A 141,134-nucleotide genomic window follows, 5' to 3' on the forward strand; every position below is an offset into this window, starting at 1 on the left:
AGTGAGGAAGCAACAGAACATGAAACTAAACAAGCCAAGAGTACAAGAACGTGGCAGTTACAACAGAAAAAAAAAAAGTTGAATTTTGCTCTTTCAGCTTACCGCAAACGATGATGAAGGGTGTTAGTGGGATGTTGAGTAGAGAGAAGTACACAGCCAAAACCTTGTGCTTCTTTTTGGCAGAACCAAGTGGGTTCACTACTTCAAATGCATCCTGGTATAGAACCAACTTGAGGCAATGTGGATTTTCCTGAAAAAATTTGTTTGACACAAACACATTACCATCACAACAGTCCCTGAGAACATCTGGTCTTGAAACATTATTAGGATTCACTGATATGAGACCTTGCCAAAAACTTGATTCCAGCATACCCTTCAAAATATTTAGCAGAGGAACATAATAGGCAAATCTCTCCATCCTGTTCTCGTCCCTGCTCAAAAACACTTTTCTGGGTTCAACATACTTGAACACATCTTTAAAGCACTGAACTCTTGAATAAGCAGTTCTCAGGGGCCCTGTGTGACAAGCTGAGAACAAGTCAGATTGTTTTACTGTGTCACAGATTTTTATAATGTCTTCATCTGAAACTGACATATCTTTTAGAAGTGACCTTAGTCTATTCAATGTATACATCTGTCCCAATTCATGTATATTTTGTATTTCTTCAACAATGGTTTGAATGGTAGATGCTGGCAGAAGATGCTGTCCCTGTAGTTTAATGTAAAACATACATACATTTTTGAGATACAGGTCACTGAAATTAGACCCATCCATACCAGGGTCTTCTATATCTGATACACTGGCACCTTCCTGTATGGTGGCACTTGTAGATGGACTCTCTGAGTATCTTTGTTTAAACCACAAATCACATTTTCCTAACGTTTGTGTTTTCTAGACATATGGGGGGTAAATGTAGATTTTACAGAGAACTCACTTTGGCATCCTCTCACTGGACAAGTTACATGCCGTCCCTCTTCTATGTGTTCCTGTAAGTGAGCAATCAAAGCTTTAGTTCCCTCACATTGGCATTCACAAAGTGAGACAGTGCAATTCAAACCCATTAAGGTAGCATTCTGAGAAACAGTTGCGGTACCAGTGTGGTGGCGGTAGAAGTGAGACTTTAAAGCAGCATATCCAGAAAACACCTGCTTACAACTTACTTCAACACATTTAAAAATACACCGGGGTTCATTACGATGCAGTCTGCAATGCAAAACATAAGCTGCAAAAATACATAATCAATATGACACAGCTGCGAGGCTAGCTAACTTAAAGCTTCAGCCGGATGTCAAACAAGGCGGGAAAATCCAGGCCGCATTTAGACAAAGCATTCAAATATAGCTATACTAATTAGACGGTTTCCATTAATACACCCGTCTCCAAAACACGTCTCAAAACGCGCACTGCTGGTTTTGCAAGGCTCTTTTCAGCCTGATGTAGCTAACGCTAATACTAGAAATGAGCTAAAGCTAACGTAAATTTATCATTTGCGCCTTCACTGCCTGCAACACAATGCTGTCGATAAATAAACCAAGTTGGATTATTTTCTTACCGTAGTAACTGAAAATGAGCTGTGGCAGACGTTAAATTTAAAAAAATGAGAAACAAGTCCACGAAAATGAAGATAGCGTGCTGCCGTAGTCCAAAGCAAAACTTGTGTGGAGCTGTACAGACGTTATCTGCAGTGGAGCCTGATGCAGTGCGCTGATTGGCCCGTTTGAAATCAGGCGCCTTGATGTGAAACGGTGCTCTAAACTGATCAGTTTAGAGCACCGTTTTGGTAGGAGGTGCTTTTAAAATCTTTTTTCTTCATATGATAATTAACTATGAATAAATAGAACAGACAACAGATTATTGTTTTAACACTTTTGGGATTATATGAATTCACTCAATAATATAGTATGTCTATCATTAGCTGTAGGTCTCTCAAGTTGTTGTTAGCTTTTACATTTTAAACTCATGGTTTATTGAGTTCAACAGAATGTAGATTTAACAGCTACATCCCATATTCTTTACAAAAACTACATCCAAAAATTGCCCTAATACATTTCTAGTATAAAGATCTTGGGACATATGTACCTGTTATATGAATATGCTGTATTAAATGTGCTATGAATCAAGAACGGATTTAATGTAAAGTGCTTTGGGTGTCTTGAAAACCGCTATCTAATATATTATTATTATTATTATGTGAAATTAAAGCAAAAATCACAAAGTCATATTACAGCATGTATCCATTACCAGCACAACCACGCTTACATTCAGCAATTAAAACCTGTATTTTTTTCAATAAATAAATGTAAAAAAAAATTGTGTTTGCCTGTTCTAAAGTTTATTGGAATCTTCCGTTAAAAAAACTATGCAAGAGTGATTTACAGAAGGTTTATGTATTTTTTTCAGAGAAAAAATGTACATATTACGGTTTTTCTACATTTCTTTATTTACGGCAATTTCACATCAAATCAACAGTTTTAAACTGTTATATAGTTAACAGGAAGGAGCAGTTAATGGGGAGAACTGTAGATTTTGGCCAGTTAATTGAATAATCTGAAACTCTTGAAAACCAGTTTATTAAAGTAATTACCTCTGAGAGGTTGGTTTGTGTGTTTTGTAGAAAAAGCAACACATCATCCGCATAGAGACTGATTTTATGTTCTATGTTCTTACATTTTATGTCCTTAATTGTTGTAGCCTGTCTAAATGCTGCTGCTAGAGGTTTGATAAAAATTGCAAAAAGTGAAGGGGAGAGTGGGCATCCCTGTCTGGTGCCCCTCAGGAGACAGAAGCTGGAGGATGTCTGGTCATTTGTTCTGATACGAGCTGTTGGGGAATTGTATAATATTCTTATCCAGTTTATGAAAGAGTTTCCAAAACCAAATTTGTGTAAAGTTGCGAATAAAAATTTCCAGTTAACTCTGTCAAATGCTTTTTCTGCATCTAGAGATAATATTATGGTTTCGATGTTTTTATCGTATGAGTAGTCTATTAAATTAAGTAATCTACGAGTGTGTTAGGATGCCTGGGTCATCGACCCAGGGTTTTTGAGTTTTTGATATTATTTCTACTTCCTAGTTTTTGGTTTCTTTGAGTTCTGTCTTATGGCTTATGTCTCTGTCTTTAGTTGCTCTGTCTCCCCTATCACCTGCATCCCCTTGTCTAGTTCGCGTCTATGTGTATCTTAAGTTCCTATATCCCCGTGTTCAGTCAGTGTTTTGTGTCTGCCCTGTTCCCACGTCTCTGTTCCCTTTGTAGTGCCTGCTTATGAGCCTGTGTCTTTGTTCAGTCTGTGTTATGCGTTTCCTGTTTTACTTTGAAGGTCTGTGTCTTATCTCAGTGTGTTCAGTTTACGCTTCTTTGGTCTCGTCAGTTCTGATTTGTCCCAGCTGTGTTTCCCTCCTGTTACCCATTCCCTGATTGCTCCCTCTGTGTATTTAAGCCCAGTGTTTCTCTGTGTCCGTGTTACAATCTACCGTTTTCCTAGCTGTGTGTTCTGTCATTCCTCCAGTTTAAGTTTGTTTTGAGTTTTTTCAGTTATGTTATATTTTGAGTACCAAATTAAAGCCTTTTTGAGTTCACGACTGTCTCCGGAGTCTGCACCTTGGGTCCTATTCCTGTCTGCACACAGCGACACCTAACAGAAGATCGCGACCAGAACATGGACCCAGCAGCACTCGCCCCGTCTGAAGAGCTCCGGGAGGATATAATTTATTCAGTGGATAAATTATGTGACCTTTGGCTGAATCATTCTGGGGAGGAATTTCAGCGTGCTGTAGCGAACCGGCTACAGCGACTGGTTTCTGGTCTCCCCTGGCTTTTGGACTCACTTCACCCACCCACCCACTCATTTTCCTTAATGAGCTTGATCTGCATCCCCCTGTTGCTACCGCTCACCTACCCAACTCGGAGAAAGATGTGCTGCCCAGCTCGCCGGACTTGGAGTTGCCCGGCCCATTGGAGCCATCACCGAGGAGGAAGCGGCGGCCGCATCACCGGCGTGTCACCCCACAGCTGGACCCCGGGATGTCAAAACAACCGGCTGTGGTGAGCAAAAAGGACACTTTTTCTTTTTTTTCGGGCCATGGGACTATTTATTCTGGGGCTATATTTTTTGCATCAGCTGCTCAGCCACGGGGTCACTTAGCTGCTCAGCCGTCTGTTCCCGCTGGAGGGTCCGAGGGGCCCGTTCAGCCACCTGTCTCCGCTGGAGGGTCCGAGGGGGGCCCCGTTCAGCCTCCTGTCTCCGCTGGAGGGTCCGAGGGGGGGCCCGTTCAGCCGCCTGTCTTCGCTGGAGGGTCCGAGGAACCGCTTCAGCCACCTGTCTTCGCTGGAGGGTCCGAGGAACCGCTTCAGCCGTCTCTTCCTGCTGGAGGGTCCGGGGAACCGCTTCAGCCGTCTCTTCCTGCTGGAGGGCCCGAGGAGCCCGTTCAGCCTCACGCCTCGTCAGCTGGAGGGCCCGAGGAGCCCGTTCAGCCTCACGCCTCGTCAGCTGGAGGGCCCGAGGAGCCCGTTCAGCCTCACGCCTCGTCAGCTGGAGGGTCCGAGGGGCCCGTTCAGCCTCCTGTCTCCGCTGGAGGGTCCGAGGGGCCCGTTCAGCCTCCTGTCTCCGCTGGAGGGTCCGAGGAACCGCTTCAGCCTCTTGTCTCCGCTGGAGGGTCCGAGGAACCGCTTCAGCCTCCTGTCTCCACTGGAGGGTCCGAGGAACCGCTTCAGCCTCCTCTTCCTGCTGGAGGGTCCGAGGGGCCGCTTCAGCCTCCTCTTCCTGCTGGAGGGTCCGAGGGGCCCGTTCAGCCGTCTGTCTCCGCTGGAGGGTCCGAGGGGCCCGTTCAGCCGTCTGTCTCCGCTGGGGGGTCCGAGGGGGCCATTCAGCCACCACCGGCTCCACCGCCTGGTCCGGCCTCCGAGTCTGCAGCTCCGCCTGGTCCGGCCTCCGAGTCTGCAGCTCCGTCTGGTCCGGCCTCCGAGTCTGCAGCTCCGTCTGGTCCGGCCTCCGAGTCTGTAGCTCCGCCTGGTCCGGCCTCCGAGTGTTCAGCTTCGTCTGCTCCTGAGGTCTCCATGCTGTCTGTTCCTGCTCGTCCTGTCCGGCCTGCTCGTCCTGTCCGGCCTGCTTGTCCTGCACGTCCTGCTTGTCCTGCACGTCCTGCACGGCCTGCACGTCCTGCACGTCCTGTCCGGCCTGCTCGTCCTGCACGTCCTGTCCGGCCAATGACTGGACGTCATTGCCGTCATGGACGGCCCCCTGAACTACGTCGCCGTCGGTGCCTCCCGCCCGGCCGGCCTCCTGATCTGCTCGGTCGCCGTCGGTGCCTCCCGCCCGGCCGGCCTCCTGATCTGCTCCGTCGCCGTCGGTGCCTCCCGCCTGGCCGGCCTCCTGAACTGTTTTCCGGGCTCTTGGACCATCAGCCTCCGGGCTGGCCCCCCTGAACTTTTTTGAGACTATTGCCTGTGCCTCTGCGCCTTTCGTGAGCTCTTTTGTTTGTTTGCTTTTGGACTTTGCCTGGGCCTTGGTGCTGTTGTTTTGGACTTTGTTCCTGTTTTTTGTTCTGTTGCTTTCTGGGCTCCAGTGTTTGCATTTTTTTTTTTGTTTTGTTGTTTCTGGCTCCTTGTTTGGTTTGTTTCGAGCCCTCCATCCTGTTTCCCCCGCCGCCCACCCTGGTTCGGTTGTTTTTGTTTTTTTTGGTTTTGATGTTTTGGTTTGGGCTGTCTGGAAGCCAGCCCTTAAGGGGGGGGGGGGGGGGGGTACTGTTAGGATGCCTGGGTCGTCGACCCAGGGTTTTTGAGTTTTTGATATTATTTCTACTTCCTAGTTTTTGGTTTCTTTGAGTTCTGTCTTATGGCTTATGTCTCTGTCTTTAGTTGCTCTGTCTCCCCTATCACCTGCATCCCCTTGTCTAGTTCACGTCTATGTGTATCTTAAGTCTCTGTTCCCTTTGTAGTGCCTGCTTATGAGCCTGTGTCTTTGTTCAGTCTGTGTTATGCGTTTCCTGTTTTACTTTGAAGGTCTGTGTCTTATCTCAGTGTGTTCAGTTTACGCTTCTTTGGTCTCGTCAGTTCTGATTTGTCCCAGCTGTGTTTCCCTCCTGTTACCCATTCCCTGATTGCTCCCTCTGTGTATTTAAGCCCAGTGTTTCTCTGTGTCCGTGTCGCGATCTACCGTTTTCCTAGCTGTGTGTTCTGTCATTCCTCCAGTTTAAGTTTGTTTTGAGTTTTTTCAGTTATGTTATATTTTGAGTACCAAATTAAAGCCTTTTTGAGTTCACGACTGTCTCCGGAGTCTGCACCTTGGGTCCTATTCCTGTCTGCACACAGCGACACCTAACAGAGTGTTTGTTGAGGAGTGCCGACCTTTTATGAAACCAGTTTGGTCAGGATGAATTAAGAGGGGGGTCATTTTCTCTAATCTCTTTGAGAGAGCTTTGCAGATTATTTTAAGGTCTACATTTAAAAGAGAAATTGGACGATAGCTTGAGGGAAATAAAGGGTCTTTGCCTGGTTTTAGCAGGAGACTAATGTTGGCAGAATTCATATTTGGTGGTAGTCTGCCATTTTCCTCGATTTCCTGCAACATGCCGTGGAATACTGGAATACTTTTCGGGGGTTTTTTTGCACCGCTGCGGGATGCGCGGTCTGACTCTGGGACTGTGGACTGGGTCGGTTTGTCATTTTGTTGTTTTTGCTTGTTTTGGTTCTGGCCCTCCGTCCTAGTCCCCCCGCCGCCCGCCCTGGGTTGGTTGTGCTGTTTTTGTTTTTGTTTTGGGGTCGTCAGGAGCCGACCCTTAGAGGGGGGGTACTGTCAGGGTCCTGGGTCTGAGCAACCCAGGATCCCTGAGCAGTTATGAATTATATTTTTATTATTATTATTATATGTATTTTGGTGTTGCTGCTGCTCTTCTCCATGCTTGTAGATGTGAGTGTATGTGTGTGTGTGTGTGTGTGTGTGTGTGTATGTCTGCGGGTATGCTTGGAGGATGGAGCTCAGCCACCTGCAGGCCTGAGGGGTGTGGCCCTGCGGAAGGACTGGCCACACCCGAAGCCACACACCTGCCGCTGATCAGGGCTCGTCGGGGGAGCTACTTAGGAGAGTCTTGGAGCTCCCACCGACGCGGGATCATTGAATGAGACTCCATGTTAGTCGTCCTGTTATTGAGTTAGTGTGTGTGCATGCCCGCAGTTGTATGTGTCCTGACGGCTGCGTCTTTTGTTTCCCGCAGGAGCAGCGTGGAAGACACGAGAGCAGCGAGCACCGGGGGGTGCTGACACGGGAGCGGAGAGAGCACAGAAACACGGACTATTCACGGGGAGACACGACACGGGAGTCTGGGAGAACACGGGGATTTATTGTTACGTTGTTTCACTTTGTAAATAAACACTGTCTATACATAGAGCACCGCGCCTGGGTCCTCCTTCCCCACTCCTTCCACGGTGTGCCATGCCCCACCGTGACAATGGTCTTGTACAATGTTACATCTGCCCTCACTTGCATCCCAGTCACGGAAGCTTTGGAGGTATTGCGTAAGAGATTACAGGATGACCCCAACCTACCTATTTTACATACAAGGGTCAATACTACAGGCAGAAACATGGGGAGAACAAACAACCTCTGGCGAAGCAGATGGCACAACACAGAAGAGCTACCTTGTCAGGCCAGGACTCTGCAGTCTATTTACACCTACAGGTCAGTTGTTACGTGTTCAGATATTGAGGGTGAGCACAAAACAACAATTGGTCCAGGAGAGTCGGTCAAACAATGATTTTTAATGAACACACGCGTGGGGAGATGAACACTGCACACCGTCAGCATCGATCTCCGCCCAATAATACACAAGCAGTTGTTTTTATAACATCAGGGTATTATTTATGACGCCCCCTCATGCGTCAAAGCAGATACAATACATACATGAGTTTCAAAACCACAAATATTCTGTTGACGACTTTTGACACATTTAAAAGGACATCTTCTCCGTCTCGAGGCCAGGTGCTTCCTATTAATCTTCTAACTCTCGCTTATCTCTTGGAACAAACTGTCCCTTAGGCAGACACAATTTTGCAGTCACAAGCTTTTGCAAACTATTATTTGAACTCTTACCTAAACATGAATCTAACTACTGTGTGTGTGTGTGTGTGTGTGTGTGTGTGTGTGTGTGTGTGTGTGTGTGTGTGTGTGTGTGTCGACCTCCAACGCACTCAGCCTCACCCCACCCGTTGATGCTTCTGGCCTTTTACCAGACAGAAGCTCTCTGTGATAGGTGTAATAATCTTAACTAAGAACATGTGTAATCTATTAAATAAATGCTTTGATGAAATGATAATTAATGTAATGGTAATGATGATGGTTATGAATAGTAGCAGTAAAATATTTCCCTGATCTCCACAGTATTCATGGTTATGTGCTGGGATCAATCTCATTTACATTGTTTATGTTTATGTTTCTGCAGTATCACTAGAAGGCAAAGAATATACTGTTGTCCTTTTTTCCCTCTTTATAAAACATCTCTTGTACAACATATCCAATTTCCTTCCACATGTGCAAAAAGCCTTGCATCTCTAACTTTCTCTCCAAATTGATCAATCTGAGCTATCCTTCTGTAGAACTGAGACCCATGAAGACTTGGGATCTATGGCATTGGTCTCATCTGACTCAAAAAGCAGAAGAGACCAGCTGTGTCTGGTATGCTAACTAAATCCTGGAGGTGGTGCTGCTGTAGAAGAGATATGAGGACCAACATAAAGATGATGGTGCAGCTGGCATGAATGGTTTTGATGAGCAGGCTGACTGATGCAGTTAAAAGATAATTCAAAAGCACTAGAGAAGATTTTTTTTTAAAACCATACTAGCCCCAAAATTTCGAAAATAATTAATGATTAATCAAATCAAAAATCCATCAAAAATGTCCCTCCCCCTCCCCCCAAAACAGATCCCAGTAAATATGTTTACTTTAGATCACAGATGGATTTTCAGGTAAAGAACCTCAAATCAACTGTCATGGTTCTGGGTCAGTTTGGCCCAGTATTTTGAGTTGTCATGTTTTTGCAGGTTTAGTTTAGTTCCATGTGTCATTTTCTGTCTGTCTCTCAATGTCGACTCTGCATCTTTGTGTGATGGTTTCTTGTTCCTGTTTTATTGAGAAGGTCTGCATCTCATGTGAGTGTGTTCAGTTTTACCTCTGTCTCGTCTTGTTGATTACTCCCAGCTGTGTCCCCCACCTGTGTGTAATGTCCCTGTGTTTCTCTGTGTGCATTTAACTCATTCACTGCCAGCCATTGGCAGTGAATGAGTTAAACCCATTGACTCATTCACTGCCATTGACGTCTATAGCCGTCAATGGCAGTGAATGAGTTAAGTCGCGTCTTCTGTCTTTGTAGTTGCTGGTCCGTCTGTGTTTCCACCCTGTGTCATCTGTGTGTTTCCCTGCAGTCAACCATCATCTGTTTCCGCCCGCTCTCATTCATGTCCAGGTTCGTGTTCTGTAGTTAGTTTGTTCCCAGTTTAGTTTAGTTTAGTTTGTCCATTTCCTTTTTGTGTTTAATAAACCACCCTCGCACCTGTACAAGTGCCTGCGTTTGGATCCTCCTTTATTTTCCACACGGCTCATCTCACTCACCGTGACGGTACGGACCAGCCAGATATGGATCCAGCGGCATTCAGCCCACCCAGGGAGCTTCAGGAGGCCGTTATCGACTCTGCTTCTAAATTAATCAACCAGTGGTTAGAGCATGAGGGAGAAGCGTCTCTTTACACTGTGGAAGCCAACCTACCACACCTTATTTCCAGTTACCCCTGGTTATTGGACTCACTGCATCCGCTCGTACAGAATTTTGTTCTTCACGAGCTTCACCTTCACCCTCCCACCGCTACCGCTTGCCCACTCGCTTCAATGGAGGACGTGCTGTCCGACCGGCCGGACAAGGAATTACCCGGTCCATCGGAGCCGTCTCCGAGATGACAGCGACGTTTGCGCCAACGGCGCGGCACCCCACAACCGGATGTAGGGACATGTAAGCAGTCGGCTGTGGTGAGTGAAAGGGACAGTTTTTATGCTGCGTCAGACTCTGTGACTGTGTTTTCTGGAGCTATTTTTTGTGTGTCTTCTGAATATAACAATAATTTTTCCGTCTCACCCATGGCCACTGCTCCAAAGACTGCCTTTGCTGAGCCCACATTCAGGGTTAATGACTGTGTTCACGCTGTTGTTTCTAAACCTGAAATTACTGAGTCAAGCACCACGAGTTTAGGGAATGACTATGTTAGGGGAGCCTTTTCGTCCGCCTCGGTTTCTTCAGGTAAAGCAATAAACTTCCCCGAAACAGTTTTTCCTGACCATATCCACACCTTCACCACAATTCAATGTGGGGCCTGTAACACAGTTAGCAGTACAGTTAGCAGTTCAGCCAGCAGCCCAGCTGCCCTCAGTTCAGCCAACAGCCCAGCTGCCCTCAGTTCAGCCAACAGCCCAGCTGCCCTCAGTTCAGCCAGCAGCCCAGCTGCCCTCAGTTCAGCCAGCAGCCCAGCTGCCACCAGTTCAGCAGCCTACCCACTCGTTCATTCAGCCACCATCCTCACTGTCTCATTCTAAGCAGGGAACACACTTCACCACAACATCTGCTGGTTCTCTTAAGCTGGCCATGTCAGAGACAGTTGCTCCCTCTAGGGCCTCCCCAGAGGCTGGGTGTCAGTCACCAGCCAACTCTGGACCCCTAGAGGTCAAGACGCCAGCGCCAGCAGCCTCACCGGAGAACTCACCAGAACAGTCTCAGCTCTCAGCACCCCCTGAGAGTTCAAGTGAGTTCACCCGTCCGCCTCCGTCCTCTGCTGAGTGTATTGGGGAACACTTCCAGCCCTCTGAGGACTGCATCCCGCTGTTGCTGCCTGAGTCTAGCCACTGTGCTGCTCAGTCCCAGCCAGTGTCCACACTGGCAGAGGTCTCCGTGCCTGCTGCTTCAGTGTCTGTTTCCACTGGAGGGCCAGAGGGGCCCGTCCAGTCTCAAGCCATGTTAGCTGGTGGTTCAGGTGAACCCAGCCAGCGTCCTGCCTCGTCGGCTGGAGGGCCCGAGTCGCCCGTCAAGCCTCAAGTGTCGTCGGCTGGAGGGCCCGAGTCGCCCGTCAAGCCTCAAGCAGAGTCAGCTGGTGGGTCCGAGGAGCCCGTCCAGCCTCAAGCCAAGTCAGCTGGTGGGTCCGAGGAGCCCGTCCAGCCTCAAGCCGAGTCAGCTGGTGGGTCCGAGGAGCCCACCCAGCACCACTCCTCGTCTGCTTACGGTCTGGGGAAGTTTGTTAAGCCACCACCTGCTGAATCATCCCCTATGACTTCTACACTGTTGCCTGCATCCACATCACCTCCTGCAGCATCACCACTGTCAGGTTCCGCAGCCGTCCCGCTGCCGTCAGGTTCCGCAGCCGTCCCGCTGCCGCCTGGTCCAGCCTTCCAAGTGGTCAGCCTCCAGAACTGTTTGCCCGTCGCTGCCGTTGCCGTGTGCACGGTCGGCCTCCAGAACTGTTTGCCCGTCGCCGCCGTTGCTGTGTGCACGGCCGGCCTCCAGAACTGTCTTGGTCTTTGTGTTGTCGACCCCCGGGTCGACCCCTGAACTTTTCTCGGACTCTTGAGCTCTAGTTTGGTTTTGTTTTTGATCTGTTTTCCAGTGTGCTTGAATTGTTTGCTTGCGTTTTTGGACTCTTGTGCTCCTTGTTTTTTGTTTGGTTTCTGGTTTTCTGTATTTTCATGACCATTTACACTGAAAATCCTCAATGAAGGCATCAAAACTATCAACGAACATATATGGAATCATGTAGTAAACATATAAGTGTGAAATAACTCAAATAAAACATGTTTTCTATTTTAGATTCTTCAAAATAGCCACCATTTGCTTTGATTACTGCTTTGCACATTCTCTCCATGACCTTCATTATTTAGTCACCTGAAATGGTTTTCTAGCAGTCTGGAAGGAGTTCACAGAGATGCTGAGCACTTGTTGGCCCTTTTGTCTTAACTCTGCGATCCATCTCATCCCAAACCATCTCAATTGTGACTGTGGAGGCCAGGCCATCTGGCGCAGTACTCCATCATTCTCCTTCTTGGTCAAATAGCCCTTACACAACATAGAGGTGTGTTTGGCATCATTGCCCTGTTGAAAAATAAATGATGGTCCCATTCCCCTCCACAAATCATTACCTTATCATGGTGGAGGTGTTTGTATGTCCCATGGATCCCAGGGGCTATGTTGTCCGGGGGCTCCTCCTGCCTGGTAGGGTCTCCCATGTCAAATTGGTCCTGGGTGAGGGACCAGACAAGGACTGATCAGCAGTGGGGTTTTTTAGCAGGTGTTTGACCATAAAGGCCTTATTTGTGCAGTCTCCTCCTAATAGTTGATGTAGAGATTCTGAGGTGCTCTTAACTTTTGCCATTTGTGAGGCTGGTGACTCGGGTGAATTTATCCTCAGCAACAGAGGTGACTCTTGGTCTTCCTTTCCTGGGGCGTCCTAATGTAACCCAGCTTTGTCATAGAACTTGATAGTTTTTGGTCTTTGGTATAGTGAAAACAGGACTGTTGGAAAACCATTTCAGCTGACTACGTTATGAAACTCAGTGAGAGAAGACCAAGGGTTTGCAGTGCTGTCAATAAAGCAAAGGGTAGCTACATTCAGGAATCAAAAATATAAGATATATTTAGAGTTATTTATCAATTTTTGTCTTTGCTACAAAATTAATCTTGCTTCATATATTTGACCTCTCCAGTATGTGTCTACAAGTAGAAAGTAGTAAAAATAAAGATGAATAAAACCGTTGACTATTAGAGTATATAAGCAACCTGTCCATCACAACTAATCAGAACATGAAATCTGTTTTTTCTGTACAAAAAAATATGTTGATCCAGTTTAGCAGTGACGTCAAACAGGAAATAAGTCAGAGTGCAGGTTAGCAGTGTGGTCACTGTGTTTCCTGACACACGTCAGTCATGCTGGTTGCTCATGTGGTGGACATTGAGACATTCATACTCTGATATCATATGTATTTGTGTACATTATATAATCTTAATGGAGTGTTTAGATATTGGATGGTGATGGGCTGGATAACTTTGTCATATTGGTCTTAGAATTGCAACCTGACACTAATCCGTAAATTTTTTTACTGAGAGATGCAGACCCTAAATACAAGAGGAAATGAGGGCAAAGAGGAAACACCTGGCAAAAATGTAACAGAACAGGCAGGATGAAGCAAAACAGAACAGGATGCACATGAGACAGTAGACTATCAAAGTAAAAACATGAGGAACACACTGAGACACAGACTGACAAAACCTAGGAAACAAAGAGAGGAGAGAGCAAGGGATGAGAGTCCAGAAACAAAAAAGCAAACCGAGTTTAAAACTCAAATAATTCAGGAGGAAGAACATTAGTCCAGAAATGAGTCTGAACTAAGGAACAGAAGTTCAAAACACAAGAAAAAATAAGCTCTGGGGCTCGACTGCAGGGCCAGCAGGGCCAGCAGGGCCAGCAATGGAGCAGGTCTAGAGGCCAACTGCAGGGCCAATGGTACAGGTGACGAAGGTATAGGGGACAGCCACTGGTCCCTGCTCTCCAGAGCCCACAGCTGGCAATGGAGTTGCCTAGATGGGCTCTCCCGAGGCTCCAGCAGGTGATGAAGGTGGCTGGTTGGTTTCACCTGAGCCCCTAGCTGACATAGGAGGATGCTGTATGGGCTTGCCTGAGACACAGACAAAGAAATGAGTGCAGGCACCTGCCAGAAACCAGTCACTCCCACCTTAGCAGTAGATACCGGTGCAAGAGTATAGGCTGGATCAATGCCAATCTCACCCTGGGAGTTGGTACCAGCACAGCGAATGGCTGGCACCAGCTGACCCCACCCGAAGAATAGATACAGCTGCAGGGACTAGCAAAGCCTTAGCGGGCCAGGGAACTTGAGTAGGGACCAACTGAGTCCCGACCACCCTCACCCAAGGCACTGGTATGGGTGCAGGGATATGCTGGGCCCAGGCATCCCTGGGAACAGGATCAGATGAAGATTTAGGCACAGGGGTGCCTAAAAACCGCATCTTATTAACCCTTTCACGCATAGTGGTCACTAGTTGTCCACCTAAATGGACGTGTAACAAAACTCTTTGAAAAGTACATGTTTAAAAAAAATAAGATGAATAAAAATACTGCAGAAAAAAAATCCTGCTTGAGATTGTCATAATTCATTCATGAAAGGGTTAATCAGCAGACCGTGATAATAATAATCTTAGTGAGCTCCCCGAACAGCACCACAGTCTCAGGAGCATCCATCGCAGAAATGTGGCATGAAGTTTTCGATAGATTTGATGAGTGAGTATTTTTAACAGTATCAAAAGGTGAGGAACCATAAACAGCTCTTGAGGTGTTCAGATGAGATTCACAGACAGTCTTCAGGCAGATCAACTTGGATGAATAAACACTGGTCTCAGAACAGCCAGGCAAACATTAGTAGACTCTAACTCAGTGGTTGTGGACTTTCAAACAGTCTTAAAACTAGCGGACATAAGCACACAAGAAACAGATTCAGAGTGCACCGACAGAAACTCAGTATGAGTGGTTTGTGTGGTTCATTTGCACAGGTTTGAACACAGTGATCGTACTCAGGAGCAGAAAGAAAAACAACGTACCCTTTGGAGAGGTGGTCTTATTCGAAACAAACTACGGAGAGGATCATTCGTGGTGAGAATGTAATCCAACCATCTGAACCCATTATCGGGTTTACGTTCCAAGTTTGAGCAAAAAAAAAAAACATCCCATGATCACGTATGCTTCGTATTGTGGGATGCAAGAAGTTGCTATGTATGTACAAGGTTCTGCACATGCCAGAGTACTTCTGTTCTCCAAAGGTCCAAAACAAAGCACCACATTTTTTTTATTTTATTGCTTTTATTTTATTGCTCCTCCCCTACAGAAGAAGCCAATGAGCAGACTAAACATTCTCACATAGTTTGTAGTGACACATTTTGGTTGGATGTGCATCATAGCCATCGTTCCCCCAAGACTCTGGAACTCACCCCTCTGAATCTGAGGTCTGTGCACTCATGGATCTCTTTTTTAAAAGTGAAAACTAATGTTTTTAAACCTTGTTTTAAGGAAACTTTTTGCTTTTCTATCATTTTTATTGTGAAGCTCTTCATAAATTAATATAATAACCTGACATTCTGTTGGCTAAAGTGTTTACTTAGATGAGTGGTTTGTGTGGAATGTGCAGGTGTTTGAAATGACCTCAAAGTATTAATTGACTGAAATGCTGTTTACCACAGTGTTGGGTTTGCAACACATGTGCAGGCATTTCAAAAATATTAATAGATTGATATACTGGTAAGAAAAAGTTTTACCCAGATATATTCAATTTATTCTTTAAAAAAAATGCTTCACACACACTATTAATCAGCTTTTCTTGCACTTAAAACTGCAGAAGGATAAATTAAAAAATATAATATAAATAGATAGATCTAGATTTTCAGTATTAGCATGTTGTTGGCCTGAAGAAAAACAGGAAGTACAACAACGATTGCAGGTAGCTGTGTGGTTACTGTGTGTTTACTGATCTGCTTTAAACTAGAGTGACACAGTTAGACAGACAGTACATAACAACCTAAGCTTCTGCTGCTCATTAAAAACAGCGTCAAACAAAGGTAAGTCATTTTTATTTCTATACCTGGATCCAATGATAATGAACAACATTCATGGTTTAATTAGGAGCGCAGGGTTTGTAGTTAAGCCAAAGATTCTTTATTTGTGCCCTGCGATCAATAATATGCTGCATACATGTTGTAGTTGAAGGCAACAGATGACCAGGAGGTAGAGCAGGTCGTCTAACGCTGTCACAGGCACAGCAATAAACTGAATACTGAGATGTACCCTCACTCGCTTTTGGATCAAGTGAATGCTTTTCTGATATTAAAGAATTTCAATACTCGACCCTCAGTTATGACTAGATGAAAGAAGGCAGTCCTAGTTACTTAAATAATCTGTGTGTTAACTTTAGACCTGCCAAGTTTCTAGAGTCATATACATTTAAATGATGTGATATTACTACTGCTGACACAGCAGGAGCTATTTTGATCATTCCAGGCACTTAAAGGACATTTCCTGATTATAAATAACTAAGTGTTAGCAGGGCCCAAAGTAAACCAGGTCTGGTTAGACACCACGTTGCTAAGATTTGTAGAGATGAATGTGTTCCTGCCCTCTGTCAGAACAATATTGAACGTGATTAAAAAACTAGGTGAGCTTACTCACATTCAAAGAGATCATTCCCACTTTAGTCAAGGGCTTAAATCAGATTAATGAGACGTTTGATTCATTTAGAAAGACATATTACTACAGAGTGAACATTAAAGATTAAAAACCATAAAAGGGGTTTCTTTTAAAGATGAAGATGATATCTATGCACGGTTTGTTTCAAAGAGGGGGGTTTATTTTTAATCTCCAGAAACATGGCTGACCCAACAAACATAACTTCATCTTACAATCAGACCTGTGATCTGGCCGTCCCGTCAGTCAGCCCTGTCTTTATGGTTGCCTACAGTCTGGTGTTTCTGGTAAGTTTCAAAATTTAAGATTACGCTCTGTTTGAAATGTAGTTATTACTGAAGTCCTGTTCTCTCGATCCCTTCTGTGTCCTCTTAAGGTGGGTTTGTTTCTCAATGGCATCATCGTGCGGTTTTACTGTTGTGGAGCTCGGCAGCAGGCATCAAGCAGCTTGATGGTCTACCTGAAGAACCTGACAGCTGCTGACTTCCTGCTCTGCCTCTGTCTGCCACTCCGCATCACCAAGTACGCCACCAGCTCTCTCACCATTCGGAGGCTCTACTGTAGCTTTGGAACTTCTGCCTTCTTCCTCAACATGCAAGCCAGTATCCTATTCATGGGGTACATCGCTGCCAACAGGTAAGGAACTAATAATTTATCATTTATTGTAAAAGTGACGTCTGCACTGATTCGTGAGTTTGTCTACTGCCTCCTTTCTCTTCTCTCTCCAGGTATCTGAAGGTGGTCCATTCTTCAGGGCCCCACTTCCTCCAGACAGTACGAGCTGCATACATCATCTCCATGATCACCTGGGTTAGTGTCCTGGCTCCAATAATCACCTATACCATACTATTTTTCATTACTCAACAACCTCTGACCTCTGACCCTGGTTGCTGTGAAGCCTTCATCAGTGCATCAATTAGACCGATCTACAAAGTCTTCCAGGCCTCCTCTTTCATACTCTTCCTGTTGGTCCTCATATCCCTGGTCTTCTTCTACTACAGCACCTCCCGCAGGGTGTTACAGGAACAGAAGAAGCAGCTGGCCTCCCGCCACTCTGAGAAGCTTGTGAAGTCTCGCAGGAACATATTGGTGCTTGTCAGCATTTTCTGTGTTTGCTTCATCCCGTATTACTTGGTTCGGCTTCCCTTGGCATTTAAGTTGGGCGGCAGATCTGTGCGTCAGGTGTTCTACTATTTAATGGATGCAACCACAATACTGTCAGTTTTCAATGTCTGTTTGGACCCTCTTGTTTACTTTTTCCTTTGTAAGAGTGTCCGAGCTCAGGTGAATCTGAAGATTCCATCCAAGAAGACCAAGAGCCGACAACCAAACAAGGGGAGTGAGTGGAGTGAGGAGCAGCAGACAGTTGTTACAACAGCAGCAAGTCAAACCAGTGAGCTGTAAGAAAAATGTAAACAGTTTAAAATATCCAGATTTACTTGAAACCAGGCCATGGATCCCAATTCAGTCTGTGAAGGTTCTCAGTCATCCAGGTCATCATGGTCTCCCAGAAGCTTCTTCAGTTCTAGGGTCAAATGATACCAGATACTCCCAGATACTAAATCTGGACCCTAGAACTGAAGAAGCTTCTCGGATGAGAAGTGAAATGTCTTTAAGCAACTTAAAGAAGTCCAGATGCTTTTCTTTCTTTTATATTTCAGTGTGCAAATGAATAAATGTTTTCACAGCTTCTGCTTATTAAGGAAAGCTCTAACATTTTTCTGCTTTATAATGTTTCTCTCGCTGCATAACTACAGATGTCTGATTCCACAGTTTTATTCTGTCTTCATTAAAGACAAAGTTTTCATGTTGGTATGTTCAAACCTTTGACTGTTACCTTCTCAGTTTGTGAGACACTCTCCTGCTGATGTCACACAAAAGGAAACTATAACTTTTCTCATTCAAACCAACAATAAATTATTGAATAAACCAGTAAGTTTCAAAAAACAGCTTCATCATGTTTTCCATAAATGAAATTTGATTGAAGACAATCAAATTCAAATGTACTTTATTTCAGTTTTATTTATAAAGCACTAATCACAACAGTCACCTCAGGGGCTTTATATTGTAAGGCAAACTGAAGACAGGAGAAAAGACGTGCTGTGGAAGAGAGCCAGAAATTAGTAGTTGCTAATGATTAAATGAAGAGATGTACATTCAGAACTGTTGTACTGACTCATGAATCAGCAATGTGACAGAGCTCTGCTGGAGTGTCTCAGTGGGAGCAAATCTGCATCTAAAGGCTCATGTAGCTCAAATGTATAACATAAGTCATATTTACTCGGTAAAAATTTAGGATGATTAACTTTGGGTAGGACGTGATAGAGGTGCTGATGTAAAAACAAAATTCTGTGTCAGACTGAAGGTGATGTAAAGAGATGAATCATTTAAGTGTCTCCAGCTGTGTAACTAAAGCCTTTTATTGATTATCTGAATAAACTTATTTATAATGTCTGCAGCTCTGCGCTGTGTGAAGATAAACGCCCTGAGCCAACTATTGTTGGGATTTGGTCTTTGGTCAACCACAAAAACAGTTTGAAGCGTAATTTTTTGGTGTATGTTTTAGATATTTTTGTTTTGTTTTATTTTTTTACAATTTCATTTCCATACTTTGATTTTGAACATCTTTCTTTTTAGTTAGAAACCCACATCTTCCAATCAGTGAGTGAATCACACATGTCTGCTCCTCTTGTGAGTCTCCTGATTATTCTCTTTGCTCCTCTTCCTCTTGGTTTTTTTCACATTTTGATTTCTGGATTCTTGTTTTGTGATCTTTTTAAACATGAAAACCTAAAAAAAAAAAAAAAAAAACCTCTCGCTCCTATTTTGCACTGGCTGTGTTTGCACTGTGTCTGCAAGAACACAGGCTGAAATATTGTGTTCATTTATATTTGCAGGCAGTTTATCACCAAGAATGTTCAGCCAATGAACTTGGTGGCTTGGACTGTAGCAGTAGGTTCACCTCTGGTGTTTTTAGGCTTTGTATCCATATTTGATTATTATTCTATAATATATTTGATGTGCAGCAGCAGATGGAAATTAGCCAGAAGCTAAATCTGTTACAAGGCATGCTTTCTCTCAGCTGTACACAAGCAGATGGCTGTTTTTTTCTTAACATTGTGGGTATGTTTTAATATAAAGCACCTTGAGATCAAGTACCTTAAAGCTTTTGTGCTCAGTATATATAGTACACTGCAAATACATTTTATTAATTTGTAATACAGCAGAAGTGTGGTGTCCAATGTTAGGAACTGCTGAAGGCTCCCCTTTTTTGAGAGTACAGCATGAAATCAGCAGAAGTAAAAGTTAAATGTTAAGTTAAGATTAAGAACCAGCAGGACTCACCTGTCTTCGATGTATGCCTCTGAAGCGATCCCCTGCCGCATCACTGTAGATCAGACAACACAGTGACGACACTGCTAACCTGCAGGCTTTCCTCTGCTTCCTGTGTGTCTTCACTGCAAACAGCGGTGACAAAATGTTTGCACAGACAACACAGACATATCATTGGTCAGACTGAGGCTCGAGCAGTGTGTTCATCCAAAACAGAGGACTTGGAAAACGTGATCATCCAAGCATCTTCCGGTGCATCTGTGAAGTGAAATGACGTGTTAAAACTCATCAATCTTATTAACAGTTTGCATCAGCAGCTTTTCTTTGTGAATGCTGAGGGGGAAGTACTGAAGCACACGTCACACACTCAGGGAGACGTGAAAGGGGAGGGGTTTATTTTCTGAATAACCTTTTCTTTTAGCTCACAAACAGATGACACCAAATATTCCTTTCACTGAAGCAGAGCAGGAGAGACTGAGCGTGAACAGCTTGAGTCTAATATTTGCTGTAGCGCTGGATCATTAATAAAAGAGAAAACGTTTTATTCTGTTTGAAAAAATCTCTCCAAGCAGTTCAAAACCATGCAGTGCAAGTGACCTCGTTTGGGCTTTGTGGCTGTTTCATTTTAATTCAGTGTCATTTTAATCGCACAGTGGTCAGTGTGTTCACTAGAACCATCCACACTCAGCCGCCTTCTAAAGCAGGTACAGTTACAGCTTTGTGTTGTTTGAAGCGTCATCATTCCTGGACGATCAGCGCAGACAGAAAAGGGCTTCAAAGTTTATCTCATGGGTATCAGTCAGAAATATAAAAACAACTTTACTGTATTTATTCTACTTTAGCCTCCTGTAAACTCAACATGTTCTTCTAATATTATAGTTTTATCTTCCTTTGTGAGATCCGTCGCTCTGCTGCTGTTAGCCTATCCATGTTTGTTATTGATCAGATACATGAACGCACTCTTTTAGTAAACCCTGGGTTGGTGTTTGAAGTTTATAACCAACTTAAAGTGTCCTTTTAGCATCAATGATGATGTCTGGATATGTTATTAATATTATTGTTGTTATTTTGAATCCGTTATTACATTCAGGACACAAATAATGATGATGTCAAAAGAGAGCAAGCTGTTTATTGGTTGGTTGAGAAAGTCTTCAAGATAAGACTCCAACATTACATTGAGAATCATAGGAAACGAAGCGAGACGTGGGACTATTTATACTCTGAGGAAAGAAAGAAAATGAGAAAATGCAAATACTAAATACAGACACAAGAAGATTCAACGATGACGTGACAGTGACGGTGGAACAGGAAGTGATACGAGGCAGAGGGAGTAGAAGGCAAAGTACCGAGAGCTAAAATTTCCACTCACACTAATTAAAACAGTAGATTACAGAACTGACGGTCGTCATTAGAACAACCAAAATGTAAAACCAGATCTCACAGACACAAACTACGACTCAGAATTAGGAACATCCAAAACTGTCACACACCTCTGACCAACAGCACCCGCCTCCTCCTCACTAAGATCACGAAAGCTTCAGAGTGTTTTCTAGAAGCTTATTCAGTTTGTGTGGGATCCTTCAATATGATCCACGGTAAGCAGACGCGTCAGATTCAGTTACAAACTGTGGCACACAGGGCAGTATCTGAGGCAATCAGCCCCCACACGCACACTACGTGGGTTTATTTGTGATGTGTGTGTGTGTGTGTGTGTGTGTGTGTGTGTGTGTGTGTGTGTGTGTGTGTGTGTGTGAGAGGCAAACCACACTCTGTGGGAGTGCAGACTTCACTGTAGCTCAGCTATGTGCAATTTTATGTTAGAGGAAGTTAACTCGTGTGGGTTTTTGTGCAATTCTATGGAGTGATATGGGACGAGAAAGAGGAAACTGAATGCACCAAGTAAGAAAACAATGAACGAATGAACAAAAATATTTTGGAAGGAAGGACAGGAGGAAGGAAAGAAGACAGGAAGGAAGGGAGGAAGGAAGGAAGGAAGGAAGGAAAGAAGAAGATGGATTGCACACAAGGAGCTGTTTAACATTTGCAAACTCACTTGTATCGAGCAAAGGATGATAGTTTTATCCTGTCCAGGTTTGCTCCGTTTATATTCTTCTTCTTCCTCTTTTTTGTTTCCTTGTTTGTTTGTTTTCTCTTTGTTTGGTGGTGGTGGAGGTTTAATTTAGTAATGTAGATTTTTGTTGGAAATAGGGATCATTAACTAACTTTGTTAAAATAAATACATCGATCGCTAGTGAACGTCAGCTGACAGAAGAACTTTTCATTCTCACTTCAGACGTATTTTGTCAGTTTTTTAAAGACATCTTTTCTCCTTATATGTCTTGTCACTTGGTTCTCACTCATGTACACGGTGTACATCACTTCCTGTTCTGTTTCCTGTTGTAACACACAGTATTGTCTTCTTCTTTTACCGCACCACTGAACAGCTGCTGTTTACGCTGTCAAAGTGAAAATATAAACCGCACATTTGGGTCTCGAACAGAATGTTAGACAGACGAGAGAGCAGCCTCCTGTAAGTCTGCTACCATGTCTGCTGCTTTTCAGCATCCCCCCCCCCCCCCCCCAAGCATTTATACAGGAAGATGAGCTGCTAATAAGAGAAGAAACCACAAAACACTCACTGGTGTTTAGGTGCTCTGTCGCTTTAGAGGCACAGCTGGAGAGCAGTCAACCATTTTAAATGAACAACCCCCCCGAGCCTCATTCCGCCCCAGGTTTTCTAACCATTTTATCCCTGCACGTTCACCACATGTTGTCCAAAGAGAATCACCCTGAAGTCTTTAAATCACAAGATTTCATTCATGTCATGACAAATTAGTGCTGAATGGTAGAAAACTTCCACTTGGTACTTATTCATTTATTGATCAAACACGAGGCTGATTTTCAGCAGCTTAACCTCAAACCAACTGTGAAACAAAGAGGAAGACATTTTCTGGCTTGTTGTTCCCAACAAAGGGGGGGGGGGGGGGGAGTAAAGGAAACAGGAGTACAGAATGAGCGAACAATATAGTAAACAATGAAAATGAAGGCAAAGTATTTTTACTGGGCCGATAACCATAAAGGGCTTTGTACACGAGAATGTGTAAAACTGGCTCCAACACGAGGCAGTAGAATATGAGGATCTAGCTTTTTAGACCCTGTTAGACATTTTAGTTTTTAGATTTTAGATCTATACTTTGTCAGTGTCAGAGAAAACATGCCTTACACCAGATTTAGCTGCTACGTTATTCCATCTGACGTCCTACACACTTTGCATAAGACATATAATTTCCTCATCATTTCAGAGTTCTGTCTGGGCGCCTCCTCTCTTTTGTAAAGGCCTGAACCACCTCACTTAGAAGGCATTTACAAGACATCCTAATTATTAATTTCCTTTGCTTATCCTGCTTTGTGTCCTCTTAATGTTTACCCCTGAACAGCTTCATTATGAAACTTTACTTTTGTCGAGCTCAGCAGCATCCAGCAACTAAAAGGTCTATCTGAAGAACCTGACAGCTGCACTTCTCTGCATCACCCACTATGTCAGCAAGTCATTTATTTTTCCAAAGCTCTGCTGCAGCTTTGGTGCTTCTGCCCTGCCCCTCATTATGCATGCATGCTTCTCTTAATGGAGTACATCACTTCCAACAGGTATAAAACCTTTAATGTTTTCATGTGGCAGCTCAAGGTAATATTAAGACAGCTTTAATTTGCTGCTGATCAAACCATGAACTTCTCTATTTACCACAAATCACTCTACACCAGTTACACCATCATCTCCCTGTCGTTCTTCATATCGTCCGTCTTCTTCTACTACAGGAACTCCCACGGAGTGTTACTGTCACAGCAGAGGCTGCTGGCCTCCTATGGCTCTGAGAAGATTTTGAAGTCTGACCACTATGGTGGTAGTTTCCAATGTCTATCTGGCCTTTTTGTTTAGCTTTTCCTTTGTAATGCTTTTTGGACCCAATGGAGGCTGGGGATTTTCTCTATGAGGACAAGGGGCAGCTCAAACTAGTTAACGGTATATAAAACTTTAACATTTTATAAAATGCCCACATTTCCAGTTTCTGCAGAGCTCACTGATCAATAAGGGGCTGAAATGAACACTATCACACTCCCACACAAACAACATGAGGGTTTCTGTTGCTAGCTTTCAGCTATTAGCACAACATCTTATTTAACATGAATAAACTGAACTAGCCTGTGATCAAATTTATACAAAAGCATGATATCTGAATTTTGATGTCTGAAAAAATATATTAACATTTACACCTATCAAGATGAACTTTTCACCAGGAACTGTTACATGACATAATACAAATGAAAACATAGATAATGTCTTAATTCTTTTGATTATAAGAAAAATTCAATTTCTCTATTTTTCAATTTTAATTTTTTCTCTACTGTCATAACTACAGATGTTTGATTTCATAAATAAAGATGAAGAGAAAAGTTGATAAGACAGCAATTCTTCCAGAAAGAAGAACACTACTGCATCACTACTTGGTACGGCAATAGCACCGCCTACAACCGCAAAACTCTCCAGAGAGTGGTGCGCTGAAAGGATCACTGGAGGAGAGCTTCCTTCCAGGAAATCTACAGGAAGCGGTGCCTGAGGATAGCGGGGAGGATCATCAAGGACTCCAGTCACAAACTGTTCAGACTACTTTTGTCAGGCAGAGGTTCTGCAGTATCCGGTCCTGAACCAGCAGACTGAGAGACAGCTTTTTCCATCAGGCCATCAGACTACTGAACACTTCACAGACACATCACTGTCACTTATTCTTATGATTCTTGTATTTTGCACACCACGTTTGGCTTGTGAAGCTTGCACACAATGTGACAATAACAGTGATTTGATTTGAAAGAAGGAATGTCCAAACTTCAAATGGCAAAGGAGTGAATAATAAGCATGGGAGACCAACCCAAAAGTGTCCGGAGTGACACTGTGACCTGTGGCAGAGACTGGCGTAGTTTAACATAAACTTGTATTGTTAATGAACACTCAGGATCCGTGACACTGGTTTTTCTGGTCTTATTTGTGAAGAGAACATGCAACGTACATTGGCTGCAGGTACTGTCTTCTGCTAGCTGTAGTGATAAGGACACTAAAACCAAAGAACAATAAGTCAGTGGTAACAAACAGGAAACAAGTGTAGTGTAGCAAGATGTCTAGCAGTTGTGTTTCCTGATTTACACTGACACCATTCCATCTTAGAAGAACCAAAGCAACTATTCGTCCACACAGAAAGCTGCAGAAACAGAGGTGAGTCCCGTTAGTTTCTCACCCTCACATTTATTTTTTACTCCTACTGATAAAGGCATGAATGAATAAGACCATTTTTAAATTACTCCCAATTTAGGAAACAAAAATACTCAGCTAACTTCCGACAAATTCAAAAAGCTTATCTGATTATACGTTTATAAATCTGTTACTGACTAAGCCAAGTACAATGATGAAAAATCTTTACCGCACCATTATATTCAGTCATATCATTCAAATAAGAGCTCTTTTCTTACAAATACTGCATGTGCATTTAGTTAACCAACCTTTTCACCACAGACACTGTAAGAGAGTGTGCTTGTGTCTATGAAGAAAACACAACCTGTATCAGCTGCAGGTACTGCCTCATGAAAGCTGTAGTGATACGGACACTAGCAAAAAGTGAAAACAGTGAAATATCAGTCAGCAAAGATAAAGAGATAAAAGCGGCCTGTGGCAACTTTGTGATTGAACGTGATGATCGCTTGTTTTTTAGCAGCGTGATTGCAAACTATTTATAGCAGCTTTAATCACATGATGGGTCTGCATTTTCTGTGTACCCCTTTCAGTCACAGCAAACAGGAAATAAGTCAGAGTTCAAAGAAGAAGTGCAGCAACCACGTGTTTTCTTATCTGTAGTGACATTATTACATCCGAGAACAACCAAAGTAACTTCTCCTGCTTACAGACGACCTCTAACCCGAGGAGAGTCCTGTTTGTTTCTCATTCTCAAATCTGCTGTATTTCTACTAATAGAAAACTAAATAAATAAGAAGATTTGGAATCAGTCATTACATAGGGAACAAAAATACTTAGCTGTCTTTTCTACTGTTCAAAAGGCTAATCTGTCTACATCCTGGGTGTCTTCATGCCAGCTGCACTGATGAAAAACGTTATGCTCAAACACGTGGTTAATAATGGACAAACTGTGATTGGCACATCATTATAGCCAGTGCTAGATATTCAATAATCCCACTTCATTTTTCTGCTGTGACAGTGTGAGGTTATCTGAGTAGTAAAGCTTTAAGCTTTGCTTTTAACAGTGCAGGTGCAGTACTATCAACAACTTCAGGGTTGTTCATTAAAGATAGCTGAAAAGTGAATATTTGGTATTTCCCATGGAGATCACAAAAGCAAAGAGCGACTGCTGTGGTTTAATTTAAGAACTTTTTTGACTTGCTTTCTGAATTACTTGGATCTGGGATAACACAGAAATACTCAACATCCACTATTCTCTTTATTTATTTTTTGACCATCAACATAAATATTTTGATGTAACTTGTGTTTACACTTCCTTGTAAAATCTCCAAGGTTTTCTCACTTTTCAATGTAAAGAATGGAGATTTAACCCAGTGTGAAAGTTTTTTTGTAAGTAGCAAGTGCTCAACTCTCATTGGATGAAAAAAGGCGGTCCTACATATTTGTTCAAATGAAAAGACTTTTGCTGGTCGTAAGTGACTCTAAGGTTTCTCACAGTAGTACTGGAGTCTAAAGAAGAAGACTGAAATTATGATTAATAGACAGAGTGGGTTTACAGCCAGCACACCCTGTGATTTAATAGCTGACAGAACCACTTCTAGCAGCAATAATTTGAAGCAAGCATTTCTGTAGGATTATATGAGTCTTGCATTACTATAGAGAAATGATTGTACTTGGTAATGGGTACGAGATGTTAGTGCTGATATTTGTTTGTTTTTTACTAACTGTGCTGCTGTAGATTATGGGCACACATTTACACTTTAGTCTCACCTGTTCAAAGGATGCTGGCCGACACCATTTATACACAAATCTCGATAAAAACCATGTGTGTAAATCAACCTTTTCTCTCCATCATAGCAGCCAGCTCTCTGTAGTAATGCCCCCATATTTAATGTCTGTACTCTCACCTCCTCACTCCTGCCTTTCCTTCTCTCCTGCTGCCTCCTAACATATGCCCTCCCTGCTTTTCCTTTGTCTTTGCCCCACAGTTTCCACCAAGCACCCTGTTGGTCAACAGCACTGGAGGCAGTGGTTGACCAAATTGTATTAAAAGACTGCTGCCACTATTGAGATGTTTAATTACATTTGATTGATGTTGATTTCTTTCCAAAGAGTTTGAATAACAGATGATGTCACTAGCAATTTCCTATACAGTATTTGCATTTGCGTTAATTTTGTCTTTAAGGCTTGTTCATCATGTAAAAAACAAGTATAACTGTTGTGCATTGAATTGAATTTAGGTAAACTGTCAGTAAACTCCACCAGAAGGGAAAGTGCTGTTTAAAAAGACAAATATGGTGGATTTTAGCACTTATCAGAATTTAATAACATTGGTTTAACTCTGATTTAACAAAACAAACTAAGAAATTATGAAGTATTTTAATGAAGATGGTGTATTTAAGACTCCTATTTAATCTTAATCTTTTTATCTATCTATTGTTTTACTGTACACCGAGGGCCATGGGAGCATTGCAATTTCAAATTCCTGTGTATGACTGTAAATATGGTCTTTGACAATAAAGCTAACTTTGAATTTGTATTTTTTTTTACCTTCAGAAACATGGCCGACTCAAACAACATCACTTCAAACCAGACCTGTGTTATGATCGTTACATCAGTCAGCACTTTCTTTATACTGGTCTACAGCATGGTCTTTCTGGTAAGTTTCAAATCTTCAGACTATGCTCTGTTAGAAATGGGTTTAAGGATCACAGTGCATGTACCAAGGTAATGTTTCTTCCATTGTCTATGTCCTGCTTAGGTGGGTTTACTTCTCAATTGCTTCATCATGAAGTTATACTTTCAACAGCAAGCATCTAGTAGCTTAATGGTCTACCTGAAGAACCTGACAGCTGCTGACTTCCTGCTCTGCCTCTTTCTACCGCTCCGTATCGTCCACTATGCCAGGAATTCTGTTCCCATTCAGAGACTCTACTGCACCTTTGGAGCTTCTGCCATCTTCCTTAACATGTACGCCAGCATCATATTCATGGGGTACATCGCTGTTAACAGGTAAGGATTTCCGAATGCAGTTGATGTCAATTTCAAAACTATATTAATGGGTCGACTACAAATCCTGCACTCCTGAAAAGAGAATGGTGGTGTCTTTTAGTCTCAATGACTTTTGTAGATTTAGCAGAACTATTACTGCTTAGTGAAGTACTGCTTCCTTTCTCTTCTTTCCTCAGGTATCTGAAGATTGTCCATCCTTATAGGACTCACTTCCTCCAAACAATACAAGCAGCCCGCAAGATTTCTCTAATCACCTGGTTGATTCTGCTGGCTCCCACAGTTATCTACAACATCCTGCTTTTGATCACTCAGCCACATGTATCTGCAGGTCCTGGTTGCTGCAGTGCCTTCTTTAGTGAATTCGGCAGTGTGCTCCACAAAACACTCCATGCTGGCTGCATTAGCATCTTCCTGTTGGTCTTCATATCCCTGGTCTTCCTCTACTACAGCATCTCCCGCAGGGTGTTGCTGGTACAGCAGAGGCAGCTGGCCTCCTCTGGCTGCGAGAAGCTCCTGAAGTCTCGCAGGAACATGTTAGTGCTGGTCAGCATCTTCTGTATTTGTTTTGTTCCCCATCACCTGGTTCGCCTTCCTTTTACTTTTCTATGCAGCAAGGGCTTTGTTGGTCAGGTGTTATACTACTTGAAGGAGGTGGCTACCTTAGTGTCAGTTTTCAACATCTGCGTGGATCCTGTTGTTTACTTTTTTCTCTGTAAGGCTTTTCGGGCCCAGTTGAGCCAGAAGACAGCATCGCTGAGAGCACATGTCAATATTCAACAATCAAAGGAGGAGAATGAAAACACTGAGCAACAGCTTATCATCCTCCAATCAACAGCAACGAGTCAAACCAGTGAGCTGTGAGGAAAAGTTCAACATTTTTCAAAATTAAAACAGACACCTACACAGACATCATTGATGTTTATATTTCTATCTTATGGCTATTAGTACAATGGCTGTTTTAGCTAGAATAAATTACATGGGTGTTTTCATCCTGTCCACATGTGCAGTATTGAAAAAATATCTCTGTCCGCAAGTAAATGCAAAAAACGAAGTCAAACGCTGTTAAGAACATGCCAAATCATTTTTTTTTGTGTGTCCTGTTTGGATCTTTTGCCATCAGAATTGTTGTCTTAAGGCCAAGAAAGATGCGAAGTGGATTTATTTATTTTCATCATGGCCTTGCCATATTGGTCCATTTGATTGACCTTTATTATAATTATGTATTTATTTTACAAACGGGACAGACATGACTGGGGGATGGGACAGAGAGAAAGAATGAAAGAAAGAGAGGGAGAGAAAGAAAACCAGAGGGAAGTAGAGACGGTGAGAAAGGGGGGAGGAAAGAAAGAAAAACAAACAAAACACCTGGATCACCTGTATGGAGAAAAAAAACAGAAGAAAGAAGAAGAAGAAAGCAAAACCAAAAAAAGAGCAACATAATAAAAACAGCACCATCACAATAAACTAGCTAGCAGTAGATAACAGTAGATACTAAATACTAAACGATATTGTGCAGCACGCAAGATAGACAGCGCACAATGTGCTTTGAGGCAGCAGCCAACAAAGGTGTAGTCCGCGTCTGTGAACACCCGTGTGTACACCTGTGTGCACACCTGTGTGGATCAGCACGCTTGTATTCCAAAGGTTTCTCCATGTAACGATCTGCTAGGGAGTGTGGGGAGCCACAGCCCCGTCCTCCAGGGCATGAAGCAGGTATGGAGGAGATCCAGGCCCCAGATATCTAGAGGCCCCAGAGTACGAGGACCGAGGAGGACCACCAAAAGGGGGGGAACCGTGCCACCCTCCTGGGAAGAGCTGAGTAGAGCCCCAAACGAGAGGTCACCCAGCACCTACGGAGCAGAGGCCAGAGGGGGTTGCAGTGGCGTGCCCGCGGGCTCTGCCGGCAGCCAGCTGTGCCAGAGAGGACCGAGCTTCAGGCACAGAGGCCAGAGGACTGTTAAATTTCAGACACTTTGATAAGTCTTCACATATCTCACGCCAAAACTTTTGAACTGGTGGACGGAACCAAAGAGCGTGGATGTAATTGTCCGGTGTATTTGCTGTGCAGTGTGAGCAGTTGTTGGAAGGCGTATAGCCCATCTTGGACATCCTATGACCAGTATAGTGCACTCTGTGTAATATTTTGCATTGTATTAATTGCAAACTGGGATTTCTGATCCACTGAAAGGTTTTTAAGTATATCTGAGACCAAAGGTTTTGGTCTAAGCTGATCGATAAATCTGCTTCCCATTTTGCAATAGGAAGGGATATTGATTCATCCATTTTAGAACGTGTTCTGTATATTTTAGACAATAATTTGGGGGGTTTTAGACTAAAAAATTGTACCACACTTGGTGGTGTTTGTAATTCAGCTTCACTGGGATTTAATTTCTTTTTTTACTATGGATTTAATTTGTTGATATTCCAAAAATTGTTTCTTGTTGATCCCGTATTGTGTAACTAGTCTGTCAAACAAAATAAAGTCTGTTCCTTCCAATATATGTTCCAAGTATTTAATTCCTTTGCAACTCCAATCTGGAAAGTTTATCATATTATTGTTTTGTAATATGTCCGGATTGTTCCAGATAGGTGTACGTTTGCATGTCATTTTTAGAAACTCCCACCATGCTGTCAGAGAAGAGCTGATATTGATGCTTTTAAAATATTCATGTCATTTGATGTTTGAGCTGATAAATGGTAGGTCTGAAATTTCTGTGTTATTACATAGTGCCTGTTCTACATCTATCCAAGGTTCATCTAAGAGGGTGTGTTTAAACCATCTGGAGATGAACTGAAGCCTGTTGGCTAAAAAATAGTGATTAAAGTTAGGCAGATCTAATCGTCCTATATCCTTGGTCTTTTGTAATGTTTTTAAGCTGATATGTGGGGGTTTATCTTTCCAAAGGAATTTAGAAATATACGAGTCTAACATACGAGTTGTATGAAGTACAGTTATACAGAAATGTGAACTATGCAAGTTCTAAACAGTTGTAGGATTAAAAATTATCGTATGTACAGAATGATTATTTACACAGAGCTATACGGTAGTGCAGTTAAGATAAGTGAGATATGTGGATAATTCCTACAGAGGCTATATAAAGTGCCAGTGGTTGTGAGTGGTGGTTCAGTCCATGTTATTATTGTGTGTTTGAGGGTACAGTTGTCCATTGTGTGTGTGTGTGTGTGTATGTTCAGTCCATGAGTTTAACGTGGGTCAGATGTCAGGAGGCAGAGTTCAGGAGTCTGACAGCTGTGGGGAAGAAGCTGTTCCGGTACCTGGTGGTCTTAGTCCGGAGGCTCCTGTAGCACCTTCCAGAGGGCAGGAGGGTGAAGAGTCCATGTGATGGGTGACTGGGGTCTTTGATGATTTTCCCAGCCCTTTTCAGACACCGCTTCCTGTAGATGTCCTTTATGGCAGGAAGTGGTGCTCCGGCGATGCGCTGGGCAGTTTTCACGACCCTCTGCAACGCCTTCCGGTCCGAGGCAGAGCAGTTCCCGTACCAGACTGTTATACAGTTGGTCAGGATGCTCTCGATGGTGCAACGATAGAAGTTCACCAGGATGTCTGAGGACAGGTGGTTCTTCCTCAGAGTCCTCAAGAAGAAGAGGCGCTGGTGAGCCTTCTTGACCAGCTTGGAGCAGTTGGTCGTCCAGGTGAGATCCTAGGAGATGTGGACTCCCAGGAACTTGAAGCTGCTCACACGCTCCACAGCCGTCCCCTTAATGTGGATGAGTGGATGTGGGTCAGCATTCCTCCTGTAGTCCACGATGAGCTCCTTGGTCTTCTCGGTGTTAAGCAGCAGGTTGTTTCTGTCGCACCACTCAGCCAGACGATCCACCTCCTCCCTGTAGGCGGCCTCATAATTGTCACTGATGAGGCCAATCACCGTGGTGTCATCTGCAAACTTAATGATGGTGTTGGAACCATCAGCAGGTCTGCAGTCGTGGGTGAAGAGGGAGTAGAGGAAAGGGCTCATCACACAGCCTTGTGGTACACCGGTGTTCATTGTGATGGTAGATGAGCAGCGGTTATCCAGCCGGACATGTTGGGGGCGGTTGGTCAGGAAGTCCAGTATGCACAGTCCAATATGCACTGTTGTAAATTTTGACTAGCAGTTAGTGGGGATAGGTTAATTGATTAATCTAAATTGCCCATAGGTGTGAATCTGTGTGTGAATGTGAGCGCGAATGGTTGTCTATGTCTCTATGTGTTAGCCCTTCGACAGGCTGGCGACCTGTCCAGGGTGTACCCCGCCTCTCGCCCTATGACATCTGGGATAAGCTCCAGCGCCCCCCGCAACCCTGAAAAGCAGAAGCAGAAGCGAATGGATGGATGGATGGATTTAAATTACTTTTATTTATTTTTTAAATTCAGTTCAGTATTATTTCTATAGTGCCAAATCATAAGCTTGAAAGGGCTTTGTATTCCAGGGCAAAGGCCCAACAAAAATAGAGAAAAAACCCCAAGGCTAATTTACACCATTTACCACCATTGAGGCCTGCTCTCATAAAGTGTCATAGGTTTTACTCTGTCTGTAAAGCTGGTTTTCAGAAATATAAGATTTTAGAGTACCATCTTTAGCCAGTATAGTGTGACGTCACCAGGTTGGTTGGTTGGGGCATATAGACTTCGCTAACATAAAGTAATGTAACTAATGACAGAACCAATAACTCACTAGAAAACAAGGACGCTGAAACTAAAAATGAGTCTGAGAGGTTGGTTTTTGTTCTGTCCCTGAGTGCAACAATGAGCTTTATGTTAATCAAGAAATCAAGAATAAGGTGTCTACTTTAACTGTCTGTTTCAGTGGTTCTTATTGTTTGTCTATTGCATATCAGTCTTTCCTTTGCACATGATATAATTAGTTGCCTAACATAAACTAGTGTAAGTCTGTTAGCCACAACCAACCAGCCTGGTGACATCACATTCTGTACTGGCACTAGATGGTACTAAACATGTTTTAAAAAATTAAAGTTTTAACATGTATTTTTAAAATCCAACTTTACACACAGAGTTAAACAGATGATAATTTTTGGAGTTAGCCTTTAAATGTGTAGTGTTCACTGATTTTATCTTTGTTTTTTTGTGAACAGTATTTCCGGGTTGGTTTGCTGATTTGTCTGCTGGTTCACGCCTTACATTCAGAGTGTGCGATGTTGTCACATTCTTAGAATATTATGGGCTTGACCTTTGAACTGTTCCCTGTTTGGGCAGAACATGGTGGAAGTGCAGACGACAGCACTGTGAGTTGCAACAGAAAAGCAACAGGAAGTGATACAACACGCCTTAATGCATACATTACAGCACCCAGTGAGTGAAGTGGAGAGACACGAGACTCCGCAGAAACAAAAGATATAAACCTTACTTCTGTAGTGCTCAGTGCCATTATCATCACCATCACCATTATCTGACAGTGGGGATGGAGGTTGTATTTATTTTAACTGTGTGATAGCTAGCCAATATTACTTGGTTTTCAATTTTCCAACTGATGAGGGGAATGAGGAAGGCCTGCAATGTTATTATAGGTGTCAGTAAAATAATACATTTTGGCAAACCTGAGAAATCTGCAAAGTGGCCACTCTGTGTGTGTGGCAGTGTGTTTGTATTGAGTTCAGCCTCGTATTGACCTTTGAGCTCAGCAGAAGCCCTGGTGTAATGGCCCTGGCAGTATTTCGGTCATAAATCCTATAAATATGAATTATGACCACTAAATCCATATGTCTGGACTGTAGTTTACATGTGTGTTCTGTACCTTTAAGAGTCCTTTTTCTGATTAAGTGGGCTGTTTGGGGTTGGCTTGAACATGGCATCTGCTGATTGGACCCCACTGCCAACTTAGCCACCTCAGAAACTCTGGCAGCATCAAGCAGCAGCAGGCCCGTCTTCCACCGCCAAATTCATAGTGTTTTTTCTTGTGCGTGTGTTCTGACACACATTTATATATAGTATTGGAAAATAGCTCTGCTTATTGTTCAGGTAGCACTTTTTTGGAATAGATTTTTTGTTTGTTATTTTGAACTTGGTTCACCCTGGGGTTTTGGTTCAGTTTTGGTACGTTCGCAGTAGCAATACACTTCACCTTTATCTGTGAATTGGCTACTAGGTGTGTGGCTTTGGGAACCAGGGCGGGGAAACACTTTTTTAAATGGGATCTATGACACTGGTTTCACTGAATTCATCTGCGGCGAGAACACAAAACCTCAATAGCCTAAAGGTACTGTCCTAATCTACCAGTTAAGGCCACCAGCAAAAAACTTAACTAGAGAAAAATCTGTGGTTATAGTCTCTGACTATCACCTGCTAAACTATTTATTTTGAAGATTGACCTGTTGTTTCGTCTCTAGTTTAGTTGTTGTCACTTTCATCTTCACCAAAGCAGGTGAAATGAATTCACAACTTACTTGGAGAGACTGATACCCTTGATGTGACTTTGTGTTGCACTGTGATACACATACTGATGATAAGTGTATAAACAGTACTTTGTTTTAAATCATCATTTAAAAACTGCGTTTTATATCTATTCGAGTTATCTGTGTCAAATATTAAAATTGTGTTGATGATGCGAAACACTTAAGCGTGAAAATATATTTAAAAAAATTAAAAAGACATTACAAAGGAGGCACAGAATGATTCCCAGCATTGTATATGGCCTGTTTATCACAACTAATCATAAATGAAGTGTCAGCTTTCTGTGCAGCAATTTCAGTGGTTTCAAACAGGAAACACGTCAGAGATCAGGGTAGAGCTGCAGTTACTGTGTGTTTTCTGATTTACAATGATACCATTAAACCACGAAGACATATTGACTGAAGTAGCGTTTCGTGCTGACAGAAAACTGCAGAGGGATACATCAAATACAGGTGAGTCCAGCTGGTTTCTCAGACTCACATTTATTTGTACTTCTGCTGATTAAAAAAACAAAAAAACTGAAAAATGATTATCTTTAACATGTGGAGCAAAAACAGTCAATGATCAGCACCCACAACTAACATCCGTGTTCAAGAGACCAATCTGATCTCATGATTCTAAATTTGACTAAGGCCTGGGCCAAAACTACCAATAGTTAACCATGATCCAGATCTGGACTCAGACCTATCTTTAGAATAAGTCTGAGGCCATTTCTAGTTAACTCTGCACAGCTTTTCTCATATTTACGGTAGGATTATTTTTAATCTATGCAGCCTAATTTGTTTGTCTTTATGGAAGTCAATGCACGTACACAGGAAACTCACAAATTAGTCGTGTGCATTGTAACTGATACCACATGATGTTACTCAGCAATTAAATAACCTATTCAGAGCATGGGTGAAAACACAACTCTGCAAGGAGATGAGATGTAGAAATTCAGATCAAAGTTCAAGTAGTAAGTCTGGCAAATCATGAGAGATAACGGTTAAAGATGAGATTGTTTCAATGTTAAATAGAGGGAAGAAGGATGCCATGCAGTAATTAACACTGTCATCTCGCTGCAAGATGGTCCTGGGTTTGAATCAAATCTGGGGCCTTTTTTTGTCCAGTTTCCTGGTGTTTGTTTCTCTGGTTACTCTGGCTTCATACCACAGTCTAAAGACTGAGGTTAGATTAACCACTGATTCTACATTGACCGTGAGAGTAGAGAGAGTTCACCACCTTGGCCTTCCTTGTTGTAGTAGACCTCAGTCTCTATTGATCTTGTGCTTAAGGCTCATTCCTGAGCTGGCACGTGCTTTCTTTCAGCCCAGCTTTCTCCAGCCATTAGTAAGATTTCTCAGTGTGAGTCATGTCTTTTGTCTGCTGGCAGTACATGCCATGCAAAGACCTGTCTTTCCATGGCGATTTTTCTTCTTGCTCCTCTTCTTTCTTGAGTTTCTGCTGCCTGAGACATTCACTGAGCACATGGTCAGTAGTGGCCATCTTCCTAATATACCACACATCTGTTGTTTCATCCAATTTTAGTCATATTTAAAGCAACAAATCACAAAAACAGTTTCCTTAGCTTTATATCTTCAGGTACAATTATACAGAGAAACCACCAATAATCATGTGCCCCCTTTGCGTAAGCACTTTGGCGACAGTTGGAAGGAAAAACTCCCTTTTAACAGGACTTCCTTTTAACTCAGCAGAACCAGGCTGTATGATTCAGTAGCTTTTAGAATCACTTTTAGCAGTAATGTGAAGTAATGGTTTTCTGCATGGCTTTGTCAGACTCTCACATTGTTGTGGAGCTCTATTGGCTTTCTTTTCATGCTTCTTTGAGGTTTGCCGTCTCTCAATCATTCTGATGTTGATTTGCTGCTGTGCTTAGGATCTTTGTCCTATTGACGGTCTCACATTTGACTCCTATAATACTATATTTGACTATAATACTTTGGTATGCAGAGGAGTTTATGGTCGACTCTGTGACTTTAAGGTGCCCAGGTCCCGTGGCTGCAAATCAAACCCTAATCATCACTCCTCCACCACTGTTCTAATAGTTAATGATACCTTTTGCTGAAATGCTGGGAATGCCAAACATGGTGCTGCCAAATATCTGCACTTCTGGCTGCTCTGTACAGAAGTCTTGTGGTTTGTTTAGAAGTAACTTCCCAAGCCTAAGCCATGTTGCCATATTCTTTATGAGGAGAAGAGGCTTTCTCCTGGCGGGCACTTTCAAACAAACCATAGTTGTTCGGTCTTCTTTAGATTGTCTGTCACGAACTTTAACATTTATCATGTTCACAGTGGCCTGTGGAGTCTGACATATATCTCTTGGGATTTTTTCATAGTTTTTCTGAACATTGCACCATCTGACCTTAGGGTGAACTTACTTAGTTTGACCATCATCACATGGTGGCATGGTGGTTTGCACTGTTGCCGCACAGCACGAAGGTCCTGAGTTCAATTCTACCATCAGGCCGGGGTCTTTCTGTGTGGAGTTTGCATGTTCTCCCCGTGTTCGCGTGGGTTCCCTCCGGTACTCTGGCTTCCTCCCACTGTCCAAAGACATGCAGCTTGTGGGGATAGGTTAATTGATTAATCCAAATTGCCCATAGGTGTGAATGTGGGAGTGAATGTGAGTGTGAATGGTTGTCTGTCCCTATGTGTTAGCCCTGTGACAGACTGGTGACCTGTCCAGGGTGTACCCCGCCTCTCGCCCTATGACAGCTGGGATAGGCTCCAGCACCCCCGCGACCCTGAAAAGGATAAGCAAATGGATGGATGGTTTCACTTTGAGTTACTACATCAAACAAAGACACCATGAAGATAATTTCAAAGATTAAAATAGCAATTATACATAATTTGTTGCAAAATGATGTATATGTGAGGTGGATTTTTGTTTCCGCTCCAGAAACATCACTGACCAAAATACCATGACTTCACCTTCCAATGAGACCTGTGAGGTTAAGGATATTTCAGCCAAACCTTTCTTTATACTGGTCCACAGTTTGGTCTTTCTGGTAAGTTTCAAATCATCAAATTGTGCTCTGTCAGAAATTGGTTTGAGGTTCCCAGTGCATGTACCAAAGTCCTGTTCTCTCCATCCTTTCTGTGTTTCTTTAGGTAGGTTTACCTCTCAATGGCTTCATCATGAAGTTCTACTGTTGTCGAGGTCGAAAGCAGGCGTCCAGCAGCTTGAAAGTCTTCCTGAAGAACCTGACAGCTGCTGACTTCCTATTCTGCCTCTGTCTGCCACTGCGCATCACTTACTATGCCAGAAGCTCTGGAATAATCCCGAGTCTCTACTGCAGCTTTGGAGCTTCTGCCTTTTTCCTCAACATGTATGCCAGCATCATATTTATGGGGTACATTGCTGCCAACAGGTAAAAAAAAAAACCTTTATAGTGTTGTTAAGTACAACACTGGGTGTTACATCAGTAAATGTAGCTTGCCATCACCAGTGTGTGAATGTGTGTGTGAATGGGTGGATGACTGGATATGTAAAGCGCTTTGGGGTCCTTAGGGACTAGTAAAGCGCTATACAAATACAGGCCATTTACCATTTACCATTTAAATCCTGCAGTCCTAATTAAAGCATGAATGCATTTTTTAACTTAATGATTTTGGCAGCACTGTGGCTGATTAGTGAATTTGTCTATTGCCTGCTTTTGCTTCTCTCTTCAGGTATCTGAAGATCGTCAATCCATCAGGAACTCGCGTCCTGCAGACAGTACGAACTGCCCACATAATCTCTGCGGTCACCTGGGTTTTTCTTCTGGCTACAGCAATTTCTTACAGCAATCTGTATTTGATGACTCAGGAATCTCTGACCTCTAACTCCAGCCGCTGTGATCCCCTCTTTAGTGAATCAGTCAAGTTGTTCTTTAAAATCATCCAGGTTCTGTCTGCCATCATCTTCCTCTTAGTCTTCATATCCCTGGTCTTCTTCTACTACAGCACCTCCCGCAGGGTGTTGCAGGCACAGCAGAGGCAGCTGGCCTCCTCTGAGAAGCTCTTGAAGTCTCGTAGAAACATGTTGCTGCTTGTCAGCATCTTCTGTGTTTGCTTTGTCCCCTATCACCTGGTTCGACTTCCCTTTACTTTTCTGTCGGGAAACTGCACAGTAGGTCCAGTGTTGTACTACCTGAAGGAGGTGTCCACCATGGTCTCAGTTTTCAACATCTGCCTGGACCCTGTTGTTTACTTTTACCTCTGTAAGGCTTTTCGGGCCAGGGTGAGAAAGTTGTCCAGGAGAGCCAACATTCAACAAGTGAGTGAGGGGAGTGAGAGCAGCAAGGAGCAGTTTGGCATCGTTACATCAACAGCAACGTCTCAAACCAATGAACTGTAGGAAAACTTCCATATTTTATGTACAGCCTTGTTTTGTGTGTGTGTGTGTGTGTGTGTTTTTTCTTTCTCTTTTTTTGTCACGTGAGTTCTGTGCAATCATGCTTATCCACCCCAAATCTTTACAAATAATATAGTTTCTGCTAAGCTTATTTAAACATATCATGAAGAACTTTTTACCTTTCTGCAATATGTTTTTTTTTTTATTATTTTATTCATAACAAAAATTAAAGCATAGATAATTGGTGTTGCTTAAAAAAAAAGAAATCTCAGGTTTTTTTTTCTACTTGGCTGTTTTCCAGAAATGTTTCATTTCATTTTGATGTGTATTGTAGGAAATGCACTGAATAAAGCGACAATGTTTTGAGGTTGGCATGTGCACATCATCATGATTTATATTCGTGAGCACATTCAGTCACATCATGATTCAAATATACTTGATTATAAAGAGCATTGTTGTACTGACTTCTTTTTTTAACTCATGAATCAGTTGTTCCACACCGTTTTAGTCAAAAGGACCTATATGCATCTATAGGGTCATATACGGTAGCTCTAATTCATAACAGAAGTTATCTCAAGGCATTTTAGCTAATGCTTTGGATTTGGTAATCTCACAGTCTAAGAAGGCTAACCTGCAGTCTCCATATCCTCCCTGGTGAATTTGATGTATTGGTCCACTGAGTTAATGTGATCTGTGAAATGTAGGATGTCCTGAGATTTGATTTTCACCCAGGTGTCATCCACATATCTGAACCAATGGCTTTGTGGTGTTCCAGGGTAGGATAGCAAAGCCCTCTTTTCCACTTCTTCAATCGATCAATCAATCAATCAATCAATCAATCAATCAATCAATCAATCAATCAATCAATCAATCAATCAATCAATCAATCAAGGCTTCATTTGCTATGTCCAGGTTGCCCTGCAGTGAAATAGGACACCCCCCCCCCCCCCTCCCCCGATCTTACACACACAACACAGACATCACATGGGGATACAGGTCGAAGATCGGTAGTGTTACAGAAAAAAAAAACACTGAAATATACACAACAATGGGAAAGTAAAAGAGGAAAAAAAGTGACCTCTACTCATGCTGGGCTCCTGGGAGGACAGCATGAGCACAGGAAACAAAAAAACTCCTCTGCACAAAAAGCACATAAATGTCCACAGCACAACATTATGGAACACGTGACAAGCCACAGGGTCGGGTGGGGGGTGAGGAGTAATCCGAAGCAAACACAGCAGCCATCCTGTCCAGCGCTACCATTCCAGCCTGGGCTCAGGCCCGCCTCGTGTTCCCAGGAGGGAACAAGCATCGAAGGCGTTTGGAAAGGGAGGGGGGATGAGTGTGTGCATATCAGTGTATATGTATGTGTGTGCGTGTCCAGAGTTCAGCTGAGACAGTGTCCTTCGCCCTGCTAGGCTAAGTAAACAGTCTTCCAGCCAACCCAAGTGGCCTTGCATGGAATGGGAAGGCACAGACTAAACACAGTTGTTATCAGGGTGTTGTTGTTCGGCTCCAGTCTTGCAACCACAGCTGGTGCCGAAAGGGTATCCACAAGAAGTGATGGTGGTTTTAACTTTTTACTTTAGTGCAAACAGCTCATATGAATTTCAAAGCAGTTCTAACACTGGTCTCTCAATCTCCCGTTGGAGAGCCGCGAGCTTCGCCATACTTGGGTTCTGTGATGTTGTCATTCTTGTGCTCAAAGAGCCAATTCTGGGAACTCACGACCACAGTGAGCTTCTCCAAGATGTGATCCAATTTGCGCTCAGAGGTGTTATTCTGAGTATTCACAGCAGCCGTAGCCTTTCCAAGATCTTATCCGTGCCGACTCAATGAGCCCATTTTGAGAAACTCACGCCTCTCCCATCGTTTCAATCCCAGCAGGCAGCCTTAAGTCTTCGATAAGCCAGGGCCAAGCCAGCTCCAATCAGCCAGAACCCTGTTACCATGGTTCCAAATAGGTAGATATCTTCAGCACTCAGGCTCACCCAAGCCCAGACTTCTCGTTGAGAAAGGGGTGTCAATTGCATTTAGGGACCAGTTGATCCAATCCATAATTCCTCTTTTAGGTTTTAGAGAACAGACTGTGAGAGATTGTTCCAGGGAAAAGTAATACAAAATACACGAGACTAGACAAGGACATAAGAGGCTAAGCAGGGAAGCTAAGGGAGAGGAGGAGGAGGAGAAAAGTGTGACCGCCTTTGTCAAGAGCAAGAGCAGAAAAAAAAATTGGCCATTGTACAAATTGGCCATGATGGGTGAAACTGGGGAGCCCATTGCACACCCATGTTTCTGCCTGTAGAACTGACCCTTGTATGTGAAGTAGGTGCACACAGTTCCAAAAACAAACACACTTGATTGTGATCCACTAGCGGGATTTGTCTCGGCGTCACAGCAAAGCTCAATCTTTTTTTTTTCTGTTCTGCAGCTCAAGACTGTTTATGGACCCTAACATGTGAGACTTTGATAAGGTCAGAGATATTTAAGTTGTAAACTTTGTGTTTTCTTTAGTTTTCACGGTGTCTGAAGAAAATAAGAGAGAGAAATAAACTTCAGAAGACATCAGTAGGTGTGGCCACTGTTTGTTGGACCCTGTAGTTACAATACTGGTTAACTTGAACATATTTACTTTATTTTATTTACATTCAACATGTCAGTATTGAGCATAACTAACTCTCAGTAAAATCACAAATAAGTTATGTTATGTTTAACATGGGTTATATTTTGATCGGTGATTAACCAACTACACCACTACTTCTTTTATTTTATTTTATTTTTTATTTTTTATTACGAATAAATAATTTTTTAGGAAAAGAGAAAAGCTCTGTTTTAGCACTCTTATAGTTTTTACTCACATGAGGCGAGATATTAAGACCTTTGACCACTTAGCTGGGATGTAGGCAATAGTTCAAGTGATTCACTAACAATGACATACGTGTTCCAGCAGGAGGCAGTAATACACTAAACTGCACCTGTTGTGTTGAAAAGAAGGTGAAAGAGACTCAGAGTCTTGTCAGAAGTATTGTGAGGGAGTTGAAAGAAGAGGGTTATATTTCCAAGTCTCGGGAAAAATATCTGTCTGCTCCGATTTTTCCTCATCCTCGCCGGTTTTATCTTTCACCTAAGATTCATAAACCTCCAGAAACCTTGTCTGTTCCATTTAAGATCCCTATTGTTAGTGATTGGGACTGTGAATCATTCAGGATTACAGCATATAGAGTCTTTTCTAAATTCCTTGTCTCATCCGTTTAATGCACCCTAGTTATGTGAAAGATACATATGACTTTATTGACAAATTGAAAGATGTGAATGATCCATGTGACGCCTTACTTTTTACGATGGATGTGGAGTTCCTCTGTACCAACATAGACACAAGGTTGGGCTTATTGGCAGTTGATAAAATATTTAAATAAAATATGATTTTACACGTTCTGATGATAATATTTTAAAATTATTAAAATGAACTTTGACTAGAAATGATTTTCAATTTGAGGATTCCTTTTTTCTCCAAATCTCAGGTTGTGCACTACGTGGATATTTATACGTCCCACTGGGAAACGACAATTTTAGAAATTACCACTAATTTATTTTACGGTATTCGGACAATGTTTTTGGGATTTGGACACATGGATTAAAATATTTCAAAATCTTTTTGCATAAATTGAGCAATCACCACCCCTTAATAAAGTTAAAATTTCAGCTAGATCAATTTGTAGTTAATTTTTTAGACAAAGTTGTTTTCTTTAGAAAACAATAATAGTCAAAGTAAACAACTATGTAATAATTATTAATTATAGTAGTTACATTAATAGTAATGTAATCATTACACACACACACAAAGAGATGATGTTCATTTGGTATAACTGAGCTGCTCACACACCTTTGATTTTAATAAACACACTGAATAACTGAAGATTGTAGAGTCAATAATGATACTCTTCACACATAATATGTCAAATGGAATAAGCCAAAGGTCAAAATAACGATGACGATGATGATACTTTCCACACAAAAAAACTGAAGTAGGTCAAATGTCAAAGTGGATGTAGTGATAAAACAGTCAGCAGTGTGTTAGTTTTGCACCAATATCAGTGGAGGACTTTACCCTGAAAAATGCAGAGTGTAATGTAGAGCTTGATGGTTTTCCCAGAAACTGAGATTCTGTGGCTAGGATTTCATTGTGGATTGAGGTTTCTATCAAATCACTTTGAACGTCTATGTGGTGATAACGTGTTCACAGCTGAAAATGACACAGTGGGGTCTAAATCTTCTGGCAGTGGTTGGACAGCATGAAGGAAAATGGTGGAGCAACTTTATTCGTGAAGACTTGCTTTGTTGGTGCTGTGAACAGCCACTTTATTTCCTGCTTTGAACTGTTTGTTTTAATGACACTTTAAAATAGATTGATTTGTTCTTCATTCAGTTATTGGATGACTCTTTTTATTTTTAGCAAATATTTATGTGCTCGTTCACAAATGAAAGACATAAAGACGTCAATCTTTTTGTGTGTTTGAGTGTTGAGAATGAGACTGACAGCAGGGTGAAAAGAAGTGAAAATGAGATTGATTTTATCCTCAGATGCTTTATTAAAGCACACAGGAAGTGATTGTGAATGCCCGTTCATGTTGGATCATCATGTGAAGTTTTCAGGATTCAGACTGGAAATGTGATTTCTCTTTAAGGCTCTAAAAACTGCGCTTTGCCCCTTTAAATCTCTTCCCCTCCTTGATTTGTACTGACAGCGAGCGCTCTGAATCCACACACACTTTCAGTTCTTCTTCTGCTGTAAATAAAGGAAAAACTAGCTGATTAAACGAGCTCCGTCATTACAAACTTCCTGCTGATGTTTCCATGTGAAGCAGTCGGAGATATTCCTCCGGCTGGACGACACGCTCTGCTTTGATACTAAAGCATTATAAATCTTGTTTTTTGGTGCCTGTGACCCATCTTATTAATTTATCAATCACACAGGCAGTCGTTCCTCTGAGTTGGAAGGTGGCAAAAGTTACACCAATTTATAAATCAGGTGATAAAACAGACCCTGCTAATTATCGACCTATTAGCATACTCCCTATCTTTTCAAAGATAGCAGAAAAGTGGGTTGCTAACTCTATCATCAAACATCTTAATGACTCCAATCCGGGTTTGCACCCTATGCAATTCGGATTTCGCACTCTTCATTCAACTGAAACGGCTGTCTGTGTTTTTGTTGAGAGAGTGAAATCTTACTTAGACAAGAGCAGTTATGTTGCGGCTGTTTTTCTTGATTTCAAGCGTGCGTTTGACACTGTGAATCATCTTAAGCTCTTGTCTAGACTGTCGACATTTAACTTTAGTAATCACACTGTTAAATGGGTACAGTCTTATCTATCAGATAGAAAACAATGCGTGCAAATAAAGAATAGCAAGTCACCCTATCTTTACTGTACGCAAGGTGTCCCCCAGGGTTCAATTCTAGGCCCCCTGTTATTTTCACTTTATGTAAATGACTTGCCTAATGTGTGCAAAAATGTGGACACGATTATGTATGCGGATGATACGGTAATTTTTACGCAAGATGATGCAGCCCATCAGCTTTCACTGGCATTACATGATTTACAAAAATGGCTGAATGACTCATGCTTGTGCCTTAATTTTAAAAATACCGTATCAATGTTTTTTAGTAAACCTAAAACAACCGTGGCTGCAGTAAAAGTCTGCTTGAGTGCACAAGAATTAATTAATGTTGAGGAATTTAAGTATTTGGGAGTGCTACTAGACTCTAAATTATCCTTTAAAAAACACATTAAAAAAGTAGTGAAAACTGTAAATGTTAATATACAGAACTTTAGACAATCATTAACAGACCGCAGCGATTACATTCCTGCACTCTATGATACTGGCTCATATTGAATATTGTATTACAAGTTGGTCCTATACGAGCTCTGCTGCTATTGGGCCAATTGAAGTATGCTATAAAAGAGCATTGAAAATATTAGATAAAAAAACCTTTTTCATATCACCATTGTCAAATTTTAGAAAAATACAAGTTTTTAAATTTTACTAATTTCAAATTATTTAAATCTGCCTGTCTAATATACAAAGTTATACATGGTCTGGCGCCTCCACCAATGAGTGATTTTATTAAACAAAAGTCTAGCAGTGTTGCCGGGTCTCGACTGACTCGAGCCACTGTTAGAGGTGATTGTGAACTGGCATTCAGGTGGACGACCTTTTCACAGAATGCTCTGTCATATCAGGGAGTGAGCTTCTGGAATAGTCTTCCACTGTCAGTGAGGGAAAGTACAAGTCTACCCATCTTTAAGATTCACTTAAAAGGGCAGCTGAGGGACACACAAACATGTAATCATGTTTTATATTGGACGGGAAAAAGAGTTAGTGTATTACAAAAAGGGAAACAAATGTTAGTTCAATGGGTGAACGCAATATCACGACGGTCAGGGCATGTACAATACTGGGATTTGTGCAATATAATTGATGTGTTTCCGTTATTGTTATCTATACTGTCCTCGGTGTCCACTCTCCTTGTCATTGTTTGTTCTAGTATAATGTGATCACTGTTTTTGTCCTTGTCACATGACCTGTAAATAGTGTCTCTGTATGTTTTTACTAACTTGTGTTTAACACCAACCTGCCAGAGGGTCTGCAGATGGAAATTAGCCCAAGGCTATAATCTGGCATATTTACATTTGTTAAAATGTTCATTAATATGTATTGCCCCTCTTTCTAAAAAATAAATAAATAAATAAAGCTCAGATATTTTTATCTACACTAGTTTATCTCATTACAGCAGTTTGATGTTTCCCTTTGAATCCCCCTGAAGATCCTGACAGTGTAGCACGTACATAATACTCCAGCCTTTCAACTCTGAGCTTATTTAGTTCTATTAATACACTGAAATCTCATTTGTGTCATGAAGAAAGTCTTTAATCAAACAGAATTCAAAGATCAGAAACATTTCATATATGGAGTTAAACATGAATCATTGTTTCAACAACATATTTTTTGTTGTCATAAACAGACAAGAAGACAACAACAAACTGCTCCTCCCATTCAACACATGTCAGTCCATATCCCAGCAAACTAAATCATCTCCATTTACACATCAAATAGAAACATGAATCACTTGTAATGATTAGAAACTTGATAGAATTTCAAATCTAGTTTGGGGAGTCATTCAGTGAGAAACAGTGAAATGATTTTCCATGTGAAAAGGTGGACAGCAGAAACAGAAAGAAAGAGTGAAACTAAAAGAGAAACAAAGAGCTTTGGAACAACGAGGCAGCAGGAGGACAGCTGCAGTTTAACAGCTTCAACTCACTGACAGGAAACAACATTAGAAACATCATCATCCTCAACTCATCTGCTGCACTGACACTGACACCTTCAACGGACACACCTTCAGTTTATCATAAGTGTTAATGTATGGAAACATCCTGTGAGTGAAAGTGTGTGTGAAGGTGTGTATGTGTGTGTTAGTATCAGGATCAGAGAACGACAGCTTTCCTCTGTTCCAGTTCAGATTCATTCTGATCCTCTGGAACTTCTTCCGTACTGAGAGAGCAGTGAGAGGAGCTGGTGGTGAGTGTTTGTAGTATTTACTTCCATCAAACAATATCTCCCATAATCCAGATTGTATGTATCCCTTCCTCTGCACAGACTCTGCTAACACACCCAGTCACCACCCTGTACTGTCTCCAACTTCAACATCCCAGCTGTGAGTCCCTGAGTTAAAGCCCTCAGAGCCCAGGACAGAGCCATAACTCTCAATCCTCTCTGGATTATCAGGAAGCTGCTGCTTCTCTCCTCCTCGTCTCACACTGGTCAGATCTTCAGACAGGATGAGTTTTGGATGAGCAGTGTTTGAGTCCAGAATGAGAGGAGTGTAGGAGACCATGTCCTTCATGTTGTTCCAGATGTTGAAGGTCAGGTTGCCCAGGTGTTTGGCCTGATCTATCAGAGCTCCTGAGGGCAGCTGTGGATCATCCAGCAGGGGGCAGCGCTGGACTCTTTCCACTGCAGCCTTGTAGTTGTGCAGGAATGAGACGTCTTCAGCTCTCAGCTCCTCCTCTGTGGCTCTGACTGTGTCTGAAAGAGCTGCTATCTCTCTGCTCAGAGCCTCCATCTTCTCCTTCATCATCCCACTCTTCTGCTCCTCTTCCTCCCTCAGTGCAGCCAGCCTGGCCTCCTCTTCCTCTGCTAGAAACTGGTGAAGCTTCTTAAACTGCTCCTTAATCTGCCTCTCTGTGTATCGGGCCTGGACCTTAATGTGTTCTGCTGTTTGATCAAACTTCACTTGAACTTCTTCACAAACCTTTAACTTCTTCTTTAAGGGCTCCAGAGTTTCCTGAAGTTCCTTCTTGTGTTGTTGTGCAGCTTCATCGATGGGTCTGAATCTGTGATTGGTGTGTTTTTCTGAGCCACAGCAGACGACACACACTGGCTGCTGATGGTCCAGACAGAAGAGTTTGAGTTTCTCAGAGTGCAGACTGCAGAGAGCCTCTGAAGCTCTCTGATCTCTCTCCTGTAAGAACGACTCACACAGGTTCTTTAAAGCCAGGTTTAAAGGTGGATCATACACTGATATTTCCTTACAAATTGGACACTCGTGTATTAGTCTCTCTCTCCACCATCTCTTCAGACAATCTTTACAGAAGCTGTGGCTACATGACAGAAGAACAGGATCTCTGAAGACCTCCTGACAGACCGGACAGCAGAGATCCTCCTCTGATCTTGAAGCCATTGAGTCTGTGAGTGAAGCTGAAAACAGCAGACAGGAAGTACAGTCAGTCCTGGCTCCCCTCCCTCCTCTACCACCTTCACTGAAACTTCCTTTGAGTCGTGTTTTTGCTCAAACTCACATTCAGTGTGTGGAGCGTCAGCAGCTTGAAGCAGCAGTGTTGGAGTTTTCCACGTTTCTCTCCTGTAGCTGGACTCACTCAGAGGAAGCTGCTAGTTTGGTCAGAGCTCAGTCTGATCGTCTGTGCGTCTGTCTTCACTGAAGAAGAAAAATAATCTGTTTCCTTGTTTGTCTCAGGTAAGTGATGTGAGGGGCGGAACTTCATTCACCTTCACTTTACAAAGGCTGTTGCTTCACCCATAAACGAGGGTGTGTTTAATTCCAGAGTTAAGTCGTTTAGGTGCCACCAACTGTAAAACAGGTCACAGCATTAAGCTCAGAAAATATGACTCAAATATGACTCAAAAAGTGTGACTCAGCATTGCACCTGTCTGTCAGCTTTTATTCCAGACTTTGTTCTGGTTATTTGTCAGGTTCCCAACAGTGGGAGTGTAGTCACACAAACACAGGTGGTGTTAAGGTGGATTCACTTTTTTACAGACAGTGGTGTTATTTCTTGTAACTAAGGGTTGGTCAGATGGGAGGTGTTTGATAAATTTATGTGAAATGACCTGTACTTAGAAAAATGTCAAGTGATGTGAGCGGCTCAGAAACAGGATTACAAATGGGTGCAGTAGATCGAATAGCCGATATTTCCAGTCCTGGATCAGTAGACTTTGTTTGAAATCAGATCTGATTTATTGAAATATTAAGAAAACATTACAGTTTCAGATACACAGATATTTACAATCAATCTGATTCTGTCCACTCAGATGATGATAATGCCACAAACCCGGGCATGTCTCCTCATTTGCACCCCGAGCTAACAGGTAAGTTATGACCAGAGGTGGGTCGAGTATCCAAAAATTCACACAATATTATTTAACCTCCTAAGACCCGAACTCTTTCATGGCATGCATTTTTAATTTTTCTTTGCTATTTGCGTTGATTGGGACCTAAAGAATGTAAAAACAAATAATTACCTGTTTTGTTTTGAATTCCCCTTTTTTTTTTGACCTAATTTTTGTTTTTGAGAAAAACGAGATCCACATGAGGGCATTTGTTTCAAATTTTGATAGAACAGTGGCAGCATAATGTCCTCATAAGTGGATATTAGGCCCTTGTAGAGAAAAATTAAGTATTTTGGTCTAGACATCCCAAAATGTGATGTCCACATATGTGGACACCAGGTCCTAGGAGGTTAAAAACAAGTTCCATCAACTTACATCTTTACCTTTAATGGAGTGCAAACATTGCGGATTGTTTTCTCTCCTTGCTCTTTATGAATGCGCACAACAGGGAGCTCCCATGAGTTTGATTGGGTCAAAGAAACTGCAACTTGCACTCACGTTCCACTCTTTCATAAGCCATGATTGACCTGCTGGTTTTATTCCACAGAGCATGACATTTTGCAAAAGCAGACCGAGACAGTCTCTTGTATTGAACATTGGTAGCTTCTGCAGCAGTGGCATCAACTATTGATATAAGCAGAAGCTTCTCAAACGTTGCTTGCGTTACCCGCCTTGAGCCAGTGAAAGAATCTGCATTCTTCATAGGTGGCTCGGTAGAAGAGGACGACTTTCGTTTTCTGTGGCTTTCCATTAATTCTGTATACATCTTCATTTTGTTGGTATGTGATGGACTGAGTTGAAAACAGGAGGAGTCACAGGAATGATTTGAAAAATAGGGTTGCCATTTAACCCAAAAATTATGTTTACAAAAGTAATAAATATTGAGCTAATGAAAGAGGTCAATGAAACAAAACTAAACTCAGGCAAAGCCTGCAAAGCCTGCAAACTTAGCAAACCAAGCAACAGCCCAAACAAACATAACTGATTTAAACATGAAATGACACACAGAGGTATATATAATGGCTGATCAGACCACTATGACACAAGCGGGGTAACTAAACAAAACAAAATTGTAAACAACAAACAATGCAGTACAGTCTGGTTTGATAATAAACACCAAAGAAGAAAATCAAAACTAATAAACCCCAAACTCAATATTTAATTAAATACAAATACTTTGTATTTAATTAAAGAAAACACACATTCTCCCCTTCAGCAGGAAGTGGTGGTGCAGTCCAATTATCCCTCTTTGCATTTAATGGTTTCAAACCCTAGCCTCCACCTTTGTCTGGCAACTCCCTGGATCATGGCAGGTTAGAAGTAAAAGAAACAAAAGTTAGCCAAAATCAAAGTAATGAACTGATATGAATACATAAGTAAAGAACACATGTATCCAAACTAATCAATAAACTTATTGGAAACTAAAGTGTGTTATTGTGTTCAAAAAAGGAATGAAAATACAAGTGTTACAAAGTTTAAAGTGTGGCCATGGGTTTGGCAATCACATGGTACTATCCTGGTACATTGTCATGGTAACTAGTGATGTGTCGGCTCTAAGGCTATGTTCACACTGCAGGTCTTAATGCTCAATTCCGATTTTTTCATCACATCCGATATTTTTTGTCTGGTTGTTCACACTACAAATGAAATGTGACCGCAAATGCGCTCTAGTGTGAACGTTCATAGCTCTAAAAGCGGCCTGCATGTGCAAAAGAAGATGTCACACACAATGTGCTCTGTTTACGGAAGTAAAAATGGGGTTACAGAGCTAGTAGTAGTAGGTGTTGTTGCAGTAGACTGTCAATTTCTTTAGAATTGTCTCCCCATATGCTAATCAAGTCCAAAACCTCAGCTTCTGTCCATTAACTCGCTCTGTCTCCAGTTTCTGCCGCCATGCTTTCTTGTTTGTCTTCAACGGCGCTGATAATTGGCGTCTGTCTTGTGTGGGCGACGTAAAAGACGGATTTAATGCGACATGACCGTTCAAACAGCAGTCGCTTTCTAAAACATCAGATATGTATCGGATTCAGTACCACATACAATAGTGACCCAGATCGGATTTGAAAATATCGGATTTGTGCCGTTCACACTATCATACCATGATCAGATATGTGTTGCATAGGGTCAAAAATAATCGGATTTGATGCACTTTCGCCTGCAGTGTGAATGTAGCCTTAGAGCCAGATCTTTGAAGTGAACAACCGGAACCTTGCTTGTTTATATTTCTTTCTGTCACCCTCTCTCTCACTTTTTTTTGTACCTGTAGTACTTACCCTGAAATATGAGGAATGAAGACAGTTTCAAGAACAAACACACTTGGTCAGTGCTGAGAGTGGTCCTGTTGTTGAGGTTGGGGTCATCCTGTAATCTCTTACAAACTACAACTAATGCTTCAGAGACTTGCACACAAGTGAAGAGAGATGTAACATCATACAAGACCATTGTTTCATCTGCCTCCATAATAAAATCTCTGATCTTCTCAAAATATTGTCACTGAGTATTAACAGCAATTCCCATGTTAAGTCGTTCTGGTTTAAGAAAACCGTGCACCTACTTGAAGAAGTCAATTGGATGAGTGACAAAATATTTCTCAGACTGAAAACAGTACGTCCAGATGAACAGAATCAACTTTTTAAAATTTCCTTACCTAGATGATTCAACATAGACACTCACGCTTGTACATTATATATTCATTTTGACAGAAAGGACAGTTGTTGGCTGTTTAGTTGGTGCATTAAATTCTGAAAACAACCCTTTGAGTTGCAACAGGAAAGTGTTGAGTGTTGCTTATGTTACAACACTCGGTGGGTGTGTAGTGATAGACTCTGAAGAGACTCTAGAGATTAGATATAAAAAATTACTGTTGTCATCATTAAGATTTTTACTGTTACCTGACAGTGACTTACCGATGAGCATTAGGATCACATCAAGGAAAAAAAATATATTGTTTATCATTTTGAAAATAAAGTCAAAATTCAGTTTAAATGGGAGGATAACAGTTTCGTGGCAAACTGCCATGGATGCTAAAGCCTCTACAAAATGCCTTTTGTACTTGAGTTAATGAAACAATTTGAATCAGCTGCCTTGTGATACAACATACTTCTTTGTCACAAAAAACATTCATGAAGTTTGGTTCTTTAATGACTTTATTATGGGTTAACAGAAAAAAGTGATCACATCTGCTGGGTCAAAAATATACATACAGCAACATGAATTAGCAATTTTGATGACTTAGAAAGTTGTCAGTGAACTGAGCTTCATAGCGTGGCCTCTTAACTTCTTGTGAGTGATTATGAGTGACTACAGCTGGTGACTTCTCTTAGACAGGTTAAATAGGGCTCATTGGATACAAACGCCCACAAATGCTACAATGGGAAAGTCAAAGGAGCTTAGCATGGATCTGAAAAAGTGAATTATTGACTTGAACAAGTCAGGAAATTCACTTGGGGCCATTTCAAAGCAGCTGCATGTCCCAAGAGCAACAGTGCAAACAATTGTTTGTAAGTATAAAGTGCATGGCACTGTTTCATCACTGCCAAGATCAGGAAGAGAACGCAAGCTATCACCTGCTGCTGAGAGAAAATTGGTCAGGAGGATGAAGAGTCAACCAAGAATCACCAAAAAGCAGATCTGCCAAGAATTAGAAGCTGCTGGAACACAGGTGTCATTGTCCACAGTTAAACGTGTTTTGCATCTCCATGGACTGAGAGGCTGCCGTGCAAGAAGGAAGCCCTTGCTCCATAAGTGGCACCTTAAGGCTCGACTGAAGTTTGCTGCTGATCACATGGACAAAGATAAGACCTTCTGGAGGAAAGTTCTGTGGTCAGACGAAACAAAAATCGAGCTTTTTGGCCACAATGCCCAGCGATATGTTTGGAGGAGAAAAGGTGAGGCCTTTGACCCCAAGAACACCATGCCTACAATCAAGCATGGTGGTGGGAGTATTATGCTGTGGGGCTGTTTTGCTGCCAATGGAACTGGTGATTTACAGAGAGTAAATGGGACAATGAAGAAGGAGGATTACCTTCACATTCTTCAACATAACCTAAAATCATCAGCATGAAGGTTGGGTCTTGGGCGCAGTTGGGTGTTCCAACAGGACAATGACCCCAAACACACATCAAAAGTGGTAAAGGAATGGCTAAATCAGGCTAGAATAAGGGTTTTAGAATGGCCTTCTCAAAGTCCTGACTTAAACCCCATTGAAAACGTGGACAATGCTGAAGAAACAAGTCCATGTCAGAAAGCCATCAAATTTAACTGAACTGCACCAATTCTGTCAAGAGGAGTGGTCAAAGATTCAACCAGAAGCTTGTGGATAGCTACCAAAAGCGCCTAATTGAAGTGAAAATGGCTAAGGGACATGTAACCAAATATTAGCACTGCTGTATGTATATTTTTGACCCAGCAGATGTGATCACGTTTTTCTGTTAACCCATAATAGGGTCATTAAAGAACCAAACTTCATGAATGTTTTTTGTGACAAAGAAGTATCTCTTCCAATCACTCTATCAGAGAAAAATCAGAGTTTTAGAAATAACGGGACACTCGGTAGAGCCATTATGTTATATTCTTTACAAGTGTATGTAAACTTTTGACCACAACTGTACATCGTCTTTAATGCACGAGGATGTAACCAATGATAACCTCGCATCTGTGCACTGCCAGACATTTCCTTTGGTACAAATCCAGCCAACTCTTCCGCACTTGTGCGTAAAAATGCAGCTTTCTACGCCATCTTTTCATCACGCCGTGTTTATGTGCTAAACGGAAGTCATTTCCTTGTTGCTAAAACAGACTCTGAAGTATGATTTCACTAACTCAGAGGCTATAGCAACTGTAACAGTTTGTCTTGACACAACTTTAATCTCCACATTTACTTTTTCTTGAAAAAAGCCTGAATTTTGGCTTTTTTTCCAAAATAGATTTTTGACCTTAATGTTAAATGGCCTGTATTTATATAGCGCTTTACTAGTCCCTAAGGACCCCAAAGCGCCTTACATATCCAGTCATCCACACATTCACACACTGGTGATGGCAAGCTACATTGTAGCCACAGCCACCCTGGGGCGCACTGACAGAGGCGAGGCTGCCGGACACTGGCGCCACCGGGCCCTCTGACCACCACCAGTAGGCAACGGGTGAAGTGTCTTGCCCAAGGACACAACGACCGAGACTGTCCAAGCCGGGGCTCGAACCGGCAACCTTCCGATTACAAGGCGAACTCCCAACTCTTGAGCCACGATCGCCCCAATTTTAATGTTAAAATTTCAACATTATTGTCAAAACGATGAATATTTTCTCTCCTCAATGTGGCCCTAACACTCTGTTGTAGTAACTAGTGATGGAGACTGTATTTGAACTGTAAGTATTATTAAGCAATTTTGCCTAATAGAGCAAAAGTGAATTTGGTTAAAAAAGCAGTCATCCTTCCAATAAAAAGGATACATTATTTAAAAAGACAAGAAACCAAGTGAGGAAGAAACCTTTTTTCCTAAGGTGCACTCTGCCCAATACAACTGTTTTCTGACTGATTACAGTTACTCATATAAAGACACACCTTTAAAAGAACAAAAGAAACAGTCACACCAACTGTTAAAAGTTTCACACAACCACAGCCCATCCAAATCACCGCAACTCAACGCCCAGGAAAATGGAAAGAAAAAGGGCATGGTGTTTTGAGATGGCAGTCTTTATTCAGTGGCCTACAAGCTGCAAGACATCTCAGCTGTGCTTACGAGGCATAGCAGCAACACAGAAGGAGGACAAAGAGCTCTCTCACATGGGGAGAGCCTAGAGGTCAGCGACCGTAACAGTAGCAGAGTGGTCACCGTGTGTTTCCTTATCTAAAGTGATGCTTAACTTAAAAGATGCCTTTTAGCAGCTTTTGATATGAGGAACAGAACAGAACTTCTGAAGCTAGTATTGAAAAAGGTTTCATTACTCGAACCCTTTCAGCACAGTGCTCTTTGGTGACATCTTGTGGCTCAAAGTATGAAGAGCAGCTTGAATCTGCAACTTGAAATAAACTGCTTTATTGTGATTCCCTCCTCCACAGAGCTGAGATATCATTTCTATGTGATATGATGTGATGGTGTTTTGAAGATGAATTTCTTTGAGGGGATGAAAAACAACAATGTTATGTCTGTTTGATTAATAAATAATTTTGATGAATAAAATTAAAAATGTGTCATTGTGTGTTCTTCCTTTGTTTGACTTCTTGACATTTGAAAATATAAATGTCAACAGACAAAACATTTTACACAGCATCCCTGATTCGCCCATTCATACACAGATCCAATATTCTATTAACAATGATGACACTACATGTAGTCTTTAAATCTGCAGTTTATCAAAAACCAGTGAGAAGTGAACGGTTTCCTTACCTTTAAATATAACGTCTCTTCTTCCTCTCCACTCCTGTCTGTCTTACATCTTTGTCTATGTCTGAGAGATACAGCAGCTGTACATTTAACTAGCAAAACACTGTGTGACAAACCGCACACAAACATTTACAAAATGTTATTCCCTTGATGCTGTGTGTGTGGAAATACCAAAGTTTCCTCATCATGTCAGAATAATTTTCAGTAACCTCCACCAGAATAGGTTGTATGTCAAAATTACTTTAATTAAAAGACAGATGGAGTGGACCTTATAACAATATTTAAATTTGCTTAATATGCTGAGAATAACAAAGAAAATGTAATGAAGTGATTTTAACATTTAAAAGTTTAAACTTTGTTAAGTCATGTAAGTCAGAGAGAGAGAGTTAAGTTTTGAGGGGATTTTATATGATTAAACAACTTGAAGGAATGTGGTGTGTGTGTGTGTGTGTGTGTAGGTGTGTGTATTGGCCATCTCTTGGATTTACATAAGCATCTTGTGTGTATTTAACACAATTGCCTCGTGCTTTAAAGTTAAGTGTAACTATATAGTGTAGAAACTACATGATATGCAGAGAGGCTAGATTAAATTGTTCATATCATGTTCAAGTGAAGTAAGTCAATAATATAGCAATGTTAAATCCTGTGACACTGCACGGGTTTCAGACTCGCGCTCTTTAGATCGTGGTTTCAGGAAGGCATCCATCTCAGTCAAGTCGAGCAGCCGCCTCTACTTTTTTTGGTATACCAAAAAAAGTAAGTTGGGTGGTTGTTACATTAAAAAAGTCTAACTTGTAATTTGAACACAATAATTTCATGTTTCTATGAATGTAATTAAATCATGTAGGATTTGCATGGAATTCAAAAACTTAATTTGTTCTTGTTGAGACGACCTGATACAATCTAGTAAGAGTGGTTAGTTGCTGAACTCATGAAATTCACAAGATCGCACAAGATTTCAAACTGCAGGTAAATCAGTGGAGTTATAAGAGGCAGAGAACTACACACACCACGTGCATGCTGTTGCTATTTATTGTGGATTAACCTGTCAAGGACAAAAACAAAAAAATTCTGCATCAAATACAAGAAATCATAGCTTTCGTGTGTTTCCTAGATTGTTGGCATGGTGGTTAGTGCTGTTGCTTCACAGTAAGAAGGTCCTGGGTTCAAATCCACATTCTGGCTAGTTTGCAGTGGCTTCTCTCTGGGTATTCTGGTTTCTTCCCACAGTTAAAAGTCAAGCAGTTAGGGTTAACTGGTGATTCTAAATTACCCGTGAATGTAAGTGTAAATGGTTGTTTGTTTCTATGTGAAAGACTGGTGAGGTGTCCAGGGTGTACCCTGCCTCATAACCTATCATTTCAGGGTTATTTCCCAGCCCTCCTGCAACCCGGAGGATGGTAGTCATTGTAAATCCATTCAATTGTTATGGTAACCAGGATCTAGACTTTGTTGAACATTATGTAATATGAAGACAACATGTAGTATTTAAGTGAGCAAGTAGTATTGGGGTAAAAGTTATTGAATAGTGTTGAAATAAAATGACAAAATTGTGAAGGATTAAAACATCCCAAGAGCTCAACTTACTCCATCTGAACATGTTTCAATTGTGTTTTAGGAACACAAAATGCACAGGTTTATTGAATATGAAAAAGTTGTGTTGATTTAACTCAGTTGTTTAATTTTCTGCCAAAACATTTGTGTGCAACAAATGTCCATTATTGAATCAAGTAAATCCAACATGGCCTTTTTTTCCAGTGAAGAGGTCTTCCCTTTTATCTTCTGCGAGATGAGCAATTGAGAAGATTGGATCTAAGAGGTTCACAGTTTTACTGTGTTTAATGGCTAATTCAAAAGGATTTGGATCCACAACATACTTCCACTAGATGCCCAGCTGCTTTCAGAGAGCCAAACTTCCTGCATCAGCGTTTCTGTGGGCCTAAAGATCGACAGCTTATTCTAAATGACATCTGATCAAAGAGTTGTACTACGCTGATTTGTATTCCAGAGCACTAAGCACTCACATCATGACTCAAACATAGTTTCTGGTACATGTTGCACTGTTGTATTGTTGTATTGTTTTTAACTCGTGAATTAGCAGCAACCGACTGATTGGAAAATGACAAGTCTGTGTCAATCTACAGTTATGTCATTAAACTGAGAGCGTAAGTGTTAGGTTAGCAGGATATAACCTTACATATATGTTAGGTTATATCCTGCTAACCTAACAAAAATTCAGAAACATGCTTAACTTACGTTCTACACTAGAAAGCATCTGAGCAATTCTAAGGTTTATTTTAAGTATTAGACTCTAGAATCAGCCATTAGAATTATTATCTACATTTATTTAAATGGTTTAAAAACTTGTATTTTAAACACTAAATGTTCTAAATGCAGTTCCAAGGTTGCAACTAACCAAACTGTTTTCTAATCTGTATAAAGCTCTGGTCCCACCAACATACATGCACTGGGAGGTGCAGCTCGCCTTGAACAACATGACCGCTGCAGTGACCAATGTGACCTCTACATGTGTGCACTTATCGCCTTTTAAGGGCTTTTTAGAACTTATAGATATTGAGTGTGGTTAGTTTACTCACTAAATCCTTATAAAGTCTTCAGCAACTCAGTCACCACTGGATGGTCAGTGTCTGTACACAAGAAAACATGACCCCTTAACTGCTCTTAATCACACAGACTTTTGAATCAAACTCAGAGTTGATTTTAATGACATGTCTTTTTAGTTTTTCTGTGTCAGCTCGTCCTTTAAAAACAGTTTTATGTCTTGCGTGTTTTTGTTTCTATGTTGTATGTTGCATATGTTGCACCACACCAGCTACTTCCTCCTGCTGTTTCCACTGAACTGATGTGTGAAACTACAGTGAGATTTCTCAACACGGTTAAAACGTGCGCATACTGTGACAAAAAGGGGTGCTGAAACCTGCTCACAGCTTCTAGGAAATCTTTTCATAATGCTGCTCCACGGTGAGAACAGAAGACGTCAGTCATGGACAAATGACTGTCCCAGCAGAAACAAATGACACATTATCAAATAGTATCATTTACAAGACATTATCAGTAACAATCAACCCTCTAAAATAAAAAAGAAAGAAAATAATGCATTTACTGCACATATGTATGCTTCCCAAGTGTTGGTGACTAATCCAAGATTTAGATCGCTTCCACTTTGCCACTCTGTCAAGTTCATTGCAACATCACAGGTGTTAGTGACTTCTTTCCCTCCTGTTTCCACTTCTACTCCTGTACCAGGGCTCACACTTATTGTACTGAAGATGACTTTAGATTTTGAGGATTGCAGCTGAAGAGGTGTTCGGTAGGTGCAGTGTTAAGAAGAGGAATGTGGAAGGACATTTTTGGATTTTGCCTAAAGAAGAGGGAGGAACACAGGGTGACTACCTGAAAGAGTAAGGAGACTGTAAGTGGTGTAAGGGGAGCTTGTAGCTTGTCAGGAAGAGCAATAAGAGCCCTGCTCAGAACTATTCATTTAAATACCACTCCAATGTAATTTCTGACCATTACCACCTGCTCCCGCAACATGTCTATCCAATCCCACCAAACCCACAGACTCACTGATATTCATAATTTTCATGTAATGTCAGAGCTACTGAGACGTGCCCACCTGGAGGGCAAAACAATATTGTGGTCCTTTTCAGTCCGTCTGTTGCCTGTTAAACAAAATAAGAAAACCTAAAATGACAAGATACTAACATATGTCAGTTAATAGCATTATCCATAATGCTAAAACATCTGCATTTTTTTTCTCAAGTATATGATGACATCAAATTTAAAGTTAACAAGAATGAATGTTCACAAGATTTATCTTTCGTTCTCTTGGAACATTGGGGGAGCTGTAGCTCGAGCTGGTCTTTACAGTTTTTCTCGATTGCCTAAACACTATAACCAGGCCTCTAAACTAAAATTTCAAAACCGTAACGCTATTGTTCAAAAAGCTCACCCATTTCCCTGAACTATAAACACTATTCCCTTCTTTGACACATGACTCAAATTTGGTGAACTGTTACTGCAAAACTCTACACACAAATCCCTACATTTTACAGTGCTTACACCATGTAGTCATTTAGAAAGCACTAGCATGCAATAATGTTAACTTAAGTCAGCATAGCTTGAGCTCAATTAGCACACAATTAACCAGGTGGAAACACTAGGAGTCAAAATTTAGCACACACCAATCAGAACCTGCGATGGATAGATAAAAGGGCCAAAGTCAGCTCATTCAGGTTTGAAACAATGGATCCAAAGAGATGCAAAGGAAGAGGACGTGGTGGAGAAAGAGGACGTGTTGAAGAAGGAGGACGTGGTGGAGGAAGAGGACATGGTGAAAGTGGAGGACGTGGTGAAAGAGGAGGACGTGGTGGAAGACGAGGAGGAGGTGGTCTAGGACAACAGGAAGGTGGTGGAGGAGGAGGGAGAGGTGGAGGAGGAGGAGGACGTGGTGAAGGAGGTGGAGGTGGAGAACAACGGCGACAAGGAAGGGGAAGAGCAAGGGCAAGAAGACAGTCAGTCTCGGATGAAATTCGAGCCACTTTAGTTGACCATGTCCTTGTCCATGGGATGACTATGAGGGAGGCTGGGCAACGAGTACAACCAAATTTGAGTCGCTTCACTGTTGCCTCCATCATCAGAACCTTCAGGGAGGAAAACAGGTAGGTGTACTTGCAGTAAGACTGCTTTGTACAGTAACGTGTAAGTTACTGAACTTATGTGTCTTGAGTTTCAGTATGTTTCCATTATTTGCCTGTAAAATGAATGTGTGACAGTTACAGTAATGAGTGCTTCTATTTTTGTAGGACACAGAGACGACCACCTGGTGGAGGCAGGTTAAGGCTTTTGTCGGAGGAGCAAGAGAGGGAACTTGTAAACATGGTAATTGCAAATAATGTAATCCGCCTGCAAGAGATTCAAAGGAGAGTGATTGAGGATGATCATCTTTCTCGAGGCATAAATGCCATCAGCCTCTCCACAATTGACCGCATCCTCCGAAAGAATCAATTCCGGATGAAACAGGCATACCAAGTCCCTTTCGAACGAAACTCTGACAGAGTGAAAAACCAACGTGTGGAATATGTTCAGGTATGAGTTTTGATACTGTATAAAGTATTGTGTACCATCACAGCATGGCAGTTTATGCTGCCATTTCAGCACTCTTGAACTGTGGTTCAGGGTACCGATTGACTCTACTGTGTTATGTGTTTTGCAGAGAATCTTTGAGATTGAAGGACGGCCTGTTCCCCATGAAATAATCTTTGTGGATGAGGCAGGTTTTAACCTGACCAAAAGAAGGAAAAGGGGGAGGAACATAATTGGCCATCAGGCTATTGTAAATGTCCCTGGTCAGCGTGGGGGGAATGTCACTATGTGCGCAGCCATCAGCCAACGAGGGGTACTCCACCGCCATGCCGTACTAGGACCCTATAACACTATGCTTCTCCTTGCTTTTCTTGATGGTTTAAGACAACATATGTTCCAGCTGGACTACAGGGAACCAGCACAGCCAGAGCAGCCTCACTACGTTGTTGTGTGGGATAACGTCAGCTTCCATCGCGCTGCTCTGGTTCGTGACTGGTTTACCAATAACCCAAGGTTTTCTAATATCTTTCTGCCTGCATACTCTCCCTTTCTAAACCCAATAGAGGAGTTATTTTCGGCATGTCGGTGGAAAGTGTATGACCGAGAACCTTATGTCCGTGTTCACCTCCTTCAGGCCATGGAAGAGGCCTGCCTAGACATATCAGTAGATGCATGCCAGGGGTGGATCAGGCATGCAAGAGGATTTTACCCCCACTGCCTGGCTGGGGCCAATATAGCCTGTGATGTGGATGAGATTCTCTGGCCTGACCCAGACCAAAGACAAGATGCTGAGGTGGGATAATGTTTCTGGTGTGTGTTGTACTGTATAGTACATGAATGACAATGTGCCACTGTACATACATTGGTTGCGTCTTTTGTGTTTATCATGTGACAAGGGTTTTGAAGGGGAGAACCATAAACAACCTATTTGTTTTGGAGCTATTGTTTTGAATTAATTGTACCAGTGTGCAAAACTCTGTTGTAGTGTGTGTGTTTTTGAGGGCTTGTGTTTGATGTCTGAGGGCAAAGTTTGGTTTTTCAGCAGGAGTGAATAGTTTTGGGTGTAGAGCTTCATTTTGACCTGGAAATAGGATGTTTGGGAAATTGAGTGAGATGTTATGGATTTGTGTTTACTGTTGTGAGGATATGAGGCGTAGTTTCAAGAAATGTTTTTTAGCAATCGAGAAAAACTGTAATATTGAACCCTGATTTACATCATCCTCGTTGCATCCCTCGCCCAGCATCATCAATTGACCGATCTGTAAGCTGAGGAAATATTTGAGTTGTTCACAAAGTCTTGGGATTCATGACACTGGTTTCACATGCAATTTGAATTGGCTGCAGGTGCTGTCTCATGTTAGATGTAGTGATGAAGTGGTGAAGGACATTAGTAAAAAATCCATCAGTGGTAATAAAGTGAGTCAGCGCTAAAATAAGAAGTGTAGCAATAGCTGATCAGAAGATGACTCATCTGTAGTGGAAATATGTTCTGACAGTTTAACAGTGAAGACAAAGAGGAACCATGTCACTGTATATTTCCTGATCTACAGTCATACCATCACTCTGAGAACAGCCAAAGCAACTTTACTTCCTTACAGAAAGCTGCAGAACCAGAGGTGAGTCCTGATAGTTTCTCATTCTCACATCTTTAATACTTTTTTAGGGGGGGGAAAGAGATATTTTCAACCCATCCTCACTTAAGGAACAAAAATAATCAGCTTTCTTCTGCCAGTGTTCATGAAACTAATATGAATATATGATTACAAGTCTTTTTGTGACTAAGGCTGAGGATGTCCTGGTGCTGAGTGCACTGATGAACTACCTTATACTTAAATATGTTGATAATGTTTGAAGACAGTCATTATGATCCATGGCACTAATTTTATTGGTTTCATCCGTCAAGAGAACAAAAAACCTATGGTCCATATGTACTGGCTCAAGCTACAAGTGATAAGGAAACCAGAAAAAAATCAGTCAGGAGGGAATTACAGAGAGAACAGCTCTGTGACCACCTGCTAAACTTCCTATTCGTGATGTTGCCTCTGATTAATTCTTCCTACTTGGAGGGAATGATATCACTGAGGTTTAACTGGCTTTGTGTTGCACTGTGATACACAGTAGTGATGATCCACGTACATACAGCACTGTGTTTTTAAATCATCATTTAAAAACTGTGTTTTGTATTTACTCAGGATGTCTTTGTCTAATATTACATGGGGTTGAGGATCTGAAATATTTAAGTGTGACAAATATGGACAAACAGAAAGACATTGGGAAGAAGTAAACAAAAGTTTTTAGTAGTTGAGCTGCAGTATTATGAACTAGTTTAAAGCTGTGGAAATAAAACTTCTGAAAACTGAGTATATGACATTTCCTAAGAAAATCACTCATACTGCTCTGGTTTCTTCCCAAGAGCCTGTAATATCAAACACAACTTTATTTATATAGCACATTTCATTACATGTAAACTTAAGTCACTTGTCAAAAGAGACAAAAACATAAGAAACAACTTTACATTTCTTTAAAGAAATGAAAACAGCAAAAAAAACAAAGAAAACATATAAATATATATAAAGGTTACACATAACGTGGAAAATTTTGTATTTGGTTGACTATTTCTTTGCTTCTTGGCAATAAATCTTCTGGAAAGCCTCTTCATTCAATTCAACTTAGTTTTATTTATATAGCACCAAATCACAACAACAGTCACCTCAAGGCACTTTATATTGTAAGGTAGACCCTACAATAATACATACAGAGAAAAACCCAACAATCATATGACCCCAATGAGCAAGCACTTTGGCGACAGTGGGAAGGAAAAACTCCCTTTTAACAGGAAGAAACCTCCGGCAGAACCAGGCTCAGGGAGGGGCGGGGCCATCTGCTGCGACCGGTTGGGGTGAGAGAAGGAAGACAGGATAAAAGACATGCTGTGGAAGAGAGACAGAGGTTAATAACAAGTATGATTTAATGCAGAGAGGTCTATTACAGTTTTTCTCGATTGCTAAAACACATTTCTTGAAACTACGCCTCATATCCTCACAACAGTAAACACAAATCCATAACCTCTCACTCAATTCCCCAAACATCCTATTTCCAGGTCAAAATGAAGCTCTACACCCAAAACTATTCACTCCTGCTGAAAAACCAAACTTTGCCCTCAGACATCAAACACAAGCCCTCAAAAACACACACACTACAACAGAGTTTTGCACACTGGTACAATTAATTCAAAACAATTGTTCCAAAACAATTAGGTTGCTTATGGTTCTCCCCTTCAAAACCCTTGTCACATGATAAACACAAAAGACGCAACCAATGTATGTACAGTGGCACATTGTCATTCATGTACTATACAGTACAACACACACCAGAAACATTATCCCACCTCAGCATCTTGTCTTTGGTCTGGGTCAGGCCAGAGAATCTCATCCACATCACAGGCTATATTGGCCCCAGCCAGGCAGCGGGGGTAAAATCCTCTTGCATGCCTGATCCACCCCTGGCATGCATCTACTGATATGTCTAGGCAGGCCTCTTCCATGGCCTGAAGGAGGTGAACACGGACATAAGGTTCTCAGTCATACACTTTCCACCGCCATGCCGAAAATAACTCCTCTATCGGGTTTAGAAAGGGAGAGTATGCAGGCAGAAAGATATTAGAAAACCTTGGGTTATTGGTAAACCAGTCACGAACCAGAGCAGCGCGATGGAAGCTGACGTTATCCCACACAACAATGTAGTGAGGCTGCTCTGGCTGTGCTGGTTCCCTGTAGTCCAGCTGGAACATATGTTGTCTTAAACCATCAAGAAAAGCAAGGAGAAGCATAGTGTTATAGGGTCCTAGTACGGCATGGTGGTGGAGTACCCCTCGTTGGCTGATGGCTGCGCACATAGTGACATTCCCCCCACGCTGACCAGGGACATTTACAATAGCCCGATGGCCAATTATGTTCCTCCCCCTTTTCCTTCTTTTGGTCAGGTTAAAACCTGCCTCATCCACAAAGATTATTTCATGGGGAAGAGGCCGTCCTTCAATCTCAAAGATTCTCTGCAAAACACATAACACAGTAGAGTCAATCGGTACCCTGAACCACAGTTCAAGAGTGCTGAAATGGCAGCATAAACTGCCATGCTGTGATGGTACACAATACTTTATACAGTATCAAAACTCATACCTGAACATATTCCACACGTTGGTTCTTCACTCTGTCAGAGTTTTGTTCGAAAGGGACTCGGTATGCCTGTTTCATCCGGAATTGATTCTTTCGGAGGATGCGGCCAATTGTGGAGAGGCTGATGGCATTTATGCCTCGAAAAAGATGATCATCCTCAATCACTCTCCTTTGAATCTCTCGCAGGCGGATTACATTATTTGCAATTACCATGTTTACAAGTTCCCTCTCTTGCTCCTCCGACAAAAGCCTTAACCTGCCTCCACCAGGTGGTCGTCTCTGTGTCCTACAAAAATAGAAGCACTCATTACTGTAACTGTCACACATTCCTTTTACAGGAAAATAATGGAAACATACTGAAACTCAAGACACATAAGTTCAGTAACTTACAAGTTACTGTACAAAGCAGTCTTACTGCAAGTACACCTACCTGTTTTCCTCCCTGAAGGTTCTGATGATGGAGGCAACAGTGAAGCGACTCAAATTTGGTTGTACTCGTTGCCCAGCCTCCCTCATAGTCATCCCATGGACAAGGACATGGTCAACTAAAGTGGCTCGAATTTCATCCGAGACTGACTGTCTTCGTGCCCTTGCTCTTCCCCTTCCTTGTCGCCGTCGTTCTCCACCTCCACCTCCTTCACCACGTCCTCCTCCTCCTCCACCTCTCCCTCCTCCTCCACCACCTTCCTGTTGTCCTAGACCAGCTCCTCCTCCTCTTCCACCACGTCCTCCTCTTTCACCATGTCCTCTTCCTCCACCACGTCCTCCTCCTTCACCACGTCCTCCTCTTTCACCATGTCCTCTTCCTCCACCACGTCCTCCTCCTTCACCACCTTCCTGTTGTCCTAGACCACCTCCTCCTCCTCTTCCACCACGTCCTCCTCTTTCACCATGTCCTCTTCCTCCACCATGTCCTCCTTCTTCACCACGTCCTCTTTCTCCACCACGTCCTCTTCCTTTGCATCTCTTTGGCTCCATTGTTTCAAACCTGAATGAGCTGACTTTGGCCCTTTTATCTATCCATCGCAGGTTCTGATTGGTGTGTGCTAAATTTTGACTCCTAGTGTTTCCACCTGGTTAATTGTGTGCTAATTGAGCTCAAGCTATGCTGACTTAAGTTAACATTATTGCATGCTAGTGCTTTCTAAATGACTACATGGTGTAAGCACTGTAAAATGTAGGGATTTGTGTGTAGAGTTTTGCAGTAACAGTTCACCAAATTTGAGTCATGTGTCAAAGCAGGGAATAGTGTTTATAGTTCAGGGAAATGGGTGTGCTTTTTGACCAATAGCGTTACGGTTTTGAAATTTTAGTTTAGAGGCCTGGTTATAGTGTTTAAGCAATCGAGAAAAACTGTAATACATAGTGAGTGAGAAAGGTGACTGGAAAGGAAAAACTCAATGCATCATGGGAATCCCCCCAGCAGTCTACACCTATTGCAGCATAACTAAGATGGTTGTTCACAGTGGACATAAATGGCTTCTTTTACTCACATTTTGGTCAGAGAAGACTAAATTGTGAACACTGGCATCCTCGAAAGAGTGACCTTTGACCTTTAGATGCAGGTGGAGGTGGAACAAAAGGTGGCTCTTCTATGTTGTGCAATGTGTTTATGAAGTGGCTGCTCGGTCTCTCCAATGTAGAGGTCTGAGCGTTCCTCACTCTCTGCAGACTCTCTTGAGCTTTTCACCGGCTACATAGGGGAGTGTTGTTGTGTTTGTCTTTCTTATCCTCCCTAGTCTGATCTGGTGTCTGATCTTCTTTTCTGTGCCTCCTTGCTGACTTGATGAAAGCCCAATTAGGATAACCACATGTTTTAAGAGCTTCCTTTACATGTGTGTGTTCCTTCTTTTTTGTCTTCAGGGTGTGTGTGTGTGTGTGTGTGTGTGTGTGTGTGTGTGTGTGTGTGTGTGTGTGTGTGTGTGTGTGTGTGTGTGTGTGGTTTCCAAACTTTTTTTGCTTTTTTTTTACTCTGGTTTTATGTGGCCTCCTATATACCAATTTAAAATGTCATCTTAAATTGTTCATGTGATTGGTTTACCACAACTACTTTATTCTTCATCTGCCAATCAGCAGCACTCATGCAATTGTTGCCATATTTCTGGAAATGAGAGCTGCTCCATCCAAAATGGGATGGATGCCATCTCTCCTAACAAGTCCAGGTTTCCTCCAGAAGGTTTGCCAATTATCTATGAAGCCCACATCGTTTCTGGGACACCACTCAGACAGCCAGCAATTTAAGGAGAACATGCGGCTAAACATGTCACTCCTGGTCTGATTGGGGAGGGGACCAGAGAAAACTACAGAGTCCCACATTGTTTTGGCAAAGTTGCACACCGATTCAATATTGATTTTAGTGACCTTGGCGTGACCAGGTGTCATTACTGCCGACGTGAATTATGATTTTACTGAATTTACGTTTACCCTTAGCCAGCAGTTTTAAAATTCCCCCAATGTCGCCTGCTCTGGCCCCTGGAAGACAATTGACTATGGTTGCCGGTGTCTCTAGCTTCACATATCTCAGAAGAGAATCACCAATTACCAGAGTTTGACCTACGGCGGGTGTGTTACCGTGTGGGGGAAAAGAGTTAGACACATGAACAGGTTGGTTCATGTGTCTAAATTTCCAGCTCATAGGGTCCCAGGGAGCCTGCCATGACTGCCCTTCACCGCCAGGCCTGGTGTCAGTACCATGTGCACTGGAACGTGAACATATAGAGGAACGTTATGTTCAGCGATGAGTCCAGGTTCTGCCTACAGCTCACTGCTTCAGCTTGTGCTTAATGGATTCTTATAAGATTCATGAGAGGGTTGACTCATCTTTACTAATCAATGCTTCCTTCCACAACTACAGACTGTACACAAAAGATGGTGTCAGTGATTTCTGTATTTGCATTTAAGTGTCTCAATTTTACTTTCAACACTACAAGAACATATGGGTGCATCACATAGAAACTAAATTTAATTAACTGTCTAAACCTTCACCAGAAGAGGTCATATTTCAAAACCACTGTCTCAAAGAGAGATGTAGCATAATATTTAAAGTTTGTCTGACACTGATTTAACAGATAACTAAAATGCTATGAATAAATATTGTTTCAAAGAGAAACCTAGCATTTATATACAGTTTAAAAGAGTGTTTTATTAAGTGTTTTTTATTTCATGTCCAGAAACATGATTTACTCAAAAAACGAGATATCGGCTTCGGACGAGAACTGTGGTAATGTCGACACATCAGCCAACCCTTTCTTTATGCTTGTCTACAGTATGGTGTTTCTGGTAAGTTTCAAATAATCAGATTGTGGGTTTTTTAAGGAACTGGTTTAAGGTTCTCTGTGCATCTACAAACGTCCTGTTCTCTCGTCCTCTCTGTGTCTCTACAGGTGGGTTTACCCCTCAATGGCTTCATCATGAAGTTTTACTGTTGTCGGGCTCGGCAGCAGGCATCCAGCAGCTTGATGGTCTACCTGAAGAACCTGACAGCTGCTGACTTCCTGCTCTGCCTCTCTCTGCCACTGCGCATCGCCCACTATGCCATCAGCAGCTCTGCCATGGTTCAGCTGCTTCACTGCACAGTTGGAGGTTCTGCTTTTTTCCTCAACATGTACGCCAGCATCATATTTATGGCGTACATCGCTGCCAATAGGTAAGAATCTTTATTGATTTCAGACTGTAGTTCATGACAACGTAAAAACTAGATTAAGTGGTTAAGTACACACCCTGTGCTCCTCACAAAAGTATGAATGTACCTTTTTCTGGCTCAGCATTTACTTTTGCAATTTTGGCACTGTTGTGATTAGTGAAGTTGTATTCTGCCTCCTTCCTCTTCTGTCTGCAGGTATCGGAAAATCGTACATCCTTCAGGAACTCACATCCCGCAAACAGTACGAACTGCGAGAATCATCTCTGTCATCACCTGGGTTATTCTCCTGGCTCCAACAATCACTTTTATCAGCTTTTTTATCAGCTCCAAGGAACCTTTGACCTCTAATTACTGTGTTGATTCCTTTAGTTCATCAGTCAGCCTGCTGTACAAAATCCTCCACACCTTCTCTGCAATCAGTGTCCTCTTGGTCTTCATATCCATGGTCTTCTTCTACTACAGCATCTCCCGCAGGGTGTTGCAGGCACAGCAGACACAGCTGGCCTCCTCTGGCTCTGAGAAGCTGGTGAAGTCTCGCAGGAACATGTTGGTGCTGGTCAGCATCTTCTGCGTTTGCTTTGTCCCCTATCACCTGGTTCGACTTCCCTACCCCTTTCTGCGGACCAGCTGCTCTGTGGGTCGAGTTTTGTACTACCTGCAGGAGGCGGCCGCCATGGTGTCAGTTTTCAACGTCTGTCTGGACCCTGTTGTTTACTTTTACCTCTGTAAGACTTTTCGAGCTCAGGTGAGAAAGGCGTCCAGGAGGACCAACATCCAACAAGCAAATGAGGAGAGCGAGAGCAGCAGGGAGCAGCTGGACATCATTACATCAACACCAGTGATGTAAGGCAACATACAGCATTTGAGAGTCCGATTAGTGAAACCAGTATCATGGATCCCCGTCCTCATGAACCACAGGACTTCTTCTGTGCTCAGATATCAACATGAGGCTGAACTCAGCACAAACACATAGTGTCAGTGTTTTTGTTGCTAGCATTCAGCTTTAGCATGAACAAAGTGAACCAGTGTGTGGTCAGATTCATACAAACAAAGCACATCATTAAATATCTGTCTCTGGAAACAGTTTTAACATTTACACATATCCAGATGAGCTTTTTATCTTTCAGCAGTAATCTGTATATTTCACTTAATGTTTTAATGGTTTTTTTTTTGGTTCTTTCAAACAATAATATGTCCACGTTGATCAAGCTGCACCCTTCTGTGACTCCCACACTGATGCTTTTTTCTGGAGCATTTACTTCTCCAGTCCACATAAGAAGTGTTTTATTCTTTAGATGTATTTAAATATATTTTAATCATACATCTTGCACTAGTGAGCTAAGGGGGGGTAGAATTATACCTTTATGATTAGCTACACTAATAATCTGCATGAGAACAAAGAGCTGCACATGAGTCTGAAGAATCTGATCTTGTCTGATAATTTTCTGCACTGGTTTTCCTTCTGATTAAATTAGAATAAAGTTTGTATTTTTGCCTTTTAACTGTTACCTGATTTTATGATCTCATTATCTCTGAGAGCAGATGTGCTCTTACTGTAGTGATTCTTTGTCTTTTCTGGACATGTACACAGATTTTGAGCTTCGCTCGGATTTTTTTTATTATTTAAATAAAGAAACTTCTCACTTTAAAAGTTTTATTTGAAGTTGTTTCTTTAAACTCTAATTCTGAACCTCGAGTCTGTGAAACCTTAAAAACCTTGAGTACAGCGCTCCTGTCATGAAAATGCCTTTGTGTCGGTAAGCAAACACCGCGGGATCTGCGTCTTTATCACATTAACGGGAATTGGGGGGCGGTGTTGTGCCAAAAAGTGATTGTCTGCCAGAAACTGATTGCCGTCCGCGGGAGCGCGCGCAGCTGCTTAAAGCTGCAGCGCCCAGATTACTTGCGTTGCCAGCTACTTCCGTGCAACTGATATAACGTGGGGGGAACCCAAACACATTTATGCCTTTGTTATTAGGAAAAGGTATGCATTTATGGAGCTTTAACGTTTCTTGTAACCGAATTATGACGCTATCAGAAGGTTGCTTTCAGTGTGTATGACTACACGCATCACGATGGAATAATTAATGCCTACAGGTTTAGTATGTCTACTCTCGTTGTTCATATTTGTTATAAGACTGTCGAATAGTAGTTAAAACAATAAAGACCTATTGTGCCAGTATCACCATGACTCTTTCTTGTTTGTTCAGAATAACGACTGAGAACATGGCATTTTAGCGCTACCAAAAAGTGATTGTGGACTATAACTTGTCACTGAAACAATATTTCTGCTTCAAACTTGTTTGATACTGGATGTTGTGTTTTTCTCCACAATTTTAATTATAAGCTAGATACATTGCTGCTAACAGCAACAGGGATGAGTCAGTGAGTCAGTTGGGCTTGTGAATCATGATTCAGGAGTCAGTAAAGTGATTCTCAAGTATTGAACGATTCGTTCATGATTCGCGCATCACTACTTCACATGCTAAAGGCAATATGGAGATGTAATCAGATGCCATCTACTCTGAATTATCAGGCTGGAACGCTGTAAGTTACCTTACGCAGGGGCCATGCTAATATTCTCTGTATCGTATCCAATTTAGTGTACGCGCTTGCCGAAACAAGCGAAACAACAGTGCTTGCTTCAGCAAGTGCATACGCTATATTGGATACGATACAGAGAAGATTAGCATGGCCCCTGCGCAAGGATGACACGCAAATTTGTGAAGTGTAAGTTACCTTATATGACAGTTTATACAGATAGCTTTGGATATTATTGCATATTTTGCTAACATGAATGTTTTAGTGAGATTAATGCTCTTTATTGATGTAAACACGATTCTACCTGTTGAGATGGAGTTTATTTTCTGTCATTTCAGTTTTCACCAAATGTTCATGGAGACAATTAAATAAGCTGCAACTAAACTCCAGGGTCTTCATTTGTGGTTTAACTTGGTGTCACCGACATCCTTGTTGAAAACACTACAGGCACTTTTTTTGTTTGGGGTATTTAAAACATTATTTTTCGAAACAGAAGTAGGACTTCACACTGACACACAAAGATTAAGATATTACACAAAGAATTTCCATGTTAACACTGCTGACCTCAGCATGTTTAATAAAAACACCATAAAACATCACAGTTTTAGTATAGATCTCTCTGAGTGCTTTTGTTTTATTTTTTTTTGTTCCTTCATTGACTCCAGCATCACTGCTCTCTCTTTCTGTCTGCTGTTTATTCAGAAACAGAAGAAGAAGACTGGATGTGGTGTGCACCAGTGCTAGGACTGCAACAAGACCTTTAAGTCAAAACACAATTTAAAGCTTCACCAGAGAATTCACACCGGAGAGAGACCACACAGCTGTGATGAGTGTGGAGCAGCTTTCAACACTTTAATCACTCTACAAGTCCACCAGCGCATCCACACAGGAGAAAAACCCTACAACTGTGAAGAGTGCGGCGCAGTCTTTGCACTTTCAGATACCCTGAAAAAGCATCTCCGTGTCCACACTGGAGAGAAACCCTATGTTTGTGACGAATGTGGCAAACAGTTTACAGAGTCCGGCTCCCTCAGGGGCCATCAACGGTTGCACACTGGAGAGAAACCATATAGCTGTGACCTGTGTGACAAAACCTTTGCATACCTGGGGGCCCTAAAGACCCATCGCCGTAGCCACACTGGAGAGAAGCCATACTGGTGCGACAAGTGCAACAAAACCTTCACTCAGCGGTCCAGTCTAAACCTCTACAGGCGTGTGCACACTGGAGAGAGACCGTTCTGGTGCGAAACATGCGGGGAAACGTTTGTTTGGCAAAACAGCCTGAAGGAGCATCAACTCTCTCACACCGGGTACCCGTGCAGTCGCTGCGGGGACGTGTTCCCTGATCGAAGCCTTCTGTACAATCACAACCTTGGTCACAGGTGGAGAGATAAACAGGTCAAGAGAGCAATGCAAAAGAAAGCTGAGGCTGGGAATCAACAGCCTGTGTAGAGGTTTCAGCTTTTGCCTCTGTAGCAGGGGCAATAAGAACTGACTTGTGGGCACGACCTTCAGACTCACCGTCTGATGACAAAACTGACCTCAGTCCAGCCCAAGCAGGAAAACGGATGAAGGGTATGGAGTTTTTTATCTGACAAATGATTAAAATTCCTTTTTAATGCTTCTGATTTCAAACTAAGTTTTGTCAGCTTGATAAAGAAATGACTGAAACACTTGTGGGGCCTGTTTGGTGGACTGATGTTGATCTTAACTGATTTCATTTTACTCCTTTTCTTAGTATAGGCTTATTGTTCTAATCGTTTTTGCTGCTTTAACCGTTTTTGATTTTATTTTGTTGTTTAGGGATTTACTTTTAGGTCTTTTATTGCTGATTATTTTCTTGTGTTCTTTTCTTCATGTTTCCTGTTCTGATTTGTTTAATTCAGGTCTATAAAGAGTCTTTAAAGGTGAGCTTTTACGCTTTGTATTTGCACCTGGATTAAGATATCCTCTCTAAATAAAGGTTTTCTTTTTGAATCCTTCCTGTTTCTTTTATGCAGTGTTCCGCAGTCATGGGTCGTGTCCAAATTAATGGGTTGCATCCTCCTGAGGCCGCATTTGTAGACCGATTCCGTCACAGCGACGCGCCGAAGGCTGTCCAAATTCGTAGACTCCTCCGAATGCAGCCGACAAATGCGTCTTCCTTTTCCCCGAATTTGAAGGATGGGCCGGGTGTGTCCTGCGTGGCCCACCATATCCCAGAATTCATAGCGCGGCCCAACCAAATTCCAGTTTCCAACAATGGCGGCCGCTACTAAGTTTTATTATTACTCTTATTATTCTTCCTGGGTCACAAAATAAACTTTTAACATATTTTCAGGCGAGAAAGTAGCTGTGTAAACATCAAATATCTGCTCGGTTTATCAAGATAACGCATATTTGCAAAAGTGCTTCGACGTTTTCGGAGCATCTGCTACCCACCAGCTCGATAGCTAGTCGGGAGCTCGAGGGTCACTGAAGCCGCCGAGAACGGCACGACTCCCGGCACATCATTTTCAGGTCACCGTGGACTTTCGCTACTCCGGTTAAACGTAATATATAAGTCACTTAGACAACCTAAAAATGATATTGTTGGGCTTTTTTCAGTGTTTTGTTTGTTCGTGAGTAAATCGGTTTGGCTGAGATTAAAGTTATTAGATTAGATAAAATAAAACTTTATTAATGGGTGGGTTCCTCCTTGGTTTTTACACAGCTGAGTAAACGTCAAACAAAAAACTGATTAAACAGAAGTGAGAGACGGTCGAGAATTCACGCCAGTGTCCTGTTATATTTTAGATAGCAAGGAGCAGATGGCCGAGTTTATTAAACTCCACCGAGACAGCGGTGACGCTAATCAGAAGGCTAGACCGTCCAATTTCCCCAGCCGTTTACTTCCGGCCTACCCGACCTTCTGAGGACCCGGCCCACGTAGAACACGAAGGCCGGGTCCTCAGGAGGATGCAGCCCATAAATTTGGACACGACCATACTGGCTCACCTCTATCAGAGTTGTTACTCAAGCTTTCACTGAAGCTTCATGTATCATAACTGATGGAGAAATAATGACTTTTTTATTTCAGTTTCCTCTTGACTTTTATCTTTAAGGCTGCAAAGAGAACAACACTTTGGTCAGTGTGCTGATGTTTATGTTGCTGAGTCAGTATTCATGTTGCTGCTGACTAAATGCAGAAATATCAGCATGGAGCAATAACCAATAATGTTATGAGCATCATTCCAATATCTGATCAGCAGCCGCAGTCACAGGTCAGAGGAATGGACACATTTATGTAAGATGATGTTCTGAGCGTTTTAATAAACACTGAAAGAAACAGAGGGTGAGCAGAGCAGGTTTCCACACTCTGACAAGACTTTGACTGGAGACATGACAGCTTCTGCTGGAGAGGAACATTTAAGAGAAGAGTAACAGAGACACATGACTACAGGGTGTGTGTGTGTGTGTGTGGGGGGGGGGGGGGGGGGGGGGCTATAAAAGTGAGGTGAAGAACACTGGAAAAAAAGGGATTGGCCAGCTCTTGGATTTACATAAGCATCTTGTGTGTATTTAACACAATTGCCTCATGCTTTAAAGTTAAGTGTAACTATAAAGTGTAGAAACTACATGATATGCAGAGAGGCTAGATTAAATTGTTCATATCATGTTCAAGTGAAGTAAGTCAATAATATAGCAATGTTAAATCCCGTGACACTGCACGGGTTTCAGACTCGCGCTCTTTAGATCGTGGTTTCAGGAAGGCATCCATCTCAGTCAAGTCGAGTAGCCGCCTCTACTTTTTTTGGTATACCAAAAAAAGTAAGTTGGGTGGTTGTTACATTAAAAAAGTCTAACTTGTAATTTGAACACAATAATTTCATGTTTCTATGAATGTAATTAAATCATGTAGGATTTGCATGGAATTCAAAAACTTAATTTGTTCTTGTTGAGACGACCTGATACAATCTAGTAAGAGTGGTTAGTTGCTGAACTCATGAAATTCACAAGATCGCACAAGATTTCAAACTGCAGGAAAATCAGTGGAGTTATAAGAGGCAGAGAACTACACACACTACGTGCATGCTGTTGCTATTTATTGTGGATTAACCTGTCAAGGACAAAAACAAAAAAATTCTGTATCAAATACAAGAAATCATAGCTTTCCTGTGTTTCCTAGATTGTTGGCATGGTGGTTAGTGCTGTTGCTTCACAGTAAGAAGGTCCTGGGTTCAAATCCACATTCTGGCTAGTTTGCAGTGGCTTCTCTCTGGGTATTCTGGTTTCCTCCCACAGTTAAAAGTCATGCAGTTGTGGTTAACTGGTGATTCTAAATTACCCGTGAATGTAAGTGTAAATGGTTGTCTGTTTCTATGTGAAAGACTGGTGAGGTGTCCAGGGTGTACCCTGCCTCGTAACCTATCATTTCAGGGTTATTTCCCAGCCCTCCTGCAACCCGGAGGATGGTAGTCATTGTAAATCCATTCAATTTTTATGGTAACCAGGATCTAGACTTGGTTGAACATTATGTAATATGAAGACAACATGTAGTATAAGTGACCAAGTAGTATTGGGGCAAAAGTTATTGAATAGTGTTGAAATAAAATGACAAAATTGTGAAGGATTAAAACATCCCAAGAGCTCAACTTACTCCATCTGAACATGTTTCAATCGTGTTTTAGGAACACAAAATGCACAGGTTTATTGAATATGAAAAAGTTGTGTTGATTTAACTCAGTTGTTTAATTTTCTGCCAAAACATTTGTGTGCAACAAATGTCCATTATTGAATCAAGTAAATCCAACATGGCCTTTTTTTCCAGTGAAGAGGTCTTCCCTTTTATCTTCTGCGAGATGAGCAATTGAGAAGATTGGATCTAAGAGGTTCACAGTTTTACTGTGTTTAATGGCTAATTCAAAAGGATTTGGATCCACAACATACTTCCACTAGATGCCCAGCTGCTTTCAGAGAGCCAAACTTCCTGCGTCAGCGTTTCTGTGGGCCTAAAGATCGACAGCTTAATCTAAATGACATCTGATCAAAGAGTTGTACTACGCTGATTTGTATTCCAGAGCACTAAGCACTCACGTCATGACTCAAACATATTTTCTGGTACATGTTGCACTGTTGTATTGTTGTATTGTTGTATTGTTTTTAACTCGTGAATTAGCAGCAACCGACTGATTGGAAAATGACAAGTCTGTGTCAATCTACAGTTATGTCATTAAACTGAGAGCGTAAGTGTTAGGTTAGCGGGATATAACCTTACATATATGTTAGGTTATATCCTGCTAACCTAACAAAAATTCAGAAACATGCTTAACTTACGTTCTACACTAGAAAGCATCTGAGCAATTCTAAGGTTTATTTTAAGTATTAGACTCTAGAATCAGCCATTAGAATTATTATCTACATTTATTTAAATGGTTTAAAAACTTGTATTTTAAACACTAAATGTTCTAAATGCAGTTCCAAGGTTGCAACTAACCAAACTGTTTTCTAATCTGTATAAAGCTCTGGTCCCACCAACATACATGCACTGGGAGGTGCAGCTCGCCTTGAACAACATGACCGCTGCAGTGACCAATGTGACCTCTACATGTGTGCACTTATCGCCTTTTAAGGGCTTTTTAGAACTTATAGATATTGAGTGTGGTTAGTTTACTCACTAAATCCTTATAAAGTCTTCAGCAACTCAGTCACCACTGGATGGTCAGTGTCTGTACACAAGAAAACATGACCCCTTAACTGCTCTTAATCACACAGACTTTTGAATCAAACTCAGAGTTGATTTTAATGACATGTCTTTTTAGTTTTTCTGTGTCAGCTCGTCCTTTAAAAACAGTTTTATGTCTTGCGTGTTTTTGTTTCTATGTTGTATGTTGCATATGTTGCACCACACCAGCTACTTCCTCCTGCTGTTTCCACTGAACTGATGTGTGAAACTACAGTGAGATTTCTCAACACGGAAATCTTTTCATAATGCTGCTCCACGGTGAGAACAGAAGACGTCAGTCATTGACAAATGACTGTCCCAGCAGAAACAAATGACACATTATCAAATAGTATCATTTACAAGACATTATCAGTAACAATCAACCCTCTAAAATAAAAAAGAAAGAAAATAATGCATTTACTGCACATATGTATGCTTCCCAAGTGTTGGTGACTAATCCAAGATTTAGATCGCTTCCACTTTGCCACTCTGTCAAGCTCATTGCAGCATCACAGGTGTTGGTGACTTCTTTCCCTCCTGTTTCCACTTCTACTCCTGTACCAGGGCTCACACTTATTGTACTGAAGATGACTTTAGATTTTGAGGATTGCAGCTGAAGAGGTGTTCGGTAGGTGCAGTGTTAAGAAGAGGAATGTGGAAGGACATTTTTGGATTTTGCCTAAAGAAGAGGGAGGAACACAGGGTGACTACCTGAAAGAGTAAGGAGACTGTAAGTGGTGTCAGGGGAGCTTGTAGCTTGTCAGGAAGAGCAATAAGAGCCCTGCTCAGAACTATTCATTTAAATACCACTCCAATGTAATTTCTGACCATTACCACCTGCTCCCGCAACATGTCTATCCAATCCCACCAAACCCACAGACTCATTGATATTCATAATTTTCATGTAATGTCAGAGCTACTGAGACGTGCCCACCTGGAGGGCAAAACAATATTGTGGTCCTTTTCAGTCCGTCTGTTGCCTGTTAAACAAAACAAGAAAACCTAAAATGACAAGATACTAACATATGTCAGTTAATAGCATTATCCATAATGCTAAAACATCTGCATTTTTTTTCTCAAGTATATGATGACATCAAATTTAAAGTTAACAAGAATGAATGTTCACAAGATTTATCTTTCGTTCTCTTGGAACGTTGGGGGAGCTGTAGCTCGAGTTGGTCTTTACAGTTTTTTCTGATTGCTTAAGCACATTTTTTGTAACTATTGGCTAAGTTTGCATAACTCTACACACAAATAAAAAAAAACCTGTCACCCAATTATCAAAACAGCTAGATTAACCCTTCACACCTTTGTAAAAATGGTGTTTTTGTATCAAACAGTACACACAAGCCATCATCTACTAAGCACACAATGCGCCAACTGCACACTGATGGTATGAATACAAAACACATCTGGCTTTTGCTTTCTCTGTGCACAGATGTCAATTTGAGGTCACACCTTTGTCATAGTGTCATGTAAACATACAAGGATCCAAACGTCAAGTGTTGGTGTTTATTCACACTCATCAAAACCAAGACAAAGTCAGAACACAAAATAGGAATTCCACAAATAAAAGGGAAAAAAAAGACAATCAGCCTACATCATGTCGTCTTTCTGGGTCCGGCCACAAAATTTCGTCCACATCACATGCGATATCCTCCAGTCCAAGGCACCGGGGAAAATATCTCCTTGAATGCCGTATCCAGGCCTGACATGATGCCTGGTCAATATCTCCACATGCCTCCTCCATTGCCTGTAAAAGGGCTACCTGTTGATGAGGATGACGGTCGTACACTTTCCAGCGCCAGGCAGAGAAGAACTCCTCGATGGGATTCAAGAATGGAGAGTATGGAGGGAGGTTGAGTGCCATGAAGGATGGATGGTCTGTAAACCAGTTGCGGACCAAAGCAGCCCTATGGAAACTAACATTGTCCCATATGATGACATATCGGGTCTGCTCTGGTCTCTGAACAGTGAGCATGTCATGCAAGGTGTCCAGGAATGCAATAATGTGTGCAGTGTTGTATGGGCCTATGGTTGCATGATGGTGAACAACATCATTTTGACTTATAGCTGCACACATGGTTATGTTACCACCACGTTGTCCTGGGACATTGATGATGGCACGGTGTCCAATAATGGTCCTGCCACGTCTCCTGGTTTTACTGAGGTTAAAACCGGCCTCATCTACAAAAAGTAGCTCATGTCCCATTGCATCTGCTTCTAGTTCCATCACTCTCTGGACAAGACAAAACAAATGCAACACATCAGGCCCATGCACAGCACTACAGTATGCACTTCCAAATTCAGAACCGATGACACTAGCTTACCTGCACATAGTCATATCGCAGTTGCTTTACACGTTCTGTGTTTCTCTCGAAAGGAACTCTGTAAATTTGCTTGATTCTTATTCTGTGGCGCGCAAGTACACGACTTAGTGTAGAAATGCTTGCACTGTGTATATTTTGAAAGATGGTGTCATCATCCATTATGCTGTATTTCACGCAGTCTTATTGCATTATTGGCAATCACCATGTTCACTATATGGGTCTCTTGCTCTGGAGTGAACATTCTGCCTCTGCCCCCAACATCTGGACGTCTAGCAATTCTGTAAAGTAACAATTTCAGTATTTTTGCATGTATGGTACTGTTGTGTTTCCCATTAGAGTATGGCAGTGCTACAAAGTACTTACCGATTCTCATTTCGAAATGTCCTAATGATGCTTGCCACAGTGTAGCGGCTCAGTTTAGGCTGAACACGTTGGCCAGCTTCCCTCAGGGTCATCCCACAGTTGATGACATGGTCCACTATTGTAGCTCTGGTGTCATCAGTTATTCTGTTTCTTACTCTTCTTACCCTTCCTCTTTCCCCTCCTCGTCCTCTTCTTGCTCCTCCACGTCCTCTTCCTCCAACTTCTTCACCTCCACGTCCTCTTCATCCTACTTCTTCACCTCCACGTCCTCTCCCTCAGCCTCCTCTGATTCTCACTCTTCTCACTCTTACTGCTCCTTCCATTGTACTCCACATAGACAGCTTACCTGTGGCCTGTTTATAGTGCTTAGGCTGATTGCAAAGTGGACTAATTATCTAAAACAGTTTTCACATGTGACAGTGTGCCAGACAGTTGGCAAATTAGTGTTAATGATAGCCATACATGTGTATACTTTTGCTAGGAGTGTGTTGGAAATTTGGAAATTGAGTGTTGTGCAGTGAATTGTGCCTACAGTCTTGCAAAGTGTGTGTTACAAAATTGCAAACTGAGTGCAAAGCAGTTTTTGTGCTTTTAGTTTTGCAAACTCAGTGAGTGGTTTTGCTATAAGTCTGAATAGTTTTAGAAATTGTGCTACAGGAATCACAGTTAGGGTTTAAGCATTCAGAAAAAACTGTAATATTGAACCCTGATTTACATCATCCTCGTTGCATCCCTCGCCCAGCATCATCAATTGACCGATCTGTAAGCTGAGGAAATATTTGAGTTGTTCACAAAGTCTTGGGATTCATGACACTGGTTTCACATGCAATTTGAATTGGCTGCAGGTGCTGTCTCATGTTAGCTGCAGTGATGAAGTGGTGAAGGACATTAGTAAAAAATCAATCAGTGGTAATAAAATGAGTCAGCGCTAAAATAAGAAGTGTAGCAATAGCTGATCAGAAAATGACTCATCTGTAGTGGACACTGGCAAGCACAGATAGAGACGAGGTGGTGCTGAAGCACTTGCCCTTTTGCCCTCAGTCCAAAAAAGTGCCCTTTTGAAAGACGTGATTTTTTTTTTTTTTTAAAGCTGCGCGATTTAAAAAGGTGTGAAAATAATGGCTTGATTTGTGCCCCTTCTTCAAAGACACCCGAACCCTGTCACTTTTTCACTGTCACCGTGTCACGTGAACACGCTTGCAGTTCATTTGTTGTGAGGCGTGTAGCAGCGGCATGACATAGGACTACTTGGAGTAGGCATAGTAGGCTAACTATAGCGACTGGGAGCCACGGCGGACAACACGGCAGCTCTTTCCCTTCCCAACCAGTCAGGTAACCCATGAATCGAGTGAAATTATTCTGTTTGCCCTCTAAGACCAACCTGCAATTGTTTTGTTGTGAAGTAGCCTGTCAGAAACTGCACATGACAAACTTTGCCAGCTTGCCCCCTCCATCCATCCATATGGATAAACAAAAAAACGACACATTTAAAATGTAACCTAAACCATTTAGGCAACCCCACTCTCCATCAATTCCGACCTTTTTGCATACACTATTGAAAATATCACGTTATGCTATAGGCTACATGCCGTTAGGCAGAGGGCTCTTTTGAGCCCATTTTTCGTTACAAATTTTAGGATGATCTCACGGAAATCTGTGAATAAATACAAAGTTTTCAAACTGAAGTCAGTGACGGGAAGACATCACACTTTTTAGAGATGGAACTGCAGAAAAACCTAAAACCTTGACATGATTATGAATAATAGAATTATGGACGTTTCTCCGTTTTTGTGTATTAGCCTTTCCATAACTAACGTCAACTACTGTCCTACTTTGGTACAGTGTTGGGGAGTAACGGAATACATGTACCGCCGTTACGTATTTAAAATACAAAATATGAGTAACTGTATTCCGTTACAGTTACCGTTTAAAAAGGTGGTATTCAGAATACAGTTACTTTGTTGAAATAAATGGATTACACTGCGGTACTTTCCTGTTTCATTTTGTCGTGGGTCAGGACTGTTTGGGTTTGTTTGACAGCTACGTTCTGTTGTTCCAGGCGGCAGCGTTACGGTTGCCATGGTTACAGGGCGACGCTCGCTCTCTCTTTCTGCGAATGTGTGTTTCCTGGGTGAGAGAGCGGCTTTTCGTTGTTGTTGTTGTTGTGCTAAGCTAACAGGCAGAATGCTACAAGCATAGCTCTAAAGAATGTAGCATCATGGGCAGTGTATTCCGTGTTGCAGGGAGAATGCACTGCCATACACATTATGGGTCTGTGAGCGCGAGGAGGGAGAAAAAGGGGAGTGGAAAGGTACGAGTTGTCATCGAGGAAAAACGGGAGCTGGAAGCATGTAAATATAATAATAACCACTTCAGCCAAGAAGAGAGCCTGACGAGCCCAGTTGTAAGTAAGCTAGTAAGACTCGACTGTACACCGTGTTCGTGTTTTCCTCCGAAAACAATAAGTTCCGTTGGAGCAGTCTTTCAACACCTCTCTCTGTGTCTCGCAAGAAAAGTTGACCCAGACAACAAAGTAAAGCTATTTTTCGGCTACGAGCCGACAGGGACCCCGCCGTATTAGTCAGAGGTCCCTTTACTACAGTTCGGAGTCGCGGACCTTCAGTAATAGTAATAAATCACACAGCAATAGTACATTCACGTTGTTGTAAAAAACATGATAATATATTAAGTAATCCAAAGTATTCAGAATACGTTACTGTCATTGAGTAACGTAACGGAATACGTTACAGAATACATTTTGGGGCATGTATTCTGTATTCTGTAATGGAATACATTTTAAAAGTAACCTTCCCAACACTGCTTTGAAATTAATGTCTTTGACTGTCTTTAGTAGGTGTCTCCTGTGAGAAAGTTAGAACACCGTCCATCTGTCTAAAGATGCAGTCTTTAGCCTAACTGGTTGTTACTGACTCAGCGATGCTCGCAGACATTTACGCACTGTGTTGTGACCTGATTGTGACAGAACAGTGACGTTGTTATTGGTAGTTTGAAGGGTACGGTGTTGGGGGTGGTGCATGTTAAAAGTTTTGAGAAGCACTGGTTAGACATGTTAATTTTTTTTGGTTTAACATATTGGCAACATTAACACATTAATTTGCTAAAGGAAAAATAGGCAGTTCCCAATTGCCTGTGAAAACGACCATTCTGCCCTGTTCTTGTAATGACCACAGTCAGTCTTATTCGTTCTCATACATTTTGGTCTATTTATTTACTAATTTCAGCAAGCATAATGCCTAGGAAAGAGAGGCTGAGAAAGGAGAAAGAAAGGGATCTACAACAGGCAGCCCAGGGAAGCAGTTCTCTGCTCTCCTGGATGAAAGCAAAGGAAAATGAAGATGAAAGGTCAGAGTCAAGGGCAGAGTCAGGTTCTATTTTAATGTTTTAATGTAACCTGCTCCTTGCAGTTAATTCTATTGAAAAATCTTAAAAGCTGTTCACACTTAGTTTTTAATGAACTTAATCAGCAGGCATTGAGCTAACTATTATTTTGTACCTACGAAAGTTATTTCTATGTTACAAGACTTGCAGTATGGGTTATTATTAAAACTATCTGTTTAAGCTTATTATTATGATAAATAATAATACTATTATTATTATTATTGTTCCATTGTAGTCAGTCACAGCAGGGAAGCAGCTCTATGCCATCTACCAGCATAGCAGAAGAGGGAGATATAGAAACAGATGAAGCCGCGACCAATGCAGCAACAGGTTCAGTTAGGCCTACAGACACTGATGTAGTGCTCTCTGAAGACCACAATGAGGAAGAACAGATCGATCACATAATGTCAAAGTTAGCAGCTTTACAATACCCAACAGATCCAACACACATCCATACATTTAAAATAAAGCGCAATGACAGATACGTTTCAATGTGCTGCAATGTGGGCCCATGTCAGCCTGATATACCTTACCCAAAAACTGAGGGGAGATCATTCCAGAAACAGTGGTTTTCTGCTAATGTGTGGCTGGAATACTCACCCACTGCTAATTCAATGCATTGTTTTAGTTGTCGGCTTTTCCTCTCGGATGAAAAATATAAAAGCAGAACAGCCTGGACAACTGATGGCATCAGAAAGTGGAGTACTGCTCTTGAAAAAATCAAACAACACTCCAGCCCAGAGATGCACATGACAAGCATGGTTAGATGGATCAATTTCCAGAAAAAGGCCCTTCAGTCTGCATTTGATGTTTCAGACGTAAAAGGGGTGGAAGTTAGAGAGCGAGAGAGGCAGACAAACAAAGAAATCCTGACAAGATTAATTGACCTAACAGTGTATCTTGCACGTCAGGGACAAGCATTCCGAGGTCATGATGAGAGTGAGTCCAGTGATAACCGTGGCAATTTTCGTGAATTAGTCAATGTATTTTCCCGCTACGATAGTGTGCTGAAAATGCATTTGGAAAAAATTGCCACAGTTAAAGCCACCAAGACAAGGCCCCAGGTGTCACTGCTTTCCAACAGAAGTCAAAATGACATCATTGCAGCACTAGGAACTTACATCAGGAAGGAGATACAACGTGAAATAAAAGAGGCTGAAATTTATTCCATTCTACTTGATGAAACCTCTGATGTTTCACACAAAGAGCAAGTGTCATTTGTTGTGCGATATTTTCATCATATGCAAATAAAGGAGAGATTCATCGAAGTGTGCAATGTTGATACAACTACAGGCCAGGAGCTGGAGAATACAGTGTTCTTGCTTCTGCAAAAGAATGGCCTAGAGATGAAGAACATGTATGGTCAAGGCTATAATGGAGCAGCCAACATGAGTGGCATGTATAAAGGTCTCCAAGCTAGAATCCGTGCACACAATGAGAAGGCCCTCTATGTGCACTGCAAAGCCCATTGCCTCAATTTGGTACTAGTGGAGGCATCAAAGTCCAGCAAGCATTTTGTGACATTTTTCAACTTGGTGGAGAAATTGTATGCCTTTTGCTCAGGCTCCCCAAAGCGTCATGCTGCCTTGGTCAAATTTCAGGAGTCTCTCTTTCCTGGACAACGTGTTATGGAGCTCCAGCAGCTGTCAGATACTCGATGGGCTTGCAGGGAAAAAGCACTGAAGGCACTTCAGAGAAATTTGAAAGCCATTTTGATGCTCCTTGATGACATCAGTGACAGTGACCCACCTAACCTGGCCCAAGGTGATGCTCAGATGTACAGAAATGCCATTAATTTTATGTTCATTCTCTGCATGGAAATCACCACACCAGTATTCGAAGTCACTGCTTTGGCATCAGATTCTCTGCAGGAAGAAGGGTTGGACCATTCCACTGCCTACAAGGTAATTGATGGTGTGCTTCACACATTGCAAACCATGAGGTCTGAGGAGAAATTTGGAGAGATATTTAGATGTGCATTAGAGAAGGGAGAGAGTTTCAACATTCCAGTACCTACCGTGGTGCCTGGTCAGGAGAGAAAGCAGAAAGTTCCAGTGCGTTTCCAACACAGCACCACAGTGTCTCAAGTAGGTGCTCAGTTTGAGTCAGTGGAGGCATATTTCAGGAGTGGTGTATATTTCACCTTTCTGGACATCATGACTGGGGAACTGAACAGGAGGTTCAAAGGGGACAATACTGGAAGCCCAACGGCCAGAATCATTCAGTCCTTCCAGCCCTTAACTGTGCATGCTAACTGGGTAGGCCCACCAAACCCAGAAGCCATTGAAGCTGTCCACATCCTCTGTGAATTCTATGGAGAAGATGAGGACCAGCTCAAAACAGAATTAAAGGTCTTCCACTCCAGCTTTAGTTCAAAAGACCTCAGAGAAATATTTCTGATACTGAGGGAAAACAATGGCCAGCTGATCTTTCCTGCCTTTGTCAAAATGATTCAGATCTACGCAACACTACCAGTGACAACTGCGACAGTTGAAAGATCCTTTTCAAAGCTAAAAATAATCAAAAATAAACTAAGAAGTTTGTGTGGAGAAGAAAGGTTGTCTGATCTCCTCTTGTTGGCCATTGAGAAAGATGTGGAGATCAATTACAACGAGGTCATCAATATCTACAAAGACATGGCACCAAGAAGGATGCTTCTTTAGAGCAGTACACTCCATTTAATGGACACTTGAGAATATGTATGTATATAGTTTAGAGTTGGATACAGATTTTATCTTTTTGTGGTGTGATTTTTTATTTTTAGAGAATGTTTTGAAATAAAAGTCAAATTGCATTTAACCTGTGCGATTTTTTTATTATAAAAAGAAAAGGTTTTCCACATATGCAAAAAGTGCCCTTTTTTCCCCCTGGAGCACTTGCCCCCCAAAATGTCTGTGCACGCCACTGGTAGTGGAAATATGTTCTGACAGTTTAACAGGGAAGACAAAGAGGAACCATGTCAGTGTGCAGTGTGATGTCACTGTATATTTCCTGATCTACAGTCATACCATCACTCTGAGAACAGCCAAAGCAACTTTACTTCCTTACAGAAAGCTGCAGAACCAGAGGTGAGTCCTGATAGTTTCTCATTCTCACATCTTTAATACTTTTTTAGGGGGGGGGGAGAGATATTTTTAACCCATCCTCACTTAAGGAACAAAAATAATCAGCTGTCTTCTGCCAGTGTTCATGAAACTAATATGATTACAAGTCTTTTTGTGACTAAGGCTAAGGATGTCCTGGTGCCGAGTGCACTGATGAACTACCTTATACTTAAATATGTTGATAATGTTTGAAGACAGTCATTATGATCCATGGCACTAATTTTATTGGTTTCATCCGTCAAGAGAACAAAAAACCTATGGTCCATATGTACTGGCTCAAGCTACAAATGATAAGGAAACCAGAAAAAAATCAGTCAGGAGGGAATTACAGAGAGAACAGCTCTGTGACCACCTGCTAAACTTCCTATTCGTGATGTTGCCTCTGATTAATTCTTCCTACTTGGAGGGAATGATATCCCTGAGGTTTAACTGGCTTTGTGTTGCACTGTGATACACAGTAGTGATGATCCACGTACATACAGCACTGTGTTTTTAAATGATGATTTAAAAACTGTGTTTTGTATTTACTCAGGATGTCTTTGTCTAATATTACATGGGGTTGAGGATCTGAAATATTTAAGTGTGACAAATATGGAAAAACAGAAAGACATTGGGAAGAAGTAAACAAAAGTTTTTAGTAGTTGAGCTGCAGTATTATGAACTAGTTTAAAGCTGTGGAAATAAAACTTCTGAAAACTGAGTATATGACATTTCCTAAGAAAATCACTCATACTGCTCTGGTTTCTTCCCAAGAGCCTGTAATATCAAACACAACTTTATTTATATAGCACATTTCATTACATGTAAACTTAAGTCACTTGTCAAAAGAGACAAAAACATAAGAAACAACTTTACATTTCTTTAAAGAAATGAAAACAGCAAAAAAAAACAAAGAAAACATATAAATATATATAAAGGTTACACATAACGTGGAAAATTTTGTATTTGGTTGACTATTTCTTTGCTTCTTGGCAATAAATCTTCTGGAAAGCCTCTTCATTCAATTCAACTCAGTTTTATTTATATAGCACCAAATCACAACAACAGTCACGTCAAGGCACTTTATATTGTAAGGTAGACCCTACAATAATACATACAGAGAAAAACCCAACAATCATATGACCCCAATGAGCAAGCACTTTGGCGACAGTGGGAAGGAAAAACTCCCTTTTAACAGGAAGAAACCTCCGGCAGAACCAGGCTCAGGGAGGGGCGGGGCCATCTGCTGCGACCGGTTGGGGTGAGAGAAGGAAGACAGGATAAAAGACATGCTGTGGAAGAGAGACAGAGGTTAATAACAAGTATGATTTAATGCAGAGAGGTCTATTAATACATAGTGAGTGAGAAAGGTGACTGGAAAGGAAAAACTCAATGCATCATGCGAATCCCCCCAGCAGTCTACACCTATTGCAGCATAACTAAGATGGTTGTTCACAGTGGACATAAATGGCTTCTTTTACTCACATTTTGGTCAGAGAAGACCAAAATGTGAACACTGGCATCCTCGAAAGAGTGACCTTTGACCTTTAGATGCAGGTGGAGGTGGAACAAAAGGTGGCTCTTCTATGTTGTGCAATGTGTTTATGAAGTGGCTGCTCGGTCTCTCCAATGTAGAGGTCTGAGCGTTCCTCACTCTCTGCAGACTCTCTTGAGCTTTTCACCAGCTACATAGGGGAGTGTTGTTGTGTTTGTCTTTCTTATCCTCCCTAGTCTGATCTGGTGTCTGATCTTCTTTTCTGTGCCTCCTTGCTGACTTGATGAAAGCCCAATTAGGATAACCACATGTTTTAAGAGCTTCCTTTACATGTGTGTGTTCCTTCTTTTTTGTCTTCAGGGTGTGTGTGTGTGTGTGTGTGTGTGTGTGTGTGTGTGTGTGTGTGTGTGTGTGTGTGTGTGTGTGTGTGTGTGGTTTCCAAACTTTTTTTGCTTTTTTTTTACTCTGGTTTTATGTGGCCTCCTATATACCAATTTAAAATGTCATCTTAAATTGTTCATGTGATTGGTTTACCACAACTACTTTATTCTTCATCTGCCAATCAGCAGCACTCATACAATTGTTGCCTTATTTCTGGAAATGAGAGCTGCTCCATCCAAAGTGGGATGGATGCCGTCTCTCCTAACAAGACCAGGTTTCCTCCAGAAGGTTTGCCAATTATCTATGAAGCCCACATCGTTTCTGGGACACCACTCAGACAGCCAGCAATTTAAGGAGAACATGCGGCTAAACATGTCACTCCTGGTCTGATTGGGGAGGGGACCAGAGAAAACTACAGAGTCCCACATTGTTTTGGCAAAGTTGCACACCGATTCAATATTGATTTTAGTGACCTTGGCGTGACCAGGTGTCATTACTGCCGACGTGAATTATGATTTTACTGAATTTACGTTTACCCTTAGCCAGCAGTTTTAAAATTCCCCCAATGTCGCCTGCTCTGGCCCCTGGAAGACAATTGACTATGGTTGCCGGTGTCTCTAGCTTCACATATCTCAGAAGAGAATCACCAATTACCAGAGTTTGACCTACGGCGGGTGTGTTACCGTGTGGGGGAAAAGAGTTAGACACATGAACAGGTTGGTTCATGTGTCTAAATTTCCAGCTCATAGGGTCCCAGGAAGCCTGCCATGACTGCCCTTCACCGCCAGGCCTGGTGTCAGTACCATGTGCACTGGAACGTGAACATATAGAGGAACGTTATGTTCAGCGATGAGTCCAGGTTCTGCCTACAGCTCACTGCTTCAGCTTGTGCTTAATGGATTCTTATAAGATTCATGAGAGGGTTGACTCATCTTTACTAATCAATGCTTCCTTCCACAACTACAGACTGTACACAAAAGATGGTGTCAGTGATTTCTGTATTTGCATTTAAGTGTCTCAATTTTACTTTCAACACTACAAGAACATATGGGTGCATCACATAGAAACTAAATTTAATTAACTGTCTAAACCTTCACCAGAAGAGGTCATATTTCAAAACCACTGTCTCAAAGAGAGATGTAGCATAATATTTAAAGTTTGTCTGACACTGATTTAACAGATAACTAAAATGCTATGAATAAATATTGTTTCAAAGAGAAACCTAGCATTTATATACAGTTTAAAAGAGTGTTTTATTAAGTGTTTTTTATTTCATGTCCAGAAACATGATTTACTCAAAAAACGAGACATCGGCTTCGGACCAGAACTGTGGTAATGTCGACACATCAGCCAACCCTTTCTTTATGCTGGTCTACAGTATGGTGTTTCTGGTAAGTTTCAAATAATCAGATTGTGGGTTTTTTAAGGAACTGGTTTAAGGTTCTCTGTGCATCTACAAACGTCCTGTTCTCTCGTCCTCTCTGTGTCTCTACAGGTGGGTTTACTCCTCAATGGCTTCATCATGAAGTTTTACTGTTGTCGGGCTCGGCAGCAGGCATCCAGCAGCTTGATGGTCTACCTGAAGAACCTGACAGCTGCTGACTTCCTGCTCTGCCTCTCTCTGCCACTGCGCATCGCCCACTATGCCATCAGCAGCTCTGCCATGGTTCAGCTGCTTCACTGCACAGTTGGAGCTTCTGCTTTTTTCCTCAACATGTACGCCAGCATCATATTTATGGCGTACATCGCCGCCAATAGGTAAGAATCTTTATTGATTTCAGACTGTAGTTCATGACAACGTAAAAACTAGATTAAGTGGTTAAGTACACACCCTGTGCTCCTCACAAAAGCATGAATGTACCCTTTTCTGGCTCAGTATTTACTTTTGCAATTTTGGCACTGTTGTGATTAGTGAAGTTGTATTCTGCCTCCTTCCTCTTCTGTCTGCAGGTATCGGAAAATCGTACATCCTTCAGGAACTGTACGAACAGTACGAACTGCGAGAATCATCTCTGTCATCACCTGGGTTATTCTCCTGGCTCCAACAATCACTTTTATCAGCTTTTTTATCAGCTCCAAGGAACCTTTGACCTCTAATTACTGTGTTGATTCCTTTAGTTCATCAGTCAGCCTGCTGTACAAAATCCTCCACACCTTCTCTGCAATCATTGTCCTCTTGGTCTTCATATCCATGGTCTTCTTCTACTACAGCATCTCCCGCAAGGTGTTGCAGTCACAGCAGAGGCAGCTGGCCTCCTCTGGTTCTGAGAAGCTGGTGAAGTCTCGCAGGAACATGTTGGTGCTGGTCAGCATCTTCTGCGTTTGCTTTGTCCCGTATCACCTGGTTCGTCTTCCCTTTGTGTTTCTTTCGACCAGCTGCTCTGTGGGTCGAGTTTTGTACTACCTGCAGGAGGCGGCCGCCATGGTGTCAGTTTTCAACGTCTGTCTGGACCCTGTTGTTTACTTTTACCTCTGTAAGACTTTTCGAGCTCAGGTGAGAAAGACGTCCAGGAGGACCAACATCCAACAAGCAAATGAGGAGAGCGAGAGCAGCAGGGAGCAGCTGGACATCATTACATCAACACCAGTGATGTAAGGCAACATACAGCATTTGAGAGTCCGATTAGTGAAACCAGTATCATGGATCCCCGTCCTCATGAACCACAGGACTTCTTCTGTGCTCAGATATCAACATGAGGCTGAACTCAGCACAAACACATAGTGTCAGTGTTTTTGTTGCTAGCATTCAGCTTTAGCATGAACAAAGTGAACCAGTGTGTGGTCAGATTCATACAAACAAAGCACATCGTTAAATATCTGTCTCTGGAAACAGTTTTAACATTTACACATATCCAGATGAGCTTTTTATCTTTCAGCAGTAATCTGTATATTTCATTATGAAAATCCAAGCTTGTAAAATGTAAAACTGCTTATGCTTATAAAGAAAATATCTAAGATTTCCAGTTTGTTCTGCTTCTTTACTGTTTTTCCACAGATGCTTTCACAGGTTTGTTCTGCACTGAAGCTAAAATCCAATTTAATGTTTTAATGTTTTTTTTGGTTCTTTCAAACAATAATATGTCCACGTTGATCAAGCTGCACCCTTCTGTGACTCCCACCCACTGATGCTTTTTTCTGGAGCATTTACTTCTCCAGTCCACATAAGAAGTGTATTATTCTTTAGATGTATTTAAATATATTTTAATCATACATCTTGCACTAGTGAGCTAAGGGGGGGTAGAATTATACCTTTATGATTAGCTACACTAATAATCTGCATGAGAACAAAGAGCTGCACATGAGTCTGAAGAATCTAATCTTGTCTGATAATTTTCTGCACTGTTTTCCTTCTGATTAAATTAGAATAAAGTTTGTATTTTTGCCTTTTAACTGTTACCTGATTTTATGATCTCATTATCTCTGAGAGCAGATGTGCTCTTACTGTAGTGATTCTTTGTCTTTTCTGGACATGTACACAGATTTTGAGCTTTGCTCGGATTTTTTTTATTATTTAAATAAAGAAACTTCTCACTTTAAAAGTCTTATTTGAAGTTATTTCTTTAAACTCTAATTCTGAACCTCGAGTCTGTGAAACCTTAGAAACCTTGAGTACAGCGCTCCTGTCATGAAAATGCCTTTGTGTCGGTTAGCAAACACCGCGGGATCTGCGTCTTTATCACATTAACGGGAATTGGGGGGCGGCTCTTAATTCTCCGGCACGCGCTTTTTGGTGAGTTCGCCAGAACGCGCTGGAGATATCAGCTGTCCGGTGTGCTTTCCTGCCATAGACCGAGTGCGCTGCTGCTGGATTCACACTGTAGGACCGGAATGATGCAGGAGAGCCAGGAGCCAGAGCAGCAGACTGCTGGAGCCTCCGCCACCTCCTCAGGAGCCCAGGTCAGTAAGCAGGACGCGTGGGTTTATATCTGACCCTTCTCGGTGTGGGTGGAAGAATACACGGCAGAAACACCGTGTACAGTTGACTCTGAACGGCTAACTTGCAACAGGCATAGCAGACACGCACCCTGGCTGCCGTGGGAGTTTTTAGATTTGTTCTGTGCTTTCTTTACGGTAGCTTGTGTCGAGGTGATGCAGCCTTAAACACGAGGGAAAGTAATGACCGTGATAATGATGTTAATGATCCAGATAAGCCCCGCGGGGTCATCGTGCAGGGCTCAGCAGGTGTGCAGATAACAGAGAGTATGGGCTCAAATTGGAGTCATAAATATTATTATTATTATTTGCTTTTAAGTTAAACACAGCATGCTTATACAGATTTAATTGAGGACAATTACTACATTTGGCATTTGTGAACTTATTAGCATGAAAAAAAGAAAAAGGAGCGATAAGAAGAAAAAATTCTAACAATGTTAACTAAATAAAAAGTAAAATAAAATAAAATAAGAAAATTCACGTGGAGTGTGAGGCATGAATTATGATTAGTTAGTTTTTAGGAATTCTAGAAATGGCTGCCAAATCGTACTTGCCAGTTTCCCTTTTCTATCAAATCTTATCTGTTCCCTGGCCACAGACACCATCTTATTAAGCCATCTTTTAAACACGGGGCCAAAGAAGACCGCCACTGTAAAAGAATAAGTTTATTTCCAGCCAGCATACCCATTGTAATTATCTGTTGTGAAAAGGAAAAAGATTTGATTGATGCAAAGGATCCAAGTATAGCCAGTGTACCATCAAGTGGTACTTTTTTTCCTCAATTGGTTTGAAAACCATGTGAAAAGCTCACTCCAATGCCAAAATAGATGTGCAAGGGAACCTTCACCGATATTACATCTGTCACATAAGAGGGATACAGAATTATAGATCCGGTTAAGTTTAGAATAATTTAATCTGTGAATGACTTTAAACTAGATTAGTTTATATCTGGCATTTATTGAGCCTTTCTGAATATTAGACAAACAGTTTGACCATTGGTCCTCAGACAGAGGAACACCGAGGTCTTCAGTCCAGTCGTCATAAATATGTTGCGTAGTTCTGAAATGAGTTTTGTAACTTTTCAAACCAAAAGATTTTTGTAAATAATTTTTTGCAAAATATCTCTGACCACTAGACTCTGGGAACACATTGTTGTTTTTGTGTGTAGTCATTTCCATCATTGAAGGAGGCGCTCTCATGAATCATCAGGTGACACCAATGACTGGACGACATCGATTGGTTAATCTGGTGATGTGATATTTTCAGATTGCCACCTAATGGAAAACACTGAAAACCATGGCAAGCCGTGCCAACCCAAACCGAGTGGGTACTAATGGAAAAGGGCTAATACTCACCGGGGGAGTGTCTAGTAATGATTAAATGCAGAGATGTGTAAACACTGAGTGAAGAAGAAAGCAGATGCCTCCACCTTTGGCCTTTGTGTGGTGCTCTGAAGCACTGGAATCCACTCGGCTGCAGCCCAGCTTTCTGTAAAAATTACTTTTGTAAACATCAGCTACGGCTTTATTCTGTACACATTAAGCTCTTTATGAACCGTGAGAGGGACTCCACGGAGGCCCCGGCTCACGGGGAGCTTAGATTGTTTTCCATTTCTGGTACTCGCTCTCTGCCAGTAGCTGTGAGGACAAGGTAACAGTGTTTGTGTACAGAACCAAAGCAGGCTTGACTTCAACAGATTTCCTACTTTGTGATAGAACATGTGACAAATGGATATATGAGAGAAAACAAAGTTAATGTATTGACGTTCATTAGTAAAATAATAATTGACAACAGGACCAGGACACTCATCTCATTTTAGCTCAGTGTTCACTGTTGTTTACAGCCAGGAAATAGAAAAAAAAAGCTTTATATCATGTACAAATTTTTATGAATGATAGTCAAATGTCACAGCAATATACTAGACCTTAAAGGACACAAGTACCAAGGTTAGCTAAGCATTTGACCTTGGCCTTCTCTGTTAGTGAGCAAGGTCAAAGTTAACCTTGAAATATAATTTCAAACAACCATATCGAGTAATACATGATATGAAAGGGCATGGAGAGAGCTGTGCTACACACCTTTTAGTTTTTCATTACAACACATTACGATGTCACAGTGTTAAGAAATATATTCTAAAACACTTCTTCAGTAAAGACTCAGAGAAGAGAAACACACAGAACTTCTTGCTAGCAAGGGCAGCCTCCAGACTGAGAAAGTGTGTGTGTGTGTGTGTGTGTGTGTGTGTGTGTGTGTGTGTGTGTGTGTGTGTGTGTGTGTGTGTGTGTGTGTGTGTGTGTGTGTGTGTGTGTGTTGGTCTCGAAGTCCAGCAGTTCATCAAAACAAAAAGCACTTAGACTAAAACAGATATAGCTACGTTAATCCTACTGTAAAACAATAAGACAAGGTACGACCTCTTCCCATACTCCCAGGATGTAGGTGTGCATTCCACACCAAGCCTTTGTAGCCTGCTAAAGATCACACATCCTATCACTACACAATTGATTATATGCCTCTAAGTATACATGGTTGAATATTTCCTAATACAAATAACTACATGCAGTATTCTACCATATGCAAACTTGTATCACTAAAAGATTATACTGACTACTAAATACAATTTATCATTGACACACAGTGACCCATAAAGTTAGACACTGCAGCTTTTTGAAGCCAAAGATTTCAAAGAATTCTGCCCCAGTCATATGTGTAAAGATAAAAAAAATTATATATATATATATATATATACCATTTTAGCATGTAAAGTCAGCGTCACACTGATTAGGATAAAGGATCACCTGCCAACTTTGTATATTTAATATTATAATATTCATAATAGGTACTGTTGCCCTTAATACAGTTTTCTGAATAAATAAGTTAAGTTTAATAATATAATTATTATGAAATTATAACTATGGTAATAATTATGAAAGGATTTTTCATAAAAAAATTAATGTGTTGTTAAAATGAATAATTCATTCTTTACATACGTTTTAGATAAAAGGAAAATATCGCTAAAATGTATTTCCTGTTCTGACGGCACACTTCCGATTTTGGTCAAGCACTCAGTTTTTGCTGAGAAACAGGCTCCATGCTAGTGATGGTAAATTTGATTCTTTTTACTGAATCGAGTTTTAATGAGTCACTCACCAAAGTGAATCGCGTTTTTTGATTCACTGAGTCAGTTGACCAGAGAGTGCAAAAAAATGTACATTTTCACTCAAACTTAATTTGTTTCTCTTTGCATGTAAATCCTACTGCTAAGATGAATGATTCTAAAAGAAAACAACTATTTTACAGAGCAAAAAAGAGCAAAAACATTTCTAAAATTAAGCAATTTCCTATCAAAATTGCTTAATAAACATTTATTTTGTTTATTTTTATTTTATTAGTATTTTCCTTAAATATGTCAAATATATATTTTCTCATTTAAATGTCCACTGAGCTGTGAGCCAGGGGGCGGTAATGCGCCTTAACATTGGTTGCCAACCAAGAAGAAGAATGAGGGAGGGGGTGAGTGAGTGATTCGTTTGCTCTACGATTCAACACAGGGGGGAGGGGGTGAGTAGCTCAAATGTGCTGTTCTATGTTAACAGAGCGATGCTACTGTGAACCGAGGAGCTATTGTCTTGATGTGAGCTTCAGGGTTTTTTCTTCCAGTTCAGAGCAGAAATTTTTTTTGTTAAGATACTGGATGTTGTGTTTTTCTCCACAATTTTAATTATAAGCTAGATACATTGCTGCTAACAGCAACAGGGATGAGTCAGTGAGTCAGTTGGGCTTGTGAATCATGATTCAGGAGTCAGTAAAGTGATTCTCGAGTATTGAACGATTCGTTCATGATTCGCGCATCACTACTTCACATGCTAAAGGCAATATGGAGATGTAATCAGATGCCATCTACTCTGAATTATCAGGCTGGAACGCTGTAAGTTACCTTACGCAGGGGCCATGCTAATATTCTCTGTATCGTATCCAATTTAGTGTACGCGCTTGCCGAAACAAGCGAAACAACAGTGCTTGCTTCAGCAAGTGCGTACGCTATATTGGATACGATACAGAGAAGATTAGCATGGCCCCTGCGCAAGGATGACACGCAAATTTGTGAAGTGTAAGTTACCTTATATGACAGTTTATACAGATAGCTTTGGATATTATTGCATATTTTGCTAACATGAATGTGTTAGTGAGATTAATGCTCTTTATTGATGTAAACACGATTCTACCTGTTGAGATGGAGTTTATTTTCTGTCATTTCAGTTTTCACCAAATGTTCATGGAGACAATTAAATAAGCTGCAACTAAACTCCAGGGTCTTCATTTGTGGTTTAACTTGGGGTCACCGACATCCTTGTTGAAAACACTACAGGCACTTTTTTTGTTTGGGGTATTTAAAACATTATTTTTCGAAACAGAAGTAGGACTTCACACTGACACACAAAGATTAAGATATTACACAAAGAATTTCCATGTTAACACTGCTGACCTCAGCATGTTTAATAAAAACACCATAAAACATCACAGTTTTAGAATAGATCTCTCTGAGTGCTTTTGTTTTACTTTTTTTGTTCCTTCATTGACTCCAGCATCACTGCTCTCTCTTTCTGTCTGCTGTTTATTCAGAAACAGAAGAAGACTGGATGTGGTGTGCACCAGTGCCAGGACTGCAACAAGACCTTTAAGTCAAAACACAATTTAAAGCTTCACCAGAGAATTCACACCGGAGAGAGACCACACAGCTGTGATGAGTGTGGAGCAGCTTTCAACACTTTAATCACTCTACAAGTCCACCAGCGCATCCACACAGGAGAGAAACCCTACAGCTGTGAAGAGTGCGGCGCAGTCTTTGCACTTTCAGATACCCTGAAAAAGCATCTCCGTGTCCACACTGGAGAGAAACCCTATGTTTGTGACGAATGTGGCAAACGGTTTACAGAGTCCGGCTCCCTCAGGGGCCATCAACGTTTGCACACTGGAGAGAAACCATATAGCTGTGACCTGTGTGACAAAACCTTTGCATACCTGGGGGCCCTAAAGACCCATCGCCGTAGCCACACTGGAGAGAAGCCATACTGGTGCGACAAGTGCAACAAAACCTTCACTCAGCGGTCCAGTCTAAACCTCCACAGGCGTGTGCACACTGGAGAGAGACCGTTCTGGTGCGAAACATGCGGGGAAACGTTTGTTTGGCAAAACAGCCTGAAGGAGCATCAACTCTCTCACACCGGGTACCCGTGCAGTCGCTGTGGGGACGTGTTCCCTGATCGAAGCCTTCTGTACAATCACAACCTTGGTCACAGGTGGAGAGATAAACTGGTCAAGAGAGCAATGCAAAAGAAAGCTGAGGCTGGGAATCAACAGCCTGTGTAGAGGTTTCAGCTTTTGCTTCTGTAGCAGGGGCAATAAGAACTGACTTGTGGGCACGACCTTCAGACTCACCGTCTGATGACAAAACTGACCTCAGTCCAGCCCAAGCAGGAAAACGGATGAAGGGTATGGAGTTTTTTATTTGACAAATGATTAAAATTCCTTTTTAATGCTTCTGATTTCAAACTAAGTTTTGTCAGCTTGATAAAGAAATGACTGAAACACTTGTGGGGCCTGTTTAGTGAACTGATGTTGATCTTAACTGATTTCATTTTACTCCTTTTCTTAGTTGAAGCTTATTGTTCTAATCGTTTTTGCTGCTTTAACCGTTTTTGATTTTATTTTGTTGTTTAGGGATTTACTTTTAGGTCTTTTATTGCTGATTATTTTCTTGTGTTCTTTTCTTCATGTTTCCTCTTCTGATTTGTTTAATTTAGGTCTATACAGAGTCTTTAAAGGTGAGCTTTTATGCTTTGTATTTGCACCTGGATTAAGATATCCTCTCTAAATAAAGGTTTTCTTTTTGAATCCTTCCTGTTTCTTTTATGCAGTGTTCCACAGTCATAGGTCGTGTCCAAATTCATGGGCTGCATCCTCCTGAGGCCGCATTTGTAGACCGATTCCGTCACAGCGACGCGCCGAAGGCTGTCCAAATTCGTAGACTCCTCCGAATGCAGCCGACAAATGCATCCTCCTTTTCCCCGAATTTGAAGGATGGGTCGGGTGTGTCCTGTGTGGTCCACCATATCCCAGAATTCATAGCGCGGCCCAGCCAAACTCCAGTTTCCAACAATGGCGGCCGCTACTAAGTTTTAAAATTACTCTTACTAATCTTTCTGGGTCACAAAATAAACTTTTAACATTTTCAGGCGAGAAAGTAGCTGTGTAAATATTAAATATCTGCTCGGTTTATCAAGATATCGCATATTTGCAAAAGTGCTTTGACGTTTTCGGAGCATCTGCTACCCACCAGCTCGATAGCTAGTCGGGAGCTCGAGGGTCACTGAAGCCGCCGAGAACGGCACAACTCCCTGCACATCATTTTCAGATCACCGTGAACTTTCGCTACTCCGGTTAAACGTAATATATAAGTCACTTAGATAACCTAAAAATGTTATTGTTGGGCTTTTTTCAGTGTTTTATTTGTTCGTGAGTAAATCGGTTTGGCTGAGATTAAAGTTATTAGATTAGATTAGATAAAATAAAACTTTATTAATCCCCCGGGTGGGTTCCTCCGGGATTTTCGCACAGCTGAATAAACGTCAAACAAAAAACTGATTAAACAGAAGTGAGAGACTGTTGAGAATTTATGCCAGTGTCCTGTTATATTTTAGACAGCAAGGAGCAGACGGCTGAGTTTATTAAACTCCACCGAGACAGCGGTGACGCTAATCAGAAGGCTAGACCGTCCAATTTCACGGCCGTTTACTTCCGGCCTACCCGACCTTCTGAGGACCCGGCCCACGTAGACCGCGAAGGCCGGGTCCTCAGGAGGATGCAGCCCATGAATTTGGACACGACCATACTGGCTCATGCAGGTGGCAGAAACAAAACTATCAGGTACTCCTGAGAGAACAGGGCGGAGTCTGGAGAGATGAAGGTGATGTCTATCAGAGTTGTTACTCAAGCTTTCACTGAAGCTTCATGTATCATAACTGATGGAGAAATAATGACTTTTTTATTTCAGTTTCCTCTTGACTTTTATCTTTAAGGCTGCAAAGAGAACAACACTTTGGTCAGTGTGCTGATGTTTATGTTGCTGAGTCAGTATTCATGTTGCTGCTGACTAAATGCAGAAATATCAGCATGGAGCAATAACCAATAATGTTATGAGCATCATTCCAATATCTGATCAGCAGCCGCAGTCACAGGTCAGAGGAATGGACACATTTATGTAAGATGATGTTCTGAGCGTTTTAATAAACACTGAAAGAAACAGAGGGTGAGCAGAGCAGGTTTCCACACTCTGACAAGACTTTGACTGGAGACATTACAGCTTCTGCTGGAGAGGAACATTTAAGAGAAGAGTAACAGCGACGTGTGTGTGTGTGTGTGTGTGTGTGTGTGTGTGTGTGGCTTGAGCTACAATGAACCAAATAACAGCTGGTGAGGTGGTAACCACTGGGAACGCGTCCTCACGGTTCGTGTTGTTTTCTGGGTAAATGCTTGTTCAGCATAACTGAAGAAGCTGCACTAAAAGATGAGGATGATGTTCAATGGTGGTGGTGACACATACAGGTTAATATTTCACTGCTTTCTGTTTTAAATCTTCCTTCTGTTAAACTCTTAGCTGTTTTCTTGAGCTGCACAGCTTCAACCAACATGAAATCAAGATCATCAAAATGTAATGACCTCGACAGGAAATCTGCAGTGAGCCAGATGTGTTTTAATAAAGTTTAATGAAAGAATCATTGTTGCTTCAGGATGTTACAATCAGTCACTGACAGTGCTGATTTAAGAGAAAATATCAATCCAGACTTATTTTTTTTAGCTCCAGAAATATGCAGGTGTTCCAAGCATTTCTATCTCTGTAGTTGAATTGATAAGGGATTAATGTTAAAATGAATCTTCATGTGAAACCCCCCCTCCCCCCAAATCTAATTGAAGTAGAATCACATAAACTGATTGTAACATGAATTATAGATATAGATCGATATAGATAGATAGATATATCGATATAGATATATCTCTCCATGTGTGATTCAATGTTTATATATGATGATAGAGAGAGAGAGAGGCGGGCGGCTGGCTTTGGATGATTAAATGTCAACAACCTAAATGAATGTGGGGGTGGGGTCAGTATAAAAGTGAGGAGAAGATGGGGTCTTCCCTTTTATCTTCTGCAAGATGACCAATTCTGAATACTGGATCTAAGAGGTTCACAGTTAAAAGTTCCAGCAGAGACGCTAACAGCAGTCAACCTGTGAATTGATAAGCCAAAAATTCCAAAATCATCTCCTGAGTTTTAAGGTGTTTGATGGCTAATTCAGAAGGATTTTGATCTACAGCATACTTCCACTGGATGCCCAGCTGCTTTCTTGTTGGGTGATTATCATCTACACAGAACAATAAGAATAAGAGCACCTTCAGATCTGACACTGCTCATCCCTCCTCCAGCCTCTCCTCACTACAGATAAGAACAAGATCAGCATTAACTCAGAATAGTAAAATTAGATAAGTATGGTTTAAGTGATTTTCTTATTGTTATGTGATTTTTATTATTTGATTTTGATTTTGCTTTGGAAAATTAAAATTTCCTGCAATTAAATTCTAAATTGTGGACTTCGGCCTTTTAACCTTTTTTCCAAATTGTAAAGAAAAAAGTCTGAGTGTTATTCTTTAAATTTGATTACAATTTTTTTTCCTTGGAGTCTGCTGTCCAGGCTATTAAAATCATCCCAGAAATAACAGAATCAATAGGAGAGCACTTCCGTCATCAGGTGGGACTGATAGGATTCGACCTGCAGGCTTAGCAGGTTACCTGGACCATACTGAGATAGTAGTGGGCGAGTCCCCTCACCCACATCAGCTCCAGCTGAACCCTACATGATCTACTGGGTAAGACTCACAAGATCAGAGATTAGGACTTTTTAATCAGAGAGCCAAAATCAACTTCCTGCATCAGGGATTCTTTGGGGCTAAAGATCAACAGCTTAAAAGATGACTTTTAGCACTGAAATATTCCCTCCACACATCTGCATCAGAACCACAGCTGTCTTCTGCCTGTATCCAAGATGCAGATCTAATGATACTATCATAAAGTTGTAATTGACAAAGGGTTAGGGTGTCCTGGTGCCAAATGCTCAAATGTGAAGCTGAGACACTCAATGGACAAGTGGAGAAAAGAAGATGCCTTTTATTTGTTAGTCTCACAAACAGAACAAAAACATCAGAAGGAAATCACATAACAGGGGCTGTCAGCTCTGTAAGCTCACAGCAAAGGACTGAGACACAAGTTAGAAAGAGAAAGAGACAAAAAGAGGACAGTAAACTGGTTTAAATAAGTCCATGTTTACATTCTACACTAGAAAGCAGCTGAACAATTCAAAGGTTTATTTTAAGTATTAGACTCTAGAATCAGAGCTTTGCTGAAGCTCAGAGTTGATGATTGGCGCCTGTGATTTTCTGTGTGTCAGCTCGTCCTTTAAAAACAGTTTTATGTCTCGCAGGTTTTTGCATGTTTCTATGTTGCACCACACCAGCTACTTCCTCCTGCTTTTTCCACTGAACTGATGAGTGACGCTGCGATTTCTCAACACAGGTCTGGTTAAAACTTACGCATACTGTGAGAAATCAGAGCTGCTGAAACCTGCTGAGGAAATAGGAAATCCTTTCTTAATGCTGCTCCACAGTGAGAACAGTCAGACCAGATTGTCAGACCTCAAAGGCCCAGAGGTACAGCTGCAGGTGGTGTCAAGGGAGCTTGTAGTGCCACTATTCATTCACACACTGGTGGAGACAGCTACAGTTGTAGCCACAGCTGCCCTGGGGCAGACTGACAGAGGCGAGGCTGCCATATCGCGCCATCGGCCCCTCTGGCCAACACCAGTAGGCGGGAGGTGAAGTGTCTTGCCTAAGGACACAACGACCAGGACAGAGAGCCCGGGGATCAAACCGGCAACCTTCCGGATACTGATGCGCTTCCCAACCCCCTGAGCCACGGTCGCCCGATTAACAGCAAAGACAAAGAGGAAATATGGTAGTGGGCAGGGCAGTGTGATCCCACTGTGTATTTCCTGATCTACATCATACCGTCACACTCAGAACAGCTGAAGCAACTTTTCCTCCTCTCAGAAAGCTGCAGAACCAGAGTGAGTCCTGATATTTCTCATTCTCACATCTTTCATACTTCTGATAGAACATAAAAGCCATTTTAAACCAGTCCTGACTAAAGGAAAAAAGGAGGTAAGGCTTCTGCTAGTGTTCAGGAAGGTAATCTGAATATATGAATACAAATCTTCTTTTGACTAATGCTCAGCATTTCCTGGTGCCAAGTGCACTGACAAACTACCTCACACTTAAATATGCTGAAAATGTTTGAGAACACTAATTTTGCTGGTTTCATCTCTCAAGAGAGAAAAAAGCACCTGTATAGTCGACATTTACTGTTTCAAGCAAAAAATGATAAGCAAACCAAATACAAACAAACCAGAGATCAGTCAGGAGGGAAATAAAGAGAGAAACGGTCTGTGACCACCTGCTAAATTGTTACACTGCAAATAAGCTCTACTTGAAATAAGCCAAATATTCTTACATCTGACAAAATTGTCTTGTTTTGAGATAAAAATCTGCTAATTGGGGTAAGCAAAAGTTGCTTGGCTAACAACAACACAATTTTGGCGATGAGTGCAGATTCTGCCTACAGTTCACCACTTCAGCTTGTGCTTAATGGATTGTTATAAGATTCATGAGACGGTTGACTCATCTTCACTCATGAATGCTTCCTTCTACAACTACAGACTGTACATAACATGTAGCACAATATTTAAAATTGGTCCAACATTGGTTTAACACAACAAACCAAGAGACCGTGGAGGTGAATCATTTCAAAGATGAACCTAGGATTTTTACACAGTTTAACTGAGTAAAGTGGATTTATTTTTCAGCACAAGAACCATGGTTGCCCAAAAAAATTTGACTTCATCTTTGAACCAGACCTATGACATTGACGATACATCCATGAACCCTTACTTTATGGTGGTCTACAGTCTGGTGTTCCTCGTAAGTTTCAAATTATCCAATTGTGGTCTGTTAGAAATTGGTTTATGTGCCGGCGCATGTACCAATCCTTGTGCTTTCCATCCACTCTGTTTATTTTCAGGTGGGTTTACTCCTCAATGGCTTTACATTGAAGGTCTATCTTTGTCGAGATTGGCCTGAGGTATCCAACAGCTTGATGGTCTACTTGAAGAACCTGACAGCTGCTGACTTCCTGCTCTGCCTCTGTCTGCCACTCCGCATTACCTACTATGCCAGCAGCTCTCCCATCATTCGTAGGCTTTACTGCAGCTTTGGAGCTTCTGCCTCCTTCATCAACATGTGTGCCAGTATATTATTCATGGGGTACATCGCTGCCAACAGGTAAGGAACCTTTACTTATTTAAGGCTGTAGTTACCGATAATGTAAAAACTAGATTAAGTGGTTAACCACTACCCTGTGCTCCCGACAAAAGCATGAATGTATCCTTTTGACTTAACTGACTTCTTCAGATTAGGCACCTTTAGTGAAGTTGTATTCTGCCTATTTCTCGTCTCTCTCCAGGTATCTAAGGATCATCCATCCATCAGGAACTCACATGCTGCAGACACTGCAGACTGCACGAATCATCTCTGTCATCACCTGGGTTTTTCTCCTGGCTCCAACAATTGTATATATCATAATTTTTTTCAGCTCCCAGAAACCTCTGACCTTTAATCCTAGCCGCTGCGTTCACCTGTTTAGTCCATCAGTCAGCCTGTTGTTCAGAATAATCAACACCTTCTCTGCCTTCATCTTCCTCTTAGTCTTCATATCCATGGTCTTCTTCTACTACAGCATCTCCCGCAGGTTGCTGGAGGCACAGCAGAAGCAGCTGGCCTCCTCTGGCTCTCAGAAGCTGGTGAAGTCTCGCAGAAACATGTTGGTGCTGGTCAGCATCTTCTGTGTTTGCTTTGTCCCATTTTACCTGGTTCGTCTTCCCTTTACGTTTCTGTGGAGCGATGACTCAGTAGGTCCAGTATTGTTCTACCTGAAGGAGGTGACCACCATGGTGTCAGTTTTCAACGTCTGCCTCGACCCTCTTGTTTACTTTTTCCTCAGCAATACTTTTGGGGAGAAGGTGAGAAAGGCAACCTGGAGAGCCAAACATCCAACTACAAACGAGGAGAATGAGAGCAGGAGGGACAAGCTGGACATCATTACATGAGAACCAGTGACTTCAACCAGTTAGTTGTGAAAATGTACATTTTAGATTTCAATTTTGTTTTACAAGTTGATAAAACCAGTGTCATGGACCTTTATCCTCGCAAACCACAAGTCAGAAATCAAAACAGAGCTAGAATCAACATAGAAACATTTCCACAGAGACGGCATCAGTGTTTATGTTTCTAGTTTTCAGGAATGAGCTCAAAGGCTGATTTAGTATGAACTGAACCATTCTGTGGTCAAATTCAAATGTTGTTCATATGGTTCTGGCTCTTTGGCTCACATGATTTAATGATTTAATATTTTTAGATTTAGATACAATTTAGTATTGCATTTTACGTTGCTGAGTATGTTTGCGAATTTCTAGTTTATGTGCTTTTGTTTATTAGGTTACCTTTGTGCCTTTGTCTTCATCTATGTGTCCTTCGCTCCCTCTCTATCTGTGTGTCTTCTTTGCCCTTCAGCTCTTAGTCGTGTCCTGTTCTGTCTCCCTCTTTTGTTACCATGCTTCCCCTCCTTGTGTTTCATTCCTCTTCTCCCCTCTATGTCATGTGAATCCATGTCTGTTTCTTCAACGAACCCAGTGTCAAGCTGTGTGTCTTAGTCTGCGGCTCAGTGTGTTTCCGGTTTTATTTTGCACCCTGTGTTCAGCGGGTTCAGTTTTGCTTCCCTCTGTCTAGTCTACTGCTTGTGTTCCCCATCTGTTTCCATTTCCCTCCCTTCCCCCAATTTCAATGTAAAGAGGAACTTTTATCCCGTTCAGCAGTAATTTGTACAGTTCATAATGAAAATTAAACAAAAGACAATGACTGAATTCCTTTTGCTTATAAATAAATAAATAAATAAAAAAAAACATTTATAACCCATTTTCCTACTTTAGAGTTTTTCCACAAATATCTCAAAGTTGTGTTATGTAATGTAAAAATAAGTGTGAGCTTCATGTTTTTGGCTTAAATAAAGACAAAATAAAATAAAAAAAAATGTTTTGAGGTTGGTGTGGTCAAGTCAAGTTGAGTTTTATTGTCAATATATACTCAAGTATGCAGTGGGATAAAATATTGTCCTCCTGGATCAAAGGTGCAAACTGTAAAACTAAAATTGAAAAATTAAAAATTAAATTATACATATATACAACTTTACAGAATACAGAATAGATAAACTAAATACAAGTACAAAGGCATTGTACTTGAATAGAGATAGAGTAAGAATAGAAAAGAGTGAGAATAAATACATTAGTACCCTACATCCTGCACCTTTTTCACTTCTGTTTAGCTGAAGACTTTTCAGGGAGTTTTTTGGACTTCCTGATAATAATGGATTACAGTAGTCCAGCCTGGAAGTAATGAATGCATGAACTAGTTTTTCAGCATCAGTAAGAGACATTCTAATTTTAGAGATGTTGCGCAAGTAGAACAAAGCAGTCTTACATATTTGTTTAATATGTGCGTTGAAGGACATGTCCTGGTCAAAAATGACTCCAAGGTTCCTCACAGTGTTACTGGAGGCCAAGGTAATGCCATCCAGGGTAAGAATCTGGTTAGATACCATATTTCTAAGCAGCATAATGAGAGGCTGCTTTCTCTCACACATTATGTTCACTTATTATCAGCACATGTTGTTGTTCTGTGGAAGCTAACATCTTGTAGTTTCTGACACTTTGCATGTTTAGCATGAGGCTAAAATTCCCCCTCAGTGGGTCACTGGTGACCTGCTGGATGTTCAGAGGTTCATTAAATCCAACATGACTAAAAACTCAAATGTCAAAGGAAATAAACAAAAATATTTAAAGTCAATCATTCTGATCATAATTGTACTTTGACCTTTAACCTCTCTGCTCTGTGTTGTTTCCTCTATCAGACAAGAAAATCATCCCAGCTGAGTCTGGACAGGACGTCATTCTGACATGTCGAGCTCCAAACAACAAGACCAGAGTTGTAGAGTGGAGTAGAGCTGAAATGAAGTCAGAATATGTGCTTTATTATCAGGATAGTCACTTTTATCCAGGCAACCAGCATCCATCTTTTAAGAACCGGACAGACAGATGAAGGATGGAGACGTGTCTTTGATTCTGAAGGATGTGATGGCTAATGATGCTGGAACATACGAGTGTGGTGTCTTCATGGATGGAGCACACTCATTGGAGTTAAGCATCATCTACCTGGTTGTTCCTCCAGGTGAGTGAGTAGAGTTGAGTGTGTGTGTGATCAGAGGTGAAGCTGCTTCCTGGTTGTTGATGTTTGTTTCTAAAGATGTTGTTGATGAGACTTTGTAGAAAGCAGCTGGTCTGAGTGATGTGATCAGAGTGCAGTAGATAATATCTGAGAGCAGTTTGAAGAGGAAATGGATTCTGTTCTGTTCTTCACTCATCACCTACCTGACAGCTGACACCTCACATGTGTTTCTCACCTGCAGGTCAGACAGAAGGAAAAGAGAAGACAAGATGGAAGATGGAAGAAAGGAAGATGACGGAGTGGGTGGATCTGTTGGAATTATTGTTGGTCTGTCAGTTTCTGCTCTGCTTCTTGTTGCTCTTGTTATTGTTTTTCTGATCTGCAGAAAATATTAACGACAGAATCGGGATTTTATCTAGCATCCTGTTGAACTGCAGCAGGTTGAAATGTCTCAGAGCTTTTTACAGCTTTGAGTCTGCTGCTGCTGTTCAGAGTTCTGGGTATTGTCAGTGTTTTAAAGTCATGCAGAAACAGATGTAATGAGCACAGACAGCAGGCCTACAGTACTGTATGTCTATTTCACTTTTACTCAAGGTTTTTGTCTTGAGATTTGAGTGTCTTACTGATCAACAGATCAAACGGCCCCTTTAGACTTTAGTATCACATCCCTGCTGAACGTCAACAGTGAACTTTGCATAATTTGCATCTTTTAATAAATCTAGTTTGTCAGATCTTCCAGCTACATCATGTGTTATGACCCAGGTCATTGTTGCCGTGTGGTGCTGTTACTCGCCACACCATGCGGGGGCATTGTTTGTACTCTGTGATGTCTGTGTTATGTAAGTTTCCAGGTGGAGGCTGACCATTGGTGGAAGAGGGAATGAGGCCAGCTACAAATTGGGACCCGCCAGTCCCTCGTCCTACTTCCTGTTTCCAGAGCCATTGCGGGGGGCGTGGTATGAAAAGGGAAAAAAAAACCCAAAACACTTGGACACTGCTAGCACGGTGCACCCACAGAAACGCAAAGCAGGAAATGAAGCATAGCTGAATATGTTTCCAAACCAACTTCCTTCCAAGCCAAAGACTAGAAAATATGGTGAAGCATATCTTCCCTTTGGCTTCACCTGCACAAGTGCCAAGATAGGTCTCCCCTATCACACGCTGGGCTCTCCAAATCACGGACAAACAGTATCCCACATTCTTCATTTTAGTTCACAGACACTTCTTGTAATGACTAACTACTCCTGACATTTTGGAGATGTTAGCTCTTTATACAGTAAAGTTACAGCGGGATACAAATAATATCAGGCTGATCCTGCCATGATTTGTTCCCCCGGTTCAAATCAAAGACAAACAGTATCCCACAGTTGTTTATGTTTTTGAACCCATTTTACACAGAGAGGCATTTTTTCTTGTAAAACAAAGGAGGGGGGGGCAGAGCAAAGAAAAAGTTTGGGAACCATTAACTGGAGATGTAAGAAGAGGAGTCAAGAGAGGAATCAAGGAAACGAGGATTTAAGCGCTACAGCTACGGCTGTGTTTACAGTGTTCTTCACGTTTGATTTTTATGCTGACTTTAAATTCACAGTATGGACCAAAGTGACAGACTTTGAAAGACAGACAGTTTGACACGCTGTTTAAAGAGTCTTCCTCCCTCCTTTCTCCCTCCATGGTTGTATGCTGTACCTGTGTGAAAGGATCACATGTGCAGCCTCCTCTCTCCTCTGTCCTGCACATGTTTTTCTAATACATCCTACAAGATGTACAACAACATGGCCTACTGACCCTGATTTTTGGGTCACAGTGGGAGAAATGAGAGAACACTGATGATCTATTTGTATCCATGTTAGTGTTTAAAGCACAACATTTCCCTCTAGTGGCCATATGTAAACCATGAGGGTGGATGGTGTTAATGTAAAATGTGATATATTTTCTCTTCCTTTTCCTCTTATGAGGTTAGAATGAAGGTGAACATCAAAGTTACAACATTAAATTGTATTTTTGCTTCTTTATCTAAAACTTGAAATCTTTCTCTGTTGTAACTTGGAAATGGAAATTAGCCCTTGGCTATAATCTGGTATGTTTACATTCATGTAATTTTTTTTTTTTTTACATTTAACATGCACTGTCCTAAATAAATAAATAAATAAATAAATAAATAACTTGTGTGTTTAATTGCCTTGGACGCCTGCCACAGAAACAGCGTTCATTTCACTGAAACAAGATTTGTCAAGAGCCACAGACCTGGCAACACCAAATTATGATGAACCATTCTACCTGGATGTTTCTGAAACACACAGAATCGTGAACGGTGTGCTGTTACAGAAAAAGGGGGGCGGCAGAGATGTGCTTGTGTATGTCAGCATAAGACTGAACTCAACAGAAGCAAGGCATCCTAAATGCACACAACACGCAGCTGGGGTAGCTAAAATAATTCAGGAAACAGCACACGTAGTGAGAGAACATCCACTAAAAGTACAGTGTAGTGGCATATGTCAACTCACAAGCATTCACCATGACACCACTAACACAACAGAGATTGAGTAAAGTTCCAAATCTGACATGAGGGGATCAATATGGCAGATTTAATGGGGTCAGGGGAACCACATGACAGAAAAAGCAGAAGCTGAAGAAAAAGTGACAGAAGACTTAAAAGCAGAACCTATTCCTGGAGCTGAGGACTGGTTCACAGACGGCTGCTGCCATCATGATGAAGAAGGACTGAAAGCAGGCTATGCTGTGGTTTGCAGAAAGGGAAAGCAATATGAGGTTAAAGAGGCAGGAAGAGTTGAGGGGCAGCAGTCAGCCCAGAGAGCAGAAGTAATAGCCCCGATTAGAGCTTTGAGATTGGCCAAGAATATGAGAGTGAACATTTATACTGACTCAGCTTATGCTTTTTGGGCAGCTCACATGGAGCTTGCTCAATGGAAGAGGGCAGGCTTCAGAACGGCAACAAATACTCCCATTTGCCATAAGAAAGAAATGGAGGAACTGGAAAAGGCTCTGGACGACCCAGACGAGGTAAGTATCATAAAATGCAAAGGACACTCGCAAGAAATCACAATGGTGGCAAAGGGAAATAGGAAAGCGGGTGAAGCCGCAAAACAAGCAGCAGGTTACAAAGGACGCAGGCAAATTGGTCAGGTAACTGCTGAAGAGGAACCTTTCTCGTTTGGCTCTTGGCGAAGGCGGTCGCACTTTTCTCCTCTCCTCCTTCCCCTTATCTTCCCTGCTTAGCCTCTTGTGTCCTTGTCTTGTCTCGTGTGTATTACTTTCCCTCGAACAGTCTCTCACTGTCGTTCTCTAAAACCCAAAAGAGAATTATGGATTTGATCAACTGGTCTCTGAATGCTATTGACACCCTTTTCTCAACGAGAAGTCTGGGTTCGGGAGAGCCCGAGTGCCCTGGAGGGACTTTCCCTGCCGGATACACGATGGACGGGTGGCAGAACTGGAAGATCATGTGCCTGGCGGGACTGTCGATCGAGGACGCTGAACATATCTACCTATTCGGAACCATGATAACAGGGTTCTTGCTGATCAGAGCTGGCTTGGCCCTGGCTTATCGGAGAATTAAGAGCAGAACCGGCTGTTCAAACCCCCCCAAGGCTGCCCGCTGGAATCAAAGCGATGGGACGAGGCACGACCTCTCACAACGACCGCAGCATGGTTAACACCTTGGAGACGCTTACAGCTGCCGTGAAGACTCAAACTAACACCATTGAACGTATGATGGGATACATCAGAGAGGGGCCTGCTCAAAATGAGACCCTTGAGCGAAAGTTGGATCACATCGCAGAACGGATCACTGCAGTTGTGGGGTCTCAGAATCAAAAGAATGACAACACCACGGAACAGAAGTTTGATACCATCATGGGGAGGCTCGCGGTTCTCCAACGGGAGATTGAGAGACCAGTGTCGGAGTGTTAAAGAACAGCTTTGAAATTCTCCTGAGCTGCTCGCATAAAAGAAAAATCAACAACATCAACATGCGGACACCACGGCGCCAGCTGCACGGGCCCAAGGCTGGAGCCGAACAAAAACTCCCTGATAACGACTGTGTGATGACTATTCTTTCCATCCCATGCAAGGCCACCTGGGTTGGCTAGCAGACTGTTTACTTAGCCTGATAGGGCGAAGGACGCTGTCTCAGCTGAACTATGGACACGCACACACATACACTTACACTAATGAGCACTCACTCATCCCCCCTCCCCTTCCAATGCCTTCGATGCTTGTTGCCTTCTGGGAACACGAGGCGGGTCTGGGCCCGCGCTGGAGAGTTGGCACAGTGGCAGGATGGCTGCTGTGTTGCCTGGAATTACTCCTTATCCCCTACCCAACCCTGTTGCTGGTCACGTGCTCTATAATGTTGTACTGTGGACATTTATATGCTTTCTGTGCAGAGGAGTTTTTTTGTTTCCTGTTCTCATGCTGTCCTCCTGTAGCCCAGCATGAGTAGGGGTCTCTTTTTTTCCTCTTGTACTTTTCCCATTGTAGTGTACATTTCAGTGGTTTTTCTGTAATGCAACCGTTCTCTGACTTGTATCCCCATGTGATGTCTGTGTTGTGTGTGTAAGGTCAGGGGGCGGGTTCATTTCACTGCAGGGCAACCTGCATGTGGCGAATAAAATTTGAACTTGAACTTGAACCAAGCACCAATGTGTTGGAAGAAGCCAGACAGGCTCAAGAAGAAGCAGCCCCAGAGGAAAAAGGGGTGTGGCAGAGCCGAGGAGCCCGGAGAGAAGGAGGTCTGTGGGGAGCAGTCCAACTGAAAGGAAAAGACGACACCTGGTTCCACTAGACGCAGTGCGCCACAGCAGACGACAGCCTGGTGGAGGAAAAACCAACCACATGATGAAGGGAAACTGATAAAAATGCTTCTTACAGGCTTAGGTTTGCTATATCAAATAATATTGGTTATGGCTGTGCGTTACCTTGTTTATATGTTGCAGACCGCTGTTAAGGGTTCAAGATTGAGGAGGAGAGTAAAAACAACCATGGTCCAGAAGAGCTTGGTCAAACAACTGATTTAATGACCACACGCAGTGTGGTGAGATGTACACTGCAAAACATCAGCTGTAGATCTCCACCCAAAAAGACACTTCAGATTGCTTTTGATTCATCAGGGTTAACGCCCCCTCATGTGTCATCAGATACAATACATGCATACGTCAAATCAAAACCAGGGCTGGACTGGGACAAAAAATCGGCCCGGGCATTTTGACTAGAGACTGGCCCACCAAAATGTGACGTCATTCAGGGGTAAAACCGCAAAGGATTCTGTGAACTTGTGGCAAGAGGTACTAGCGCACACAGGCTTTCAATTGAACTGAGTTACACAGCGATAAAAAGAAACACAAAAAAAGAGAGGGATATTCCTATGGGTAACTCCAAATAAGAATGTTGATTGTATAAATTATGTCCACTATAATTTGCTGAGACTCTCTAACCTAACCAGAGACGACATGGAGGTGTTTGCGGAACAATTGGGTACGACCTCGCTGATGGGAGTGCAAAATCGAATGGCCCTTGACTAGGGATGGGTATTGATAAAATTTTCACGATTCCGATTCCATTTTCGATTCTGTTTAACGATTTGATTCTTTATCAATTCTCTTATCGATTCTTTTTAAAAAAGGAGAACACTAAGGTCGATTAGCTTAGAACTTTGTTTTATGTCTTCTTTTTGAACAAGATAGAAATTTAGGAGTAACATGGCCTTACAAACCCAACAGTGTGATCTTAAGAGAACCACAGCCTACGGCTCTTCAATGGGGTGTCACAGGGTCCCCTGGGAAAAAAAAAAGTAAATGTAAAACAATAAAATAAATATTCATCTGTAGCCATAACAAAGTATATGTCAGGGTCCTGGGTCTCCTGACCCAGCGTTTTAGTTCTTTGTGATTTTTGTATTATTGTACTTGGTGTGAGTTTCTATGGTTTCTAGTTTCGATCCCTTGCCCTTCATGTTTCTCTGTGTCCCCTCTGTTCTGTGTAAGTCTGTGTCTGCATGTTTGGGTTCCCCGCTGTGTCTCTCGGTTCTTAGAGTCCTCTGCCTTATGGTTTATGTCTCTGTGTTTCTTAGTTGCTGTCTCCACTGTGTCAAGTTCGCGTCTCTGTGTGATCCTTCCTGTTTTACTTTGAAGGTCTGTGTCTTATGTGAATGTGTCCTGCTTTGCTTGTCTCGTCAGTTCTAATTTCCCCCAGCTGTGCTCTCCTTCTGTGTCTCATTCTCCTCGTTACTTCCCAGTGTATTTAGTCCCTGTGTTTCTCTGAGTCGGTGTTGCGTCGTACCCTCAACAAGCTGTGTGTGTTTTGCCTCCGTGTTACCAGTGTTTTTGTTTCCAGCTCTAGTTTCAGTTCAGTATTTCTGCTTCAGTGTTTTAGTCCACCAGCGTTTTTGTTTGTCTTTTGGTGAGTTTAGTTAGTAAGAGGTTTTACAGCAATAAAGCTGCGCTTTAAGTTGAACTTCTGTGTCTGAGTCCTGCATTTTGGATCCACCACTCCTGCTTGCCCACCTGCCACACAGCCAACCATGACAGTATAACATAAATTATTCTGTAGCAATTACACAAGAATATCCAGTAATGTCCCTGCCCACAATTAAACACATTCACTTACCAAAAATCGGGGCATCTGCTGTGGCAAATGGGTGCAAGCCTTTTACCACAAACTTAGTCACTGCTCGGTGACATTCGTCTGTCCTGGCCTGAAAGGAGACGCTACCGGTAGACTGCAGCGAGAACTGCCAGCATCTGAGCCAGCCAGACTCTGTCTGTCTCTCTCATCATGGTCACCTAAATGCACAGTAATGGCAGGTTTTGGAATAAGGCAGATCGCGCTAACATAATATGAACTGTTAGTTGATTATTTACCTGCCGCATTAACGGGAGAGGACGTGCAAACGTTACCGCTGCTGCTGGGTTGAGATTCACGAGTCCGGAGCAGAATTAAAAACACGACATTCATTTAAGGTCATCACGTGTTTTGTGAGCAAATGCTTTTGCATATTCGTAGTGTTTCCTCCCTTAAATGAAATATCTACTTTGCAAGTATTGCAAGATGCCCTGTTGTCATCTGTTCTCGTAAAGTATAACCAAACTTTTGAGTGTTTGAGCCGCTTACGCGCCATGTTTCCTGCCAGGTAAATGATGCTCCGCAACGTGGTGACGTCATTCGGGGCGACTGGAATCGATAAGGGAATCGTTTGCAAAAATGCCAAACAATTCCAAGGAATTGAAACTGTGAGAACCGGTTCTCAACAAGAACCGGGTTTTGATACCCATCCCTACCCTTGACATGTTGTTGGCGGAAAAAGGGGGCATTTGCGCCATGTTTGGTGACTTATGCTGTACCTTCATCCCCAACAACACTGCTCCAGATGGCTCAGTAACTCGAGCTCTGGAACGGCTGAAAACTCTGTCATAAACCATGCATGAACACTCACGAATTGACAACCCGCTGGAGAGCTGGATGACCTCTGTGTTCGGAGAGTGGAAAGGGTTGGTGATGTGTGTAATGCTGTCTGCTGCATCATTTCTAAGGATATTGGTGACTTGTGGTTGTTGTCTCATTCCTTGTGCTGGAGGATTGTTGGAAAAGGCGATCACGAGGGCAGTGGCCCCAATGGCCATGATGCCATTGATGGAGCTGGAAGTAACTGAGTGGGCCGAGGAGTGACACAACAAACGGTGTGGTGACGTCTCTGAGGGAGACGTCAAGAGAGAGAATGTGGAATTAAAGAAATAATTTTATGGCTACAATATATTCAGCATCATTAATGATATAATCTATAGTATTGATACTGCATTAAGATGTTTATTAAAACCTGCTGACTTTACATTAACCTTTTTATTACAGGTACAGCTAAGACCATTTTATAAGCTCAGTCAATTAGAGATCCGGCTCTTTCGGTTCGGCTCACTAAAAAGAGCCGGCTCTTTTGGCTCCGACCGGCTCTTCGGGTTGTTTTATTGCTTTAATTAATTTATTATTAACAATAATATGAAATTATGCACAAAAGGAATTACTAATGTAAAAAAAAGTGGTTTTATTTATATGTTTATATATAAATATATACGGTGGCCCCTAGAGACAAACCACGTACAAACTACAAAACACATTTCTAGCATGAACTGAACTTCCAAAGCAGAGCTACTAGATCACTTAAATTACACAATTGAAAGCATGTGTGTATTGTTTGTGTATTTATACACAGGCACTCGTATATAGTCAAATAATTTAAAAAAAAGTTCATTTACCTGTTACTACCACACACCAAATCCGGTCGTTGGTACTTGCTGGCTTGTGTAGCCACTAGGTAACAAAAGCTCAACACTGCGCCCAGCATCCTGGAGCACTTCTGTTGTGTTTGTACGTGTTTTGAGTTTTTATGTGCTTCTGAGTTTTTACGTGTTTTGGAGTTTTTACGTGTTTTGGAGTTTTTACGTGCTTTGTCTCTAGGGGCCACCGTAAATATACTTTTATTTATTCACTCCACATAAAATGTAATAAATAAATCATATAATACAAAAATCAACTATTCACATTTCACCTTTTAACTATTTAAATTTTCAGCTTTTTCTTTTTAAACAAATTAAAAATGAAACAACACAAAACACTGTAAACCACAACACAATTAAATATAAATTAAAATATGAAAACAAAAAGAAGATGCATATTCTCTGTCATATGGGCCTGCATGAATAAACTTTCTGAGTCCTTTATCATCTGCAACTGAAATTAGTTGTGGATGATTACTATACCTTTCTAATGTGACGTTGTTGTCCCTGGCTCTTTCTCTCTCTCTCTCCCTCCCGCTCTGTTCCTGTGCTACTCAGTGTAACTACCGCCCCTCCCCCCTCTGCTCAGCGTAAAGCACAAGGCTCGCGTGCTGAGTGAAGCAGGAAAAAAAGTGCGAGAGAGAGGGTGAGAGAAAGAAAAAAAAAAAAAAACACGTGACGGCTCGCGATAAGGAGCCGGCTCGCGTCGTTCACTTCAAGGAGTCGGCTCTAACGGTGTGTTCACACCGAACGCGATGGACGCGAATAGAGCGTCAGGTTTACATGTAAAGTCAATGGAAAGGCGCGATGGATGACGCGCGATTGCGGGTCCCGCGAAAATTCGGAAGCAGATTTGCGTCGCGAAAACGCCAAAACGCGTGAAACGCGCGTCAGTGTAGCGCGTCAGGCGCGTTTGACGCGCGAATAAAACCACGCGCGTGAGTTTTTGTGTTGCACTTTGTGCATACGCGCGTTTCGCGTCTACCGCTCGAGTTGGAAAAATCTGAACTCCAGCGTCAAATCGCGCCGTGACAACCAATCAGGAGCCTGGTGACGTGGCTCTGACCTAGGTCAAAGGGGCAGATCCAGCCAAAGCCCTTCATTCTTCATTCAGTATGGAGGAAAAGCTGATCAGCGCCGTGGCTAACCACCCCGAGCTATATGATGCCAGCTCCTATTTCTACCGAGACAGGAATAAAAAGGACCTAGCTTGGAGACACATAAGTGAGGAGATCGGGCAACCTGGTAAGTTCATTCCTTCTTCTTTTAAATTTTCAGACTGACCCGATGAAGCCGTGCAAAAGCTAGCAAGCGCGCCTACTGTCCCGCGATTTTCCCACTGTTGTACAAATACCTTTCCGCTAACCAGATAATGCGTTTATTCAGAGGACATCTGCAGGAGAAAGTGGAAGAGCCTCAGGGACACCTATAATAAGGAGAAGAGGTCAGAGAAGGAGAAGAGGAGTGGGTCTGCAGCAGGATCGGGGAGGAGATGGAAGTTCTTCGCGGTCATGGGGTTTCTGGACCCCTTCCTCACCCCGCGGGAGACCAGCGGTAATATGGTGCGGACCGTGGAGAACTTCTCCCCCGAGGACCAGGGACAGCCCGAAGAGGCAGCAGGGGAGTGTCAGTCAGAAGGTATGTTTACAATTATTTAATGTAGGCAGTTAATTTATGCGTGTTGTCATACAGGAATATATTTTGTTTATTAATAAACAGTATAAAGTAGTCCCGCTGTTCATCCGTCACTGCCTCGCCTTTTCGCTGATTTTTTTTATTGCACCGTACAGCTTTCAACGATGCGCATTGCATTCTGCAGCCCAAATGACAAATCTCCTCCGTGTCGTGTCTCCTGCGCTTGCCAAACTTATCATGTTTGGTTTTGATAACCATCACTTCAAATAGAAAAAAACAGCACAAAAACACTCATAACTATGACCCTCATTCGGAAATAGACACCTGCACCGGGAGCAAAAAAGGCGCACAAAAGTGGCGCCGCAGACGGAGAAAAAGCGCGGCATAATACTGCCACTTAAGTTTTTATATACTCTTATATCTTTCTGGGTCACAAAATAAACTTTTAACATTTTTAGGCGAGAAAGTAGCTGTGTTAAACATAAATATCTGCTCGGTTTTATCAGATAACGCATATTTGCAAAAGTGCTTCGACGTTTTTCGGAGGCATCTGCTACCCACCAGCTCGATAGCTAGTCGGGAGCTCGGAGGGTCACTGAAGCCGCCGGAGAACGCCCAACTCCCTGCACATCATTTCAGATCACCGCGGACTTTCGCTACTCCGGTTAAACGTAATATATAAGTTACTTTAGACAACTAAAAATGTTATTGTTGGCTTTTTTCAGTGTTTATTTGTCGTGAGTAAATCGTGTTTGGCTGAGATTAAAGTTATTAGATTAGATTAGATAAAATAAAAACTTTATTATCCCCCGGGTGGGTTCCTCCGGGATTTTCGCACAGCTGAATAAACGTCAAACAAAAAACTGATTAAACAGAAGTGAGAGACGTTGAGAATTTATGCCAGTGTCCTGTTATATTTTAGACAGCAAGCGAGGCAGACGGCTGAGTTATTTAAACTCCACCGAGACAGCGGTGGACGCTAATCAGAAGCTAGACCGTCCAATTTCACGGCCGTTTACTTCCCGGCCTACCCGACCCTTCTGAGACCCGGCCACGTAGACGCGCGAAGGCCGGGGTCCTCAGGAGGATGCCAGCCATGAATTTGGACACGACCATACTGGCTCATGCAGTGGCAGAAACAAAACTATCAGTACTCTGAGAGAACACAGGGCGGAGTCTGGAGAGATGAAGGTGAGTCTACAGAGTTGTTACTCAAGCTTTCACTGAAGCTTCATGTATCATAACTGATGGAGAAATAATGACTTTTTATTCAGTTTCCTCTTGACTTTTATCTTTTAAGGCTGCAAAGAGAACAACACTTTGGTCAGTGTGCTGATTTTATGTTGCTGAGTCAGTATTCATGTTGCTGCTGACTAAATGCAGAAATATTCAGCATGGAGCAATAACCAATAACGTTATGAGCATCATTCCAATATCTGCTCAGCAAGCCGCAGTTCACAGGTCAGAGAATGGACCACATTTTGTAAGATGATGTTCTGAGCGTTTAATAAACACTGAAAAGAAACCGACTGAGGGTGAGCAGAGCAGGTTTCCACATCTGACAAGACTTTGATAGAGACATTACAGCTTCTGTTGAGAGGAACATTTAAGAGAAGAGTAACCGAGACACGATGACTACAGGTAGATTCGTGTGGTGTGTTGTGTGTGGATGTTGTGTGTGGTGTGTGTGTGTGTGTGTGTAGCTTGAGCTACAATGAACCAAATAACAGCTGATGAGTGGTAACCACTGGGAACGCGTCCTCAGGGTTCGTGTTGTTTTTGGGTAAATGCTTCTTCAGCATAACTGAAGAAGCTGCACTAAAAGATGAGGATGATGTTCAATGGTGGTGGTGACACATACAGGTTAATTATTTCACTGCTTTCTGTTTTAAATCTTCCTTCTGTTAAACTCTTAGCTGTTTTCTTGAGCTTACAGCTTCAACCAACATGAAATCAAGATCATCAAATGTAATGACCTCGACAGGAAATCTGCAGTGAGCCAGATGTGTTTTAATAGTTTAATGAAGAATAATTGTTGCTTCAGGATGTTACAATCAGTCACTGACAGTGCTATTTAAGAGGAAATATCAATCCAACTTTATTTTTTTAGCTCCAGAAATGTGCAGGTGTTCCAAGCATTTCTATCTCTGTAATTGAAATTGATAAGGGATTAATGTTAAAATGAATCTTCATGTGAACCCCTCTCCCCAAATCTAATTGAAGTAGATCACATAAAATGATTGTAAACATGAATTAATTTAATATAGATCGATATAGATATCTATACCGATATATCTATCTATCTCTCCATGTGTGATTCAATTGTTTATATATGATGATAGAAGAGAGAGAGGCGGGCGGCTGGCTTTGGATGATTAAATGTCAACAACCTAATGAATGTGGGGTGGGAGTCAGTATAAATGAGGAGAAGATGGGGTCTCCCTTTTATCTTCTGCCAAGATGACCAATTCTGAATACTGGATCTAAGAGGTTCACAGTTAAAAGTTCCAGCAGAGACGCTAACAGCAGTCAACCTGTAATTGAATAAGCCAAAAATTTCCAAAATCATCTCCTGAGTTTTAAGGTGTTTGTGCTAATTCAGAAGGATTTTTGATCTTACAGCATACTTCCACTATTGATGCCCAGCTGCTTTTTGTTGGTGATTATCATCTACACAGAACAATAAGAAAATAAGAGCACCTTCAGATCTTGACATGCTTCATCCCTCCTCCAGCCTCTCCTCACTACAGATAAGAACAAGATCAGCATTAACTCAGATAGTAAAATTAGATAAGTATGGTTTAAGTGATTTTCTTATTGTTGTGTGATTTTTATTCATTTGATTGATTTTGCTTTGAAAATTAAAAATTTCCTGCAATTAAATTCTAAATGTTGGACTTTGGCCTTTTAACTTTTTTTCCAAATTGTAAAGAAAAAAGTCTGAGTGTTATTTCTTTAAATTTGATTTACAATTTTTTTTCCTTGGAGTCTGCTGTCCAGGCTATTAAATCATTCCCGAAATAACAGAATCAATAGGGAGCGCACTTCCGTCATCAGGTGGGACTGATAGATTCGACCTGCAGGCTTAGCAGGTTACCTGGACCATACTGAGATAGTAGTGGGCGAGTCCCCTCACCCACATCAGCTCCAGCTGAACCCTACATGATCTACTGGGGTAAGACTCACAAGATCAGAGATTAGGACTTTTCAATCAGAGAGCCAAAATCAACTTCCTGCATCAGGATTCTTTGGGCCTAAAGATCAACAGCTTAAAAGATGACTTTTAGCACTGAAATATTCCCTCCACACATCTGCATCAGAACCACAGCTGTCTTCTGCCTGTATCCAAGATGCAGATCTAATGATACTATCATAAAGTTGTAATTGACAAAGGGTTAGGGTGTTCCTGGTGCCAAATGCTCAAATGTGAAGCTTGAGACACTCAATGGACAAGTGAGAAAAGAAGATGCCTTTTTATTGTTAGTCTCACAAACAGAACAAAAACATCAGAGGAAATCACATAACAGGGGCTGTTCAGCTCTGTAAGCTCACAGCAAAGGACTGAGACACAAGTTAGAAAGAGAAAGAGACCAAAAAGAGGACAGTAAAACTGATTTAATAAGTCCATGTTTACATTCTACATTAGAAAGCAGCTGAACAATTCAAGGTTTATTTAAGTATTAGACTCTAGAATCAGAGCTTTGCTGAAGCCTGTGATTTTCTGTGCTGTCAGCTCGTCCTTTTAAAAACAGTTTTATGTCTCGCAGGTTTTTGCATTGTTTCTATGTTGCACCACACCAGCTACTTCCTTTGGCTTTTTTCCACTGAACTGGTGAGTGACGCTGTCATTTCTCAACACCAGGTCTGGTTAAACTTACGCATACTGTGAGAAACAGAGCTGCTGAAACCTGCTGAGGAAATCCTTTCTTAATGCTGCTCCACAGTGAGAACAGTCAGACCCCACAGGCCCAGAGGTACAGCTGCAGGTGGTGTCAAGGGAGCTTGTAGTGCCACTATTCATTCACACCACTGGTGGAGGCAAGCTACAGTTGTAGTAACAGCTGCCCTGGGGCAGACTGACAGAGGCGAGGCTGCCATATCGCGCATTCGGCCCCTCTGCCAAACACCAGTAGGCGCGAGGTTGAAGTGTCTTGCCTAAAGGATACAACTGACCAGGACAGAGAGCCAGGGATCGAACCGGCAACTTCCGGATACCTGATTGCGCTTCCAACCCCCTGAGCCACGGTCGCCCGATTAACAGCAAAGACAAAGAGAAATATGGTAGTGGGCAGGGCAGTGTGATCCCACTGTGTATTTCCTGATCTTACCATCGTACCGTCACACTCAGAACAGCTGAAGCAACTTTTCCTCCTCTCAGAAAGCTGCAGAACCAGAGTGAGTCCTGATATTTCTCATTCTCACATCTTTCATTACTTCTGATAGAAACATAAAAAGCCATTTTAAACCAGTCCTGACTAAAGGAAAAAAGTAGGTAAGGCTTCTGCTAAGTGTTCAGGAAGGTAATCTGAATATATAGAATAAAATCTTCTTTTGACTAAGGCTCAGCATTTCCTTGGTGCCAAGTGCACTGACAAATACCTCACACTTAAATATGCTGAAAATGTTTGAGAACACTAATTTTTGCTGCGTTGCATCTCTCAAGAAGAAAAAAAAGCACCTGTATAGTCGACATTTACTGTTTCAAGCAAAAAATGATAAGGAAACCAAATACAAACAAACCAGAGATCAGTCAGGAGGGAAACCACAGAGAGAACGCGTCTGTGACACCTGCCTAAATTGTTACACTGCAAATAAGCTCTACTTGAAATAAGCCAGATATTCTTACATCTGACAAAATTGTCTTGTTTGAGATAAAAATCTGCTAATTGGGATAAGCAAAAGTTTCTTGGCTAACAAACAACAACAATTTTGGCGCATGAGTGCAGATTCTGCCTACAGTTCACCACTTCAGCTTGTGCTTAAGGATTGTTATAAGATTCATGAGACGGTTGACTCATCTTCACTCATGAATGCTTTCCTTCTACAACTACAGAGTGTACATAAACATGTAGCACAATATTTAAAATTGGTCCAACATTGGTTTAACACAACAAACCAAGAGGACCGTGGAGGTGAATCATTTCAAAGATGAACTAGGATTTTTACACAGTTTAACTGAGTAAAGTGGATTTATTTTTCAGCACAAGAACCATGGTTGTCCAAAAAAATTTGACTTCATCTTTGAACCAGACCTATGACGTTGACGATACATCCATTGAACCCCTACTTTATGGTGGTCTACAGTCTTGGTGTTCCTCGTAAGTTTCAAATTATCCCAATTGTGCTCTGTTTAGAAATTGGTTTAGTGCCGGTGTATGCACCAATCCTTTTCTTTTCCTTCCACTCTGTTATTTTCAGGTGGGTTTTACTCCTCAATGGCTTTACATTGAAGGTCTATCTTTTGCGAGATTGGCCTGAGGTATCCAACAGCTTGATGTGTTTCTACTTGAAGAACCTGGACAGCTGCTGACTTCCTGCTCTGCCTTCTTGCTGCCACTCCGCATACCTACTATGCCAGCAGCTCTCCCATCATTCGTAGGCTTTACTGCAGCTTTGGAGCTTCTGTCCTTCTTCATCAAACATGTGCCAGTATATTTATTCATGGGGGTACATTCGCTGCCAACAGGTAAGAACCTATTATTTTAAGGCTGGTAGTTCCGATATGTAAAAACTAGATTTATGGGTTAACCACTTACCCCTGCTGCTCCTGGACAAAAGACATGAATTGTATCCTTTTGACTTAAACTGACTTCTGTCAGATTAGGCACCTTTTAGTGAAGTTGTTATTCTGCCTATTTTCTCGTCTCTCTCCAGGTATCTTAAGGATCATCCATCCATTCAGAACTTCACATTGCTGCAGACCACTGGCAGGACTGCACGAATCATCTCTGTCATCACCTGACGGTTTTTCTCCTGGCTCCAACAATTGTATATATCATAATTTTTTCAGTTCCAGAAACCTCTGACCTTTAATCCTAGCCGCTGTTGTTCACCTGTTTTAGTCCATCAGTCAGCCTGGTTGTTCAGAATTATTTCAACACCTTCTCTGCCTTCATCTTCCTCTTAGTCTTCATATCATGGTCTTCTTCTACTACAGGCATCTTCCCGCATTTGTTGCTGGCAGACCACAGCAGAGGCAGCTGGCTCCTCTGGGCTCTTGAGAAGCTGCGTGAAGTCTCGCAGAAACATGTTGGTGCTGGTCAGCATCTTCTTGTGTTTGCTTTTGTCCCATTTACCTGGTTCGTCTTCCCTTTCGTTTTCTGTGGAGCGATGACTCAGTAGGTCCAGTATTGTTCTACCTGAAGATGGGTGACCCACCATTGATGTCAGTTTTCAACCGTCTGCCTCGACCCTCTTGGTTACTTTTTCCTCAGCAATACTTTGGGGAGAAGGTGAGAAAGGCAACTGGGAGGAGCCAAATATCGACTTACAAACGAGGAGAATAGAGCAGGAGGGACAAGCTGGACATCATACATGAGAACCAGTGACTTCAACCAGGTTTAGTTTGGAAAAGACATTTTTAGATTTCATTTTGTTTTACAAGTTGATTTAAAACCAGTGTCATGGACCTTTAATCTCGCAAACCACAAGTCAGAAATCAAAACAGAGCTAAAATCAACACAGAAACATTTCCACAGAGACGCATCAGTGGTTATGTTTCTAGTTTTCAGGAATGAGCTCAAAGGCTGATTCTAGTATGAACTGAACCATTCTGTGGTCAAATTCAAATGTTGTTCATATGGTTCTTGGCTCTTTAAGCTCACATGATTAAGATTTAGTTTTTATATACAATTTAGTATTGCATTTTCGTTGCCTTAGTATGTTTGCTAATTTCTAGTTTATGTGCTTTTGTTATTAGTAACCTTTGTGCCTTTGTCTTCATCGTATGTGTCCCTTCGCTCCCTCTCTATCTGTGTGTCTTTTTTGTGCCCTTCAGCTCTTAGTCGTTTCCTATCTTTCTTTCTCCCTCTTTTGTTACCATGCTTCCCCTCCCTTGTGTGTTCATTCCTCTCTCCCCTCTATTGTCAGTGAATCCATGTCTGTTTGCTTCAACGAACCCAGTGTCAAGCTGTGTGTTCTTAGTCTGCGGCTCAGCTGTGTTTCCTGTTTTTTTTTGCACCCTGTGCTTCAGCGGTTCAGTTTTGCTTTCCCTCTGTCTAGTCTACTGCTTGTGTTCCCCATCTGTTTCCATTTTCCCTCCTTCCCCCATTTCAATGTAAAGAGGAACTTTTATCCCTGTTCAGCAGTTAATTTGTACAGTTCATAAGAAAATAAACAAAAGACAATGCACTGAATTCCTTTTGCTTTATTAAAAAAAAAACAACCAACAACATTTATAACCCATTTTCCTACTTTAGAGTTTTTCCACAAATATGTCAAAGTTTGTGTTAGTATGTAAAAATAAAGTGTTAGTAGCTTCATGTTTTGGCTAAATAAAGACAAATGTTTAAGGTTGGTCGTGGTTCAAGTCAAGCTGAGTTTATTGTCAAAAATACTCAAGAGATGCAGTGGGATAAAATATTGTCCTCCTGTGATCAAAAGTGCAAAACTGTAAAAACTAAAATTGAAAAATTAAAAATTTAAATTATACATATATGACAACTTTACAGAATACAGAATAGATAAACTAAATACAATTATAAAGGCATTGTACTTGGAATAGAGATAGAGTAAGAATAGAAAAGAGTGAGAATAAAATACATTAGTACCCTACATCCTGCACCTTTGTTCACTTCTGTTTAGCTGAAGGACTTTTCAGGGAAGTTTTTTGGGACATCCTGATAATAATGGATTAACAGTCGTCCAGCCTGGAAGTAATGAATGCATGAACTAGTTTTCAGCGTCAGCAAGAGACATTTTCTAATTTTAGAGATGTTGCACAAAAGAACAAAGCTCAAATTCTTACATATTTGTTTAAATGTGCGTGTTGAAGGACATATCCTGGTCAAAAATCGACTTCCAAGGGTTCCTCACAGCGTACTGGAGGCCAAGGTAAGTGCCATTCCAGAGAAGAATCTGCCTTAGATACCATATTCTAAGCAGCATAATGAGAGGCTGGCGTTCTCCACACATTATGTTCACTTATTTATCAGCAACATTGGTTTGTTGTTCTGTGGGAAGCTAACATCTTGTAGTTTTCTGACACTTGATTGTTAGCATGAGGCTAAAATTCCCCCTTCAGTGGGTCACTGGTGGACCTGCTGGATGTTTCAGAGGCTTCATTAATCAACATGACTAAAAATCAATGTCAAAGGAAATAAACAAAATATTTAAATGCAATCTTCTGTCATAATGTTAACTTTGACCTTTACCTCTCTGCTCTGTGTGCGTTTCCTCTTTCAGAGAGAAAAAAACATACAGCTGAGTTCTCACAGAACGTCACTCATGACATGTCGAGCTCCACACAACAAGACCAGAGTTGTAGAGTGGATAGAGCTGAAATGAAGTCAGATATGTGCTTTTATTATCAGGCATTAGTTCCACTTTTATCCAGCCCAACCAGCTATCCATCTTTTAAGAACCGGGTGGATCTGCAAGGACAGGACAGATGAAGGATGGAGACGTGTCTTTGACTCTGAAGGATGTGACGTGCTAATAATGCTGGAACATTACGAGTGTGGTGTCTTCATGGATGGAGCACACTCATTGGAGTTAAGCATCATCTACCTGGTTGTTCCTCCAGGTGAGTGAGTAAGTTGAGTGTGTGTGTGATCAGAGGTGAAGCTGCTTCCTGGTTGTTGATGTTGTTTCTAAAGATGTTGTTGATGAGACTTTGTAGGAAGCAGCTGGTCTGAGTTGATGGATCAGAGTGCAGTAGATAATGTCTGACAGCAGTTTGAAGAGGAAATGGATTCTGTTCTGTTCTTCACTCATCACTGTTGTACCTGACAGCTGACACCTCACACCTGTTTCTCACCTGCAGGTCAGACAGAAGGGCAAGAGAAGGATGAAGACAAGATGGAAGAAAGGAAGATGACGGAGTGGGTGGATCTGTTGGAATTATTGTTGGTCTGTCAGTTTCTGCTCTGCTTCTTGTTGCTCTTGTTATTGTTTTTCTGATCTGCAGAAAATATTAACTACAGAAATCTGGATTTTATCTAGCATCCTGTTTGAACTGCAGCAGGTTGAAATGTCTCAGAGCTTTTTACAGCTTTGAGTCTGCTGCTGCTGTTCAGAGTTCTGGGTATTGTCAGTGTTTTAAAGTCATGCAGAAAACAGATGTAATGAGCACAGATAGCAGGCCTACAGTACTGTATGTCTTATTCACTTTTTACTCAAGGTTTGTCTTGAGATTGAGTGTCTTACTGATACAACAGATCAAACGGCCACTTTAGACTTCAGTATCACATCCCTGCTGAATTGTCAACAGTGAACTTTGCATAATTTGCATCTTTTAATAAATCTAGTTTGTCAGATCTTCCAGCTACATCAAGTGTTATGACCCAGGTCATTGTTTGCCGTGTGGTGCTGTTACTCGCCACACCATGCGGGGGCATTGCTTGTACTCTGTGATGTCTGTGTTATGTAAGTTTCCAGGTGGAGGCTGACCATTGGTGGAAGAGAGAATGAGGCCAGCTACAAATTGGGATCTGATTGGGCCGGCAGCCCCTCGTCCTACTTCCTGTTTCCAGAGCCATTGCGGGGGGCGTGGTATGAAAAGGGAAAAAAAAACCCAAAACACTTGGACACCTGCTAGCACGGTGCACCCACAGAAACGCAAAGCAGGAAATGAAGCAAAGCTGAATATGTTTCCAAACCAACTTCCTTCCAAGCCAAAGACTAGAAAATATGGTGAAGCATATCTTCCCTTGGCTTCACCTGCACAAGTGCCAAGATAGGTTTCCCCTATCACACGCTGGGCTCTCCAAATCACGGACAAACAGTATCCACATTCTTCATTTTTAGTTCACAAAACACTTGTTGTAATGACTAACTACTCCTGACATTTTGGAGATGTTAGCTCTTTATACAGTAAAGTTACAGCGGGATACAAATAATATCAGGCTGATCCTGCCATGATTTGTTCCCCCGGTTCAAATCAAAGACAAACAGTATCCCACAGTTGTTTATGTTTTTGAACCCATTTTACACAGAGAGGCATTTTTTTCTTGTAAAACAAAGGAGGGGGGGGGGGGGGCAGAGCAAAGAAAAAGTTTGGGAACCATTAACTGGAGATGTAAGAAGAGGAGTCAAGAGAGGAATCAAGGAAACGAGGATTTAAGCGCTACAGCTACAGCTGTGTTTACAGTGTTTCTTCACGTTTGATTTTTAGTGACAGACTTTGAAAGACAGACAGTTTGACACGCTGTTTAAAGAGTCTTCCTCCCTCCTTTCTCCCTCCATGGTTGTATGCTGTACCTGTGTGGAAAGGATCACATGTGCAGCCTCCTCTCTCCTCTGTCCTGCACATGTTTTTCTAATACATCCTACAAGATGTACAACAACATGGCCTACTGACCCTGATTTTTGGGTCACAGTGAGAGAAATGAGAGAACACTGATGACTTATTTGTATCCATGTTAGTGTTTAAAGCACAACATTTCCCTCTAGTGGCCATATGTAAACCATGAGGGTGGATGGTGTTAATGTAAAATGTGATATATTTTCTCTTCCTTTTCCTCTTATGAGGTTAGAATGAAGGTGAACATCAAAGTTACAACATTAAATTGTATTTTGCTTCTTTATCTAAAACTTGAAATCTTTCTCTTGTTGTAACTTGGAAATGGAAATTAGCCCTTGGCTATAATCTGGTATGTTTACATTCATGTAATTTTTTTTTTTACATTTATGTTCATTAACATGCACTGTCCTAAAAAATAAAATATAAAATAAATAACTTGTGTGTTTAATTGCCTTGGACGCCTGCCACAGAAACAGCGTTCATTTCACTGAAACAAGATTTGTCAAGAGCCACAGACCTGGCAACACCAAATTATGATGAACCATTCTACCTGGATGTTTCTGAAACACACGGAATCTGAACGGTGTGTTGTTTCAGAAAAAGGGGGCGGCAGAGATGTGCTTGTGTATGTCAGCATAAGACTGAACTCAACAGAAGCAAGGCATCCTAAATGCACACAACACGCAGCTGGGGTACTAAAATAATTCAGAAAACAGCACACGTGGAGGAGAACATCCACTAAAAGTACAGTGTAGTGGCATATGTCAACTCACAAGCATTCACCATGACACCACTAACACAACAGAGATTGAGTAAAGTTCCAAATCTGACATTTACACATGAGGGGATCAATATGGCAGATTTAATGGGGTCAGGGGAACCACATGACAGAAAAAAGCAGAAGCTGAAGAAAAAGTGACAGAAGACTTAAAAGCAGAACCTATTCCTGGAGCTGAGGACTGGTTCACAGACAGCTGCTGCCATCATGATGAAGAAGACTGAAAGCAGGCTATGCTGTGGTTTGCAGAAAGGGAAAGCAATATGAGGTTAAAGAGGCAGGAAGAGTTGAGGGGCAGCAGTCAGCCCAGAGAGCAGAAGCAATAGCCCCGATTAGAGCTTGAGATTGGCCAAGAATATGAGAGTGAACATTTATACTGACTCAGCTTATGCTTTTGGGGCAGCTCACATGGAGCTTGCTCAATGGAAGAGGGCAGGCTTCAGAACGGCAACAAATACTCCCATTTGCCATAAGAAAGAAATGGAGGAACTGGAAAAGGCTCTGGACGACCCAGACGAGGTAAGTATCATAAAATGCAAAGGACACTCGCAAGAAATCACAATGGTGGCAAAGGGAAATAGGAAAGCGGATGAAGCCGCAAAACAAGCAGCAGGTTACAAAGGACGCAGGCAAATTGGTCAGGTAACTGCTGAGAGAACCTTTCTCGTTTGGCTCTTGGCGAAGGCGGTCGCACTTTTCTCCTCTCCTCCTTCCCCTTATCTTCCCTGCTTAGCCTCTTGTGTCCTTGTCTTGTCTCGTGTGTATTACTTTCCCTCGAACAGTCTCTCACTGTCGTTCTCTAAAACCCAAAAGAGAATTATGGATTTGATCAACTGGTCTCTGAATGCTATTGACACCCTTTTCTCAACGAGAAGTCTGGGTTCGGGAAGCCCGAGTGCCTGGAGGGACTTTCCCTGCCAGATACACGATGGACGGGTGGCAGAACTGGAAGATCGTGTGCCTGGCGGGACTGTCGATCGAGGACGCTGAACATATCTACCTATTCGGAACCATGATAACAGGGTTCTTGCTGATCAGAGCTGGCTTGGCCCAGGCTTATCGGAGAATTAAGAGCAGAACCGGCTGTTCAAACCCCCCCAAGGCTGCCCGCTGGAATCAAAGCGATGGGACGAGGCACGACCTCTCACAACGAACGCAGCATGGTTAACACCTTGGAGACGCTTACAGCTGCCGTGAAGACTCAAACTAACACCATTGAGCGTATGATGGGATACATCAGAGAGGGGCCTGCTCAAAATGAAACCCTTGAGCGAAAGTTGGATCACATCGCAGAACGGATCACTGCAGTTGTGGGGTCTCAGAATCAAAAGAATGACAACACCACGGAACAGAAGTTTGATACCATCATGGGGAGGCTCGCGGTTCTCCAACGGAGGATTGAGAGACCAGTGTGCGGAGTGTTAAAGAACAGCTTTGAAATTCTCCTGAGCTGCTCGCATAAAAGAAGAATCAACAACATCAACATGCGGACACCACGGCGCCAGCTGCACAGGCCCAAGGCTGGAGCCGAACAAAAACTCCCTGATAACGACTGTGTGATGACTATTCTTTCCATCCCATGCAAGACCACCTGGGTTGGCTAGCAGACTGTTTACTTAGCCTGATAGGGCGAAGGACGCTGTCTCAGCTGAACTATGGACACGCACACACATACACTTACACTAATGAGCACTCACTCATCCCCCCTCCCCTTCCAATGCCTTCGATGCTTGTTGCCTTCTGGAACACGGCGGGTCTGGGCCCGCGCTGGAGAGTCGGCGCAGTGGCAGGATGGCTGCTGTGTTGCCTGGAATTACTCCTTATCCCCTACCCAACCCTGTTGCTGGTCACGTGCTCTATAATGTGTGTACTGTGGACATTTATATGCTTTCTGTGCAGAGGAGTTTTTTTGTTTCCTGTTCTCATGCTGTCCTCCTGTAGCCCAGCATGAGTAGGGGTCTCTTTTTTTTCCTCTTGTACTTTTCCCATTGTAGTGTACATTCAGTGGTTTTCTGTAATGCAACCGTTCTCTGACTTGTATCCCCATGTGATGTCTGTGTTGTATGTGTAAGGTCAGGGGGAGGGTTCATTTCACTGCAGGGCAACCTGCATGTGGCGAATAAAATTTGAACTTGAACTTGAACCAAGCACCAATGTGTTGGAAGAAGCCAGACAGGCTCAAGAAGAAGCAGCCCCAGAGGAAAAAGGGGTGTGGCAGAGCCGAGGAGCCCGGAGAGAAAGGAGTCTGTGGGGAGCAGTCCAACTGAAAGGAAAAGACGACACCTGGTTCCACTAGACGCAGTGCGCCACAGCAGACGACAGCCTGGTGGAGGAAAAACCAACCACATGATGAAGGGAAACTGATAAAAATGCTTCTTACAGGCTTAGGTTTGCTATATCAAATAATATTGGTTATGGCTGTGCGTTACCTTGTTTATATGTTGCAGACCGCTGTTAAGGTTCAAGATTGAGGAGGAGAGTAAAAACAACCATGGTCCAGAAAAGCTTGGTCAAACAACTGATTTAATGACCACACGCAGTGTGGTGAGATGTACACTGCAAAACATCAGCTGTAGATCTCCACCCAAAAAGACACTTCAGATTGCTTTTGATTCATCAGGTTAACGCCCCCTCATGTGTCATCAGATACAATACATGCATACGTCAAATCAAAACCAGGGCTGGACTGGGACAAAAAATCGGCCCGGGCATTTTGACTAGAGACTGGCCCACCAAAATGTGACGTCATTCAGGGGTAAAACCGCAAAGGATTCTGTGAACTTGTGGCAAGAGGTACTAGCGCACAGGCTTTCAATTGAACTGAGTTACACAGCGATAAAAAGAAACACAAAAAAGAGAGGGATATTCCTATGGGTAACTCCAAATAAGAATGTTGATTGTATAAATTATGTCCACTATAATTTGCTGAGACTCTCTAACCTAACCAGAGACGACATGGAGGTGTTTGCGGAACAATTGGGTACGACCTCGCTGATGGAGTGCAAAATCGAATGGCCCTTGACTAGGGATGGGTATTGATAAAATTTTCACGATTCCGATTCCATTTTCGATTCTGTTTAACGATTTGATTCTTTATCAATTCTCTTATCGATTCTTTTTAAAAAAGGAGAACACTAAGGTCGATTAGCTTAGAACTTTGTTTTATGTCTTCTTTTTGAACAAGATAGAAATTTGGAGTAACATGGCCTTACAAACCCAACAGTGTGATCTTAAGAGAACCACAGCCTACGGCTCTTCAATGGGGTGTCACAGGGTCCCCTGGGAAAAAAAAAAGTAAATGTAAAACAATAAAATAAATATTCATCTGTAGCCATAACAAAGTATATGTCAGGGTCCTGGGTCTCTGACCCAGCGTTTTAGTTCTTTGTGATTTTTGTATTATTGTACTTGGTGTGAGTTTCTATGGTTTCTAGTTTCGATCCCTTGCCCTTCATGTTTCTCTGTGTCTCCTCTGTTCTGTGTAAGTCTGTGTCTGCATGTTTGGGTTCCCCGCTGTGTCTCTCGGTTCTTAGAGTCCTCTGCCTTATGGTTTATGTCGCTGTGTTTCTTAGTTGCTGTCTCCACTGTGTCAAGTTCGCGTCTCTGTGTGATCCTTCCTGTTTTACTTTGAAGGTCCGTGTCTTATGTGAATGTGTCCTGCTTTGCTTGTCTCGTCAGTTCTAATTTCCCCCAGCTGTGCTCTCCTTCTGTGTCTCATTCTCCTCGTTACTTCCCAGTGTATTTAGTCCCTGTGTTTCTTTGAGTCGGTGTTGCGTCGTACCCTCAACAAGCTGTGTGTGTTTTGCCTCCGTGTTACCAGTGTTTTTGTTTCCAGCTCTAGTTTCAGTTCAGTATTTCTGCTTCAGTGTTTTAGTCCACCAGCGTTTTGTTTTGTCTTTTGGTGAGTTTAGTTAGTAAGAGGTTTTACAGCAATAAAGCTGCGCTTTAAGTTGAACTTCTGTGTCTGAGTCCTGCATTTTGGATCCACCACTCCTGCTTGCCCACCTGCCACACAGCCAACCATGACAGTATAACATAAATTATTCTGTAGCAATTACACAAGAATATCCAGTAATGTCCCTGCCCACAATTAAACACATTCACTTACCAAAAATCGGGGCATCTGCTGTGGCAAATGGGTGCAAGCCTTTTACCACAAACTTAGTCACTGCTCGGTGACATTCATCTGTCCTGGCCTGAAAGGAGACGCTACCGGTAGACTGCAGCGAGAACTGCCAGCATCTGAGCCAGCCAGACTCTGTCTGTCTCTCTCATCATGGTCACCTAAATGCACAGTAATGGCAGGTTTTGTAATAAGGCAGATCGCGCTAACATAATATGCACTGTTAGTTGATTATTTACCTGCCGCATTAACGGGAGAGGACGTGCAAACGTTACCGCTGCTGCTGGGTTGAGATTCACGAGTCCGGAGCAGAATTAAAAACACGACATTCATTTAAGGTCATCGTGTGTTTTGTGAGCAAATGCTTTTGCATATTCGTAGTGTTCCTCCCTTAAATGAAATATCTACTTTGCAAGTATTGCAAGATGCCCTGTTGTCATCTGTTCTCGTAAAGTATAACCAAACTTTTGAGTTTTGAGCCGCTTACGCGCCATGTTTCCTGCCAGGTAAATGATGCTCCGCAACGTGGTGACGTCATTCGGGGCGACTGGAATCGATAAGGGAATCGTTTGCAAAAATGCCAAACAATTCCAAGGAATTGAAACTGTGAGAACCGGTTCTCAACAAGAACCGGGTTTTGATACCCATCCCTACCCTTGACATGTTGTTGGCGGAAAAAGGGGGCATTTGCGCCATGTTTGGTGACTTATGCTGTACCTTCATCCCCAACAACACTGCTCCAGATGGCTCAGTAACTCGAGCTCTGGAAGGGCTGAAAACTCTGTCATAAACCATGCATGAACACTCACGAATTGACAACCCGCTGGAGAGCTGGATGACCTCTGTGTTCGGAGAGTGGAAAGGGTTGGTGATGTGTGTAATGCTGTCTGCTGCATCATTTCTAAGGATATTGGTGACTTGGGTTGTTGTCTCATTCCTTGTGCTGGAGGATTGTTGGAAAAGGCGATCACGAGGGCAGTGGCCCAATGGCCATGATGCTATTGATGGAGCTGGAAGTAACTGAGTGGGCCGAGGAGTGACACAACAAACGGTGTGGTGACGTCTCTGAGGGAGACGTCAAGAGAGGGAATGTGGAATTAAAGAAATAATTTTATGGCTACAATATATTCAGCATCATTAATGATATAATCTATAGTATTGATACTGTTGTGTTTTTCTCCACAATTTTAATTATAAGCTAGATACATTGCTGCTAACAGCAACAGGGATGAGTCAGTGAGTCAGTTGGGCTTGTGAATCATGATTCAGGAGTCAGTAAAGTGATTTCTCGAGTATTTGAACGATTCGATTCATGATTCGCGCATCACTACTTCACATGCTAAAGGCAATATGGAGATGTAATCAGATGCCATCTACTCTGAATTATCAGGCTGGAACGCTGTAAGTTACCTTACGCAGGGGCCATGCTAATATCTCTGTATCGTATCCAATTTAGTGTACGCGCTTGCCGAAACAAGCGAAACAACCAGTGCTTGCTTCAGGCAAGTGCGTACGCTATATTGGATACGATACAGAGAAGATTAGCATGGCCCTGCGCAAGGATGACACGCAAATTTGTGAAGTGTAAGTTACCTTATATGACAGTTTATACAGATAGCTTTGGATATTATTGCATATTTGCTAACATGAATGTTTTAGTGAGATTTAATGCTCTTTATTGATGTAAACACGATTCTACCTGTTGGAGATGGAGTTTATTTTCTGTCATTTCAGTTTTCACCAAATGTTCATGGAGACAATTAAATAAGCTGCAACTAAACTCCAGGGTCTTCATTTGTGGTTTAACTTGGGGTCACCGACATCCTTGTTTGAAAACACTACAGGCACTTTTTTTGTTTGGGGTATTTAAAACATTATTTTTTCGAAACAGAAGTAGGACTTCACACTGACACACAAAGATTAAGATATTACACAAAAGAATTTCCATGTTAACACTGCTGACCTCAGCATGTTTAATAAAAACACCATAAAACATCACAGTTTTAGTATAGATCTCTCTGAGTGCTTTTGTTTTACTTTTTTTGTTCCTTCATTGACTCCAGCATCACTGCTCTCTCTTTCTGTCTGCTGTTTATTCAGAAACAGAAGAAGACTGGATGTGGTGTGCACCAGTGCCAGGACTGCAACAAGACCTTTAAGTCAAAACACAATTTAAAGCTTCACCAGAGAATTCACACCGGAGAGAGACCACACAGCTGTGATGAGTGTGGAGCAGCTTTCAACACTTTAATCACTCTACAAGTCCACCAGCGCATCCACACAGGAGAGAAACCCTACAGCTGTGAAGAGTGCGGCGCAGTCTTTGCACTTTCAGATACCCTGAAAAAGCATCTCCGTGTCCACACTGGAGAGAAACCCTATGTTTGTGACGAATGTGGCAAACGGTTTACAGAGTCCGGCTCCCTCAGGGGCCATCAACGTTTGCACACTGGAGAGAAACCATATAGCTGTGACCTGTGTGACAAAACCTTTGCATACCTGGGGGCCCTAAAGACCCATCGCCGTAGGCACACTGGAGAGAAGCCATACTGGTGCGACAAGTGCAACAAAACCTTCACTCAGCGGTCCAGTCTAAACCTCCACAGGCGTGTGCACACTGGGGAGAGACCGTTCTGGTGCGAAACATGCGGGGAAACGTTTGTTTGGCAAAACAGCCTGAAGGAGCATCAACTCTCTCACACCGGGTACCCGTGCAGTCGCTGTGGGGACGTGTTCCCTGATCGAAGCCTTCTGTACAATCACAACCTTGGTCACAGGTGGAGAGATAAACTGGTCAAGAGAGCAATGCAAAAGAAAGCTGAGGCTGGGAATCAACAGCCTGTGTAGAGGTTTCAGCTTTTGCTTCTGTAGCAGGGGCAATAAGAACTGACTTGTGGGCACGACCTTCAGACTCACCGTCTGATGACAAAACTGACCTCAGTCCAGCCCAAGCAGGAAAACGGATGAAGGGTATGGAGTTTTTTATTTGACAAATGATTAAAATTCCTTTTTAATGCTTCTGATTTCAAACTAAGTTTTGTCAGCTTGATAAAGAAATGACTGAAACACTTGTGGGGCCTGTTTAGTGGACTGATGTTGATCTTAACTGATTTCATTTTACTCCTTTTCTTAGTTGAAGCTTATTGTTCTAATCGTTTTTGCTGCTTTAACCGTTTTTGATTTTATTTTGTTGTTTAGGGATTTACTTTTAAGTCTTTTATTGCTGATTATTTTCCTGTGTTCTTTTCTTCATGTTCCCTCTTCTGATTTGTTTAATTTAGGTCTATACAGAGTCTTTAAAGGTGAGCTTTTATGCTTTGTATTTGCACCTGGATTAAGATATCCTCTCTAAATAAAGGTTTTCTTTTTGAATCCTTCCTGTTTCTTTTATGCAGTGTTCCACAGTCATAGGTCGTGTCCAAATTAATGGGTTGCATCCTCCTGAGGCCGCATTTGTAGACCGATTCCGTCACAGCGACGCGCCGAAGGCTGTCCAAATTCGTAGACTCCTCCGAATGCAGCCGACAAATGCATCCTCCTTTTCCCCGAATTTGAAGGATGGGTCGGGTGTGTCCTGTGTGGTCCACCATATCCCAGAATTCATAGCGCGGCCCAGCCAAACTCCAGTTTCCAACAATGGCGGCCGCTACTAAGTTTTATTATTACTCTGATTATTCTTTCTGGGTCACAAAATAAACTTTTAACATTTTCAGGCGAGAAAGTAGCTGTGTAAATATTAAATATCTGCTCGGTTTATCAAGATATCGCATATTTGCAAAAGTGCTTTGACGTTTTCGGAGCATCTGCTACCCACCAGCTCGATAGCTAGTCGGGAGCTCGAGGGTCACTGAAGCCGCCGAGAACGGCACAACTCCCTGCACATCATTTTCAGATCACCGTGAACTTTCGCTACTCCGGTTAAACGTAATATATAAGTAACTTAGACAACCTAAAAATGTTATTGTTGGGCTTTTTTCAGTGTTTTATTTGTTCGTGAGTAAATCGGTTTGGCTGAGATTAAAGTTATTAGATTAGATTAGATAAAATAAAACTTTATTAATCCCCCGGGTGGGTTCCTCCGGGATTTTCGCACAGCTGAATAAACGTCAAACAAAAAACTGATTAAACAGAAGTGAGAGACGGTTGAGAATTTATGCCAGTGTCCTGTTATATTTTAGACAGCAAGGAGCAGACGGCTGAGTTTATTAAACTCCACCGAGACAGCGGTGACGCTAATCAGAAGGCTAGACTGTCCAATTTCACGGCCGTTTACTTCCGGCCTACCCGACCTTCTGAGGACCCGGCCCACGTAGACCGCGAAGGCCGGGTCCTCAGGAGGATGCAGCCCATGAATTTGGACACGACCATACTGGCTCATGCAGGTGGCAGAAACAAAACTATCAGGTAATCCTGAGAGAACAGGGCGGAGTCTGGAGAGATGAAGGTGACGTCTATCAGAGTTGTTACTCAAGCTTTCACTGAAGCTTCATGTATCATAACTGATGGAGAAATAATGACTTTTTTTTATTTCAGTTTCCTCTTGACTTTTATCTTTAAGGCTGCAAAGAGAACAACACTTTGGTCAGTGTGCTGATGTTTATGTTGCTGAGTCAGTATTCATGTTGCTGCTGACTAAATGCAGAAATATCAGCATGGAGCAATAACCAATAACGTTATGAGCATCATTCCAATATCTGCTCAGCAGCCGCAGTCACAGGTCAGAGGAATGGACACATTTATGTAAGATGATGTTCTGAGCGTTTTAATAAACACTGAAAGAAACCGACTGAGGGTGAGCAGAGCAGGTTTCCACACTCTGACAAGACTTTGACTGGAGACATTACAGCTTCTGTTGGAGAGGAACATTTAAGAGAAGAGTAACCGAGACACGTGACTACAGGTAGATTCCGTGTGTGTGTGTGTGTGTGTGTGTGTGTGTGTGTGTGTGTGTGTGTGTGTGTAGCTTGAGCTACAATGAACCAAATAACAGCTGATGAGGTGGTAACCACTGGGAACGCGTCCTCAGGGTTCGTGTTGTTTTCTGGGTAAATGCTTCTTCAGCATAACTGAAGAAGCTGCACTAAAAGATGAGGATGATGTTCAATGGTGGTGGTGACACATACAGGTTAATATTTCACTGCTTTCTGTTTTAAATCTTCCTTCTGTTAAACTCTTAGCTGTTTTCTTGAGCTGTACAGCTTCAACCAACATGAAATCAAGATCATCAAAATGTAATGACCTCGACAGGAAATCTGCAGTGAGCCAGATGTGTTTTAATAAAGTTTAATGAAAGAATAATTGTTGCTTCAGGATGTTACAATCAGTCACTGACAGTGCTGATTTAAGAGGAAATATCAATCCAGACTTATTTTTTTTAGCTCCAGAAATATGCAGGTGTTCCAAGCATTTCTATCTCTGTAATTGAATTGATAAGGGATTAATGTTAAAATGAATCTTCACGTGAACCCCTCTCCCCAAATCTAATTGAAGTAGAATCACATAAACTGATTGTAACATGAATTATATATATAGATCGATATAGATATATCTATATCGATATATCTATCTATCTCTCCATGTGTGATTCAATGTTTATATATGATGATAGAGAGAGAGAGGCGGGCGGCTGGCTTTGGATGATTAAATGTCAACAACCTAAATGAATGTGGGGGTGGGGTCAGTATAAAAGTGAGGAGAAGATGGGGTCTTCCCTTTTATCTTCTGCAAGATGACCAATTCTGAATACTGGATCTAAGAGGTTCACAGTTAAAAGTTCCAGCAGAGACGCTAACAGCAGTCAACCTGTGAATTGATAAGCCAAAAATTCCAAAATCATCTCCTGAGTTTTAAGGTGTTTGATGGCTAATTCAGAAGGATTTTGATCTACAGCATACTTCCACTGGATGCCCAGCTGCTTTCTTGTTGGGTGATTATCATCTACACAGAACAATAAGAATAAGAGCATCTTCAGATCTGACACTGCTCATCCCTCCTCCAGCCTCTCCTCACTACAGATAAGAACAAGATCAGCATTAACTCAGAGTAGTAAAATTAGATAAGTATGGTTTAAGTGATTTTCTTATTGTTTTGTGATTTTTATCATTTGATTTTGATTTTGCTTTGGAAAATTAAAATTTCCTGCAATTAAATTCTAAATTGTGGACTTTGGCCTTTTAACCTTTTTTCCAAATTGTAAAGAAAAAAGTCTGAGTGTTATTCTTTAAATTTGATTACAATTTTTTTTCCTTGGAGTCTGCTGTCCAGGCTATTAAAATCATCCCAGAAATAACAGAATCAATAGGAGCGCACTTCCGTCATCAGGTGGGACTGATAGGATTCGACCTGCAGGCTTAGCAGGTTACCTGGACCATACTGAGATAGTAGTGGGCGAGTCCCCTCACCCACATCAGCTCCAGCTGAACCCTACATGATCTACTGGGTAAGACTCACAAGATCAGAGATTAGGACTTTTCAATCAGAGAGCCAAAATCAACTTCCTGCATCAGGGATTCTTTGGGCCTAAAGATCAACAGCTTAAAAGATGACTTTTAGCACTGAAATATTCCCTCCACACATCTGCATCAGAACCACAGCTGTCTTCTGCCTGTATCCAAGATGCAGATCTAATGATACTATCATAAAGTTGTAATTGACAAAGGGTTAGGGTGTCCTGGTGCCAAATGCTCAAATGTGAAGCTGAGACACTCAATGGACAAGTGGAGAAAAGAAGATGCCTTTTATTTGTTAGTCTCACAAACAGAACAAAAACATCAGAAGGAAATCACATAACAGGGGCTGTCAGCTCTGTAAGCTCACAGCAAAGGACTGAGACACAAGTTAGAAAGAGAAAGAGACAAAAAGAGGACAGTAAACTGTTTAAATAAGTCCATGTTTACATTCTACATTAGAAAGCAGCTGAACAATTCAAAGGTTTATTTTAAGTATTAGACTCTAGAATCAGAGCTTTGCTGAAGCCTGTGATTTTCTGTGTGTCAGCTCGTCCTTTAAAAACAGTTTTATGTCTCGCAGGTTTTTGCATGTTTCTATGTTGCACCACACCAGCTACTTCCTTTGGCTTTTTCCACTGAACTGGTGAGTGACGCTGTCATTTCTCAACACAGGTCTGGTTAAAACTTACGCATACTGTGAGAAATCAGAGCTGCTGAAACCTGCTGAGGAAATCCTTTCTTAATGCTGCTCCACAGTGAGAACAGTCAGACCCCACAGGCCCAGAGGTACAGCTGCAGGTGGTGTCAAGGGAGCTTGTAGTGCCACTATTCATTCACACACTGGTGGAGGCAAGCTACAGTTGTAGCCACAGCTGCCCTGGGGCAGACTGACAGAGGCGAGGCTGCCATATCGCGCCATCGGCCCCTCTGGCCAACACCAGTAGGCGGGAGGTGAAGTGTCTTGCCTAAGGACACAACGACCAGGACAGAGAGCCCGGGGATCAAACCGGCAACCTTCCGGATACTGATGCGCTTCCCAACCCCCTGAGCCACGGTCGCCCGATTAACAGCAAAGACAAAGAGGAAATATGGTAGTGGGCAGGGCAGTGTGATCCCACTGTGTATTTCCTGATCTACATCGTACCGTCACACTCAGAACAGCTGAAGCAACTTTTCCTCCTCTCAGAAAGCTGCAGAACCAGAGTGAGTCCTGATATTTCTCATTCTCACATCTTTCATACTTCTGATAGAACATAAAAGCCATTTTAAACCAGTCCTGACTAAAGGAAAAAAGTAGGTAAGGCTTCTGCTAGTGTTCAGGAAGGTAATCTGAATATATGAATACAAATCTTCTTTTGACTAAGGCTCAGCATTTCCTGGTGCCAAGTGCACTGACAAACTACCTCACACTTAAATATGCTGAAAATGTTTGAGAACACTAATTTTGCTGGTTTCATCTCTCAAGAGAAAAAAAAGCACCTGTATAGTCGACATTTACTGTTTCAAGCAAAAAATGATAAGGAAACCAAATACAAACAAACCAGAGATCAGTCAGGAGGGAAACACAGAGAGAAACGGTCTGTGACCACCTGCTAATTGTTACACTGCAAATAAGCTCTACTTGAAATAAGCCAGATATTCTTACATCTGACAAAATTGTCTTGTTTTGAGATAAAAATCTGCTAATTGGGATAAGCAAAAGTTTCTTGGCTAACAACAACACAATTTTGGCGATGAGTGCAGATTCTGCCTACAGTTCACCACTTCAGCTTGTGCTTAATGGATTGTTATAAGATTCATGAGACGGTTGACTCATCTTCACTCATGAATGCTTCCTTCTACAACTACAGACTGTACATAACATGTAGCACAATATTTAAAATTGGTCCAACATTGGTTTAACACAACAAACCAAGAGACCGTGGAGGTGAATCATTTCAAAGATGAACCTAGGATTTTTACACAGTTTAACTGAGTAAAGTGGATTTATTTTTCAGCACAAGAACCATGGTTGCCCAAAAAAATTTGACTTCATCTTTGAACCAGACCTATGACATTGACGATACATCCATGAACCCTTACTTTATGGTGGTCTACAGTCTGGTGTTCCTCGTAAGTTTCAAATTATCCAATTGTGCTCTGTTAGAAATTGGTTTATGTGCCGGTGTATGCACCAATCCTTTTCTTTTCCTTCCACTCTGTCTATTTTCAGGTAGGTTTACTCCTCAATGGCTTTACATTGAAGGTCTATCTTTGTCGAGATTGGCCTGAGGTATCCAACAGCTTGATGGTCTACTTGAAGAACCTGACAGCTGCTGACTTCCTGCTCTGCCTCTGTCTGCCACTCCGCATTACCTACTATGCCAGCAGCTCTCCCATCATTCGTAGGCTTTACTGCAGCTTTGGAGCTTCTGTCTTCTTCATCAACATGTGTGCCAGTATATTATTCATGGGGTACATCGCTGCCAACAGGTAAGGAACCTTTATTATTTAAGGCTGTAGTTACCGATAATGTAAAAACTAGATTAAGTGGTTAACCACTACCCTGTGCTCCTGACAAAAGCATGAATGTATCCTTTTGACTTAACTGACTTCTTCAGATTAGGCACCTTTAGTGAAGTTGTATTCTGCCTATTTCTCGTCTCTCTCCAGGTATCTAAGGATCATCCATCCTTCAGGAACTCACATGCTGCAGACACTGCAGACTGCACGAATCATCTCTGTCATCACCTGGGTTTTTCTCCTGGCTCCAACAATTGTATATATCATAATTTTTTTCAGTTCCCAGGAACCTCTGACCTTTAATCCTAGCCGCTGCGTTCACCTGTTTAGTCCATCAGTCAGCCTGTTGTTCAGAATTATCAACACCTTCTCTGCCTTCATCTTCCTCTTAGTCTTCATATCCATGGTCTTCTTCTACTACAGCATCTCCCGCAGGTTGCTGGAGGCACAGCAGAGGCAGCTGGCCTCCTCTGGCTCTGAGAAGCTGGTGAAGTCTCGCAGAAACATGTTGGTGCTGGTCAGCATCTTCTGTGTTTGCTTTGTCCCATTTTACCTGGTTCGTCTTCCCTTTACGTTTCTGTGGAGCGATGACTCAGTAGGTCCAGTATTGTTCTACCTGAAGGAGGTGACCACCATGGTGTCAGTTTTCAACATCTGCCTCGACCCTCTTGTTTACTTTTTCCTCAGTAAGACTTTTTGGGACAAGGTGAGAAAGGCATCCTGGAGAGCCAAATATCCGACTAGAAACAAGGAGAATGAGAGCAGGAGGGACAAGCTGGACATCATTACATGAGAACCAGTGACTTCAACCAGTTAGTTGTGAAAATGTACATTTTAGATTTCAATTTTGTTTTACAAGTTGATAAAACCAGTGTCATGGACCTTTATCCTCGCAAACCACAAGTCAGAAATCAAAACAGAGCTAAAATCAACACAGAAACATTTCCACAGAGACGCATCAGTGTTTATGTTTCTAGTTTTCAGGAATGAGCTCAAAGGCTGATTTAGTATGAACTGAACCATTCTGTGGTCAAATTCAAATGTTGTTCATATGGTTCTGGCTCTTTGGCTCACATGATTTGGCTCACATGACCAATGGATGCCCTTTTTAACTGTATTTTAGATATACGATCTTGGATGGCAGAAAACTTTTTACAGCTTAACCAGGACAAGACTGAAGTTTTAATCGTCGGTCCCGAGGCTCAGAGAGAGAAACTCTTGTCTAAATTAAAGGCATTTTCACTATGTCCTTCGCTACAAGTGAAAAACCTGGGTGTTATTTTTGACTCTGAGCTTGGTTTTATCCCACATATTAAACATGTAACCAAAATTGGATTTTATCATCTAAAAAATATAGCCAGAGTCCGCCCAATTCTCTCTCGGGCCAACACAGAGATGCTGATGCATGCTTTTATTACCAGTCGCATTGATTACTGTAATGCCCTGCTCTCTGGTCTTCCTAAGAAGAATATTTCAACTTTACAACTTTTGCAAAACTCAGCAGCTCGTGTGCTGACGAAGACCAGAGGGCGGGCCCACATTACACCGGTTTTAGAATCGCTGCATTGGCTCCCCGTGTGTTTCAGGATCGATTTTAAAGTTCTTTTATTGGTTTTTAAATGTCTTAATGGTCTTGGGCCTTCTTATCTCTCAGAT

At 41.9% G+C, this 141,134-nt stretch overlaps 11 protein-coding genes, 3 non-coding genes and 4 pseudogenes across 17 annotated transcripts; 15 read left to right on the forward strand and 3 right to left on the reverse strand.

Annotated features, from left to right (window-relative positions):
- The first annotated feature begins 10,621 nt into the window (after window positions 1–10,621).
- Window positions 10,622–12,743, forward strand: LOC113015566 (putative protein TPRXL). Its single transcript, XM_026157579.1, has 2 exons — window positions 10,622–11,354; window positions 12,727–12,743. The coding sequence occupies exons 1-2, from the start codon at window positions 10,622–10,624 to the stop codon at window positions 12,741–12,743; spliced, it is 750 nt and encodes a 249-aa protein (XP_026013364.1).
- A 3,691-nt stretch (window positions 12,744–16,434) lies between these two features.
- LOC113019707 (G-protein coupled receptor 87-like) lies at window positions 16,435–17,669 on the forward strand. The gene is made up of 3 exons (XM_026163528.1): window positions 16,435–16,552; window positions 16,642–16,901; window positions 16,994–17,669. The coding sequence occupies exons 1-3, from the start codon at window positions 16,448–16,450 to the stop codon at window positions 17,667–17,669; spliced, it is 1,041 nt and encodes a 346-aa protein (XP_026019313.1). The 5' UTR covers window positions 16,435–16,447.
- Window positions 17,670–27,400: 9,731 nt separating this feature from the next.
- LOC113019697 (P2Y purinoceptor 14-like) lies at window positions 27,401–28,713 on the forward strand. The gene is made up of 3 exons (XM_026163512.1): window positions 27,401–27,499; window positions 27,602–27,852; window positions 28,029–28,713. The coding sequence occupies exons 1-3, from the start codon at window positions 27,401–27,403 to the stop codon at window positions 28,711–28,713; spliced, it is 1,035 nt and encodes a 344-aa protein (XP_026019297.1).
- Window positions 28,714–33,713: 5,000 nt separating this feature from the next.
- Window positions 33,714–38,744, forward strand: LOC113019699 (P2Y purinoceptor 14-like). Of its 4 annotated transcripts, none has more exons than XM_026163517.1 (4): window positions 33,714–33,829; window positions 37,161–37,269; window positions 37,373–37,632; window positions 37,934–38,744. In XM_026163517.1, exons 2-4 carry the CDS (start codon window positions 37,183–37,185, stop codon window positions 38,598–38,600), a joined length of 1,014 nt encoding a protein of 337 aa, XP_026019302.1. In that variant the 5' UTR covers window positions 33,714–33,829; window positions 37,161–37,182; the 3' UTR covers window positions 38,601–38,744. The 4 variants fall into 4 exon arrangements, with proteins under 4 accessions (XP_026019302.1, XP_026019301.1, XP_026019300.1 ...); XM_026163516.1 differs by lacking the exon at window positions 33,714–33,829 and adding an exon at window positions 33,889–34,067; XM_026163515.1 differs by lacking the exon at window positions 33,714–33,829 and adding an exon at window positions 34,577–34,713.
- A 7,190-nt stretch (window positions 38,745–45,934) lies between these two features.
- Window positions 45,935–47,358, reverse strand: LOC113019729 (nuclear factor 7, ovary-like; annotated as a pseudogene).
- A 13,850-nt stretch (window positions 47,359–61,208) lies between these two features.
- On the forward strand, window positions 61,209–69,812 carry LOC113015572 (P2Y purinoceptor 14-like; annotated as a pseudogene).
- Window positions 69,813–70,152: 340 nt separating this feature from the next.
- On the reverse strand, window positions 70,153–70,223 carry LOC113019808 (uncharacterized; annotated as a pseudogene).
- An 11-nt stretch (window positions 70,224–70,234) lies between these two features.
- On the forward strand, window positions 70,235–70,340 carry LOC113019804 (U6 spliceosomal RNA). The gene has a single exon (XR_003272111.1). It is a non-coding gene; the product is annotated as a U6 spliceosomal RNA (small nuclear RNA).
- Window positions 70,341–70,390: 50 nt separating this feature from the next.
- LOC113015578 (zinc finger protein 678-like) lies at window positions 70,391–71,996 on the forward strand. Its single transcript, XM_026157604.1, has 2 exons — window positions 70,391–70,402; window positions 70,883–71,996. The coding sequence occupies exons 1-2, from the start codon at window positions 70,391–70,393 to the stop codon at window positions 71,588–71,590; spliced, it is 720 nt and encodes a 239-aa protein (XP_026013389.1). The 3' UTR covers window positions 71,591–71,996.
- A 16,162-nt stretch (window positions 71,997–88,158) lies between these two features.
- On the forward strand, window positions 88,159–89,534 carry LOC113019717 (P2Y purinoceptor 14-like). The gene is made up of 3 exons (XM_026163539.1): window positions 88,159–88,263; window positions 88,368–88,630; window positions 88,823–89,534. The coding sequence occupies exons 1-3, from the start codon at window positions 88,159–88,161 to the stop codon at window positions 89,466–89,468; spliced, it is 1,014 nt and encodes a 337-aa protein (XP_026019324.1). The 3' UTR covers window positions 89,469–89,534.
- A 1,019-nt stretch (window positions 89,535–90,553) lies between these two features.
- LOC113019744 (zinc finger protein 239-like) lies at window positions 90,554–96,697 on the forward strand. The gene is made up of 2 exons (XM_026163564.1): window positions 90,554–90,769; window positions 95,426–96,697. The coding sequence occupies exons 1-2, from the start codon at window positions 90,701–90,703 to the stop codon at window positions 96,170–96,172; spliced, it is 816 nt and encodes a 271-aa protein (XP_026019349.1). The 5' UTR covers window positions 90,554–90,700; the 3' UTR covers window positions 96,173–96,697.
- On the reverse strand, window positions 94,739–94,809 carry LOC113019809 (uncharacterized; annotated as a pseudogene).
- On the forward strand, window positions 94,821–94,926 carry LOC113019805 (U6 spliceosomal RNA). Its single transcript, XR_003272112.1, has one exon. It is a non-coding gene; the product is annotated as a U6 spliceosomal RNA (small nuclear RNA).
- Window positions 96,698–101,782: 5,085 nt separating the features above from the next.
- Window positions 101,783–103,233, forward strand: LOC113019703 (P2Y purinoceptor 14-like). The gene is made up of 3 exons (XM_026163522.1): window positions 101,783–101,890; window positions 101,991–102,250; window positions 102,432–103,233. The coding sequence occupies exons 1-3, from the start codon at window positions 101,786–101,788 to the stop codon at window positions 103,072–103,074; spliced, it is 1,008 nt and encodes a 335-aa protein (XP_026019307.1). The 5' UTR covers window positions 101,783–101,785; the 3' UTR covers window positions 103,075–103,233.
- An 11,344-nt stretch (window positions 103,234–114,577) lies between these two features.
- Window positions 114,578–115,187, forward strand: LOC113015588 (transcription factor Adf-1-like). The gene is made up of 2 exons (XM_026157615.1): window positions 114,578–114,774; window positions 114,916–115,187. Exons 1-2 carry the CDS (start codon window positions 114,645–114,647, stop codon window positions 115,185–115,187), a joined length of 402 nt encoding a protein of 133 aa, XP_026013400.1. The 5' UTR covers window positions 114,578–114,644.
- A 16,133-nt stretch (window positions 115,188–131,320) lies between these two features.
- Window positions 131,321–133,899, forward strand: LOC113015592 (zinc finger protein 239-like). Its single transcript, XM_026157629.1, has 3 exons — window positions 131,321–131,391; window positions 131,477–131,543; window positions 132,628–133,899. Exons 1-3 carry the CDS (start codon window positions 131,321–131,323, stop codon window positions 133,372–133,374), a joined length of 885 nt encoding a protein of 294 aa, XP_026013414.1. The 3' UTR covers window positions 133,375–133,899.
- Window positions 132,019–132,124, forward strand: LOC113019807 (U6 spliceosomal RNA). Its single transcript, XR_003272114.1, has one exon. It is a non-coding gene; the product is annotated as a U6 spliceosomal RNA (small nuclear RNA).
- A 5,084-nt stretch (window positions 133,900–138,983) lies between the features above and the next one.
- Window positions 138,984–140,419, forward strand: LOC113019709 (P2Y purinoceptor 14-like). Its single transcript, XM_026163530.1, has 3 exons — window positions 138,984–139,088; window positions 139,189–139,448; window positions 139,629–140,419. Exons 1-3 carry the CDS (start codon window positions 138,984–138,986, stop codon window positions 140,269–140,271), a joined length of 1,008 nt encoding a protein of 335 aa, XP_026019315.1. The 3' UTR covers window positions 140,272–140,419.
- Window positions 140,420–141,134: the final 715 nt, after the last annotated feature.

Source organism: Astatotilapia calliptera, chromosome 3 (assembly GCF_900246225.1).
Source record: "Astatotilapia calliptera chromosome 3, fAstCal1.2, whole genome shotgun sequence".
NCBI classification, from domain to species: Eukaryota; Metazoa; Chordata; class Actinopteri; order Cichliformes; family Cichlidae; genus Astatotilapia; species Astatotilapia calliptera.

What these genes read in the sequence shown, in the direction of transcription:
- LOC113015566 (XM_026157579.1), top strand. Translation starts at nt 10,622, where the DNA reads ATGTCAGAGACAGTTGCTCCCTCTAGGGCCTCCCCAGAGGCTGGGTGT.
- LOC113019707 (XM_026163528.1), top strand. Translation starts at nt 16,448, where the DNA reads ATGGCTGACCCAACAAACATAACTTCATCTTACAATCAGACCTGTGAT. An exon ending in CCTACAGTCTGGTGTTTCTG is followed by an intron (nt 16,553 to 16,641) that starts GTAAGTTTCAAA and finishes TGTCCTCTTAAG; the next exon opens with GTGGGTTTGTTTCTCAATGG. An exon ending in GGGTACATCGCTGCCAACAG is followed by an intron (nt 16,902 to 16,993) that starts GTAAGGAACTAA and finishes TTCTCTCTCCAG; the next exon opens with GTATCTGAAGGTGGTCCATT.
- LOC113019697 (XM_026163512.1), top strand. Translation starts at nt 27,401, where the DNA reads ATGGCCGACTCAAACAACATCACTTCAAACCAGACCTGTGTTATGATC. An exon ending in TCTACAGCATGGTCTTTCTG is followed by an intron (nt 27,500 to 27,601) that starts GTAAGTTTCAAA and finishes TGTCCTGCTTAG; the next exon opens with GTGGGTTTACTTCTCAATTG. An exon ending in GGGTACATCGCTGTTAACAG is followed by an intron (nt 27,853 to 28,028) that starts GTAAGGATTTCC and finishes TTCTTTCCTCAG; the next exon opens with GTATCTGAAGATTGTCCATC.
- LOC113019699 (XM_026163517.1), top strand. Translation starts at nt 37,183, where the DNA reads ATGACTTCACCTTCCAATGAGACCTGTGAGGTTAAGGATATTTCAGCC. An exon ending in TCCACAGTTTGGTCTTTCTG is followed by an intron (nt 37,270 to 37,372) that starts GTAAGTTTCAAA and finishes GTGTTTCTTTAG; the next exon opens with GTAGGTTTACCTCTCAATGG. An exon ending in GGGTACATTGCTGCCAACAG is followed by an intron (nt 37,633 to 37,933) that starts GTAAAAAAAAAA and finishes TTCTCTCTTCAG; the next exon opens with GTATCTGAAGATCGTCAATC.
- LOC113019717 (XM_026163539.1), top strand. Translation starts at nt 88,159, where the DNA reads ATGATTTACTCAAAAAACGAGACATCGGCTTCGGACCAGAACTGTGGT. An exon ending in TCTACAGTATGGTGTTTCTG is followed by an intron (nt 88,264 to 88,367) that starts GTAAGTTTCAAA and finishes GTGTCTCTACAG; the next exon opens with GTGGGTTTACTCCTCAATGG. An exon ending in GCGTACATCGCCGCCAATAG is followed by an intron (nt 88,631 to 88,822) that starts GTAAGAATCTTT and finishes TTCTGTCTGCAG; the next exon opens with GTATCGGAAAATCGTACATC.
- LOC113019744 (XM_026163564.1), top strand. Translation starts at nt 90,701, where the DNA reads ATGATGCAGGAGAGCCAGGAGCCAGAGCAGCAGACTGCTGGAGCCTCC. An exon ending in CCACCTCCTCAGGAGCCCAG is followed by an intron (nt 90,770 to 95,425) that starts GTCAGTAAGCAG and finishes CTGTTTATTCAG; the next exon opens with AAACAGAAGAAGACTGGATG.
- LOC113019703 (XM_026163522.1), top strand. Translation starts at nt 101,786, where the DNA reads ATGGTTGCCCAAAAAAATTTGACTTCATCTTTGAACCAGACCTATGAC. An exon ending in TCTACAGTCTGGTGTTCCTC is followed by an intron (nt 101,891 to 101,990) that starts GTAAGTTTCAAA and finishes GTTTATTTTCAG; the next exon opens with GTGGGTTTACTCCTCAATGG. An exon ending in GGGTACATCGCTGCCAACAG is followed by an intron (nt 102,251 to 102,431) that starts GTAAGGAACCTT and finishes GTCTCTCTCCAG; the next exon opens with GTATCTAAGGATCATCCATC.
- LOC113015588 (XM_026157615.1), top strand. Translation starts at nt 114,645, where the DNA reads ATGGAGGAAAAGCTGATCAGCGCCGTGGCTAACCACCCCGAGCTATAT. An exon ending in TGAGGAGATCGGGCAACCTG is followed by an intron (nt 114,775 to 114,915) that starts GTAAGTTCATTC and finishes GCGTTTATTCAG; the next exon opens with AGGACATCTGCAGGAGAAAG.
- LOC113015592 (XM_026157629.1), top strand. Translation starts at nt 131,321, where the DNA reads ATGCATGAACACTCACGAATTGACAACCCGCTGGAGAGCTGGATGACC. An exon ending in GTGTTCGGAGAGTGGAAAGG is followed by an intron (nt 131,392 to 131,476) that starts GTTGGTGATGTG and finishes CTTGTGCTGGAG; the next exon opens with GATTGTTGGAAAAGGCGATC. An exon ending in TGCTATTGATGGAGCTGGAA is followed by an intron (nt 131,544 to 132,627) that starts GTAACTGAGTGG and finishes CTGTTTATTCAG; the next exon opens with AAACAGAAGAAGACTGGATG.
- LOC113019709 (XM_026163530.1), top strand. Translation starts at nt 138,984, where the DNA reads ATGGTTGCCCAAAAAAATTTGACTTCATCTTTGAACCAGACCTATGAC. An exon ending in TCTACAGTCTGGTGTTCCTC is followed by an intron (nt 139,089 to 139,188) that starts GTAAGTTTCAAA and finishes GTCTATTTTCAG; the next exon opens with GTAGGTTTACTCCTCAATGG. An exon ending in GGGTACATCGCTGCCAACAG is followed by an intron (nt 139,449 to 139,628) that starts GTAAGGAACCTT and finishes GTCTCTCTCCAG; the next exon opens with GTATCTAAGGATCATCCATC.